We start from the raw sequence: 144,179 nt of genomic DNA, 5'->3' as shown, positions 1-144,179 counted from the left end.
GAGGTAACGTGCAGGATTTAAGGCTCATTATTTTTAGATGAGTGCTCCTGAAAGCAAGGGCCAGCTGTCACATCCCCTCTTCTGGCCCAGCAAAGTTGAGAAGGTGTCCTTCAGGGCAAGACCATTTGGAACAATCTGTGCACATTCATGAATGACTGATGGCAGCGCCACCTGTTGGGAAACAATTTTCCATGGATCTCTCACATTTCTACATGCCTTTTGAGCAGAGGCACTGAGAGCTTTTGCTCTGGACTCTTTTCAAGGAGGTTTGTATAAGCAAACAGCCTTGGATGACAGAAGCAGTGTCTCACTCCTTGGTCAGAGGACAGATTTGTTAGCTCTCCAGGACCGTGAAGATAGTATCTCCCTTGGGGCAAAGGTTTATTGACAGTCTCCTGTAAAGGATTCTGGTTCCTCAGTTGTGACACAGACCTATTATGTGTGCATCATTCACTGGGGCCACTCCTTATCAATCCAATGGAACTTGGGGAACAAGAGGAGCGAATGCAATCATGAAGTTCATGCCTCCCGCTGCACTGTGGGTAATTAAGTCCTTTGTCTCTGACCCAGAAGTAGGCTATCTATCGCCAGCATCCATGAAAATGTGGCGGACTAACTTGACAGCTTCTAAGTATAGGGTAAAATTTCAGACCCTTCACAGTTCTTGGCACCACAATGCCCCCCCAAGTATTTTCCCTGTTGGTTACTGTTAAAACCACTGTGCAATCTGTCATTTTAAAACACTTTCAAGGACATTCAGCATTGGTGAATGCACCAGGGTAAACACTTCTCAGTCTTCCAGACTGAGACAGGTTCATTAATTTTGAAATTTTCCTACTCGCTAAGCTTTTAGGTTGATGGGATATGTGAATATTCTTCCTTCCAGCATCTTTTCCACTCTGTCCATGATGTCATCATGAGATTTCATCAGACTTTCTGGTGAAATCAAGCTACACTAAACATTCCCCCCTGATCGGTCAGTCTCTACAACTAATCATTCAGTTTGGGGAATGATATAATCTAATGCCATGTCCTATTAGCACTGTCTTCCTTCACAGCTGTATGTATCCATGAACTCAATGTACTGCTAACGCACATACACACAAATAATTATAATTTTATTATTTTAAATAGATGACAATCATATAGACGGGTCTTTATTCTCCCCATGTAATCCAACGATTCCACTTCTGGGTATTTATTCAAAATAATTGAAAACGGGTATCTGAAAGAGGTATTTGCACTCCCATGTTCACTGCAACATTATTCACAATGATCACAAGGTAGAAACAATTTAAGTGTCCTTCGGTGGATGAATGGATAAAGAAAATATGGTATTATACATAGAGTATTTTTTTAGTCTTTAAAAAGAAGGAAATCCTGAGGCACCTGGGTGGCTCATTCAGTTCAGCATCTGACTCTTGATTTTGGTTCAGATCATGATCTCAGGGTCATGAGATCGAGCCCCACATTGGGCTGTGTACTTAGCTGTCTGCTTGAGAGTCTCTCTCTCTCTCCATCTGCCTCTTCCCCCACCCTGCTTGTGGGTGCCTGAGCGCACATGCTCTCTCAAATAAATAAATCTTTAAAAGAAAAAAAAAAAGGAAATTTTTGAATGAAATTTGAGGACATCATGCTAAGTGAAGTAAGCCAGTCACAGATGGAAAAATACTGCATGATTCCATGTACATGAGGTATCTAAAGTAGTCAAACTCTTAGAAGCAGAGAGTAGAATGGTGGTCATCAGGGACTGGGGCAGGGGAGGGGATAAATGGGGAATTGCTGTTCAATGAATATAGTTTCAGTCATAGGACATGAAAAAGCTCTAGAGATTTAATCTACAATAATGTGCATATGGTTAACAATGCTGTGCTGTACACTTAAAAATTTGTTAAGAAAGTAGACTTTATGCTATTTTTTTTAACCACAAACAAAAGAAAATCAATAGCACAAAACATGTAAATATGTAGTTCCCTAGAAAGTTTTACACAATGGCTATAGCATCCATTCCTGGCTGAAGCAACTATTACTAGGTTCATAGTAAAATACTGACTTTCCAAGTTTATCATCCTTTCTAAATTAGTTGGCATTCTTCTGTGAAGTACAGCTACTCCTCTCCTTTTCTATTGAGTATCCGTATAGCATCAGTTTAATGGGTTGTCACTTACGATTGCAATTATTAATGTTAATGCTCCAATTTTCCTCAACTTGGCCAGTGGAATCCCCTTCAAAGTGGCTTCTATTCCTTTTTAAATATCCCCATTTGTTTTCTAAAGCACTTCCTTACTTTCTGATTCAACAAGATTTAACAGTACTTTCCCTGCCCCAGCCCTGGAGTCAGTCAGCACTGATTCCAGAGCCCAGAGTCCTTCCCGTGGTGGGGAGGGAGCAAGTCCATCCATTATAATGAAGCTACCTTGGCAGACCTCAGGCTTTCTTTCCTGACTCTTCCTCCTCCTCTGATTCATTTCATTCTCATGGACTTGTTTACTGTTTCCAAAACAGTCAAAGTTTGTTCTTTACAATGGTCTTCAAATATGGACAGAGCCTCTTCAACTTCCTCCTGGTCTCTGTCCAGAAGAAGCCCCTGACCAAGATCTCCATGGGTACCTTATCTAGAAAACATCTCGTTGCTGTCCTTCAGCCCCCTTCTCTGTTTGCTATTTCTTCGTAACATTCATCATTACACTATGCCACATTGTATATTCATCACCTATTTGTGAGAGCCCTGTGATTCATGAGGTCCTTCTGCCAGGCACCTAACGAGTCCTGGCACTAGGTAGGAATTAATTAAATTTGTGTTAAATAAATAAATGAAGCTCAAAAATGTAACGTATAGGATTCTTTTTCATAAGCATCAAAATTTAAAGCATATATTATCTTACAGTAATTGCCGGAACTGTCTGTATATTAGAACTGGAAAATTTTATGTCCTCTATCCAAAGGAAATAGAATCACTACCTGCAGATAGCTGCACTCTCATGTTCACTACAGCATTATTCACAGTAGCCAAGAAAATGTGACACACACACACACATACGCACACACACAGAGGAATATTATTCAGTCTTAAAAAGAAGGAAATGCTGCCATTTGTGTGGACATGGATGAAACCGCAGGATATTATCCTTAGTGAAATAAGCCAGACACAAAGAAATACTGCATGATCTCACTTATATGTGGAATAAAAAGTTAAAAAAAAAAAAAAGCCAACTTCACAGTAACAGAGGGTAGAATAATCGTTACCAGAGACTGGGGGATAGAGGGAAAAGGAAGCTATTGATCAAAGTTCAGAAACCTTCAGTTATAAGATGAGTAAGTTCTGGACTTACTCATCTTATATATAGCATGGTGACTATAATTAGTAACAATTTAAAAAAGAGTTCTATGTCCTCATTTGTTATTAAGCACAAAATTATTCTGTTACAAAGAGAAAGAAACTGGTGTGTCTGAATTTTCTCTGCAATTTATATAGTAATAATGCATATATAATATAGAAGTATAACATTTGGGGTTAAAAGACAAGAACACAGCTAATTACTTCCTTTTTTCTTCATTCCTGTCTTTTCTTCCTCCTTCCCTCCCCTCCTTTCCTTCTTCTTTCCTTCATTTCTATTAAACAGTAGGGACAAGCTACAAAATTCATAATCCATGCATAGTTAAAAAAGAACATTATTCTAAAATCTTTATCCAAGACTGGTTAATCTGTCAGCAGAAGATATTGATCTGTCAGTCTCCAATGTGTTACAAATTTAATTATAATGCATTTGAATGTGTGTTACCATTTTTAGATAGTTTAATATGGTATTAAAACTTTAAAACTGAATAAAACGTTTTCAGAATCCCTAATACAAACTCCAGAATTTAGATGGAAAACTGTTGCTATTACCCCTTCCCTATCTTTCTAATGTATTTTCAGAGAAAAAATCGTTTCTTCCTAAAAAATACCTAGCAGCCTAGACGGTAGCATACTGGTCTGGAATATTACAGATGTCATTTTTCCAAATATGATTAACTTGGCTTGACTTGAATAACATTTAGAAATCAGAGTTTACTGCTTGAACTTTTTGAGGGCATCTGATTTTTTTTTTTTTCAGTATCAGATTTGACCAAGAATAAATAATCAGTAGCTAGAGGAATGAACCATTGAGGGGCACCTGGCTGCTCAGTCAGAAGAGTAGGTGACTCTTGATGTCAGGGTTGTGAGTTTGAGCCCCATGTTGGGTATAAAGATTACTTTAAAATAAAGTAAATAGAAAAATAAAAAGAATCTTGTTGTTGTTGTTTTTTTGAAGAAATATTGAAAATATCTAATCAGAGAAGCAAAAAGGAATGAAAAAAGCCTATGGGAGCTATGAGACACCATTAAGGAAAACACCACCATGTATCACTGGAATCCCAGAAGGACAAGAGAAGGAGAAATGAATTGGAAACTTTTAAACATTTAAAGAAATGGCTGAGAACTTCCCAACTCTGGGGAGAGATATGGACGTTCAACTTTATGAAGCTAAAAGGTCATCTAAAATTTTCAATCCAAAAGTTATCTTCTCTAAGACACATTACAATAAAACTGTTTAAAATCAAAGATTTTAAAAAGAATTTGAGGCTCCTGGGTGGCTCAATTGGTTGAACATCCAACTCTTGGTTTCAGCTCAGGTCATGATCTCAGGGTCCTGGGATCCAGCCCTTCATGGGCTCCGTCTCAGTAGGGGAGTCTGCCTGAGGATTCTCTCCCTCTGACTGTCCCTGTGCTCAGGCTCTCTCTAAAATAAATAATTTTGTTAATTAAAAAAAAAAATAAGTAGAATTTTAAAAACCACAAGAGAAAAAAAAAATTCTCTCATACAAGGAAACCCCCATAAGACTATCAGTGGATTTCTCAGGAGAGACTTTGCAGGCCAGGAGAGAATGGGATGATATACTCAAAATGCTCAAAGAAAGAACGTACCAACCAAGAATACTTTACCCAACAAGTTGTTCAGAAATGGAGGTGAAGTAAAGACTTCCCCTAACAAATAAAAGTTTGGGGAGTTCCTCACCACAAGACCTGCCTTACAAGAAATGCTGAAAGGAGTTCTTTAAGTTGAAATGAAAGGATGCTAATTAGTAACATGAAAATATATAAAAACATACAACACACTGGTAAAGGTTAAGCAGAGAGTCAGATTTGGAGTACTCTAATGCTGTAATATGGTAGTGTGTTAACTACTTAACCCTAGTATGAAGATTAAAGGAAAGTATTAAAAAAAGTTATAGCTATAATACTTTCTTAATGGATACACAATATAAAAAGATGCAAACTGTGATATCAAAAATATAAAAGGGGGGAGTAAAGTGGCAGTTTTACACAGAATTTAAGTTAAATTGTTACCAGTGTAAAATAAACTGTTTTAAGATGTTTCATGTAAGCCTCACAGTAACCAAAACGAAAAACCTACAGTATATTTACATAAGAAAAGAGGAGGAAATCAAAGCATACCTTACAGAAAATTATCCATTCACAAAGGAAAGCAACGAGAGGGAAAAAAAAGGTACAAGGAAACTATAAAACAGAAAACAGTAAGATGGCATTAGTAAGTCTTAGCTATCAAGCATTATTCTACATGTAAATGAACTGAATGTTCTAATCAAAAGACATCATATGGCAGGACAGATTTAAAGCAAACAAAACCCAAGACCCAACTATATGCCACCTACAAGAGATTCACTTGAGCTTTAAGGACACACATAGGCTCAAAGTGAAGGGATGGGAAAACAATATTCCATGCAAATGAAAACCAAATAGAGTAGGGGTAGCTATACTTACACCAGAAAAAAACACACTTTAAGACAAAAAAAAAAAAAAAGAGCAGTAAGAGAGAAGGTCACTATACAATGATAAAAGGGTCAATTCATTAGGAAGATGAAACAATCATTAATTATGTATGTGCCCAAAGCAGAGCATCTAAATACAGTAAACAAATACTAACAGATCTGAAGTGATAAGTAGACAACAGTACTGTAGTAGTAGGGGACTTTAATACTGCACTTTCTATAATGAACAAATCATCCAGACAGAAAATCAACAAGGAAACACTGAACTTTAATCATCCTTTAGACCAAATGGACCTGAAGACATATACAGAACATTCCACCCAAAAGCAAAAGAATACACATTCTTCTCAAGTGCACATCTAACATTCTCCTGGATAGACTATATGATAGGTGACAAAACAAGTCTTTGCAGATTTAAGAAGACTGAAATCATACCAAGTATCCAACCAGAGCAATTACACAAGAAAAAGAAATAAGACACCCAGATTGGAAAGGAAAAAAAAAACTGTCTCTATTCAGGGAAGATCTTATATATGGAAAATAGTAAGAATGCACAAAAAAAGTAATAGAGCTCATATATTAATTCCAAAAAAATGGACAATACAACATCAACACATAAAAATCAGTTATATTTCCACATACTTGCACCAAACAATCTGAAAATGAAATTAAGAAAGTGGTTTTATTTACAGTAGTGTGAAAAGAATTAAGTTATTAGAAATAGATTTGATAAAAAACTGTAAAACTTGTACACTGAAAACTATAGAATACACAAATTTATAGATAAAAAATATCAACTCTTCATGTTTTGGAAAACAATATTCTTAAAATGGCAATACTCCAAATTGGTCTATAGATTCACCACAATCCCTATTAAAATCTCACCTGGCTGTTTGGTAGAAATTTACAAGCTTACCCTAAAACTAATAAAGCAATACAAAAGGCCCATTTTAAGAATTTACTATGAGGGTACAGTAATCAAGACATTTTGGTACTGGCATACCAATAGACATATAGATCAATGGAATAGAATCAAGAGTCTAGAAATAAGCCCGTATGTATATAGTCAACTTATTTTTACAAGGGTGCCAAGACAACACAAAGGGGAAAGAATAGCTTTCCAATAAATGATTCTGGGAGAAGTGGATACCCACGTGTAAAATATCGAAGTTGGACTCTTAGCTCATGCCATATGCAAAAATTAACTCAACTTATGTTAAGGACCTAAACTGCAAGAGCTGTAACTATTTAACTCTTAGAAGAAACTATAAAACTCTTTGTGACTTGGGTAAGGCAACAATTTTAGGGGACATCTGACTTTATCAAAATTACAAACTTTTATGCTTGAAAGGACATGATCAAGAAAGTGAAAACAAAAAGCCATATAATGGGAGAAAATATTTGCAAATATTACAACTGATCATGATCTACCATCCCAAATATTTGAAGAACTCTTAATAAGAACTTAAAAAGACAACCCAATTTAAAAATGAGCAAATTATCTAAATACACATTTTACCAAATAAGATATACAAATGGCCATTAGGCATATAGAAAAGATGATCATTATCATTAGTCATTAAGGAAATACAAATCCAAGCTACAACACCTCCTCCCACACACTAAGATGGCTATAATAATCATTTAATGAAACAGAAAATACCATGTCAGTGAGCATGTACAGAAATTAGATCCCTCAAACATTTCTGGTAGGAATGTAAAATGGTGCATCCACTGTGGAAGATGGTTTGATATTTCCTCAGAGTTAAAAATAGAGTTACCATGTGACTCAGCCATGCCATTCCCAGGTATATACTCAAGAGAACTGAGAACAAGTGTTCACAGAAAAAATGTTTACATAAATGTTCATAACAGCATTATTCATAATAGCCCAAAAGTAGAAACAACCCAAGTCTTCAACTGATAAAACATGGTATCATCTCAAAATGGAATATTCAGCCATAAAAAGGAATTTAATTCTAGTACTTGATACGGCAATGAATGGACCTTGGAAATATTACAGTAAGCGAAAGCAGTCAGTCATAAAAGACCACACACTACAGGATTCTGTTCATGTGAAATATCTACAATAGGCAAATCTATAGAGACAAAATGTAGATAGGTTTGCATAATGCAGGAGGAGGATTGGATAGGAAATGACTGCTAATTTGGGGTGATAAAGATATTCCGGAATTTAATTACCATTAAAGATACTGGCAACGGCCGTACAACTTTAAGAACATACTGAAAACCACTGAATTGAACACTTTAAAATATTGAATTTTATATTGTGTGAATTAGATCTCAATTTAAAACATGAGTAATTGTGTTTCAGTAGCAATCTTTCTGAATCCTAGGATGCAAACTTTGCTTCCCATACAGCTTAGATTTCTAATTCTCCCCACGCACTTTCTCTAATAACTTTGACTTGGAAATCGGTGGGATTCAGAGGTCACAGTGTTAAATAGTAAAAACAAAAATGGTGAGATAACCACAGAGGAAGAAAAGAAATAAGGAACCCATTTCAGGCAGTAAAAGATGGCAGGAATTGCCACAAATGAACATCTTATACGGACATGGGCAGGTTCTTTAAAGTTCCCCACAGTAGCGCATTCCTTCAATCTGGGGCCTTCAGTATGACAGCATCTCATAGTTCATGTCTGTTTTAGTTAAATAAGTATACTGTTCAGTCTAGTTTGAAATGATATATTCTATAATAAGAACTTTTTTTAGGAGACACATAAAGACTTGCTTTGGGAGTCCCATCTGGCTCTAAGTGAAATTTGACAGTGGACCTTCTTCTGAAGTGAAACACACTCCCCCGGCGTAGATCTGTCTCAGGGATGTTTGGCTTATGCTGCGTTCTGGTGTGGCAGTCGGGGGTGCGGTCACATCTCTGTGAGAACAGGGCAGGGTCTTCCCAGGGGGCAGACATCCGAGATGGGTGTTGGGATGGGAAATGCGAACTTGGAAGAGGGGTCTCAGACGGGTAAGAGGACGAAGTTGTTTTCTCTATCTCTGTCTTGCCCCCGTATGTTTGGAATTGGGAAGTCTAAATAAACACACGTGAGGATACTTCTTGGAACAATTACAATAATGACACCTACAGGGGCACTTGGGTGGCTCAGTAGGTTAAGTGTCTGACTCTTTGAGTTCGGCTCAGGTCATGATCTCAGGGTTGCAAGATGGAGCCCTGCGTTGGGTTGCCCGCTTAGTCGGGAGTCTGCTTGAGATTCTCTCTCCCTCCGCTCCTCCCCACCCCACATTCTCGTTCTCTCTCTCTCTCTCTAAAATAAGTAAACCTTTAAAAAATGACACCTGTTGATTTTGTGAGTAAATTGTTCTAGTGACTATGTTTTTTTTATACTAGATCATTAGTTCATCCAGTAACGGTGTAAGATGCTCAACCGTCTGCACTTTACAAATAAACACAATGAACTGTGTACCAGAAACAGACACGGGGTGTCTCACTTTTTTTTTTTTTTTTTTTTTTAAATATTTTTCTATTACCTTCTTCCCTTGGCCATTCATTCACATAGGATTCTTTCTCAGCTTGTCTTGCCCACTGGGAAAGAGTTACTCTGAAACTGTGATGCCTCAGGAAGCCACTCCCTGGCCTGTTAGATCTGTGATCATCTTCATCTTCCAAAGTGCTTTTATGTGAAGAAATAACTTAAAGCGCAAATGTCTTTGTGAAAGCTACTCATTTAATAAGGTGCTTAAGTTAGCCAGGAAAAGGAGCTCCGTTTCCTTTTTAAAGAGTAATTAAGATTGTATGTATGTGTTGAATCCCGAGGCTGCTACTTTTTAATTATGCAACCTTGTTTGGGCTCCTTATTGAACATCTCTAATTTTCCTCTTTCTACAAAAGAGACTGTGACCTGTGAGAGCAGCAAATTGGGATCTCAAAGAGCTGTTTCAGGGAGGTAGGGTAGGTAAAGGTAGGTAAAACTTTTAAAATGGCGCTTTGTAGAGAGGTAGTCTTCAAAAACCTGTGCATTCTTATTATCAGCACTGGAGTAGGAGGGGGTTCTGACAGCCACGGGGGGATGAATAGCAAAGGGATCCTGAGCCAGCGGCCATGGAGGGAAAGCCTGGATGGGCTTTCACTGTACAACTCTCGGGAGGCATGAGGAGCCACATGGACACTGGACAACTGGAGAAGTGAGAAACCCAGAAATGGAGATTAATGGAGAACATCGAGCATGGAGCCTGGCTCCCGATTCTACCCAGCCCTGGCCCTTTCTCTCCACCTCACTAGCAAAATAATTTCCTGTCACTTGTGTCCTCTTTTCTTAACACCCAGCAGAGGTCTTGGGTTTGGACCCAGATAGAAACCAATAGGTCATGGAAAATTCTTTTGAAAAACCCCTCTCGACTAGTTTGAAAGTACTCCTTACACCATAGTTCAGCTTAACACCAATTGGCCAGCAGCTACTACAGCTGAGGAGGCTATTTATTCTTTGAAATTGAGGTTTCTTTATTTGACCTTAGCAGCTGTCCTCTTTCTTTGAAGTGAGTTTGCCGTTTCAAACCAAATTTCTCTTATTTGAGGATAAGGACCAATAACCCAATAGAAGCTATAAAGACATGGACTTCCACAGATCTTTCACAGAAGAGAAAACATATACAGGAGAAAAACAGATGAAAAGGTGTTCAGCCACATGTGTTCAGTCTTAGTGACCAAGGCGATGCAAATCAAGGCCAGGATGAGAGGTCATTTTCTATCCATTTTATGGGTAAAAGTAAGAAATCTGACAGTGGTCCAAACAAGAAGGCTTAAATTCATGTCTTCCTGTTCCTCTCTGCTAAGTCCAACTATAACCTCAGGTCCTCATGCCAAAAACAAGCAAACAAACCCAAAACAGAACTCTTAAAGGTAGAAAGAGAAGACTCCAGAAATAGAGGGAAAACATAACTTCAAAGTGTTTTACAACTCTCCCACCCAACAGGAAAAGGTTACTCAGGCCTGGCATTTCCTGACCTAACCTAAGCTAGCACAATACCCATTCCCACACACCCCTCAATGAACAGAAAGGACACCAAAAACGCCATGTGAAAATGGCAGCAGTGGCATGGGGGCCTACTAGGGCCCCCACTAACACCAAGGGGCTAGAGGAAGCATTCTCCTTTATTTGACCTGCTCTTCCACCCAGAGATACTGCGTACTCAAGATACACCAGCAAGGGGGGACCCTGCTACAAGCAACATGGCTCAGGAAGTCTTCTCGTCCCCTTGGGCCTTAAACTTCCCTCTACTACCCAGAAACATCAAGATGGTGGCCAGGGTGGGTGCAGGGGATAGCGGAAAACAAGAGCTTATTCAATGATCATCCACCCCTAGTCTTCCTACTGTCGAGGCCATAGGGTTAATCCTTTTAGAACATCCCAAGGGTTAATGGCCAGGATTCATGAGTGACCATCATCCAAACCACTCTGAGTTCAGACCAGTGGCTACCATGGTCCAGTCCTGTTTCTCTTCAGATGGGGTCTAAGTTGGGATAAATAGTGACTGCAGTCCTTGTGGACAGACTACCCTGACTAGATCCATCTGTACACCAAGCACCAGTAGGAATATCTGCACCTCCCTCTCTGTCTCGGGTCTTTCCCACAGGCTATACCCATTCCTGGGATTTGCCAGTCTCCCCCAGATCAGCAATGGATTGCCCAACATCATAATTATCTTGTCCCACCAATGGGCTCATAATGGATATCAGTGTCCAATACCAAGTGCTGGGGATGGCCTGGAGTATCTTGGCTTTCAATGCTGCAGTGAATGCGGCCCAATCAGGGACTTCCAAGACAGGGGTGTAAATTGCCCGTCTCATTCCCCAAGCCCTAAAAATTAACTGTACCTCTTTTACAGATTTCCTGGGTCCCACATGCCCAGGAAGGTCCTCTTCATTGGGCCAAGCCTCCCTGTAGGCTAGAATAATCTAATCCCTAAGGGAGTGAGTACCTTGAACCCCTGAGCACCATGCAGGAGCTGCTGGAGGGCAGGATGTGTGGCGATGTTGCTCATTTTCCCTGCCCCTCCCCCACATCCCTTAGTCACACTAACCATACTGGATACTTTCCCCGGCCTTTTGCAGGAACTTGGCAGCTCCATCGATGAGCTCAGTGAGAGTATATTCTCTCAGGAACATTTCCCCGGATTGGGGGCTACCCCAATGGCTGGAGTTATGGTTGCTAAGCTTTGCTTTCCTTTATGTTAGGGATCAAACCGCCAGGGGGTGTTTTGTACATTTCATGGTCACCGCACTATCCCCCCCTGCTCTCCTCACTCTCCTAGAGAGTCCACCTCTGTAGAGTCGCAATCAGGCTTTGTCACAAGTGCTCAGATCTTAATCCACAGCCACCTGCACCCTTCTGGCTTTACAAAACAGCATGTTCACATCTCCCATTTATTACCTTGTTCTCTCGCCTTCTGCACCAGCTCCAAAACTAGCAGAGTAGTGGACACCCAAGGGTCCTTCTCTAACCTCTGCTGCTCTTCCCACTTGGACTTCTGCCTCTAGGTGGGCATCAGTGACCAGCCGAACTGCCCACAGCTGAGACCAGCCCCCCGCACAGCCATGCACTTCCCTTCTCTGTTGCTGCGGGATCTGTGTAATTCCTCAAACAAGCACATTAGACCAGCTGGCATGTGGGGGGGCATCCCTGCACTCATGTGGTCCACACACACCTAACATACAGACCACCCCTCCAGACAAATTGGTTCATGGCCAACTCGAGATTTCCCCGCACGCACAAGGCAGGGAGAAGCCAAAGAAAAAGGCAGGCTATTCCAGATTGGTAGGGAGCGGGTTTAATAAACAAGGGAACTTACTTACAAGGCTGGTCTTGGGCATCTGCAAGATGAATAGATCTCCACACCAGCTTGTCAGAATCTTATAAGTTTATATAAAAACCTTAACGGGGTCCAGTCATGGACACAGAGCAGATGTACTCAATACGACATCACTACCTCAAAGCAGCGTCCTTGAGGAAACTTCTAGTGTGGGGAAGGCAAGGGGAAATCACATTTCGAGGGGAGGGGATGAGGAGCTTCTGATTGGCCTGGTCCAGTTCATGAGTCAGCCAGAGGTCACGTCCTTTCAATGACCTCCTCCAACAGCTTCTCCTCTTTTAAGAAAACAACCCTTAACTCTGAGTTCCAGAGCAGGTGAAATTCTTTTAGGAATGAAGGCGAAAGAAAGACTTTCCCAAACTAAGGCAAACTAAAAGAATGTGTTGCTATCAAACCTATCCTTAAAGAATGTTTAAAGGAAAAAATTTAAACAGAAGGGAGATAATAAAATAAGGAAACTTGGAGCATCTGGCAGGATGGAAAAAAAAACAAAACAATGAAAATAAGAAGAAATACAAGTCTTCCAATATATTATCCTTCTCCTGGGATTTATAAATCATATTTGATAACTGAAACAAAATTATAACAACATTTTATATTCAAAACAATGATATTTAAAAGGAAGGTAAAAAAATCAAATAAAAGTAAGGTTTGCACACTTCACACAAAATGGTAAAATAGCAATAGACTGATAGCAATAGACTATTGATAGCAATAGACTATTATGTCCCCTAGATATTGTAATAACCAGAATAACCAGAACAACAACTCAAAAAACTATATGCCAAAAAACATACTCCAAAATACCATAATATATCAAGATGAAATCCTACAAAAACATGCAAGTAACCCATCAGAAAGTAAAACATAACAACCCTAAGTATGTATGTGCCAGAGAGCCTCAAACAACATGAAACAAAAATGGCAGATTGAAAAGAAAAATAACAAATCCACATTTATAGTTAAGAATTCAACAACTCCCTCTCAGCAACTGATAAAAGTAGACAGAAGATCAGCAAATCCCATAACCACTAAAAATTTTGAATTTCTAATTTAAAGCCTCCTGAAAAAGAAACTTCCAGGTCCAGAAGCTTCACTGAAGAATTTTTTCAAATATTTAAAGAATAATTAACTCAATTTTATATCATCTCTTCCAGATGACAGAAGTGTGGGGGGCACTTCTCAAATAGAACAGTTATCACTCTGATACCAAAACCTGAAGAAGACAGTAAGAAAAGAAAACTATAGATTAATATCTCTCATGATCTTAGATGCCAAAAACCTCAACAAATTATTAAGTTGAATCCAAAAATGTATAAAAAGAATTATATACCATGGACCAGTGGGGCTTATTTCAGGCTTGCAAGACTGGATCATCACTAGAACATCACCGGCCTAAAAAAATACAATTACATGATCTTATCAATTGATTCAGAGAAAGCATTTGACAGTTAAAATATGTGAATGAATGAATAAAGCATTTTTATTTATGATTTTTAAAACTCTCAGCAAGTTTATAATAGAAATTATGTCAATATAAGAAAGAACATTTACAAGAGACTTACAGCTAACTTTATACTTAAGGGTAAAAGACTGAATGCTCTCTACTTCTAAGATTGGGAATAACACAAATATGCGTGCTCTCATCACTGTTATTAAACATAATACTGGCAGTCCTAGCCATTTCAATCAAGCAAGCAAAAGATATAAAAGGTATACATATTGGAAAGGAATAAAATTATCCCTATTTGCAAATATTATGATTATATATGAAGAACATCTCAGGGCACCTGGGTGGCTCAGTCAGTTAAGCGTTCAACTCTTGATTTTAGCCCAGGTCATGATCTCGGGGTTGTGAGATTGAGCCCCCTGTGGGGCTCCGTGCTGGGTGTGGAGCCTATTTAAGATTCTCTCTCTCCTTTTTCTTCTGCCCCTCCCCCCCTTAAAAAAAATCCCAAGGAATCTACAAAATGACTGCTAGAACTTATAAGCATGTTCAGCAAGGTCACAGGATACAAGATCAATACACAGAAATCAACTGCATTTTTGTATACTAACAATGAGCTTGTATAAACCAAAATTAAAAATACAGTACCATTTACAATTACTCCAAAGAAAATAAAATGTTGGGTATGAAGTTAACAAAACATGTATAGGATCTGTATGCTGAAAATTGCAAAATGCTGATGAAAGAAATCAAAGAAAATGTAAAAAATGGAGAGATACTGCATCCACGGATTGGGAGTCTCACTTAGTAAAGATGTTAATTCTCCCCAAATTGATCTATAGGTTTAATGCAAGTCCTATCAAAACCCTAACAAGGTTTTTTGCAGACATAAGCAACTTTATTCTGGAAAATGGTTTAGCAGTTTCTTAAAAAAAAAAATAAATAAATCAACAACCACCACAAAAGACTAAGCATGCAGCTACCATAGGACCTAGCAATTGCACATTTGGACATTTATCCCAGAGAAATAAAAACTTACAGTCACACAAAAATCAATGAGTGAATGGCTAAACAAACTGTGGAAAATCCATACCATGGAATATTACTCAGCAATAAACCAGAATAAACTACTGACAAATACAGTAACTTGGATGAATCTCTAGGGAATTGAGTGAAAAAAGCCAATCCTAAAATTATACATGGTGTATATCCCATTTACATAACACTTTTTTTAAAAGGCTAAATTTTAGAAATGGAGATCAGATTACTGGTTGCTAGGGATTAGAGATGGTAGGGTGGGGTGGTGAGATTGATTATAAAAGTAAAAGGGCAGCAAGAAATCCTCAGGGCAATGGGACTATTCTGTATCTTGACTGTGGTGTTGGATACCTGAAACTTCACATGAAATCCAATTGCTTAGGACTAAATACACACACAAATGAGTATAAGTAAAATTGGGAAATTTGAATAAGTTTAGTGGGTTGCAACAATGTTGATGCCACGTTTGTGATGTCGTATCATTTTGCAAGATGTTAACAGTAGAGGAAACTGATTAAAAGGTACACACAATCTCTCTTTCGTACCAGGGCATTTGCATCTACGATTATCTCAAAATAGACAGTTCGATTGAAAAAAATGATTTTATTATTTCTCCTGATTTTATGGATTGTCTGTTCCACATGTCAGCTGCGGTAGCTATCATGTGGGACTCAATTGGGTAGAAATGGTAAAGATGCTAATCACGTGGCTGACAGGTGATGCTGGCTTTTGTCTAGGATCTCAACTAAGAATGTTTACTGTGGCACCTTGGTTTTCCATCACATGTCTTCTCCTTGTGGCTTGGGCTTCTCACATAATTGCAACTAGCTTCTAAGAGCCCCTAGAGTGAAAGTTGCTGCGTCTCCAGTGATTTAGGTTTGGAACTAGTCCGGTGTCACTTCTGCAGCATTCTGTTAATTTCAGTGAGTTTCAGATTCTGCCCAGATTCTTTGGGAAAACATAAATTGTCCTTTCCACTACTTCGTGCTGTTCCCGTTGAGTTATACTCCTTGAGGAAGATGCTCTACAAGTGATGTGTGTGTTGGGGCTAGTGTATTCAGCAGTAGAGTCATCTAGGAACTAGAGGTAGAAATCACCATATAAGTTCTTGTCCAAACTGGGAAACTTTTGGGAATGGAAGCAGGCAATACATATATTTAAAAAAAAAGAAATGATAATTACATGACATGATAGAGGTTTTAACTAAGGCTTACAGTAGTAATCATATGGCAACATATAAATGTATCAAATTAACATACCGTATACCTCAAACTTACCCAGTATTATAAATTGATTATATCTCAATAAAACATAAGCAAAATATTTATTCTTGGTACAAATCCATGCACTGTAATCAATTTCTTAGCCAAAACAAGCTCTAATATAATATAGTTTCCTTATTTTTTATTTTTTCACAAAATTGTCTACAATTTTCTTCAACATTGCTTTTTACGATAAATATATATGCAAAATTGTGAACCTTAAAAAAATTTATTTTCTCTTTGTGCCATATTTTTAATTAACAAAATTATCTATTTGCAGGTGTTGAAATACCTAGTAAGCTCAAGTAAAATTCTACTGAATACAAAATAATCTTGATTCTCTTTTCTTTTTCTACCATCAAGTATACATATGTTCGTGTTTACCTCTCCATTTCTCATATATACTATATTTATATTTCTTTTGTAAATGATAGGTACTATATTCACTTTAATGATCTTAGTTTTTTGGTTTTACTTAACATATCCTAGCGATCACTCTACAGTAGGATAGGAGGTGTCCTGCATTCTTTTCTATAGCAGCATGTACTCCACTGTGCAGATAAACCATAGTTTAGTCAAGCAAACCAGTATTGATGTACATTTTGTTTCCAGTTCATTTGTTATTATGAATAGTACAAACATTACAAATAATGCAGTTTTATAACCCTGTGCATACACTATTTTGTAACTTTGCTTGTGTTTTTTAGGAGTGCAGAAGTGGAATTGTTTGGTCAAAGGGTAAATGAACATGTAATTTTGTTAGGTATTTCCCAATTCCCCTTCATGGGGCATTTCAGTGTTTTTTATTTCACCAGCAATATATAGAACGCTCATATCTTCACTAAGTCTTCAAACGTTTGGATACTGAAAATCTTACAGGTGAGAAAAAGTAACTCAACGTCATTTTCATTTGTATGTTTCTGTTTATGAACAATATTGAACATTTTTTCAAATGGTTGTCTTATTTTTTCTGTCTACTCTCTAGTCTTTTCTTCCATTATGTTGTTTATATTTTTCTTTTCTCTATTTTAGAAACTTTTAATATATCAGGAATATTAATTCTTTAAGGTTTTTAGAATTTCCTAACATACCTTCCCAATTTTTTCATTTGACTATTTATTTTCTTCTTGTTCTTTTTTTCAGGGGACTTGAAACTTTAATGTAATCCAGTGTATCAGTCTTCTCATTGCTTTCGGAATCTGAGTCATAGACAGGAAAGATTTTTCCACTCTTAAATTTTAGAGGAATTCACCCATAGTTTTTTACTAATACACATATGGCTTAAACTTCTGATGCATCTGGAATTTTTCCTAGTATACAATGTAATGTGGGGAAAAATTCCAATTGTATCCTTTTCCATAGGTTTATCTAGTTATCTCAAAATATTTATTAAACAAGATAGCTTTCTCCAGTGTCTTGAGAGGCAGTCTTTACTGTAAATTTCCATATGAACTTAGATCTATCTATTTTCTGTTTTTTCCATTTACCTGCCTGTAAGTGTACCAATACCATACTTTCTGTTGACCCTCTTTTTCAGGGTGTTCACAGCAACTATTGTTTGCTTTTTGTATCAAATGAATTTGAAATCAATATATACAGCTCCTTTATTGGGTTTGTGTTAACATAATTTAACTCAGGGAAAACTGACATTTTCACAAGGTAAAATTTTCTACCTAAGTAAATGGCGTGTCCTCCTTTTTGTTAAAATCTCTTCTTGTGTCTTTCAGGAATATTTTGTATTTTTATTTTTATCATATGGGTTTTAGATATTTTTTAAATACCTAACCTATGTATTTCCATTCATCACTAATTCAGACTTTCCTACTATATCTTTGAACTGATTTTTTATTTGAATAGATAAAAGATATTACTTCTTCTATGTTGGTTTTACAACCTGCTTTACTGAAAGCTCTTAACATTTGTACTGGATTTCTCAATAATTAATTATTTTCTGGGGTTTTTTTTTCAGTATATAATAATATTGTTTTACATCTTCCTTTAGATTATTATTCTCTTAATTACAGAACAAAATTGCAGAATTTCAGAAATAGATAGGCCTTGTACACTGTTGGCATTACCATTAAAATCTCCAGTTATTTCCTAGTTTTGGCAAGGATAAATTTCAGTACTTTTCTGCTTGCAAGCTTTGTTTTAAATAATTCAACTTTGTTGAAAGTTTTCAGAGCTAAAATTGTTTGATTCTTTGTTAAGTGAATATTTTGCCAAAAAGATTTCCAAAAGTAATTCTAATAGAATGCAAAAAATTGGAGAATTCATTTACAGAAGAGTTCAATACTATTTTAGAATACATAGGTTGATTTAAAAAATATTTCAAATAGGATTGATCATGGACAAGAGACAGAATAAACACTGACATGTTTTGTATTAAACCTCGGTTTTATATAAGCATCTGTAAGCTCTTTGACAAATGTATCTCGCTTGATAAAATAATACAGTTTGATTGGCTATAATTATGAATGTACTTTTTACAGGTCAATAGATTTCATCTCACTCTCTTATTTGTATCTTTATTCTGTAAAAATTATAGTTACTTTTATTATAAATATATAAATCTATGTCTTTAATAACCTGTGTGGTCAAAAGAAACCTTGAGGAGGAAGGTGAGCAAAATTAGAAGAACAGTCATTTGGTTTAAATGAAAAGACGGTTTTTATAGACTGACATGCAAATGAATCTTTTGTGATTTAAAGTATTAAACTGTCATCTTTCTTAAAATAACTACTAGCTTTGAATTAGATATTGCTGCTTCTTCAGCATATCTGTGTCTTGTGGTTTCCATAAGGTCAATGATAACACTGCAACAACCCAATGGTTGATGGTAAATTTCAACGAGCATATGGTACAAGTTATAAGTTTATCGCCAATTTTCCTAAGAAACAGAAATTCAGCACTTAGTTTCTCATCAGGCATGAACTTTTTAAGTTCACTGTTGCTAAAAGAATTTATTCAAATAAAAACACATATCAAAATAAAGAAATGGTTGTAGACTTTACAATAGATATTAACACCACTGACCAAGAAAATTCAGATAAGTATCTGTATACTTTATACCAGGACTTCTGGGCCTTTACATTCTACACACATTTCATGTCTATCTAATTTATAATTCCCATGTATACCACTGCTCCAATCTCCCAGGGGCTTTGTAGGGTTAGGCCTTTTTTAGGCTACAACTCAGTCATGATACTACTAAGTGGGTACATTACTAAGTAGTAGCTTTGAATATTATTCCTACCTACTTCTTTTTTTTTATTTTATATATTTATTTGAGAGAGAGAGAGTGAGAGAAGGAGAGAGAACAAGAGGGGGGAGGGTCAGAGGGAGAAGCAGACTCCTCGCTGAGCAGGGAGCCTGATGCAGGACTCTATTCCAGGACTCCTGGATCGTGACCTGAGCCGAAGACAGACGCCTAACCGACTGAGCCACCCAGGCGCCCCTATTCCTACCTACTTCTGAGATCTGATGGAGGCATTCATTCCCATAAAAAAATAAATAAATAATAATAATGACACTCCTGTTTGAATGCACTTTGTCTTATCAGTGAGGACTCTGTATTCTGTCCTTGAAAGGGAGGGAGGTGGTAATTGTATTTTTCCTGAAAAGGTCAGCCCAAGAGAGGTCCTAGAAATGGTTGATGGGGGCGCCTGGGTGGCTCAGTTGGTTAAGCGACTGCCTTCAGCTCAGGTCATGATCCTGGAGTCCCTGGATCGACTCCCGCATCGGGCTCCCTGCTCGGCAGGAAGCCTGCTTCTGCCTCTGACCCTCCCCCCTCTCATGTGCTCTCTCTCTCTCGTTCTCTCTGTCTCAAATAAATAAATTAATTAAAAAAAAAATCTTTAAAAAAAAAGAAATGGTTGATGGTTGTGTTTTAGAGTTGACTGTGTGTTCAAATGAGATCTTTTCACCTGCATCTCTCTTTATATGCATCTGGTACACTGGCAGGGAGAACATGGCAAAAACTGAAAATAAATAGTAGAGATGCTCCCTACTCAAGTCAGCTTAATTTCATATATCGATTAATGGTAATACTTTGATAAGTTGAAAAATGCAGGACAAATGTTAAACTGAAAAGAATGCATGATAATGGGCATATGCCAAGATGGCCTGGGAAAACAGGAATTATGGTTACTTTACCTACAGGGGGCAATTCATGCTCCACATAAAATGAACATTTTCCCTCCAATACTTCTTCATTTCCTCTAGACCAATAAATTAATCTCATAATCTCCTTCCTTGTATCCCCTTCCTATGAAAATTATAGCATAAAACAGGGGTACAGTTTAATAATTTTTGTTTATGTATTGAGACTGAAAATATCATGCCAAAACTCAGTGCTTTACTACGCAGGTTATTTCAAAGCTAGTTTAACACTGAAGTGGCAGGTATCAAGGAGAGCTGTGGTCCCCAAAGCACTTGCTTATTAAAACTACTCCCTGGGGCGCCTGGGTGGCTCAGTCGGTTAAGCAGCTGGCTCTTGGTTTCAGCTCAGGTCATGATCTCAGGGTCCTGGGATCAAGCCCCGCATCAGGCTCCCTGCTCAGCGGGAAGCCTGCCTCTCCCTCTCCCACTCCCCCTGCTTGTGTTCCCTCTCTTGCTGTCTCTCTCTCTGTCAAATAAATAAAATCTTTAAAAATAAAATAAAATAAAACTTGTTACTAATATTTTGACACGTTTTAACATAAGTGCTTCAGGGAACTCAAAGTGGCCGCTTTGTATAAAGTAACTTTTACAGAAGTCAGTTAAGAAGAAAAAGCAGACTCCCTGGGATAACGCTATGACTTCTGTTATTTTGTCGATGTGTTTTTCCTCTTGATCACTAGACACTTCTGGAAATAGAAAACAGTAATTGCATTAAACATGTTGTCATTAGCTATATTACTAATGACTACCAGGAATGATTCTTTTTTATTTTATTCTCTTTAAAAATAATATATTGCAAAGATGGTAGGTCAAATTCCCGTGGATTTTGTACCAATGCATTTAAGGCCTAAAAGAAATGTTGAATAAGAATTTTTTTTTCTCGTTTCCAGTCTACATGAAACCCATCAAGTGCATGAATCCTAACCTGGGCCTCCCTTACTTTACCATCATTGGCATCATAAACATCCATGTAGATAATGGGCTCCAAAAATATGCTCATTTTAAAAATTCAAAATTACACGATGAGATTGGACTTCACGGTCTCAAAATTCTGCACTAGTTTTCCTATCCTGATTCTAAAAAAATGATGACCCAGTCATAAATGGATTTTTTTTCCAATGTGCTTTATAATCTGGCTCAGTACCCAGGTCATTCTACAAAAGCTTATTTTCATCATATTGTACCTGAAGTACAGTACCAAAAAGACTACTACTGTATGAAATAATACAGTACATTTTTGGAAAAAAAACAAACATATTTGGAAAAATATTTTTCAAGTTCCAATGTGGAAATATAGGCATATATCTGCCTCATCTACAGTAGGTAGGGGCCTACAAGTGGTTACAAATAAGAAAGTTCAGAACTTTGCCAAAGGGAGGTTTGCACACCAGTGGGATAAGCCCATCTGGCAGCTTGTTAGAAATGAATCTCAGTCTCCACCCTAGATTTACAGAATCTGAGTCTGCATTTTAGCAAGCTTCTCAAGGGAATTCTATGCAGCGTTTGAGAAGGGATAGTATAGAAGGTCAGCCTTAATCCGATTAAACCTACTTTCCCTCTCTTTTAAGTGGCTTTCCAAATATCTGGTTTCTTTTATTTTGGCAAATATTTCCAATGAATGATCTGGTTCTCCATTTCCCTCCAGCAGTTGCCAATTACCAAGGTTTTTCTTATCCTTGGTCCTCTATAAATAGAATGTTATCTTATAAATTTTCTCCCTTCTTCTTACCCCTAAAGAAATCATATAGCACTTGGGAGTTTTTCTGAAGGTTTATATTTTGGTGATGATGGAAAAAACACAATAAAGAAGACACTTTCTAGGTCTTCAACCTATCCTTTCCTTCCTTCATCAATTTCCATCCTCCATTCCCTTCCTCCTCCTTTTATGCTTTCCTTCCTTCATCTCTCTCTCCCTTCCCCCCTTCCTTCCCTCTCTTCCCCACTTCCTTGAAATCTAATTCACCTGTGCACAACAGCTGGGTTAATTCGTTCCTGGCATTCAGTTACAGAAAGAAACAACTGGAGAAAGAGTATTTGGTGTAAGAGAAAACAACTGGAGAAGAGTATTTGGTGTAAGAAATGGGAGCGGGAAGTAAGGAGACACTCCGGAGTCCCCTGGCAGTCTGTATACCAGCAAAATAAAACAGCTCATTTTTCTATCTCTTCCCTTTCCCTTCACCATTACCAGATGTCACCCTGTCACCATCACTCTGGGCTAATCCTGGGGTATGATAAAAAGCTGGACTCGTGAGAAAGAAGATGGGAAACTGCTTCAGGAGATAAAGGCCTAGGATGGATGAGAAGGGTACCGCAGAATGAAAACTGATACCAGCTGTGTTTGAATGGAAAATAATTCCTTATGAAGAGAGGCTGTGAGTTATCCATGTGACTGGTTCCGTGTAGTCATTTATTTAAAGCCTACCAGTTGATCAAAGATGTTGGTCTATTTACTACCATGAACAACAAACAATCCCTGGCATAGTACATTTTGAAGACAGTGCCTTGCAGTGGGCCATTCAGAGGCCAGAGCTAATTTTCCAGCAAGGATCCTGAAACGTCAGTAGTTGCCACCCGAGTGAGCTTAACATCAACTACAGATTTCGGTCACTGAAAAAATATATATATTTAAAAACTAGGGCTCAAGCAGAATATAGGTCAGATCCCTTTTGATTTAGTTTGGAAAACTATGTTTGTACACTTAAATAAGCACAGACAGAATATAGGTTCAATTCTAGTTCAAACAGGGTCACCATTTAGTGACCCAACCACCAGTTGGCTTTTGGTTTTCTAATTTGCAGGTTTATTGCACATTTCAAAAAAAATTTCCAGAGTTCAGCAAATTACTGTGGTCCATCCCAGTTTTTGACTCATGTTTCAGTACAATTACAGTTCCTGTTTAATACCCAGGGGTGGTGGTATATTGTAGAGGGTGGTTTATTTTTGTTATCTTGGTTTGGCATACATTCTAATCCATAACATGATACCATTGTTTTCCCTCTCACTACTCTCCTGGTTAATCCAAAGTATCTAAACAAAGATCAAAAGGTCCCTGTGTTTGCCAAAACAAATCAGAATCTTGTATTTGTCAGGTAACAAAACGTCAAAGATTAGCATAATGCTTGGATTTTTGTCCTGGCTGTGTTTTTCCTCCCAGAGATCCCGTGAGGCAAACATTCCTAATTGAAGTCGTCAGGTGTTAAAATCTTAGAATGTCATTTTTGAGCGGTGGAGACCTAAATGTGATGAGCAAATGCCTAAATGCACCTTAACAAAAAGCATTCACACAAATTCATCTGGACCCACCTTATTGGCTTGTGATTTGGTTGCCTTTCTTCCTTTTAAACTCCTGGCAACTCTAATTTTGTTTTGTCTGCAAACTCTGGTGTTTGCTTTCCACCTGCTCCGACCTGATTTCTGCAGGACTTGATTTAATGTCCAGCATCAATCAGTCCTTCCCAAAGGCATGCCTTTACCATATGCATTGTGTTATGCGTGAAGCTGTATCATTCTTAAGCTTTTTATCCTTCCTCAACATCAGGCTCACTACTTAGGTCTCCGACAGTACCCTCCCCACCAATTTTTTCCTCTTACTTGACCAATTTACTCAAAGTTCGGGTCTCTATACAACATCAACTCTTCAGAGTTAGCTTTTGCTAACTCCTTCTCAAGTGGCTTGCTGACTTTGCGATGTGCTTCCATTTCACCTTGAAATAGCCATACTGAATCTCTTGTAATAGTGTTATAATCACAAGTACTATGATTGCATCTGAAAGGTTCTTGAATAATGAGACTCTTATCACTTACCACCATATCCCCAGTACAGCAGTTTTTCAAAGCGTGATTCCCAAACCAATAGCAACAGCATCACCCAGGAAGCATCACCTGTAGAAATGAGTTACTGTTAGAAGATTAATAAAGGTTGGTTGAATGAATAAATGAATCAGGTTCAATATTAGGATATTAAAGCCCTGTTTACTCCTGTAAATAACTGGGCAATGATACCTGTAGCCAGTGTATAGGGAGAAGCAGAGAGAGTGCTCCTTGAATGTAAGAGGAAAATAATAGTCCTCTGAATATTATTCAAAGACACACAATAAAGAGAATTTGTGTTAATTAGAGGTGTAGCAGGTCAGCAATGGACGTGTAAAGCAAAGAGAGACAAACTTGGGCAATGATAGTCCAAACTCTATCTAAGGAAGACACTATTTTGACCAATGAATTTGAGCCATTAAAGTCCCACTGGGAACACTGGGAAGTCTGTTACTTTGAGAGATTATCTCAAACTGATGCATGTCATTACTTATTCATATATTACTGCCTTTCTGTGTTCTGATAATTTTTTAATTTATCTTTTCATGCATGTCTATGTTACTGGAGACAGGTCACCCAGCCCACTTCACTACTGTAAATGGAACCCATCTCTCAGATGTCAGCTTTCTCTGCCAGAGTGGGCAAGTCAAAGTTTGTTGGCACTATTCTTCTGCATTGTACTCTGAGAAGTCTTTTTGTCATGTTTATCTTCCTAACAATCCTGAGCTGAGTGCTGCTATTGTCTCGTAGATGAGGAAACTAAGGATCAAAGAGGTTAAGATGCCCAAACTGCACAGCAAAAAAGTGGGAGATCCAAGACCTGAACACAGACCAAGGAAGGAATGGAACTCAGGAATGAAGTGGAAGCGTGATGGGCAAGAAGGAATACTAAATTCAAAATGTCACTGAATTTAGGAACCTGTGATAGGAACTTAAGTAAAGGCAACAAGAGAGCAAGAAAAACCTGCACATTGAAGAGTTTCCTATATTTAAAGTGGACCGTGGCAAATTTAAGCTATTTTCTTGTTCAGTTTTTACACCTAATTTGCCCTTGAGGTGACCAGAGTTTGTTCATTGGAAACAAAGGGGAAGGCTGCATCCGTGATTTCCAATGGTAGTGGTATCACCTTGAAGAAGTGTTTGGGAAGTGTTTGAATGACATTTTTGTTGCCAGAATGATCGGCACATTTGGCATTTAGTAGGAGGAATCATCCATATTATATGTTGGGCAGAGCCACACAACAAAATCTTCCCACATTCTCTACACAAATTTCAATGATCTCTCTGGACATTGTTGCAGGTAAAAGTCCAGTCTCTGCCTCTCTGAGCATAGAACCTAATGTAGCCTTCTTCAAAGGAATACTATGCACAGCAGTTCGCCATTTTCAAAGAATTACATCATCTGAGAATATGCCAATCATTATGAACTCACTCCAACAGCACTATTGTTTCAGACAATATTTGTATACACCGTGATTCTCAGTGTAAGAACAAGCATCTGACTATACATTAGGTCTTCCGGTCTGGTTGTGCTGAGGAAAAAAACATAATATTTTATTATGAATTTATTTTTCTTTTTACATTATACTTAGGGTATTAACACATATACAATTATGTTGAAGCTAGATTAAATTACCTAAGAATTTTATTTTAGGGTGATAAATATGTGTTTTTAAATTGGGGCATTAGGGGGCGCCTGGGTGGCTCAGTCGTTAGGCGTCTGCCTTCGGCTCTGGTCATGATCCCGGGGTCCTGGGATCGAGCCCCGCGTCGGGCTCCTTGCTCCGCGGGAAGCCTGCTTCTCCCTCTCCCACTCCCCCTGCTTGTGTTCCCTCTCTCGCTGTGTCTCTGTCAAATAAATAAATAAAATCTTTTTTAAAAAATTAATTAATTAATTAAAAAAATAAATTGGGGCATTAGTTCTCATAGGGTTGAAAACCTATTTGTAAAATACTCGGATAGAAATCTTTACATGTGGCAACTGTCTTCACATAATTGTTGTTCAATCATAATTTTAAACAAATAACACTTATAGGGAAAAGGCAACTCTGCAAAAGAAAAAAAGGCATTTCTATATAAAGATATAAAATTATACCATCTAGTATTTACTGGTCAAAAAAATTCACTTTGGAATTGAGATTTGTATTTGTGAGGATTAAAATTATTTTTCCTATATTTCACATTCAGTCCATGGATACTTGGTTTATAATTGAAGGAAATTTTAATCTGGTAACCCACCAGACTTCAGACTGAGAGTTACTTGAAACCTATCTACTTACACTTTCAGAATTGCCACGTGCACCTTTCCAAAACACAGAGGTTTCAATTTTTATACAGGCCTCCATTTAGCAAAGTGAAATCAAAGTAATTCTCGTATGGTAGGAGACAAATTACAATGTGTAAGGGAGAACTCCACTCTTTAGCTCTTAAAATTCTCAAACTGCAGGCTCAGGGAAAATTCTCTGCTGGACCTTCACGGAACAGCCTCTTCCCCAGAGGCAGAAGCAAAAGGAGGTTTACTTAACATTGTCGAGTCCTGATGAAAATGACTTCGTTTCTTCCGTCGTGCATATTTATTACCCTTCAGATCACTGCTTTGTAGTGCCAACATGTGTCTCTGCCACAGGATGGAGCACAGGAAATTCTTGTTCTAAAACAGATGATGAGGAAAAATCAGACAGCATTTGAAACAAGAACATGAAGATGAACAAGACCTTCCAAAATGACATATCACTGAAAGCAGAGTAAAATAACAGCAACACGGCTGATTGCTGAAAGGAGAATTACATCAGATAAGAAGGCCCATGAGAAAGTAAAAGAGTGAAATGCCGCAAAACATTTCTGGGAAGTTTGGGAAGCCTGCGTCCTCAAACCTGGCTGCACAGTCCACTCGCCTGGAACTACCAACACCTGGTCTCTAATCCCAGGATTCTGATATAAATGATCCAGGGGTGGGGCCTAGGTGTCCATATAAGCTCCTTGGGTGGCCCTAACGTTCAACCAGGTTTAAGAACCACTGACCAGACGATGCATCAGTATCTCTGTAGTTCTGCCAGAAAGAACCTATGGGAGATTAGTACTAATCTAAGCATCTCCCTTGATCCAGCTATAATTTTGCCGTATGTACTTGTGTCTCCATGACCATTTTTCCAATAGTAATGGTCTTTGCTCCTTCCTTCCCTTCCTTCCTTTCTTTAAACCAGTATATTTATTAAGTGTTTAGCTGTTGTTGGTAATACCCCAGTCACTGTGCTAGGCACTGGGGAAATAAAATCTAACAAGCCCTACTCTCTGTCCCTGAGGTGCTTACAATCTAAAGTTCGTAGGAAGGGACAGAGATGTTCCAGGCTATACTGTGCAAAATTATATATTAAGTCACTACAGATAGTGAAGCACTCCATCAAAAATAACAAATCTATCACATCTTTGTCAGGAGAAGTGTAAGTTTCTGTACCTTGGCTCTTATTATCTTCATAATGTATCTTGATTGGCATTTGCTTAGTTTTAGCCTGAATTTATAATAGTTCTTGACAAAGAAGGAAATGTCTCATACCTAACAAAAGGAAAACTTAGTGTCTGTATCTGTGACATTTAGAATTTAGTGGTATCTCAAGATTTTCATGGGTAGATGAAGACTCGTCCCCATTAATTTGAAATGGGAAGTCGTGTCATGTGCTCTTTAAAAAGGAATTAGCCTTAGATCTTTACCGAGGCTATATTCCATATATTAGTTCAATGCCCAGATCATTTAGGAATAGTTATTTTAATTCATAAATGGACACGTGTGCCTCTTTTCTCAATCAGTTCTTTCTAATTTTATTATTTATTAATTTTTGCCCTCCCTTCTTCCTAATTTGCATACTTTCCACAAATATGGAACTTCTTTGAAATTAAAAACAGAAGGCATTTCAGGGCGCCTGGGTGGCTCAGTTGGTTAAGCGACTGCCTTCGGCTCAGGTCATGATCCTGGAGTCCCGGGATCGAGTCCCGCATCGGGCTCCCTGCTCTGCAGGGAGTCTGCTCTTCCCTCTGACCCTCCCCCATCTCATGTGCTCTCTGTCTCTCTCATTCTGTCTGTCTCAAATAAATAAATAAAATATTAAAAAAAAAAAAAAAAAAACAGAAGGCATTTCAATTATCTTGATTGTTGTGATGGTATCACAAGCGTTTGCGTATGTCCAAACCCATTAAATTGTACACATTAAATATGTTTGGTTTTTGTCTATCAGTAAAGCTGTTAAAAACAAACAAAATAGAAAATGGTGAAAATCATACATAAAGGCTGTGATGTCACTGGAAATATTTTTAAAAATGAATCTAGGATGGGGTAGAAACAGAGGTATAACATGGATAAGATGACAAGATTTCTTTAAGAACCACATTAAGATCAATAAGAAAAGCTGAGTACTATCAGGCCTTGAAACTATACTCTCTTACATTTGCTACAAGGATCAGAACAAGCATTTTCACCTGGGACCATTATTCTGCTATGTTGTCATGGGCTGGAGCAGAGCTAAGGTCATTGGGCAGGGGAATTGGAATTGTTGACCCAATTGCACCCAGCTATGCCCTAAATGAAATTCTACAATAAGAAGAATATAAATACCCTGATCAATGCCCCACAAACTTTAAAAATTATTTATCTTATTAGTTAAAAATGTTTGAACACTCCCTTCAATATATTTTCTTTTTTTTTTTTTTAAGATTTTATTTATTGGGGCACCCGGGTGGCTCAGTCGTTAAGCGCCTGCCTTCGGCTCAGGTCATGATCCCAGGGTCCTGGGATCGAGCCCCGCATCGGGCTCCCTGCTCTGCGGGGAGCCTGCTTCTCCCTCTCCCACTCTCCCTGCTTATGTTCCCTCTCTCGCTGTGTCTCTCTCTGTATTTATTTGACTGAGCCACCCAGGTACCCCTCCCTTCAATGTATTTTCATTTATATATACAATTACATGCATACACATATAATAAAGCATATAAAACATAAAAATTCATATAGAAATGTAAAAGAATGAGATAAAAACTTAATATAAATAGAGTTTTATTATTTTCCTTCTGCACTCCAGTAGATCTTTTGTAATCTCTACCTTGGATACCATTACACTATTTCTGAGGCCATAATCGTTAGGGTCAGATGGAAGGAGCTAACAAAGGCTAACTCCTTCCTTTTTAGACAAAACTGAATTTTAAAATTTTAAGGAAACTATTTTATTAATATTCCAAGGATCAAAAATATAGGACAAACTTAACTTCCTAATACCAATACTGACTACAGTTTAGTCCTGCTTTACCTCTGAATTTTCATTCTTATTTTCATTCTGCTTTGTATTGCTCTTAATTAATATTTCTCTTAGTTTGGGGGTGCCTGAGTGGCTCAGTCAGTTAAGCGTATTACTCTTGGTTTCAGCTCAGGTCATGATCTCAGAGTTGTGAGATCGAGTCCCATGTTGAGCTCCCATGCTCAGCCAGGAGTCTGCTTGAGATTGTCTCCCTCTCCCTCTGCCCCTCACCCTGCTCACGCTCACTCACTCTCTTTCTCTCTCTCTAAAATAAATAAATAAATAAATCTTTAAAAAAAATATTTCTCTTAGTAGAAAACAAATTGATGTTTGCTTGATTGGTAAAGAGCTAGAGATTTTTTTTTATTCATAGATAAGGAGAGAGTTTTGATGATATTATCATATATAGAAGAAGTCTTTGACTAGAACCTCACCATCAGATTGTCCGCAAATTAAGAGGGGCTGAGTGAGGTTTTCATATGTAGGTGAATCACTAATCTTCAAGTCATAAATATTTAGCTATAAATGTTTAAACGTCTTCATCTGTAAGACACTTTCACAGCCAGATTCCTAACTTTTACACCAGAGTCTTGTCTTCTAATATTCTCTGACATTTGTTTCAAGGGAAGTTAAAACCACATGATTCAATACAACAAAAGCATGGCTTCTTTGATTTTTTTTTTTGTTCCTGTTTTATTGCAACTTCAGTTGCAGAAAGTGGAATTACTAACACACTAAGGTTTTGGCACTCTCATTTGTCCACTTCAGCATTTTCCTTTTCTTTGCCTACTTTAAGCCCCAAACCCCTTTTCCATTTTCCTCCTATAAATATATATTCACTCTACTTTGTTTGACATCTTGGATATACATATAAAATACATAGCAGTGATTGTGCTTGCATGTGTTTTCTTTTGTAAATTATGTAGCTTCTGGCTTTATTTCTTCTTAAAAAATTAACCAGTTCTCCCTATACTAAGCAATTTGTAACTAACCCAGTGGTTCTCAGATTTTTCGTCTCAGCAAGCCTTTAAACCTTTCAATGGAGGAAACTAAAAATCATTTGTCTACGTGGGTTATATCTATCAATATTTTTACTATTGGGATGCCTGAGTGGCTCAGCTGGTTAAGCCTCTGCCTTTGGCTCAGGTCGTGATCTTGGGGTCCCAGGATTGAACCCTGCGTTGGGGGTCTGTGCTCAGCAGGGAGTCTGCTTCCCCCTCCGCTCCTACTGTTTTTCTCTCTCTCTCTCACTCATTCACTCTCTCTCTCAAATAAATAAAGTCTTTTTAAAAAATATACTATTATAACTTAAAACTGAAAATAATAATTAATTTGTAATTGATTTAGAAATGCTTCTGACCTTACAGACCTTGCGAAGGAGGATCAGAGACCCCCAATGTTTCCGTGAACCACTTATCACATTTCACATTTTGCCACACAGGTCTGGTTCTAAGCTCTCCCTTCTATTCCATTGATCTATTTATTTCTTGGCCTTTGGTTGTATAAATGAGATGAGAGACACTATAAATTATGTAAAAGGTATGACAGTGTACCAGAATTGAGCCCTGCGTTTCAGAAATTTTATATGACCATTTGTGATTTACCTGTCATCTCTGGAAATCAGTTCATTCACCTGTAAATCAGGAGACGAAGAAGATATTTCATAAATACCTTCCTGCTCTCTCATTCTTTGATATAAAAAAGTCCAGCACCAGCCAACATCACAACTCACTGAACACTGAGCAAAATGTTCATCTTGCCTTCCACCCACCAGTTGCCATTTCCTCATGAATATTAATTTATTTTCAACTTTAATGTTAATTTGCAGAGATAAGTGTTCTGAGGATTAAATAAATTAAGACATGTAAAGCACTTAGAACAGGAGCTGCAAAATAAAGCAGACACAGAAAGACAAATACTGTATGATCTCACTTATATGTGGGATCTAAAAAAGTCGAAATCATAGACCTAGAGAGTAGCATGGTGGCTGCCAGAGGCTGGGGGTGTGGAGGAAGTGGGGAGATGTTGGTCAAAGGGTATATCAACTTTCATTTATAATATGAGTAAGTTCTGGGGATCTAATGTATAGCATGGTGATTATGGTAAATTGCACTGTTTCGTATACTTGAAATTTGCTAAAGGAGTAGAGCTTAAGTGTTCTCACCACACACAAACAAAACGGTAATGTGACGTGATGGAGGCACATAATTATGAGTTAGAAAAACTCACCACTTGCCACCAGTTGTGGGAAAAATCCAGTGTTTCCCTCCTATGTGTCTTTCTCTTTACTTTTGTCACCAGCTAGCCCTCAAGACCGGACCTTTACAGCCCACCTGCTTGTACTCACTGACCTTTGTCCCACCCTTTTCCTTAAGCTCTTCTTTCCAGGTTATCTCCTAACTCAGGCAAAGGGAAAGCAAAACCACCCCGTAAGTGATAGTGACTGCCCTGACAGGACCTCTAGCTGGCCCAGACCACCCAGACCAGTTTTTGAGCTTAACCCCTGACTCACGCCTGTGCAAATGGACCATGGGGTAACTTCTAGAACGACCGACAACTACCTTTACCTCATGCTAATACTAAAATCTCCACCCAAGGAGGAGCCTCAGCCTCAGTTACATAACATAGAGCGTATGTCTAGGCATGTTTCCTTAAGGCACATGAGTGACCTTCTGCCTGCCTCTACATACAATGACAGGACTTCCCTATTTAAACATTCATCCAAACCCTAAATAAAAGGAACCCATCCACCCTTACCCGGGGAGTCATGGCTTTGGAAGCCATTTTTTGCATCTCCTTATTTGCTGCAAATAGTTTTCTTTGTGCGACAACTCAACCTGGTGCGGTTTCTGACTCCCCAAGGAGTGAACTCACGTTGGCTAGGTTACACTTTCACACTACTGCCATACTCACACAGAACTGTTCACTTCTGACACTTCCGCTCACCAACTGTGAGGACTTTCCCCACACCAAGCAATTCTCTGCGATTCTAGCCGAGTGTCCTGCTGATGCAGGCTAGCTGGGTCCAAAAACCCAGGCGGGGGTCCCCCGGGGCCAGTTAAGAGGGTTCTTGGCTTCATGCAGGATAGAAATCAAGAAGTGGGGCGCCTGGGTGGCTCAGTTGGTTAAGCGACTGCCTTCGGCTCAGGTCATGATCCTGGAGTCCCGGGATCGAGTCCCGCATCGGGCTCCCTGCTCGGCAGGGAGTCTGCTTCTCCCTCTGACCCTCCCCCCTCTCATGTGCTCTCTCTCATTCTCTCTCTCTCAAATAAGTAAAATCTTTAAAAAAAAAAAGAAATCAAGAAGTGAGAGCAGAGTTTATTAAAGATACGGAGAGAGTGTAGGTACACACAGAGCATCTGGGATACTCCAAAAGGAAAGAAGAGTGCATCTGTCTTTGCTTGGGGCCTGGGGTTTTTATTGAGGACGGTGGTCTGGCGTACATGTCTTCTTAGTAATCCAGGAACAAAGACTAGTGTTTAGGTGTCCCCCATAAGTCACTAAAGCCTGGAACCAGGGGTCTTGATGAGTCAGTGGTCTTGGAAAACGTCATGACGACCCCACCCAGTCACTCCTTAGATGTGATCAACTGGGCTGGAAGACTCCAAGAAAATCCTTGACCTTTACAAGGGGGACATATATTATCTGTTCTATAAGGCGTGTGTAAGACAGGGGTGTAGGTCCTAGCAATAACAGGCACAGGAAAAGCAGCAGAAAAGCAGTTTTTCATGGGGTCTCTTTAGTTTCCCTGTCTCACTACTGTTTACTCAATTCTGACACTATATGACTGGAGATACATCAGATCTCACAGATTAAAGGCTCAGACCCATAACAGTGCCCTCACTCTTCAGATCCAATCACAAGTACAGTGCTTCTGACCCATACTTCTGACGCACTGGCTATAGATCTGAGGTTCCTATGACCCCCTCCTCGGATTTGATTAATTTGCTAGAGCGGCTCACAGAACTCAGGAAAACTGTTTACTTACTGTTTACCCGTTTCCTGTAAAAGGTTATGAGAGGGGATACGGAGGAACATTCAAATGGAAGAGATAAGTAAGGGCAGGGATTCTCTGGGTATGCCATTCTCCCCAACCTCCATGTGTTCACCAACGCAGAAGCTCTCCTAACCCTGGCCTGTTGGGTTTCTATGAAGGCTTCAGTACAGAGGAATGATTTATTAGATCATGGACCACTGTCGATTGATTCAACCTCTAGCCCCTCCGCCCTCCCAGGGATCTGGGTGCGGAGGGCTGGGGGTGGCAGGGACTAAGAGTTCTAAGCTTCTAATCACAGGATTGGTTCCCCTGGCAACCAGCTCCCATCCTTAGGTTTACCCAAGGGCTTTCCACTAGCCAGCTCATTAGCATAAGAAAAGATACCTTTATCACTCTGACCACAGGAAATTCCAAGGATTTGGGGAGCTCTGTGCCAGGTACAGGGGTGGAGGACCAAATATGCATTTCTTATTACAAATCACAGTATCACAATTAACTTGATTGTGGTGATCATTTCGCAATGTATATGTATATGAAATCATCATATTGTACAAAAAAACACATCACATTGTACAATCTAAATATATACAATTTTTATTTGTCTATCTCATTTGTCATCTCAATAAAATTGGAAAAAATAATAAAATAATGTAAAATAAAAAGAACTGTAGCTGGCATATGCTATGTTCTCAGTAGATATCAGATATTGTTTTTGTTGTTATCAATGATGTCATTGTAATCACATCATTTGAAAACATCTGTTCAGGAGGGACAAGTTAGAAGGTCCAGCCATGAACCTCACTGTTGTGGAGTTGTGGAGGGCAATGGCCAAGAAAGAATTCTTGAGACATTGTATGGTGCAGCTTAGTTAAGTTTATTTAAGTAGCATGGGGACAGGACCCGTGGGCAGAAAAAGCTGCACTTTTTGCTGTATGAAGCTGATGGTTATATGCTTAGTGCTCAAGGGGGAAGGGACATGCAGGGAGTATTAGATCATAAATGTCTTCTTCGAATTTCTACTTGTAAAACTACTTTCACAAGATTTCTCTGGTGCTTATCATTCAGTTCAATATTAACTATCGGTGAGATTTACAGGCAGTCATGAGACCCTTTTAGGATGTAGCAACCAGTATGTATTTGATACTTATTGAAACTATGCAGGCTATAGGTCAGCCTTCTGGGCTAAAGGTAAAATTTTTCTGCTTCCATTTCTCAGATCACCATTTTCTTTATATATTATATAATTCACTGATTATATATTGTCAATTTCACAATTCATATAGAGTCATACTCTCATAGATATGTACATGTTATTAAAACTAAACCTAATACATCTCTCTAAACCAGAACTATATATTTCTATTTGTTCAATCAAGAAACAAAGGTCTTTTCCTTTGAAACATTTTCTAGGAGTGTCAACTTTCTAGGAAAAAACTTCTCAATATGCAATCAGAATTCCTGAAAAAAATAGTGAAGTTTGTAGTTTAGTTACTAGTGATGTACCAATGTTAATTTATTAGTTTTTGATAAATGTACCATAGTTAGGTAAGATATTAACATTAGGGGAAACTGGGTGAAGGGTGTATAGGAACTCTGGACTATCTTTACAACTTTTCTGTAAATCTAAAATTATTTCAAAATAAATTAAAAAAAAAATTGGGGGGTGCCTGGGTGGCTCAGTCGATTGAGCAATTGAGCGTCTGCAGTCAGCTTAGGTCATGAGCCTGCATTGGGCTCTCTGCTGGGCAGGGAGCCTGCCTCTCCTTCTCCCTCTGATCCTCCTCTCTGCTTTTGCTCTCTCTCTCACTGTCTCAAATAAATAAATAAAATCTTTATAAAAAATTTTTTTTTCTCTCTAGCCCTTGTGCCTAATATATGTACTTAATAAGAGTTTGAGGAATAAAGGGAAGTATATGTGGTCCCATTCGTTTATTCATACTCTTTTTTTTTCCCCCTCCCCTTTTTAAGAGGTTCTCCTCTCTTACACATTCTGTCTTTGAGAGGCAAGCAGGGAGGCAGTCATGGGCACTCCCAGTGGCACTCAGGACTAAAGATGGCTCACCATGACACTCACCTCCACTGAAGTTTGGTATGTTAGCAAAACCATGGCCTTTGAAACCACACATATGAGTCCATATTTCAGCTCGACCCTTTTTTATGACCATGACAAGGCATTTATCCTCTCTGCATCTTAGTTGCATTACCATAAAGATAGGAATTTTATTTGCTTTGCAGAGCTGCTGTGAAAATAACATACATAATTGGTTGGTACATAGTCGGTATATTGTTAGTTTCCTGTCTTTGGGGTTTTACGTTGATTTCAGGAAGATGACCTTGTTCTTGGGGAGGAATGGCAGTTATTCATTATGAGGCTGGAACAATGACAACATGGATCTTTGGAAAACTCTGGATTCCCCAGCCCAGGTGTAGGAGATAGAATGTCAGCCTTCCAGCACACCCAAGCTCTCAGTATCTGACAAGGGAGGCCAGACTAGCCAAGGGAAAATGAGAGGGGGCTGCAGTGCCCCTGTACTGTGCCCTCCCAGTTCTTTTTGTCCATTTATTCCTTCATGCATTAATCCAATACTGTATCTACTTGGGTGCCTACTGTGTCCTATGCCGGGACTCAGTAGTGAACAGTCTTGGCCACTGCCTTCATGGAGCTTTCGGTGCAGTTTGTTGCTGGGGGTGGAGAAAGAGACTGCACAGAGCACAATAACCCTAACTATGATCACGAGAAGGGCTACTAAGAAAAAGTGTGGGCTATGAGAAAGAATAACCAGGGGATCCAGCATAGTCTGGGGGACAAGAGGGCTCCCCTGAGGAAGTGATACTGAAACTGAGACATAAAAGACAAATGGGAGTTAGCCAGGTGTTATGGGCTGAGTTGTGTCCCCCTAAAAATTCATATGTTGAAGCCCTAACCCCCCATACCTCATACTGTGACTGTATTTGGAGATAAGTCCTTTAAAGAGGTGATTAAGTCGAAAATGAGGCCCTGAAGGTGGGCCCTAAACCAATCTGACTGGTGTCCTTATAAAAAGAGGAAATCTGGATACACCCAGAGACACCAGGGAGGCATGCACCCAGAGGAGAGACCACGTGAGGACACAGTAAAAAGGAGGCCATCTGCAATCCAAGGAGAGAGGCCTCGGAAGAAACCAAACCTGCCAACACCTTAATCCTGGACTTGCAGCTGCCAGAAATGTGAGAAAAAAATTTTCTGTTGTTTAAGCCAAAAAAATAAAAACACGGAGGTTCACCTACATCATGATGATCTGGGACAACGTTTTAAATACCAATTCGTAGGACTCATGTCGAACCTAATAAAATCAGAATCTCAAAAGTGGGGCTTAGAATCCCTATTTTTAGCAAGATTCTCAGGTGTTGCTTTTCTTTTTCAAAGTATCAGAGCTATCATCCAATAGCCTTTCTTAACCACGATCGCCTAAGAGAATTAAATCCTACAGAAAATTATTTCAGCGACTATTTTATCATTTCTCTCAAAGACAGTATATACCCAATACCATTCTAGACCTACAAGAGCTGATTTTATCCATTACATACTGAGGGGAAGCAGAATTTGCCACCCACAAGTATGTCTCTTTGGCGTAAGGATACTTTTGAGTGGATTATTTTTAAGAAACTGCAAACAGGAGAAGCTCTGAAAATGGAGTAAAAGTACCCTTTTACAGGAGACATTTACATTTATAGGGGAAATCTCCATTTATAAGGTGATCTCCTGTTCTGTACCTGGAAGAGAAGGACAACTTTAAATCTCTAGAAACTCGGGGCACCTGGGTGGCTCAGTCGTTAAGCGTTTGCCTTCGGCTCAGGTCATGATCCCAGGATCCTGGGATCCAGCCCCACATCGGGTTCCCTGCTCAGCAGGAAGTCTGCTTCTCCCTCTCTCTCCCCCACTGCTTGTGTTCCCTCTCTCACTGTGTCTCTCTCTCTCTCTCTGTCAAAAAATAAATACAATCTTTAAAAACTAAAAAAATAAATCTCTAGAAACTCTTATCAATGGAGAAGATAAGGACTTAACTCTGCATAACAACCATAGTCTCATTTTCTGTGCTTTGCCTGATAATCTCCCATAACTGCTTCCCCCCAAAACATCTTCTGTCTTTAGCTGGAGAAAGTATTTAAAGTGGTGGCTTTGGCCATTTCAGAGAGTCACTCCTGGTTCTTTCCCATGTATACAGGAAATATACATCTTATTAAACTTGGTTTTCTTCCTCTTAATCTTTTTATTACAGGGGATCTCAGCCAAGAACCTAGAAGGGTAGAGGGAATTATTTTTCCTCCTTTGCAATACGAATGGATGCCTTAAGGCAGCAAGGCTTTATTCTTTCAAGAAATCTTGGTTGAGATAGCCTACTACAATGCAAAATACATGGCACATTAATGGTTTTCTATAAATCACTCAAACTGTAGCAATATTAGTTACTAGCCAGTGTTTCGATCTCAACTTTACTACTAACCAGCCATGTGTCATTAGACAACTCACTTAACTCCTCAACTGAAATATCAGTGGAATTAACAAATGACCATGAATAAATTTTCTGACCATTTGTAAATGGGAGAAAAATGGCTACTTGTGGGTGCCAAGTGAAATAATAGATAATAGTGTTCAACAAAGAGCCTATCACATAGTAAAAGTCTAATAATTATATATTCTTGTTGAGGTCTATTATCTATATTATACTTCCGCAAAAGATATTTGATACCTCAAATATGCCCAAGAGTGAATATTACATACTAAAACCAGAAAATTCTCCTAAGAAGGAACAGTAACTAAACTTTTTTCAAGATAAATATATCTGCAACTTCTTGTTTCCATACTTGCTGGTAGCCAAAGCTAGAAACTGAAGACTTCAAGACAATAATAGACTTCTTTATCAAGCTCAAAATTCTCTAAATGGGTTAAAATTACTCTCTGCTCACTTAAATATCACCGCACTCAAAGGGCTTTGTTCTTCAGAATAAGCACATTCATTGTTGATGTTTTGCACCTTTTTTTTTTTTTGGTCCCTCTCATGGTAGAGCACATATTTTTACCCCCAAGTGGGGCCTGTTTTCTGTGAAAGAAAAGAGCTCATGTTTTGTTCTTGCTGTATGCCTGAGGTCTCACAACTGCACAGAAGACAGCTTACTTCAAAGCACATCAACGGGGCTTTGAAAATTAAGTAGGAAATATTAAATAAATGTAAGCCTCCTTTTTTGTTTGTTTGCTCTACTTTGAATCTTTGGATGGTGTATTAGTCAGGGTTCTCCAGAGAAATGGAACCAAAAGGATGTGTATATGAATAGAAAGGTATTTATTTTAAGGAATTAGATATGAATATGGGGTGAATATGGACACTGGCAAGTCCAAATACGGGGTGTAGGCCAGCAGGCCTGAGACTCAGGAGAGGTGATGGTATAGATGAAGTCTGAACACAACTGGCTGGAGAAATCTCACTTGCTAAGGAGGCCAGTCTTTTTCTACTATTCAGGCCTTCAACAGAATGAATGGTTCTAATTCACATTTTGGAGAGCAATCTGCATACTCAAAGTTCACCTATGTAAACGTTAATCTCATCTGAAACTGCCCTCCAAGTTGACAACATAAAATTGAACATCACAGATAGTATGTAATAGGAAATACAATTTGCAATATCTATTTCAAAGGAATGTGCAACACAAAATTTCATAATGTAAAACTTGACATTTCTTAATTCTAAATTCTTATTCTACTCTTGTCTTGCTTCATGATGAAGAGGAAATCATATGCACATTGGAGGATCTTCAGATAGAGATGGGCATTTAAAATTACATTAAATGAGACTGCCAAGAGAATAAGCATAAATTGAGTAAAGAATAGACCTGGGACCTAAGCTACATGGTTCTGCCACATTTAGAGGTCAAGGAATTCCAACCATGGTAACAGAAACAGCAACAACTGAGGTAGTAGGATCAAATAGGACTGTGTTATGACCTCGTTGCCAGATCAAGTTTCAGGAAGGAGGGGATCACCAGCTCAGATACTACCGGAAGAAATGGGAATTGAGTAATGGTCATTAGATTTAACAATGGGGACATAACCAATAACCTCACAAGTGCAGTTTCTGTGGGTGGTAGAAATGAGAGAATTGTGCAACCATCCATTTCTGGGACAGTTCATCTCCCTATCCTTATGTGGTTTCCTCAAACTTATTTTCTGACCACTTGGCACATAAAAAGCTTTTTGATAAAGGGGTTAATCACTCAGATTAGAAACACCATATACCACATCTCTCCTTGGAGAGTCATGAAGCAAATGAGCATACTTAAATAACCTAAGAAATCCAAAAATAAACCTGTTTACCTCCGGTTCACCTAGAAACCTTATTTCCCATAAAGCTTGTGTGTGTGTGTGTGTGTGTGTGTGTCTATTAGGTCCATGATTTCTTTTTTCTTTTTAAGATTTTATTTATTTATTTGATAGAGAGAGACACAGCGAGAGAGGGAACACAAGCAGGGGGAATGGGAGAGGGAGAAGCAAGCTTCCCACGGAGCAGGGAGCCTGATGCGGGGCTCGATCCCAGGACCTGGTATCATGACCTGAGCCGAAGGCAAACACTTAACGACTGAGCCACCCAGGCGCCCCAGGTCCATGATTTCTGACCCATGAATCTGAAAGTCAAAAAACATAGTTATCTTTGGAGTAAAATATCAGTGTGGGTAGTTGTTAAGTAATGTTTTTAAATTTGAGCATATTAGACCCAAACAGTATATGAATTCATGCCATAAGAAAAGAATATAGATGCATGCTTTATAAAATATCAAATACAATGTTTAATATATACATAAATATTAGGGCAGGTTTAGGTTGACAGCAAAACTGAGCAAGAAGTAAAGAGAAGTCCCATATATGCCTTCCCCATCTTTAAATAGAGCCTCCCGTACCATCAGTATCCTGCACCAGAGTGGTACATTTTTTACAGTCAATGAACCAACACTGATTCATCATTATCATGCCAAGTCCATGGTTTACATTAGGGTTCACTCTTAGTGTTGGACAGTATGAGTTTGGACAAATGTAAAATGCCATGTATCCTCCATTATAGTATCATGCAGAATAGTTTCACTGTCCTAAAGCCCTCTATGCCCTACCTATTCATCAAAACCTTGGCAGTCACTGATTTTTTTTCAGTTTCCATAGTTTTGTCTGTTCCAGAATGTCATACAGTTGGAATCATACAGTATGTAGCCTTTTTAAATTAGCTTCTGGGGGTTAGTGGCTGGCTCAGTCAATAGGGCATGGGACTCTTGATCTCAGGGTTTTGAGTTCAAGCCCCATGCTGGGCGTGGAGCCTACTTAAAAAAATAATAATAAAATAAATAAAATGGCTTCTGTCATTTAGTAATTTTCATTTAAGTTTCCTCCATGTCTTTCCATGGCTTGATAACTCATTTCTTTTTAGCTCTGAATAACTGTCCATTGTCTGGATGTACCACAGTTTATTTAAGCATTCACCTACTGAAAGACATCTTGATTGCTTCCAACATTTGGCAGTTATGAATAAAGCTGCTATAAACATCTATGTGTAGAGTTTTGTGTGAGCATGTTTTCAGCTTATTTGTGTAAATACCAAGGAATGCAACTGCTTGATCATATCATGAGTATGTTTAGTTTTGTAAGAAGCTGCCAAACTGTCTTCCAATGCTTGTACCATTTTGTATCCCCACCAGCACTGAATGTGAGTTCCTGTAGCTTCACATTCTTGCCAGCATTTGGTATTGTCAGTATTTTGGATTTTGGCCATTCTAATAGGTATGTAGTGATAACTCATTGTTTTAATTTGCAATCTCCTAATGAAGTACAATGTTGAGCATCTTTTCATATGCTTATTTACCATATGTGTATCTTCTTTAAGGTGCTATCCTCTGTATTTTAAAAATAAAAACTAAAAGTAATTAAAGTAACAGAAAAATGCTGAAAAAATAATGTTGAAGATAAAGGTGCTTCATAAAATAAAGATTTAAAATCAATAAATAATTTTCAAATACCCGTTTCTTACAACAGTACATTCAGTGTTATAAAAGAGAGCGTAAATAAATAAATACATACATACATACATAAATAAAAGAGCTGCTGCGGATCCCCTGGAGATTACAGCTCAACAGAATATTCATTACCTTATAAATTCACCAAAATAAAGCTTTACAGAGCCCCTGGTAAGAAAAGACCCAGTAGTAGGAAAACCAGTTCCAATCTATTTAAGTGAACCATCCTGTCCTAGGCTATTGACTTCATTCAAGTGAATCAGTCAAAAATAAAAACTTTTTTAAAAGCCTGACACTTTTAAACTCACTTCTATAAGCAATTTTCCACCCAACAGTGATGAGCTGTTCCCACTCTTCAGTGAGATTCAACAGATGCAGCCAGGATACCTCATTTACTAACCAGAGCCTAACAGAGGGAAATTCCACAGAAATCTGTGATGAATTTGGAAATAACAGTTAAAATAACCTAGTCCCACTTAGTTTACATGTGGCCCCTGGGAATGGCCGTGAGAAGGATGGGACTGGGAGGGGGAGAAATGAGGGCCTCCAGGTCCAAAGTGAAATACTTTTCTATACGCATAAAATACAATGGGGACCTACACATACGAAAATACAAGCCAGAGAGGTTGTATGACCGAGGAATTGGAACATGGGATGTTTTCCCCTTGCTCTCATCATGTTGCCTGTTGTGGTCACACAACCTTCAGATACATTCCACACTTAATCATTCTGCTTGATTTGGTGCCTCCTTGTGAGCACAGTTTGTAAATAGTTTGCTGAAGGTCCATACGAGTAGGCATTGGTTCAGGAAAACTGCAGGTGGCTTCAGGATGAGCCAGCCGGAAGGTGGGACCATGAGCAGTTACGGGAAAGCCTACATATGAATGAGCCTCAGCTTTACGGGGCACTGGTTTAGAAGAAATCACCTGACGTCAACACGTTCCTCAGAGGAAGACGGTGTGGAGATGTCATACCAAAAAGTAAGCAATACCAAACACCTTTGAGCAATGTTCTCACCAACAATATGCTGTACGGGGGAATTATGCATTTTACTGTGATGAACGGCATTGTGTCTGGAGGTGGGTACTGACTGATAAGTGAAAGCCTCCGGAAGGACATTTGTATGGTTCCCTTTGTCACTGGTTTGTATTGTTCTCTCCTATCTCTCAGGATGCAGCACATTTGAGTCGTCCTTCGAAGATGCGGCGGCTTCATGAAAACAATCTCTTGCACCGTGTGAATTACATTTTGTCTTTCCTGGAGAATATCAGGAAAGGAATACATCTAAGAACCATTCCAGAAGACAGACTCGCTACATAAATTAAGTTTGATAAAGTAATGAGCAGCTTGGGGGAAGAATAATACATTTGTCAGCCTCCTCGATTCCCCAGGATGGCAATGGCGTCCAGAATTGGTGCTGAGCAGGAAGATGAGGACAAGGTGGGGAGGAAGGAAGGGGCGCTACTCTCCTGAAACCCTCACGAGAGAGAAGAGATGTCTGGCTTGACAAGACTTCCCCGATGGATTCTTAACGCTATTCCAGGGGACCTCCTTCAAGGCTATAGTTTCTGAGGTTATACTAGAAATTCCCTATCACTCATTTTTGGGTTGTTTGAGAGTCAAGAAGTTTAAACAGAGAGGCTAGATCGAAACCCTGTCACACAACAGTGTGCTTGTGCTGTTTGCCCAGCTAGTTTTTGAGGACTTGAGTGGTGGTGTGGGAAGAGCACAGCCCATGGGGCAGGAAGTGCAGTATGAGGATTTGGTTCACCATGCACTAGACCTGGTTAACTTGGACTAACTACTACTAGGCCTTCCTGAGACTCAGCTTTCCTGTCCGTGAAGTGAGAGTACTTCCCATACCCACCTCACAGAATTATTGTGAGACATGATGAGAAAGTGTGAGAGAGAGCCACTTGTACAAGGTAAAGCAACGTGCAAATGCTCATTAGAATTTATTTTAAAATTTGCCATGGAGCAGAACAAAGATTCAACTGGGATATAGATCTAATCCTCACAGGAAAAAAAAAAAAAAAGAGAGAAAATTAAATTTAGACAGTTATGGTGCCTGTTTTGTAATTTTTGTATTATCTCCTTTCTTCAAGGGCAAATTGATGACTTTTTTGCATACTATCCTCATTCTCCTTGTTAATCTTTAATTCACACTCGCCCAGGGAAACGGCCCCCTAACCTCTGTAACTCACTGTCTAGACATCTGAATGACTTTCTTTCATCCTTAATTTTCTAATACTATCAGTAAAATGTAATTGATATGCAGGATCTCAAGAAATAGTCTACTAATCGATGATAAGTGATACCAATATTCACTGTCATTGTGTAGAGGCAAAGTAATGCTTTGCCAAAATGCCTTGAAAGGGAAGAAAATGCAAGGTTAGAAGGTACTTCAAAGATCTTTCCTGCTGATGCTTTGGCCTTCAGTCAAGAATATATTTAAATCAGTCTCACAGATGGTAATTTAATTTTTATGGACCCATAGGAAAACAGATTACACACACATACACAAACACACGTAAACTTTTCAGTGATTAATAATTCTAAAGAGAAAATAATCATCATGGTCATGCCTAAATAATACGAAAATTGTGAGGCCATGTATATCACTATACCTAAGAAATTATGTAAATTTTTAATACACTTTATTTTTTAGAAAAGTTTTAGGTTTACACTAAAATTGAGTGGAAGGTACAGAGATTTCCCATATAATCCTGCCCCCATATGTGCATAGCCTCCCCTTATTATCAACATCTACATGAAATATTTATGAATATATTGAAAGCAGAAAAATAGGAAAGATGGTTTTGAGAAGTGGAGAGAGATCACACAAGGACTATTTAGAGGAGAAAATAATTGAAGGGAAATAAGAGGGGGGCAACATTCAATATAATACCAGAATGATAATTGAGCAGGGGCATGGAGAGGCAGAACTTTCTGCTTTCTCTTTTATACTGTCTTGTGTTTTGATGGTTCTTATGTGCGTATTCTCCTGAGAAAGTGAAAGATGCAGGATTCTAAATATACTAGCTGGTGCTCATTTTTTCCAGGCCCAGCTCACGAGTGCTGATGATATTGCTTCTACCTATATCACAGAACTTAATTACATTTGTCATATAGTTACGTGCTCATATTTATGCATCGTTGGCCAAGCTCTGAACTTGTGGCGGTTCAACAGTGTTTATTATTCTTTTTATAACCCTCCCTATACTAACTCAGCCTTCTGAACAAAGGATACACCCAGAAATTTCCTAGCGAAATGGTCTTGAGACTAGACAGACCAATAAGGTGTAGGAGCTTGGAGGTCATCTCAGCAGAAGAAGTGAAGGAGCCCAGAATTCAGAGGGAAGACTATAGAGAGCTATCAGGATGTCAGATGGGATGCTGGGCCTTCTCAGTGCATCCTATCAATTCTATCAAGAGGAAGGGCAGGAAGAGAGTATGTCTTGTTGCTGGTGATGTTAACCTTGATCCCTTCATTAAGGTGGTGTCTGTCAGGTCCCTTTAACTGTGAAGTTACCATTTTTTCCTTTTTATTAATATGTATCTTGTGTGGAGATACTTTGAGACTAGGCAAATATCCTGTTTCTCATCATATTTTGTCCTATTAATTTTAATATCCAATAATGATTTTCTGATTTACCCAGAAGTGGATTATTTTCTATTTCCATCATTCCTTAGCCAATTTTTAATTAGAATTCTGTTTGTTAGGAAGAGCTGTCCTCTCTTCACTCTTTTGTTTATGGGTTGGTTTCAAAGAAGGTGAAACATCAGAATTCACCAAACATGTTAGAAAGGCCAATTTATGAAAATACTATTTCAAATGCTTTCTAATAACACACTCTCTTTGATTTGCAAACATGTGTCAGTGTGTGTGTGGTGGGGCTGGGGGGTGGTATATATGTGTACCTTGGACATATAGGCCCATTTGCTCTTGAAGTCATGACTGACAAAAAATAAAGTAACGTCACAGGTTTGACATATCCAAGGGGAAGTACAACCCAGCAATGCAGACCCTCTGTTGGGTAACATCATGTAACATAACAGGAGACACAAGGCTAGCATATCATATCCCTACATAGTCAGCAGGCAAAATTGAAAAAACAAAACAAAACAAAAAACCAAAACAGTTCTTTGGGAAAAAAAAAAAAAAAGAATAAAGTAAACTCTGGGGCATCAGAAAACTGCTGCCTGAATTTATTTTTTATTTTATCTCTAAAGTAATGAATGATCTTTAATCTAGGCCTTTCTTCCCCAAGTACCCATATTCTGAAAGTGTGAAGAATCCATTTCACAGAATCACACTCTAATTGTCTAGAGCAGAGAGTCTTAAGTGACCTCCGTATTTCAGATGAACTATCTTTGCTTCGTTAAAAAAAGTGGCATTATGGGACGTGGTCTACACCTTCAGATAGTTAAGAAATAAAAATACACACATTCTTATTGTACAAATTGCCTCAGCATACAGCCTGACAGGAACTGGGCATTGAGCCAGATAATGCCCTACCTCACAAGTGCAACAAAAAACTGCAAGAATCTCTGCCTGGGGATGCCTGGTGGCTCAACCGGGTAAGCAGCTGCCTTCAGCTCAGGTCGTGATCCTGGGGTCCTAGGATGGAGCCCCGCGTGGGGCTCCCTGCTCAGTGGGGAGCCTGATTCTCCATCTCCCTCTGTCCCCTGCCCCTGCTCGTGCTCGTGCTTGCGCTCTCTCTCAAATAAATAAAATCTTAAAAAAAAAAAATCTCTTCCTGGCCATGATCACACAGCACATTCTAAAGATTTTGCTGTTGTATAATTTTCCCAAAGGAGCTACTCCTTCTCAAGGTACTTCTTCAGGTGGCAGAACAACGAATCGATTTGCTTCTTTTGGCTAAACTTACTCTCAGTTATGAAAATATTCAGGTTTGATTAGTTGTTACAATTCATTCAAAGTGCTTTGAACTTGCTCTAACAGGTGAACACATGGCTGCAGATATTGTGCCTTTGCTCCTCAGAAGCTATTTACAACCCCTTCTCCCTTACCTTCCTTTACTAAAGAGACTGGAAAGCTACATTAGTCACTGGTTCAGCCTCTCATATAGCCAGGGTGGCCAGAAGAGAGCTAGTTTTCGTCGTTAGTGAGATGTATGTAGTAGTCTTTCAAGAAAGAAAGAAAGAAAAGAAAAGAAAAAGAAAAAAGAAAAGAAAAGAAAAGAAAGAAAAAGAAGGGACGCCTGGGTGGCTCAGTCAGTTAAGCGTCTGCCTTCGGCTCAGGTCATGATCCCCGGGTCCTGGGATAGAGTCCCGCATCGGGCTCCCTGCTCCGCAGGGAGTCTGCTTCTCCCTCTGCCTCTGCCTCTCTCTCTCTCTGTCTCTCATGAATAAATAAATAAAATCTTAAAAAAAAAAAAAAGAAAGAAAAAGAAAAAGAAAAACTTCAGGTGGAGAAAGTTTTGACCATTCCCTTTCTTCCAGTCTGATACATGAGGGTAGAATGATAGGGTGGGAAGACAGAAAGAACCATGGTTTCCTGATGGCATTCTATTGCACAGGCTACCTCCTATAAAAGGTTAACTGATAAAAATACCTGCCCCCTCCCCTACTGAGTATTTTAGCCACTGCTGTCAGGTTTTTTGTGGGGTTTTTTTTTTTGCTTTTTAAAGACAATTACATTCTTACAGATATGAACATTCTATGAACTCTCTCAAAATATGATGACCAATATAAATACTTTCCACCAGAAATTCAGCAGTTTTAATAATTCTCATAGCTTCAGGTTATGAAGGAGGAAATCTAGATAATTCTCAGCAATAGAGATGAGTTGCTTATGTTTTTTAGATCTGTTTTAGTTTCTCTGGATGGAAAAAAACCTAAGCTGAGTATGTTCAAAGAAAAATTATGGAAAATAACATTTTCCTTCTTCTGTATTCCCTAAGAAATAATATCCACTCTCAAGTACCTAAATTACTAGTAAAACTTTCTTTTCTTCCCCTTTAGTTCTTTCACCTTTGGGATACTTGAATGGATGTATGGGAAATAATTAAAGTTACTTGAAAGCAGAAGCAACTTAATTTAAGGCACGGAAAGATGTGAAAACCTTAGAAATCCTCCTTCTAATGTTTCCAAAATTACTCAAATGTTATTATTATTATTATTGTTATTATTGTTGTTATTATTTTATTTCTGATTCAAAGATTGAAACTTGGCAATTTTAATTGTCTTTACAATGTACATTGCTACATGGTGATTTATCTTTTCAAATGAGTAGACAAGCTAAAGTGATACTATAATAAAAAATTGAAAGTGCTTCCCTTTCAACATGAAGTACAAGCTCTAATCATTAGCATCCAGGTTTTAATCCATATTTTATATCTCTAATGCATTTTATTTATAACATTTTGGTAGTCAGTATCTGCAGATAGGTATTTTGCCATTTGAGCTATTCAAACAATTTTAAGTCAGCAATGAAATAAATTCCTGTTTGATTTCAGTAAAGATTTTTGATTGAAAATAGCAAAATATAACCTTGGCTCACTTAGTTAGAAAAATCAGTTTTAAGAAGAAAAGTAGAGACTCAACCCGAAGGATAGAGAATCAAACTCAGAAATGGTCAGGAACTGGCCAGGCACAGCCAAGATCAAATGACATGCTGTTACTGGTTTTATTGACGTTGGGTACCAATTTTTGAATGCTTGGATTTCATCACCTTTAAAGGAGTCCCATTTATCTTGGAACTGCCTCTCAACAGAAAGTAGTATTTTACTTAGCAATTTAAGCAATTTTTAAAGTTTACCGAAATACAAGATCTGAATTTAGATTGCAAAGGGCATCATACATCACAGAGCTTTCTGTGTAGATTTACATTACAGGAGAGCATTACATTCCAGAAAAGTCACCAGATGATTTCACTAGCAACTTTTGACAAACACTTAAAGAATTAAAAGCAATCTTTCTCAAACTCTTTCACAAAACTGAAGAGGAGGGAAGATTTCCAAACTCATTTTATGAGGTCAGCATTACCCTGATACCAACGCCAGACAAAGACACCACAAGAAAAGAAAACTATGGGCCAATATCCCTTATAAATATATATGCAAAAATCATCATCAAAATACTAGCAAATCAAATTCAACAGCACATTAAAAGGATCTTACACCATGACCAGGGGGATCTATCCGTGAGATACAAGGATGCTTCAACATATGAAAATCAAGGGGTGGCTGGTTGACTCGGTTGGTGGGTGGCTCAGTCAGTTAAGCATCAGGCTCCTGATTTCAGCTCAGGTCATGATCTCAGGGTCCTGGGATAGAGCCCCACATCGGGCTCTCCCCTCAGCAGGGAGTCTACTTGTCTCCCTCTCCCTCTGCGCCTCCTCCCACTCATACACACTCATTGCTCTCTCTCTCTTTCTAAAATAAATAAAGCTTTAAAAAATATATATGAAAACAAATTAGTGATACACTACATCAATAAAAAGATAAAAATCACATGATCATCTTAATAGATGCAGAGAAAGTATCTGACAAAATTCAACATACTTTCATGATAAAAACTTGAAACAAACTTCAAAGGAAAATACCTCTACCTAATAAAGGCCATGTATGAAAAGCCCACAGCTATCATCATACTAAACGGTGAAAAACCGAAAGCTTTCCTTCTAAGATCAGAAACAAGATAAGGATGCCTACTCTTGCTATTTCTATTCAACATGGTACTGAAAGTCATAGCCAGAGCAATTAGACAAGAAAAAAAAGTCACATAAGTCAGAAAGGGAGAAATAAAATTATCTTTGTTTGCAGATGACATGATCTTATACATAGAAAACTCCAAAGGCACCATTATAAAAAAAAAAGCTGGTAGAACTATTGAAAAAATTCAGTAACACTGAAGGATACAAAATTTACATACAAAAATCAGTTACATTTCTAGACACTAAAAATGAACTATCAGAAAAGGAAATTAGGAAAACATTCCCATTTGCAATAGCACCAAAAAGAATAAAATACTTAGGAATAAATTTAACTAAGGAGATGAAAGTCATTTATATACTGAAGACTATAAAATGTTGATGAAAGAACTTAGATAAGACACTAACAGATGGAAAGAAATCTCATGTTCAGGGATTGAAAGACTTAATATTGCCAATATAACAATACCATCTAAAGCAATCTATAGATTCAATGCAACCCCTATCAAAATTCCAAAGATATGTTTGACAGATAAGAATATCATATTCCTTATCAGAAACCACTGAGACTAGAAAGAAGTGGCACAACATTTTTTCAAGTCTGAAAGAGAACTGTTAACCCCACATCTTATATCCAGTGAAAATATCTTATAAAAATGAAGGGAAATGAAGACATTTTCAGATTAAGCGAAATGAATAGGTTTGGTTTTATTTTGGTTTTTGTTTTGTTTTGTTTTGTTTTGTTTTATTTTTATTTTTTTATTCTTATGTTAATCCCCATACATTACATCATTAGTTTTAGATGAAGTGTTCCATGATTCATTGTTTGTGCATAACACCCAGTGCTCCATGCAGAATGTGCCCTCCTCAATACCCACCACCAGGCTAACCCATCCTCCCACCCCCCTCCCCTCTAGAACCCTGTTTGTTTTTCAGAGTCCATCGTCTCTCATGGTTCGTCTACCCCTCCGATTTCCCCCGCTTCATTCTTCCCCTCCCGCTACCTTCTTCTTCTTCTTCTTTTTTTTTTCTTAACATATATTGCATTATTTGTTTCAGAGGTACAGATCTGAGATTCAACAGTCTTGAACAATTCACAGTGCTTACCAGAGCACATACCCTCCCCAGTGTCTATCACCCAGTCAGCCCATCCCTCCCACCCCACCCCCCACTCCAGCAACCCTCAGTTTGTTTCCTGCGATTAAGAATTCCTCATATCAGTGAGGTCATATGATACATGCCTTTCTTTTTTTGACTTATTTCACTCAACATAATACCCTCCAGTTCCATCCACGTCGTTGCAAATGGCAAGATCTCATTCCTTTTGATGGCTGCATAATATTCCATTTTATATATATACCACATCTTCTTTATCCATTCATCTGTTGATGGACATCTTGGCTCTTTCCACAGTTTGGCTATTGTAGACATTGCTGCTATAAACATCGGGGTGCACGTACCCCTTCGGATCCCTACTTTTGTATCTTTGGGGTAAATACCCAGTAGTGCAATTGCTGGATCATATGGTAGCTCTATTTTATTTTGTTTTTTAGGTGTTTTGTTTCGTTTTGCTTTGCCAGCAGAATACCCTAAAATAATGGTTAAGTAAGTCCTCTAAACAGAAAGGAAATTAAAACAGAAAACTGGTAACATCAGGACAGAAAAATAATAGAAAGATAAAAATTATGACTAAATACAATAGACTTTCCTTCTCTTTTTGAATTTTGTAAATTATGATTAATGGTTCAAGCAAAAATTATAGTAATGTCTTATGTGATTACTAATGAATCTAAAGCAAATATTTAAGACAGTTATATTAAAAACAAGAAAACATAAAGGAAGATGAGGTTTATATAGTTCACTAAAGCTGGTAAAATGTTGACACCAAAAGACTATGATGTTATGTATATAAAATGAATAGAAAACACTAAAAAGTCTATACAATGGCATACACTAAAAAATACTGTAGATAAATCAAGTTAAATTCATAAAAATGTTCAAGTATCTCACAGAGAGGCAAAAATAAAAGTAAACAGAAAAAAAGAAAAACAAAACAAAGAAATCACACACATACACACAAATAAAATGGCAGCCTTAAGCCTTAACATATTAATACTTATATTAATTGGCCTAAATATATCAAATGTATATTGCCCAAATACACCAAATAAAATATAGCAATCAGTAGTGATTAAAAAAAAAAATGAGCCATGTATACTATGTGTGTAAGAAACTGACTTCAAATACAACAATGTAAACTCAACACCAAAAAAACCCCCAAACAATCCAATTAAAAAATGGGCAGAAGACCTGAATAGACATTTTTCCAAAGAAGACATGCAGATGGCCAACAGCCACATGAAAAGATGCTCTATATCCCTCATCATCGGGGAAATGCAAATCAAAACCACAATGAGATAGCACCTCATGCCTGTTAGAATGGCTAAAATCAAGAAGACAAGAACCACAAGTGTTGACGAGGATATGGAAAAAAAAGAACCCTTGCACTCGGTTGGTAGAAATGTATGTAAATTGGTACAGCCACTGTGGAAAACAGTATGGAAGTGCCTCAAAAAGTTAAAAATAGCAATATCATATGATCCAATAATTCCACTCTTAAGTATTTACCCAGGGAAAACAAAACACTAACTGCAAAAGGTATCTACACCCCTATGTTTATTGCAGCATTATTTACAATAGCCCCAGACATGGAAGCAACCTAAGTGTCCATCAATAGATGAATGGATAAGGAAAATGTGATATATGTATACAAGAGAATATTACACGGCCATTAAAAAGGATGAAATCATGCTATTTGAGACAATGGATGGACCTAGAGGGTATTATGCTAAGTGAAATAAGTCACACTGAGAAAGACAAATGCCGTATGATTCCACCAATAAATGGAATCTAAAAAAATTAATAAAAAAACAAAAAGCAGAATCAGACCTATAAATAGAGAATAAACTGATGGTTGCCAGAGAGGAAGGGGGTGGGAGGTTGGGCAAAATGGGTGAAGGGGAGTGGGAGATACAGGCTTTCACTTATGGAATGAATAAGTCATGGGAATAAAAGGCACAGCGTAAGTATAGTCAATGATACTGTAAGAGTGACGTAACGGGACAGATGGGAGCTACACTCGTGGTGAACATAGCATGATGCATAAACTTGTCAAATCACTAAGTTGTACACCTGAAACTAGTATAGCATTATGTGTCGACTATACTAAAAACCAAAAATGAAAAAATACAGGTAGGTTGAAAGTAAAAGGGTGGAAAAGGATATGCTAGGCACATATTACTCAATTAAAGAAGACGTTCCTATATTAATATTAAACAAATTAGACTTTACAGAAAAGAAAGTTATGAGAGAAGAACAGGACATGATAATAAAAGGATAAATCCACTCAAGAAGACAGTCCTAAATGCAATCTTAAATGTGTTGTGCCAAACAAGAAAACAAAAGCTGCAAAATAGGTATATCAAAAACCGATCAACTGAAAGAATGAGTAAACAATTCCTTAATTTTGTTGGAGACTTTCGTAACCTTATTTTAACAATTGTTTGAATAACTAGACAGAATATAGAATAGACAGGATATAGAATAACTCAACGATATATTAACTCAACAGTATACGAACTAATAGGATCTAATTGACATTTATAGAAATAACAGTAAAATGTACATTCTTTTTAAGCATTCACGGTACACATACCAAGTTGAACTATATCCTGGAATAGATACATAGGTAAATAGAGGAACAGAACAGAGAACCCAGAAATAGCCCACACATGTGTAACCAACTAATTTTTGACAAAGTTAAAATTGCAGAAGCAGGGCGCCTGGGTGGCTCAGTTGGTTAAGCGACTGCCTTCGGCTCAGGTCATGATCCTGGAGTCCCTGAATCAAGTCCCGCACCGGGCTCCCTGCTCAGCAGGGAGTCTGCTTCTCCCTCCGACCCTCCCCCCTCTCATGTGCTCTCTCTCTCTCTCTCTCATTCTCTCTCTCTTAAAATAAATAAATAAAAAGTTTTTAAAAAATTGCAGAAGCAAGTCAATTAAAGAAAGATAATCGTTTCAAAGGTGCTTGAGCAACTGAATAGACATAGCTAAAAAAGCAAAGGAATAAACAAAAAATCTTGACCTAAATCTCACATTTTATTTAAACATTAACTCAAATGGAGCACAGACTTAAAAGTAAAACACAAAACTATAAGATTTTTAGAAAACAAAAGCATAGGAAAAAATCTTCAGGATCTATGAATAGGAAAAAAATTCTTAGACCTATCACAAAAATCATCATCTATAAAAGATAAAATTGATGATCTGGACTTCATAAAAATGAAAAACTTCTGCTTTGTGAAAGATCCTGTCGAAAGGATAAAAAAACAAGCAACATGCTGGAAGAATGTATTTGCAAACTATGTATCTGACAAAAAACACACATCTAGAGTGTCTAAAAGATTCTCAAATCTCAACATTATAAACAAAGCAACAATCCAATTAGAAAATGGACAAAACCATGAAAAGCCTTTTCACTGAAAAAGATATATAGACAGCAGATGAGCACGCAAAAAGATGTTCAACATCACTACACTCCAGGGAAATGCAAATTAAGTCCATGATGAGATATTAGAACACACCTATCAGGACAACAAAAATAAAATATAGTGAAAATACTAAAGGCTGGCAAGGGACTGTAGGAAGAGAATTTCTCATATTGTTACAACCACTCTGAAAAATCGTTTGGCTGTGCCTTTAAAAATCTAAGCATACAACTCCTACAACCCAGCAATTACACTCTTGGGCATTTATTCCAGATAAATTAAAACTTACGTCTATACCAAAACCTGTTATATATTATTCATAGAAGATTTACTTGTAATTATCAAAACCTCAAAACAGCCATAATATCCCTCACTAGGTGAGTGGCACATCCAGACCATGAAATACTACTCAGAAATGAAGAGAAATGGACTTTTGATACACACAACAACTTACATGGATCTCAAGGGTATTACGCAGAATGACAAAAGTCAGTCTCAATAGGTCACTGACGTTATTATTCCATTTATAGAACATTCTCAAAATGGCAAAATTATAGAGATGAAGAACAGGTTAGTAGTTGGCAGTGGTTAAGGATATTGGCATGTTAGGTGCAATTATAAGAGAAACATGATCTTTGCCTTGATGAAATACTTCTGTGGTGGTGGTTACACAGTTCTACACAGGTCATAAAATGACAGAATTACACACAAATATTTTACCAATGCCAATTTCCTGTTTTTGATCTTGTACTCAAATTCTGAAATATGTAACAATTTGGAAAAACGGAATGAAGTGTACATGGGCCTCTCTCTGCTATTTTGCTACTTCCTGTGAATCTATAATTGTTTCAAAAATGTTTAAAAAATGGAAAAAATACAAATGGTCTAAATATTTAGATTAAAAACCAAAAATCGTCAGTTTGGATTAAAAAGCAAGATGCAAGTACATGCTGCCAACCAGAAATGCATTTCAGCTCTAAAGATACAAATTGATTAAAAGTAAAAGACAAAAAGAGTTACATGATGGTAACACTAGTCAAAAGGAAGTTTGAGGGGCGCCTGGGTGGCTCAGTCAGTTAAGCGTCAGACTCTTGATTCCGGCTCAGGTCGTGATCAGGTCCTGAGATGGAGCCCCGTGTCCAGCTCTGTGCTAGGTGAGGAGTCTGCTTAAGATTCTCTTTCTCCCTCTCCCTGTGCCCCTCTCCCTGCTCGCGCGCTCTCCTCTAGCTCGGGCGCACACTCTCTCTCTCTAAAACAAATAACATTTAAAAAAAAAAAAAAAGGAAGTTTGAGTAGTGATATTAATATCACACAAGACATCAGAGCAAAGATATTATCAGGAAGAAAGAAGGTGCTTTCACAACGATAGAGGGTTCAATTTATCAAAATGACATAACAATCTCAATATGTCCATGCATCTATCTAATAAGAGAGCTTCAAAATACGTGGTACAAGAACTGATAGAACTACAAGGAGAATTAGATAATCCAAAATAATAGCGATTTCAATTCCCCTTTTTCAATAACTGATAGAACAAATTTGGCAGCAAATCAGTAAAAATATAGAAAAAAACAATACTATCAACAAAATTGACTTCACTGGGGGCGCCTGGGTGGCTCAGTCGTTAAGCGTCTGCCTTCGGCTCAGGTCATGATCCCGGGGTCCTGGGATCGAGCCCCGCATCAGGCTCCCTGCTCAGCGGGAAGCCTGCTTCTCCCTCTCCCACTCCCCCTGCTTGTGTTCCCTCTCTCGCTGTCTCTCTCTCTGTCAAATAAATAAATACAATCTTTAAAAAAAAAAATTGACTTCACTGATATTTAAACAGCAGAATACACATTCTTTCCAAATGCATAGTGGGCATTTACACAGATTGGTGATATTCCAGGCCATAAAACAAATCTTGATATATTTGCAAGTATTCAGGTAATGGAAAGTATGTTCTCTGACCACATCACCTGAATTCAAGACTTACATCAAGCTACAGTAATCAACATAGAGTGGGACTGGCAAAAAGGTAGACAAATGGATCAATGGAAATGAATGGAGATTCTAGAAATATACTCACATGTATTTCAAAAAATGATTTATACTACAGGTACACAGGAAATGTAGTGGAGGAAAAAAACTTAATTCAATACATGGTGTTGGCACAAATGGATATCCACATGCCCTTCCCCCCACCAAAATGGAATTTGATCCATATTTTGTGCTACACACACACACACACAACCTCAAAATACATCATAGGCTTAAATGTGAAACCTAAAACTACAAAACTTCTACATGAAAATCATTGTGAACCTGGGCTCAGCAAAGATTTTTTTAGATATCACACCAAAGACATGATCCACGAAAGAACAAACTGACAAATTGTATATCATCAAAATGAAAAATTTGTGCTCTGTGAAATATTCCATTAGGAGATGAAAAGGCAAACTACAGACTGGGAGAAATTATTTGCAAATCACACATCTGACACAGGGCTTGTGTCTATCATATATAAATAACTCTTTTAAAAGTAATTGATAGTAAATTAAATGATCCAATAACAAATGGGCAGACATTTGCACAGATACCTGGCTAAAGAAGATACAAAGGGCAAATAAGCACAGGAAAACATTTTCATCTTCAATGATTAGTCCAGAAATGCAAAATAAACCCACAGCACAGTAACATTACACATCAGAATAGCTAAAATATTTATTTCAAAAATGATAATACCAAAAGTCGGTGAGTATGTGCAAGAACTACAACTGTAATATACTAAAATCACTTTGGAAAACAGACGGGCAATTAAAAGTTAAACAAAGATCTATCCTGTTTCATTCCTAGATATTTACCCCAAAGGAATAGAAGCATACATCCATATTAATACTTGTACATGAGTGTTTATAGTAGCTTTATTTATAATAGCTTCCAAATTGAAACAACTGCAGGTGAAGGAATAAAGAAATTGCTGTATTTTTTATTGATACAAAGGAGTAGTACTTGACAATAAAATGGATTATTTTTAAATTTTAAATTTTACAAGTTTTAGGTCTATTTTATTTTTTATTATGTTATGTTAATCACCATACATCACATCATTAGTTTTTGAGGTAGGGTTCCATGATTCATTGTTTGCGCATATCACCCAGTGCTCCATGCAGAACGTGCCCTCTTTAATACCCATCACCAGGCTAATCCATCCTCCCACCCCCCTCCCCTCTAGAACCCTCAGTTTGTTTTTCAGAGTCTATCGTCTCTCATGGTTCGTCTCCCCCTCCGATTTCCCCCCCTTCATTCTTCCCCTCCTGCTATCTTCTTGAGTTTTAGATCTATTTTAAAAAGTTGCAAAGATAGTTCCCATATAGCCCACACCCAGTCTCCTCTAATGTTTTTAAACATCTCTACTGAGATATAATTGGCATTTAAAAAACTGGACATATTTAATACATACAAGTAGATGAGTTTGGAGATATGCATACACTCATGAAAACATCACCAGTGCAATCAAGACAAAAAACCTATCCATCACCTCCATCGATAGGTGAAGGCATAAACAAATTGTCGTAGATCTATACAATGGAATACTACTTGATCATAAAATGAATAAATTATTGATACATTCTGCAGCATGGATGAATCTGAAAATAATAATGATGAGTGAAATAAGCCAGGCAAAACCGACTGCACACTGTATGATTCCATTTACATAACATGGTAGAAATTGCAAACTAATATATACTGACAGAAAGGCCAGTGCTTACCTGGCAACAGGAGTGGGGTAGAGGAATGAGGGAAGGATTACAAAAGGGAATGAGGAAACTTTTAGAGAGGTGGATGATGGATAGGTTCTTTATTTGGATTGTGTTTAATGTTTTTGGAGATATAGATCAAAATTTATCAAATTGCACAGTTTAAATACATGCAGTCCATGGTATGTCAATTACACTTTCATGAAACTGCTTAAAAAATCATAATAAAATGATAAACCAATACTACAATTTGGATAGGCTTGACCAACAAAAAATGGCAATGCAGAGATTTCTGAAAATGCAACAGTGACTAAACAAAAACTGTGAATCTAGGGGCTAACTCTACTTTTCTGCCCCCAGGAAACAGAAATGATAATTAGCCCAATTAGCCTTAGCAGGTAATTAGAGATATGGGTTCCTCATTGCCAATTAATTTCATTTGAGACGTGAACTGCAAAGACACCCTTATGATTTTAAACTTGCAGTATATAAGATGTTAATTTACTGAAAACATGGATTTTAGCAAGAGCAAAGTAATGCTTATATTTGGAATAATGATGGAATCTTAAAAGATGAGACCATGCCAAAAAAAGAGACACTGTATATTAAAGTTGTCATATTCATTCACAAAATAGTTCTTCCTAAGTGGAAATTCTCTGGGCAGAAGAGTGTGAAATGAGGAAAAAAAGAAGGCTTTTATCTAAGCGTAAGAGATTGGGAAAAAAGAGAAGAAACATATATGCATAAGCTAGCATTTTGGATTTTTGAAAATTTGTTTTTTTTTTTTTAAGATTTTATTTATTTATTTGAGACAGAGAGAATGAGAGACAGAGAGCACGAGAGGGAAGAGGGCAGAGGGGGAAGCAGACCCCCCGCTGAGCAGGGAGCCCGATGTGGGACTCGATCCCAGGACTCCAGGATCATGACCTGAGCCGAAGGCAGTCGTTTAACCAACTGAGCCACCCAGGTGCCCTTGAAAATTTGTTTTTTAACTCTAGCATAATTAACATGCAGTGTTAGTTTCAGGTGTATGATATAATGATTCAGTAATTCTATACATTACTCAGTGCTCATCACGATAAGTGTACTCTTAATTCTCATCACCTATTTCACCCATCCCCCCATCCACCTCCCTGCTGGTAACCACCAGTTCTCTATATTTAAGAGTCTATTTTTCCTTGTCTATTTTTTGTTTTTTTGTTTCATAAATTCCACATATGAGTGAAATCATATGGTATTTCTCTTTCTCTGACTTATTTCACTTAGCATTATACCTTCTAGATCCATCCATGTTTTTGTAAACAGCAAAATTTCATTATTTTTTATGGCTAAATACTACTCCATTGTGTGTGTATATATATGTGTATGTGTGTATATACATATATATATACATATATATATATGTATACCACTTCTTCTTTATCCATTCATCTATTGATAAATAATTGGGTTGCATCCACACTTGGGCTATTGTAAATAATGCTACAATAAACAACAGTAGGCCATACATCTTTTTAAGTTAGTGTTTTTTCATATTCTTTGGGTAAATACCCAGTAGTGGAATTACTGGATTATATGGTAATTCTATTTTTAATTTTTTGAGGAATCTTCATACTAGTTTACAGAGTGGCTGCACCAGTTAGCATTCCCACCCAACAGTGCAAGAGGGTTTCTTTTTTTCCACATCCTTGCCAACATTTCTTGTTTCCTGTGTTTTAAATTTTAGCCATTGCAACAGGTGTAAGGTGATATCTTATTATGGTTCTGATTTGTATTTCTCTGATGATCAGTGATGCTGAGTATCTTTTCATGTGTCTGTTGACTATCTGTATGTCTTCTGCTCATTTTTTAATTGGATTATTTGTGGGGTTTTTTGCTGTTGAGTTGTATAAGTTCTTTACGTATTTTGGTACAAACCTTTATTGAATATGTCACTTGCAAATTTCTTCTCTCATTCAGTACGTTATCTTTTTGTTTTGTTTATGACGTCCTTTGCTGTGCAGAAGCTTTTTATATTAATGTAGTCCCAATAGTTTATTTTTGCTTTTGTTTCTGTTGCCTCAGGAAACACATCTAGAAAAATGTTGCTATGGCTGATGTCAGAGAAATTACTGCCTGTGTTCTCCTCTAGGATTTTTATGGTTTCAGGTCTCACATTTACGTCTTTAATACATTTTGAGTTTATTTTTGTGTAGGATGTAAGAAAGAGGTCACATTTCATTCTTTGGCATGAAACTGTCCAATTTTCCCACGATTTATTGAAAAGACTTTTTCCCATTACATATTCCTGCCTCCTTGTCATAGATTAATTGACCATATAGTTGTGGGTTTATCTCTGGGCTCTCTACTCTGCTCTACTGATCTATGTGTATATTTTTGTGCCAGTACATACTATTTTGATTACTAAAGCTTTGTAATATATCTTGAAATCTGAGATTGTGATACCTCCAGTTTTGTTCTCCTTTTTCAAGATTGCTTTGGCTATTCAGGGTCTTTTGCGGTTCCATACAAATTTTAGGATTATTTGTTCTAGTTCTGTGAAAAATGCCATAGGTATTTTGATAGGGATTCCATTAAATCTGTAGATGGCTTTGGGTAAGTATGGACATTTTAACAATATTTGCTCTCACAATTCATGAGCATGGAATATCTTTCCATTTTTTTGTGTCATCTTTAGTTTCTTTCATCAATGTTTTAAACTTTTCAGAATGCAGGTCTTTTAAAACCTCCTTAGTGGGGGCGCCTGGGTGGCTCAGTCGTTAAGCGTCTGCCTTCGGCTCAGGTCATGATCCCAGGATCCTGGGATCGAGCCCCGCATTGGGTTCCCTGCTCCGCGGGAAGCCTGCTTCTCCCTCTCCCACTCCCCCTGCTTGTGTTCCCTCCCTCGCTGTGTCTCTGTCAAATAAATAAATAAAATCTTAAAATAAAATAAAATAAAACCTCCTTGGTGAAGTTTATTCCTAAGCATTTTATTATTTTTAGTGCAATTGTAAATCAGATTCTTAATTTTTCTTTCTGCTACTTCATTATTCATGTATAGAAATGCAATGGATTTCTGTGTATAATTTTGTATCCTGCCACTTTACTGACTTCACTTATCAGTTCTAGTAGTTTTCCATGGACTCTTTAGGGTTTTCTATATATAGTATCATGTCATCTGCAAATAGTGAAAGTTTCACTTCTCCCTTACCAATTTGGATGCCTTTTATTTCTTTCTCTTGTCTGTTTGGCTAGGACTTCTAATACTATGTTGAATAAAAGTGGTGAGAGGGGCTATCCTTGTCTTATTCCTGATTTAAAAAAAAAAAAACTTTCAGTTTTTCACCATTGAGTACAATGTTAGCTTTGGGTTTTTCATACGTGGCCTTTATTATGTTGAGGTATGTTCCCTCTACACCTACTTTGTTGAAGGTTTTTATCATGAATGGATGTTGTAACTTTGTCAAATGCTTTTTCTGCATCTATTGAAACAATCATATAGTTTTTATCCTTTCTCCTATTGATGTGATGGATCATGTTGATTGTTTTGTGAACGTTGAAACACCCTTGCATCCCAGGAATAAATCCCAGTTGGTTATGGTGAATGATTTCTTTAATGTACTGTTGGATTCAGTTTGCTAATATTTTGTTGAGGATTTTTGCATCTATGCTCATCAGACATATTGGCCTATAGTTTTCTTTTTTGTATTGTCTTTATCTAGTGTTGGTGTCAGGGTAATGTTGGCCTCTAGAATGTACTTGGGAGCTTTCCTTTCTCTTCTATTTTTTGGGGGAATAGCTTGAGAAGAATAGATATTAACCCTTCTTCAAATGTTTCATAGAATTCACCTGTGAAGCCCTCTGGTCCTGGACTTTTGTTTGTTGGGAGTTTTTTGATTACTGATTCAATTTTATTGCTGGTAATCAGTCTGTTCAAATTTTCTCTTTCTTCCTGATTCAGTTTTGGGAGGTTATATATTTCTAAAAATTTATCTATTTCTTCTAGGTTGTCCAATTGGTTGGCATATAATTTTTCAAAATATTCTCTTAAAATCCTTTGTATTTCTGAGATGTCTGTTGTTATTTATCCTCTTTCATTTCTGATTTTGTTTGAGTGCCCTCTCTCTTTTTTTTTTTTAAGTCTAGCCAACAGTCTATCAATTATTTGATCCTTTCAAAGAACCAACTCCTGGTTTCATTGATCTGTTTTATTGATTTTTTTAGTTTCTATTTAGTTTCTATTCCATTTATTTCTGTTCTAATCTTTACTATTTCCTTCCTTCTACTGGTTTTAGGTTTTGTTTGTTGTTTTCATAGCTCCTTTAGGTGTAAGGTTAAGTTGTTTGAGATTTTTCTTGCTTCCAAGACAGGGGCTTCCCTGTATTGCTATAAACTTCCCTCTTAGAACAGGTTTTGCTGCATCCTAAAGATTTTGGACCATTCTGTTTTCATTTTCCAATTGTCTCCATGTATTTTTTGATTTCCTCTTTGATTTCTTGGTTGACATATTCATTGTTTAGTAGCATGTTACTTAACTTCCATGTATTTGTGTTCTTTCCAGATTTTTTCTTGTGGTTGATTTCTAGTTTCATAGTGTTGTGGTTGGAAAAGATGCTGGCATGACTTCAACCTTTTTGAATTTGTTGAGACTTGTTTTGTGACCTAACGTGATATATTCTGGAGAATGTTCTGTGTGCACTTGTAAAGAACATATATTCAACTGTTTTAAGGTAGAATGTTTTCAATATAGATCCATCTGGTTCAATGTGTCACTCAAAGCCACTGTTTCCTTCTTAATTAACTGTTTGGATGATCTATCCATTGACGTAAGTGGGGTGTTAAAGTCCTATTATTGTATTACTATCAATTACTTCCTTTATGTTTATTAATAGCTGCTTTATGTATTTGGGTGCTCCAGTATTGGATACATAAATATTTACAATTGTTATATCTTCTTGTTGGGTTTTTTCCCTTATGATTTTGTAGTGTCTTTCTTTGTCTCTTGTTACAGTCTTCACTTAAATGTCTATTTTGTCTGATATAAGTACTGCTACCCTGGCTTTCTTTCCACTTCCATTTGCATGATAAATGCTTTTCCATGCCTTCACTTTCAATCTGCATTTGTCTTTAGGTGAAATGGGTCTGCAGTAGGCAGCATATAGATAGGTCTTGTTTTTTTTATTCTTTCCGTCACCCTATGTCTTTTGATTGGAGCATTTAGTCCATTTACATTCAAAGTAATTATTGATAGGTATGTACTTATTGCCATTTTGTCACTTGTTTTACGGTTGTTTTTGTAGTTCTGCTCTGTTCCTTTCTTCTCTTGCTCTCTTTTCTTACAGCTTGCTGGCTTGGTTTAGTGATATACTTGGGATTCCTTTCTCTTTAATTTTTGCATATCTATTACTGGTTTTTGATTTGTCATTAGCATTAGGTTTATATACAACATCCTTATGCATAGCAGTCTATATTAAGTTGATGGCCACTTAAGTTTGAACTCATTCTTTACTCCTCCCTCCCCCCACACACATTTTAGGTAAATGGTGTTATACTTTGCTATACTGGGGGAGGGAAATGGTGGCTGCCAGCTCATTTATTCTTGGAGAAGTCTCCCAAAGATCCCTGCCCCTTCAGCTCTGAAATTAGTAAACAAATCTCCCTCCTGTATACCCCAGGCATTTTTCAAACTGCTCATTCTATGATATATCTAAGCAGGGCTGTTTGTTGTGCTGTCTCTTTAAGGGTGGGGACTCAGTTTCCACTCAGCCTATGGCTCTCCCAGAGCCAAGCTGCTTATTTGTAAAGCTCCAGGTGTTAAGCCCCTCTGATTGTAGAACTTGAGAAGTTAAGCCCCTCTGGTTTTCAAAGCCAAACGTTATGCGGATTCATCCTCCCAGTGCAGGTCCCCCACGCCTGGGGTGCCCAGTGTGGTGTCTGCTCCTCTCACCTCCATTTGCTTGTGGTGGCCCTCCCTCCTGTAGACAGCCTTGTGGGTAGTTTAGCTCCTGACCACATCTCTGCCCTTCCTATAGTTTTTGATGTGGCCTCTTCTTTATGTTTAGCTGTGGAGAATGTGTTCTGCCAGTCTTGGGGTCATTTTCAGGGTTATCTGCACTGATGCGGGTATTATCTAGTTGTATCTGTGGGACAAGGTGAATTAGGATCCTCCTACTCCACCATCTTCCCCAGAAGTCCTGCACTTTAGACTTTTTAATACCAGAGTTACCCAGAAGAAATATATTGCTTGAGTTACTGACAAACATAAATACACTTGCACCAAGCTAAAGTGCAATGGAAAAGTTTTTTTATGCATAACCATAATATCAAGTCCTAAAGATATATTAACTTAACAGAAAAAACTAGTTAAAGTTTCAAATTCCTTCATGAGGTTGACTAAGTATACCTATGATATTTCAATGTTATTAATATTTAAAGGTTATACTAAATATCCTTTCTTTACATATTCAGATACTTGCTGAAAGTGGACATTCTATCATAAGGAGTTAATATGTTTTTCAACGATGATCACAGAGCAATTATTCCAGTTAGCTGAACTGACCACAAATTGATCCCCCAAATTAATTTGGGCACAAATAAGAATTTATCTATAAATGTGGCAGGAATTTTATATGAATTCTTGCAGTATATAATCTATAATTGATACAAGAGACAGACTTGAAAGACAAAAGTGTGCAAAATTTCCAAAATTTAGAGATAAAAGTGGTATACCTTCCCCTTTTACAGGTGACAGGCTCTTAAACTATTTGAGCTGTGTTCCCCATAGTACTTATAAACCATATCCCCATCAAAACCATCAGTGTTAGCCTCTTCATGTAAAGAAAGACCAACAACGCACAGGAGGAACAGAACAAAACAAAGAGATGTGAGGTTCAGGGAAGGCTAAAAGCAAATGTTCAAACCAATATTCATTGTTTTATCCAAATAAAAGAATCCTCCTATATATCCTTCAAAAGGGCATATTGCTTCGATGTGTATATATAACATATACATATATCTGCTTTGTCTGACACATATGCTCACTTCTCAGTTCTCCTTTATATTTCCCCTCTAGACATTGAGTCACTATTTAATTTTTTTAAAAAAACCGTATCAGGGCGCCTGGGTGGCTCAGTTGGTTAAGCGGCTGCCTTTGGCTCAGGTCATGATCCCAGGGTCCTGGGGTCAAGTCCCGCATCGGGCTCCCTGCTCAGTAGGGAGCCTGCTTCTCCCTCTCCCTCTGCCTGCCTCTCTGCCTACTTGTACTCTCTCTCTCTAATAAATAAATAAAAATCTTAAAAAAAAAAAAAACTGTATCATTGGGGCTCCTGGGTGGCTCAGATGGTTAAGCATCTGCCTTCGGCTCAGGTCATGATCCCAGGGTCCTGGGATCGAGCCCCACATCGGGCTCCTGGCTCAGCGGGAAGCCTGCTTCTCCTTCTCCCTCTGCCTCTCTCCCTACTCATGCTCTCTCTCTCTATCTCTGTGTCTCAAATGAATAAATAAAATCTTAAAAAAAAAAAGAAAAACCATATCATTTAAGAAAAGGTGAAAAGATGAGCAACCAATGGAACTTTAATAAGAACAGTAAGACTACCAAATTCTTGGATGGTCAGATTCCATTGATCACAGGAAGTCATGCTGTGCAAATGACCCCTTGAAGAACCAAAAATATAACCTCAGAATTCGCTCTTTAAAGTTGCTTTCCTTCAACTGTCCTTTAGTGGCATAATTTCCTCTGCCTGCTTATTATCCCTGGAGGCAGCACCTATTGCATAAATATAAAAGGTCCCTGTGTTCCTACCACATTCCTCAATCAATTGATTATTCAATAATGCACACATCTTAACACTCATTTACTGCATGTCTATTATGAGCCAGGCCCCAGTGTCATGTTAAGTAATGGGGATATAAAGATGAAAGAAATACAGATCCACGTCCCATCCCTCTGAGAGTTCACAGGCTATCAGAAATGATAATTGTGGGTCACAAAATGGGGTCAGTAAGTGAATAACAAACAAAGCTAACTTTTATCCAGCACTTCAAATGCACTGCTTACTGTGTTAACTGATTTCTGCACTAACTCAGTTAATCCAGCCAACAGACCTGTTAGTAGGTACTATCTGTGGTCTCATAGATTAAAAAATTGAGATGTAAAGAAAGGAATGTGTTCAAAGAGCAGATAAACTGTGGCACTTGCACCACAACGTAGGCACTCTGGCTCCAACACCCATGTTCCCAGCCCCTGGTCCAGGGGACAGGGCACTTGTCACGTGAAATCCTAGTATCTCCTAGAACTTCACTAGGGAGTCCCTCAAGTTGGATCTAGAAGTAAGAAGAAACATCTGTAAGAGGGTTTGAGGGCCACAAAGGTGGCTGAAAGTGTCTTCAGCTAGTAAAGGGAGAAATCAAGGTAAAAGGAATGGAAGTGATACCTGGGACGGGGAGTGGTGTTGCCTGGGGAAAATACAAGAGGAAGGGGAGATTTGACAGCCAACAGGTGGCTGCGTAGAAGCAGGGTCCTAGGTCACTTAACTATCATCCTGTCCTTACCTGTCTTCACGTGAAGCCCCTGCAGAGGCTGGGGTGGGCACTGTTGCTGCATGATTCCTGCTTCCATGCATTGCCTTGGTATTTTTGCCCCTTCCTCTGAGCATCATGAATGAATCGGAGTCCCTGCTATTTCTGCTGGGTATCAACTTCTGATGTTTCATTGTACTGTCTTCACAGGTACCAAATCTCCGTGAAAAATGTAGGAAGAATTTCTCCTCCCTTCTGAGTTATGAGCAGTCCAAGTTGGGTAATGCAAAGACCCCACTGCCTTCTGCTTTTATTTCATAAAGAGGTTTTAGTGAAATTAGTTCTCTGAGAGTTTACTTACATTTTTTCCCTCAAGCTTAGACTTGAATTCATAAAGGGCTGCTCTTTAGACACATATGAATAATATCCTACACCGGAATTAGAATTATTCCTCTGCTAACAGATTCAAGCTTAGTTTATCCGCTTGATTAAGGCTTCCTTTAAAAAGAATTATCTCGGGGCACCTGGGTGGCTCAGTCATTAAGCATCTGCCTTCGGCTCAGGTCATGATCCCGGGGTCCTGGGATCGAGCCCCGAGTCGGGCTCCCTGCTCCGCGGGAAGCCTGCTTCTCTCTCTCTCTCCCACTCCTCCACTTGTGTTCCCTCTCTCGCTGTCTCTCTTTGTCAAATAAATGAATAAAATCTATAAAAAAAACACAACAGAATTATCTCTTCTTGTAATCAGAACACTGGTGGCCCACGTGGCTAGTTTGTTAGACTGTCTGGACAGGTATGAATTGTGTAATGTGCAAAGCATAGGCTTCAGCCTTTCCTGCCACCCCTGCAATCCATGCACTGAATGTGAAACAGTGCAGTAAGGTGGCCCATCCCCACAGGCCTCGTCTCCCACTATTCCTCCATTAGACATCCCCAATCTCCCAGCACCCTCTGCTCAGCAAATACAAAAATGCAGTCTCTGAGAGCAAAGACCTTACAAATACAAGAGGGACCAAAGTGTAACAAAACACGAAATCCTAGGTCTGCACTTAGTAGAGTTAGCACTGAGAGAGGAATAATCAACTGTCTGGAGAGAGGGGCATGAGTGGGTAGGAAAAGCAAAGGTACTATTTAACCAGAGTCTTGAAGAGACTTTTATTATTAGAGATTATTATTAGAGATAATCGGGGCACAGGGGTGGGAGTGCTGGGTGTGGGTAGGACCAGGGAGGGAGGAGGGATTGTCAATGACCTGAGAAACAAAAGAAAGGGTCCAGAGGCACAAGGTGGATGCTCAATAAATACTGAATGGGTGGGGAATGAATAAATGGGTAATAATAAACTATATTTTTATAACATTTTACTGCTTCTAAAATGTGTTTGTAAAATTACTCCATTTACTCTTCACAATCCTCATGTAAAAAGGCAGAGCTCTTAAGGCAGGGCTTTTAGGTCATGTTTTACACTTGGTGAATTTGAGGCCCCAAGAGGTGTAGATGACTTATTCAATGTCACAGGAGTGACACAGCTAAAATGCTACCAAGGCCCCGTAACATGCCATTGCCCTTCAATGATCGTAGAACAGCAGTGATGGCATCCATCAGCAGCAGCAATGGGGGGCAGAAGTGGCCCCCTGACTCCTCCATCTCTGGATGTTAGTGCTTCGGCTTCCACTTTAGCTCTCAGTTTAGATACAAAAGGGCAAATGCTCTGCTTGGAATGCTCTTTGCTGTTAAGATTCCTGACATCACACTCAGCCACCTGAGAGGCCAAAACATTCCCTCCAGTTTTGAGAGAATCTTTGCAGCCACATCTGAGTTCCGAAACGTTGCTATGAAGCCAACAAGCTGTAATCTTAAATCAGATTCCAATATGGAAATGTGATATGATGAAACAGATTACTTACCCCTTCATAAACTGAAATGTGTAACACCGATTATTCTATTGGGAGGTATTAACACTAAGGTCTGCCCTCTGAGTGAGAACAGTCCCCTTTGTTCTCTAATAGGTACCACTTTCTTCCCACTGGATATGGCATCGTCCCTCCATTGTTAAATTAAATCATGCAGAAATCACCAAGGATTATCATGAATGTCAGCATTAATGTCAGCCTCGGTTAGCAACAAAGCGAACATCTGGGAGTTTGTTTGCAGAAAAGGAGCAGCCCACTCAGGAGAATCAGGCAGAGTAGTTTGATGGGCCTGTCAAACTTCACAACATAACTGATGTAATACAACAAGAAGTGAATAAAACCTGGGGGGGGGGGGCATTGTTAATCAGAAGAGTTAACAGATTGTTTCTCTAAGCCCTCACTGTCAGCTTTGCCAGAAAAATACACATATCATAGAGGAAACACTGATAAAAATGTTGCATGATCCTTGTTTCAGTATGTTTAGGATATTTCCTGAAGCCAGGAAATGTGAAAGTTAACGCAAAAGTCATTGCAGGGAGAATACTCAGATTACTAAGTAGAATGGCAAAATGATCTATATGACAATGAAACAGAAAAGACCAACCTTATGGGGGAAGATTGATAACAGGATTACTTTGAAATATGTCTATCTCTTTTATACAAATCAATGCTTGCAACTTTATAAACTTTATAAAGAAATTAAAACGGAGCATCAGAGGTCGGAAAGCCTATGTAAAACTCTGAAATATATAGCCATATTGAAAATCGGGGGGGGCGGCACCTGGATGGCTCAGTCGTTAAGCATCTGCCTTAGGCTCAGGTCATGATCCCAGGGTCCTGGGATCGAGCCCCGCATCGGGCTCCCTGCTCCGCGGGAAGCCTGCTTCTCCCTCTCCCACTCCCCCTGCTTGTGTTCCCTCTCTCGCTGTTTCTCTCTCTGTCAAACAAATAAATAAAATCTTTACAAAAAAAAAAAAAGATGCTATACTTAGTCTGAAAGGACAAGTAAGTACTGTTGACAATCTCACAATGTTGTGGCCAGAGTGGCCTGGATTACTTTCAAGGTGAACAAAGGAGATCCTGGAAGTGCCAGTAGGTCAGAATAGCAAGATGTTGAGGAAGTGTTCCGAAAATTGGCATTCACAGATATGTGTACTCAGATTTGTGAGATTTCTCAGAAATCTGAAACTGCTTTATCTCTATTGTAATATCAAATGGCTTGTATTGGCTGTTATTTGAGACACTGAAATATTTTGTTATGCCTTCCATAATACTGACTCTCACCTGTATGTGGTATTTTCTTTAAATATTACGGAAGGAGTATTCCCCATGTTTAAATCAGGTGCTTCCTTTCCCAGACTCTTGGTATCCACACCTAAATATTTTATATATCTTCTAGTTTGCATATACTATGAGTTAATTTTTTTGTATAAATTCATTTTTATACACTATTTGTTACCTACTTTTTATATTTCTATAAATACAGACTGAAGCTCTACTCATAGAACAGGTGTGTAGGTACATAAAATTGTGAAAAAAAATAGTTATTTATTGCTATATTTCCTTTACGTTATTGACATGGAAATTGAAAATCATGAACTGAGAAGTGAAGTGATCCAAAACCATCTGAATGCAATGAGATCCAAATGTGTTCAAGTTGTAGAATTTTATAGCTGAATGTCATCTTAGAAATGCTTTACTCCAGTCTCCTAATACTGAAAATAGGAAAGTGAGGTTAAATGATGCTATAAAACGTCCTTCAGATTCCTCAGTTTTTATAAAAATCCTGGGATTAGAATATCAGTTCCCCAACTCCCAGCCTCCTATATCTTCCCCAGATCTGTTGTCAGTACTCACATATAACTCTCCTTCCTTTGAATATAATCACAAAATAGATGTTTAGAAGGGCCCTCAAAAATCACTTTGTACTCCTGTAGTTCCAATGGGTAGAACACTTGTTTTCTGTACAGACTTCAAGCTATTAACTTCTAAAGACATGGCTATATTGTAAATTAGAATATAATTCAAATGTCATACCTAAATTGTCATCTTTGCCTTTAAATAAATGAGAGAGGTTCAGGGGCACCTGGGTAGCACAGTCTGTTGAGGGTCCGACTCTTGGTTTCAGCTCAGGTCAGGATCTCAGGGTTGTGGGATCGAGCCCCATTATGGGCTCCATGCTCAGCACAAAGCCTGCTCGGGTTTCTCTCTCCCTCACCCTCTGCCCCTCCTCCTCCCTGCACTCTCTCTCTCTTTAAAATAATGAATAAATAAATCTAAAAAAAAAGAGAGAGAGAGACGAGGTTCATGAGCATTACTCTGATATTGCATTAAAATTCAATTTAAAAATGGGGTATAATGTACAGAAATGATACTGGGTAGTTTGTCAGCAACATAATCATTCTAAAGTAAATTCGTTACTCACTACTATCCTGGAAAGAGCAGTATCATTAAAGGATGCATATAAGTTGTCTCAATTGCCAAGGAGTCATCTAATCCAAATGAGTCATGTGGTAGAACGTTTTTTCTAGATGTATTTATGCAAAAAAAAAAGAGAAGATGTGGTGCCATCAGCTCCCTACAGTTTGTAAGTCAACTCACAGAAGCACCAGGTATAATATCACCTACAAAATCAGACATTCTCCAAATAACCTGAAAGTCTGCTAGAATCGAATTGGTTGAATGCACATAGCTGACATTGCTACATTATTCCAACAAGTATCTAATGAGACCACGTACTGTGCAATGAATGCACTTTTACACTTTGGGCTTCAGTCCCTATTGGGCTTCATGCTGTCTTGAGCCACTCTCCCCTACATCTTAAAGGGAGGACTTTGGAAGCGGGATGTCTGGGGTTAGGCTCATGCTAGCTGAGTAACTCCTCTCTAATCCTCAGGGTCATTATCTGTAAAAGAGAAATAAGAATATTTCATAAGGTTAGGAAAGGTAAAATAAGAGAACACCTGCAAAATATCTAAGCATAGTACCTAGAATGTAATGTGGAATTGGAAATATTAAAGCACCAAACATTGGGATTCACTTTGGTTAAAATAAAACCATAAGTTGAATATTTTAATAGTATTTAATGAGAAAACTTTAGGAGGAATAACTTTTTTTGACACAGTGCTTTTGAATATCCAGTATACAGAGCCTTGATTAATCCTTATTGAAAAGATAATAGAGAAAGTTGGAAAATATTTAGGCATCGATATCATAGAGGCACAAAGTATAAAGAACATAAGATATGTAGTGATAACTAAATCTATACCTATTCTTTATTTTGTCATTATAAAATTGATTTTGGGGCAAGTCTGCTGCAAATGAAAAAATTCTTCTGTAACGCTCTGTTTGCATTTTCAGAGTTTTATTTTTCTTTTCAATGCAATGTATTCCATAACCTCAAGACTATAATTACAAGAGCTTGTTGTACGTGCTTTTTTATAAACTATGTTATTTGTTAGAGTATTTATTACAGGAAATTGAATTTACTCACCAAAATTGTAAAACACACACTAGCCCTCTGATGTTTCTTTCACTCAATATCTATGTCTGTCCTTACTAAATATTGTAATGCATCTACTATAATGTGGAATTGATTTGCTTGTCCATCAGAAAGCTTTTTAATTTAAAATTTTTCCTTTTGGAACTCTTTACAAAGATTAATTTTTGACACATGAATTAACACATTCATCTCTAAACAAAACAGTGATTCTTTCTTCTACAGTGAATGGTAAGTACAAACCAATGTTGACTTTAGTGAGATTAGTATTTTCATTACTTATTCTCTCTTTCACCATTTGACAACTACTCTAAGGCTGATGAAATAACAGAAGTAGAGTCATTTTGCCTTCTCTTGGGGAAAACAAAGTTTAACACACAGGGCTCAGAATCCAGTTAACTGTCCTGCTGCCACCTGGGCTTTTGTCTTATTCCTCACTCTACCTTCCTGTAACGACTGCCTACAAATACTGAGGCCCCTCCTAGAATTTAGGGCCATGTCAGCTCTTGAAATTCCCCTTACTAAATACTGGTGTCCTGGCCAGAAACCCAGGCTTATGGCCACCTGCTGAGAGTTCTCCCCCAAGTCCCATTGCCTGCTGGTCTGTCTACAACTCAGAACAGAACAAGGCCTTCCATGAGATTCCCTGGGGGCCTGCCTGCCAAAGACATGACAACCAGACACTGGCTTTTGTTATACTGTGCTTGATTACATCCCACAGTGAATAAAAGTAAATGTAGAACCCTGCAGTTTGAATCAGGGACCTGGTGTTGTTTTTCCTTCTAGGCCTAAGGATCATCCTAGCTAACGGCATCAAGAAGGTGTCAGCTGACTAACTGGCTAGCCTTGGAAACAGAAAGGTAAAGAGAAACTCAACGGCGAACTTGCTACTTCCTTTTATCCTCACTGTTGGGAACAACCAGGGTTCAACTGTGACATGAAGAAACTATAATTAAAGAGCAAACACACACACACACACACAAGAGCAAAAACACAGGCTAACAAATGTAACAGAGAGACCATGACTTCAGCGTCCTACTTCAGCAAAGGAAGGCTAAATTACTGAAAACAGTAAGTTCGGATCACTAGTGTTGGAGGCAGATTTCTATTTTTCCCTAAACCCTGCTTTATGAAGAAACTTTGTAAGTTGTGATCTATTTACGGAAAGCGGACATAACTTGCTCCTTTTGGAGCAGAATCTCACCGTTGGGACACAGGAAATCATCACACTTGATCTTAGCCAAAAGGCCGAGAAGCGATCGGCTCACCTGCGGAAGGATACGCGGACGGCTCCCCCGTGAACCGACTCCTGGCCTCACCCCTGCAAGCCCGCACTGGCACGGAGCCCCCGCTGCCTACAGCCCCACCAGTGACGCAACCTCTGCGGCCCTCCGTCACCCCATCTGCAAAATGATGCTTTAACGATACGATGCTCGAGGGACTACGGAGCGAAGACATGCGTGAAGTGCCCCGCGGCTGCCAGGCACGCGGTGAAGCGTGCACGAAGTCACTGTCACCGAGCACAGAGATGTCACCTACCCGGTCTCCGTGTGTCACACCTGTGGACGCTCTACGCCCGACGCTCCTCCACCCTCTCCTGTCGGCAGCCCCGGATCGCGTCACCCATCCCGTTCCCTGGTTCCCACTGGCTACTTTGTCCCCGCGCTTCAGGTGCCACGGGGGTCGTCTCCCTTCACGACAGGGGACGCTCCTTCGAGCTGTGGAGCCTCCCAGCTCCTCTCGCTCTCACTCCTGGGCCAGTCTGCTTCTCTCATAGCAGCCAGCCTTTGAGTAGCCCAGTGCGGAGAAGAAGAAACAAAGAAACGCCTACACTTTCTGTTTGTTTTGGTTGTGGTTTTGGCATTGTTGGATTTTATGGGAACCCTGTGCTCCTGGAAAATAGCGATGGTTAAACAAACGCATCCCCACCCCCATTCAGAGAATGGCTTATTACAAGGAACAGTCCTTCCCCATATGACTTAGATGAGCCTCACAAATGCTTCCTTTCTTTACATAAGACAAAACCTGACACAGACTCTCCAAATTCCCATTCTTTATCTCATAAACAATTAGCTGACCTGCGTGTTCCTACCTATCCATAGGAGCAAAATGCTTGCCAGTCAAACTTAAGCTTCTTTCCTTTCCCCAGACTCCTGACATTTGACCCACCTCAGCCTATATAGCAATCCTCTCCCATATTCTTTTTTTTTTTTTTAAGATTTTAATTATTTGACAGAGAGAGACACAGTGAGAGAGGGAACACTAGCAGGGGGAGTGGGAGAGGGAGAAGCAGGCTTCCCGCCCAGCAGGTAGCCTGATGTGGGGCTCGATCCCAGGACCCTGGGATCATGACCTGAGCCGAAGGCAGACGCTTAAGGACTGAGCCACCCAGGTGCCCCTACATCTTCCATTTTAAAGATGAATTATTAGAAATTTAGATAGGTTAAGGAATTTTTGTAAATTGAAACAGCTACAAAAAAGGCAACATCCGGACCTGAACCTTAAAACTTCGTATTCCAAATCCATGACCCTCAAAAATATATCACACTAACCTGACCAATTCTGCATGTCTCTTTGGATTTTGTGGTTTCTAAGGAAAGCATCACTATTTATTTTAAAAAATATATTCTTGTTAGACAAATTACATGGCGGGGGGAAGGGAGACAACAGTGAAATGTGTGTTATATGTAGTGTCTAAATGTGGTGTCTCTCCCGATCGGATGGGGAGCCCCAAACTGTGGGGTGAAGAACCGGTAGAACAAGGTGGCACAGGTAGTGACAAGAATTCACCTGAGGCAGAACAAAGGAGCTAGAAGTTTACTGAATACATGGCAAGGGAGCTGTGAGCAGGACAGCAGGGGAGAGACTGTCTGCAAGCAGGCAGTGGGAGGGGGCTGTTCTTAAAGGGGGAAGGTGAGGAGGTATGGGGATGTGCATAGTTTTCCCTTTGTTGGTAACTTGGTTGTAAAGAGCCCATCGCTTAGTTAGGGCCTATGGCTATTTTGAGGTGGGTCACCCAAGGGACCTGTCTGTATTCAGCCAGGGAGTCGCTGTGGGCCCTCTCTACATTCCATTGCTCAAACCTGCTGCCTAAAAGTGGCCTCCACATATATTTAGCCAACAGTGGGATGAGAGTAAGCTAGCATATCCAAAAAATATTTAAAATAAAATCTAAGACTATTATTTTTTTACCTCCTCTGATTTTATTACTATACTCCATATAGAAAAGGAGATAAGACATACACGTACTGTGTAATAAATGATCAAAATGTAAACATCTAGTCAAGAACTAGAAATTGCCAGAACAGACTATAGATAAACCTCTTCAGAAAAAAAAAAAAAAAAAGATTCCAGATGGAAGGTCCCAGACGAAAGAAGGGAAGAAGAAAAACAGTAAATACACAGGTAGATGCACACTGACTACATTAAAATATTAATAATGTACAGTGGACTTATATGTAGAATTAAACACGTGGCAATGATAATTTGTAGAAGTGGGATAAATTGAAGTGGATTAAATTCCTTGCAGTATTTGAGAAGAAAGTATTGACCTTTTTTTTAATCAACTTTATTGTGAAATGTAGTGCACACATAGAAGAAAGTCCATAAAACATAAATGCATAGTTTAATAGAAAACTGAGAAGTGAATACCTGTGTATTCATTCCATTTCCTTAGGCAGCACAACCTCCTGCCCCTCCCATACCATAGTAAAGCTTATTCTGTGTAGTGTAAATGCCTGACATTAAGCTTTGATTGCTGAGGCATCCACTTCAAAGACATCCATCCCAAGTAAACACATTGTCAGCTCTGCAGCTAAGCAACTAGATGAAGAGCCAGGCAACCCTACTCATGAAGTTCCCCTTTTAGAAAGCCCGGGTAGATTTAGATAACTGACCTTTTCAGTGATTCAGCTTTTCCCTTCCCACTTTTTAACTCCCGCTCTTATGTTTTAAAGAGTGTATCAATAATAGAGCTTGAAGTCCGGAATTGTGATGTCACCAGCTTTGCTTTTCTTTTTCAACATTCCTCTGGCTTTTCAGGGTCTTTTCTGGTTCCATACAAATTTTAGGATTATTTGTTCCCGTTCTGTGAAAAAAGTTCATGGTATTTTGATAGGGATTGCACTGAATGTGTAGACTGCTCTAGGTAGCATAGACATTTTAACAATAATTTGTTCTTCCAATCCATGAGCATGGAACGTTTTTCCATTTCTTTGTGTCTTCCTCAATTTCTTTCATTAGTGTTCTATAGTTTTCTGAGTATCCTTTCCCTCTTTGGTTAGGTTTATTCCTAGGTATCATGGTTTTCCCTCTTTGGTTAGGTTTATTCCTAGGTATCAAGGTTTGGGTGCAACTGTAAATGGGATCAACTCCTTAATTTCTCTTTCTTCTGCCTTGTTGTTGGTGTATAGAAATGCAACTGATTTCTGTGCATTGATTTTATATCCTGCTACTTTACTGAATTCCTGTATGAGTTCTAGCAGTTTTGGGGTGGAGTCTTTTGGGCTTTCCACATAAACTATCATATCATCTGCAAAGAGTGAGAGTTTGGACTTCAAACTCTATTACAAAGCTGTAATCATCAATACAGTATGGTACTGGCACAAAAACAGACACATAGATCAATGGAACAGAATAGAGAACTCAGAAATGGACCCTCAACTCTATGACCAACTAATTTTCGACAAAGCAGGAAAGAATATCCAATGGAAAAAAGTTTCCTCAACAAATGATGTTGGGAAAATTGGACAGCCATATGCAGAAGAATGAAACTGGACCATTTCCTTACACCATACACAAAAATAGACTCAAAATGGATGAAAGACCTCAATGTGAGACAGGAATATATCAAAATCCTTGAGGCGAACACAGGCAGCAACCTCTTCGACCTCGGCCGCAGCAACTTCTCCCTAGACATATCACCAAAGGCAAGGGAAACAAAGGCAAAAATGAACTATTGGGGCTTCATCCCAATTTGCACAGCAAAGGCAACAGTCAACAAAACCAAAAGACAACTGACAGAATGGGAGAAGATATTTGTAAATGACATATCAGATAAAGGGCTAGTATCCAAAATCTATCTAGAACTTACCAACTCAACACCGAAAGAACGAATAATCCAATCAAGAAATGGGCAGAAGACATGAACAGACATTTTTCCAAAGAAGACATCCAAATGGCCAACAGACACATGAAAAAGTACTCAACATCACTCAGCACCAGGGAAATACAAATCAAAACCTCAATGAGATACCACCTCACACAAGCCAGAATGGCTAAAATGAACAAGTCAGGAAATGACAGATGTTGGCGAGGATCTGGAGAAAGGGGAACCCTCCTACACTGTTGGTGGGAATGCAAGCTGGTGTAGCCACTCTGGAAGACAGTATGGAGGTTCCTCAAAAAGTTGAAAATAGAGCTCCCCTATGACCCAGCAATTGCACTATTAGGTATTTACCCCAAAGATACAAATGTAGTGATCCGAATGGGCACCTGCACCCCAATGTTTATAGCAGCAATGTCCACAATAGCCAAACTATGGAAAGAGCCCAGGTGTCCATCGACACATGAATGGATAAAGAGGATAAAATTCTCTCTCTATATATATATAGAATAGAATATTACTCAGCCATCAAAAAAAGAAATCTTGCCATTTGCAATGACATGAATGGAACTAGAGGGTATTATACTAAGCGAAAAAAGTCAATCAGAGAAAGACAATTATCATATGATCTCACTGATAGGTGGAGTTTAAGAAACAAGGCAGAGGACTGGATCATAGGAGAAAAGAGGAAACAATGAAACAAGACGAAACCAGAGAGGGAGACAAACCATAAGAGACTCTTATCTCTGGAAACAAACAGGGTTGCTGGAGTGTAGGGAAGTGGGGGGATGGGCTAACTGGGTGATGGACACTGAGGAGGGTATGTGTTGTGGTGCGCACTGTGTGTTGTGTAAGACTGATGAATCACAGATTTGTACCCCTGAAACAAATTTTACATTATATGTTAAAAAAAAAAAAAAAGTGTACCAATGAAGAGTGTACTTGTAGAAACCTTGGCATCCCATTCTCAGCCCAGTTCTGGCAGAAGCTCAGGCCTGCACGCCCCCTCCTCATCCACCCTGCAACCTCGAGGTATGGCCTTGCTGTGTACACTCCACAGCATGTGAGTAATAAACCGTATTTTTGCAAAGTTCCCTTATGATTGTTGCTGAGATGCATCTTGCAATCAGAGTAAGAACCACAAGTGCTGGTCCAGCTACACACTGGGGAAGTGTCTCTGGGGACTCACAAGTAGTACATGCCCAGGTGAGAGCCCCCATGCATTCCTAGCGTATAGCATTGATGAGGGAGCAGAAAGCTAGCTGAGGACAAAGCACAACTGACGCCCCGCAGCCCCCTCCCCACCACGAGGTGGGGTCTGTGTGACATTCCTCAGCCTCTCCTGGCTGCCCTAAAGCTAAGGGAAGGGAAAACAAATGCTTAACTGATAGAGATCATAGTCCTGAAAGACCTGAGTCTCCCTCCCTCAGTTTACAAATGTCTTAGTGACTTACAAGAAAAAAAGCATTCTTATCAATAGCCTAACTTTCAGAGGGAAATATAGATAAAATTAAATGTCCTTATAATCTGCAGCCTGTTGACAAATACTTGAGGCAGGCAGAGTATAAAGTTCTTCTAGGAAGCTTCCAACTGTCTTTTTTTTTTTTTTTTTAAGATTTTATTTATTTATTTGACAGAGAGAGACACATCGAGAGAAGGAACACAAGCAGGGGGAGCGGAGAGGGAGAAGCAGGCTTCCCGCGGAGCAGGGAGCCCAATGCGGGGCTCGATCCCAGCTGGGACCATGACCTGAGCCGAAGGCAGACGCTTAATGACTGAGCCACCCAGGCGTCCCCAAGAAGCTTCCAACTGTCTTAATGTTAATGCCTTACTAGAGGGAAAAACAACCTTAACTTGACAATGGCAAGGCCTCCAGAACTTGTAGGTCCTCTTTAGCATATGAAAGTTCTTTTGAAAACTTCCCCTTTCCTTACCTCCTCCAACTCCCAAATATATACTCAGCCACCCCTTACAATCCCAGGGCAGCAGCTCCTTCTGCCCACAGGTCCCGTCCCCGTGCTTTCATAAAATCACCTTTTTGCACCAAAGACTTCTCAAGAATTCCTTCTTGGCCTTCGGCTCCGGACCTCACCCCAGGAAACCTCACCTACATTCCAAAACTACATCAGCATCACTATTGATAGGCTGAGAACAGCACAAACATCCTATTATGATAATCACTTCCTTCCTTTTTGTTGCTATAACAATTAAGTACATCGACTTTACGATCAATATTTGTAAATATTCTATGTTAACGAAAATAATGTCTACTGTGCAGTTGTTGGGTGAAGTGATTTACAAACACACACACACACATAACCATTAGGCCATATTTGTTCATGGTGTTCAAATCTATATCCTGATTGATTTTTTGTGTGATTGTTACCAAAAGAGGAGTAAGTTAAAATCTCCCATAATGACTATGGGGTAGTGTGTGTCTGTTTGTGTGTGTGTGTTGAGGCTATGGTATTATTTAATCTTCCTGATGAAATGAATCCTTCATCTTTATGAACTCTCTATCTCTCGTAATGCTTTTTTGCCTTAGCAAATCTATAGTAGGGCTGTTTATGGCCATATATAATTGACTGTTTTTCCTTCTCTTTTTTCTCCCATTCTGCTCAGCACCATGATGATTTTCCTGCATCCTCTGGGGATAAGTTTAGTTCTGGTTTTCTCTAATACTAAGAATGTAGCCCTTTTGAATCACAGACTCCCCTTCCTAGGCAGGCCTTGAGTCCTGACTTTTTGTACCCAGCGCCCTCCTCTCTCCCTCAACTTAAGCCAGAGAATCCCAAATGAAGGACGCACAAAATCTCTCAGGGTTGAGAAGGCAGTGAGGCAGGACTAAGCTCCCTGGCTTCTCACTTTACAGTAAAACCTTGGCCTGGAATTTTTCCATCATCTTACTTGTTCTTTAGTGTTTTTTTTTAAAGTGCTGTTTTACAAATTTTATCCTATATTTTTAGTTATGTTTAGTGGGAGAGTTCATCTAAATAATTTAGCTCACCTTAACCTGAAATCAAAATTCAACAAAGACAGCATTTTAGCACAAAACAAAAAAGTTAGCTGCATTTCTAAAGACTTTCAGAATGCTAATGTAATATTCTTGATATCCAAAGCTTTTGACCATTAAGAGTTGAGCTACTCGAAAAAATGTTTGAGTCCCAGAAGCTCTGCTTTGAACATGAGGAGGTGAGACCTAAAGCAATGAGCAACAGGTTTGAAGAAAGCACAATGACCAAAGAGTTGGTCTTTCCTACTCCTAGGAATGCAGCTCAGCGCAAAAGAAGAGAGAACTGGGAGAGCAGAGAAATAGTAATTGATGGAGGTCCCGAAGAAAGGGATGCTGCTAAGTAGAGCCAAAGAGTTCCTGACTTATGATGAGACAGGATCACAGACATGATTACTCCCCACTTTCCATCTGGAATTCCAAGAGCCCAACATGCCACCATCTGTGGCCTCACAGTAGAAACGGCCAAGGGAAGGTGTAACTGTAGAGAAATTCTGACTATCCCAGGTTGCTTGCATCCCCAAATTTCTTGCAGTACAGTTGGCCGTCTGGGGACGAGGCAGAGTTTGAACGTGCAGTGATTCTTAGAGTCCATGAAAGGAATAGTTTGAGGAAGGCTCAGTGGATTTGAAGGGGTTCAGTGTTTTAGATGAGGAGGATGACATAGATCTCTTGCAGTTCTGGCATCAGAGACCAGGTCAGAGAGTGGACATCAACACATGGGATTGATGACAAAAAGCAGAGGCAGAAAGTGGCTGTGGACCAAACGCAAACCCTAACGTGACAATATAAAATACCCCACCAACCACAGTATATGGCGTCCAGAGGAAAACCGATGGTGAAGATGAAAATCCGGAACTTCCTCCCTAAAAATACAGAGATAAATCTGGAAATTGCTGAGTTTTCTGTAAATATTCAAATGGATGTGTCCTTTGCTCTGCACACTGGAAAAGAGACAGTAAAATTTGGTACTTGAACGGGTAGCACAAGTTCCATCTCAGCACATCAAGGAATATTACTGCGCTAGTTGTAGCCCCCTAAGTGGGGGCTGCTCTGAGATTCCAAGGATTTTTCATTTTCATTGAGGTGAGATTTACATGCCCTAAAATTAATCATTTTATAATGAACAAGTAAGTGATATTTAATATAGTCACAATGTTGTACAACCACCATCTTCATCAAGTTTCAAGACCTTTTAATCATCCCAAGGGAAACTCTGTAGCCATTCAGCAGGTGCCTAACATTCCCCTCACTCACCAGCCCCTGGCAACCACGGATCTGCTTTCTATCTCTATGGACACGCCTATTCTGAATTTTTCAAGTAAACAGAATCCTACAATATGTGTGACCTTTTGTGTCTGGCTTCTTTCATTTAGCACAGTATTTTTGAGGCTCATCTGTGTTGCAGCATGCATTGTACCAATACTTTTTTATGGCTGAGTAAGATTCCATTGTATGCACCTATGTTACTCCATTCATCCATGGATACACATTTGAGCTGTCTGCACATTTGGTTATTGTGAATAGCGCTGCTATGAACATGGAAATACGTGTATTTGTTTGAGTACTTGCTTTCAATTCTCTTGGGTATACAAATACCTAGGAATGGACTTGTTAGGTAATTCTATGTGTAACTTTTTTCTTTTCTTTGAAGGACTGTTTTCCACAGTGCAGAACTATTTTACATTCTCACCAGCGATATACAAAGGGTTCCACTTTTTCCACCTACATGCCAACACTTGTTATTTTCTGTTTTGTTGATTACAGCCATCCTAGTGCATGTGAAGTAGTACCTCACTGTTGTGTAGCGTGCATTGCTCTAGTGACTAATAATGTTGAACATCTTTCCATGTGTTCGTTGTCCATTTGTATATCTCTGGAGAAATGGCTATTCAAGTCTCAGCCATTTTTAATTAGATTGTTTGAGTTTTTGCTATTGAGTTTTAAGAATTCTTTTTTTTTTTAAGTAGGCTCCACGCTGGACTCCAAGCTTGAGATCAAGACCTGGGCTCAAATGCTTAACCAACTAGCCACCCATGTGCCCCAAGAATTCTTGATATATTCTGAATACTAGACTTTTTTATTTGAAATATAGAAGGCATACATTTTATTTTCCAGTTTTTTTTAAATTTTGCATTTTTCTTTTCTTTTTTTAATTATGTTCAGTTAGCCAACACTTATCATTAGTTTTTGATATAATGTTCAATAATTCATTGGTTGTGTGTAACACCCAGTGTTCATCACAACACATGCCCTCCTTAATACCCATCACCTGGTTACCCTGACCGCCCACCCCCCTCCCTTATGTAAGGGAGAGGGTTTGTTTCCCCGAGTCCAGAGTCTCTCATGGTTTGTCTCCCTCTCTGATTTCTTCCCATTCAGTTTTCCCTCCCTTCCTCTGTGGTCCTCCATGCTATTTCTTATGTTCTACATGAGTGAAACCACGTGATAACTGTCTTTCTCTACTTGACTTATTTCACTTAGCATAATCCCCTCCAGTTTCATACATGTTGATGCAAATGGTAGGTATTCATCCTTTCTGATGGCTGAGTAATATTCCATTGTGAATACTAGACTCTTATCAGATACACAGTTGACCCTTGAACAACACAGGTTTGAACTATTTGGATCCAGTAATATGCAGATTTTTTTGATAAATGCAGAACAGCACTATAAATGTATTTTCTCTTCCTTATGATTTTTTAAATAACATTTGCTTTCCCCTCGCTTATTTTGTTGTAAGAATACATTATATGATCCATATAACATGCAAAGTTGTGTTAATCACCAGTCAATGGTAAGCTATTAGTAATTAAGTTTGGGGGGAGTCAAAAGTTATATGCAGATTTTTTTACTGCATGGGGGTTAGTCCCCCCAACCCCTGTGCTGTTCAAAGGTCAACTGTATAATTTGCAAATATTCTCTTCCATTCTGTAAATTGTCTTACACCTTCTTACCTTCTTGATAATATAAGTTTTAAATTTTGATAAAGTCCAATTTATTTATTACTGCATTGGTCATTCTTTTGGTATCTTATCTAAGAATCAATTAGCAAATTCCAGGTTATGAAATTTAGTCCTGTATTTCTTTGTAATGACTTTATATTTCTTGTTGTTTCATTCACATCTGATGTCTATTTTTGATTAATTTTTGTACTTGGGGTGAGGTAAGGGTCCAATTTCACTTGATGTTGATAGCCATTTATCCCAGCAGCATTTGTTAAAAGAGAATTATCTTTCTATTTTGGATGGTGTTATCAACTGAATTGTATTCCCCCAAAATTTATATGTTGAAGTCCTAACCCCCACTTTAACTGCATTTGAAGACAGGGCTTTAAAGAAGGTTAAGTAAGGATAAATAAGATCATAAGTGTTTGGCTGTAATCCAATATGTCTGGTGTCTTTATAAGAGAAGGAGAGGGGTGCCTGGGTGGCTCAGTCATTAAGTGCCTGCCTTCGGCTCAGGTCATGATCCCAGGGTCCTGGGATCGAGCCCCGCATCAGGCTCCCTGCTCCACGGGAAGCCTGCTTCTCCCCCTCCCACTCCCCTTGCTTGTGTTTCCTCTCTCGCTGTGTCTCCCTCTGTCAAATAAATCAGTAAAATCTTTAAAAAAAAAAAAAAAAGAGAAGGAGAGACATCAAGGATGCATGCACACAAAGACAAGGCCACATGAGGACACAGGGAGAAGACAGCCATCTGCAAGCCAAGAGGAATGGCCTAAGAAGAAATCAACACTCTGGCACATTGCTCATGGACATCCATCCTCCAGAATTATGAGAAACAAATTTGTTTTTTAAGCACCTAGTCTGTGATATTTTGTTATGGTGGCCCTAACAGACTAAGAGAGATGGTCTTGGCATTATTGTCAAAAATCAATTGACCTTAGATGTATAGGTGTATTTCTGCACTCAGCTGTATTTCATTGGTTTTATATGCCTCTTCTTGGGCCAGTGGCATACCATTTGAGTTACTGTAGCTTTTTAACAAGTTTTGAAATCAGGAAGTTCTTTTTTTTTTTTTTTTAAAGATTTTATTTGACAGAGAGAAACATAGCGAGAGAGGGAACACAAGCAGGGGGAGTAGGAGAGGGAGAAGCAGGCTTCCTGCAGAGCAGGGAGCCCAATGCGGGGCTCGATCCCAGGACCCTGGGACCACGACCTGAGCCGAAGGCAGACGCTTAACGACTGAGCCACCCAGGCGCCCCAGGAAGTTCTTTTTTTCAAGATTGTTCTGCCTATTTGGAGCCCCATGCAATTTCAAAGGAGTTTGAGGAATGGCTTTTCCATTTCTGGAAAAAAAAAAAAAAAGCCATTGGGAGTTTTATGGTAAGTACATTAAATTTGTAGACTGCTTTGGGTAGTATTACCATTTCAACAATATGAGATCTTCCAAACCATGAACATAGGATATCTTTCTATTTCTTTAGGTCTTCATTAATTTCTTCAGCTCTTCCTGATGAATCAACCCATTTCCATTTGTCACAATATAAAATCCTTCTTTGTCCCCTGTAAGGTTTTTGTTTTTTTTTTTTAATTTTCTTTCTATTTTGTCTGATATTAGTGCAGCCACTCCAACTCCCTTTTGGTTACTATTTGTGTGTAATATCTTTTCCCATCCTTTCAATTTCTTTTTTTTTTTTTAAGATTTTATTTACTTATTTGAGAAATATTTATATTTATTTATTTATTTGCATGAGCAGGGGGAGAGGGAGAAGCACACTCCCCACTGAGCAGCGAGCCTGATGTGGGGCTTGATCCCAGGACCCTATTATAATGACCTGAGCCAAAGGCAGCTGCTTAAGTGACTGAGCCACCCAGGCACCCCTCCATCCTTTCAATTTCAACCTTTTGTGTCTTTGGACCTAAAGTTTCATGCAGAGAGCATATACTTGGATTATGGTGTAGTTTTTTTTTTTTTTTAATCCATTATACAAATCTCTGTTTCTTACTTGTGGACTTTAACCCACTTACATGTAAAGTAATTACTGATGAGGAAGGATTTACTGGTGCCATTTTGCTATTTTTTTTTTCCTGGATTTCTTATTCCTTTCCCCTCCCCGTTTCCTTCATTTCTGCCTTGTTTTGTATTTAATTTTTGAAGCATACCACTTTGGTTCTTCTCTCATTTCTTTTTGTATATATTTATAAAATATTTTCTTAGTGGTTACCATGAAAACTACAATTAACATACTAAATTTATAGCCATCTAGTTTGAATTAATACCAATTTCACTTCAGTAGCATACACAGACTCTGTTCCTAGTATACAATTCTTCCCATCTTAATGTTATTATTATCACAAATTATACCTTTATACATTGTGTATGCATTAACATAGATGTATTATTATTTTAAACATATGCATTTTAAATCATGTAGGAAACAAAAAGAGGAGTTACAAACAAAGAATTTATTTATACTATATGAGTTGGCACTTTTTGGGTATACTAAATTCTGGACAGAAACTTAATTAACATATTCATCAAAGGGTAGAGACATCTGGTAAAAAGTAAATAATTTTTCTTTAATCAGGAAAGCAAAATTGTCCTAAGTAGAGGAATATTTATTGAGTATAGTCACCAATCACAAAAGGGTGAATATGTCACTATCTTTTTGCCTCTATAACTGAACTTAAATTAGATTTTGAACTTTCACTGCAGCTCAGTAGTGAAAAATTTAATCATTCAAACTGAAGGTAAATTCTAGTTTGAAACTCAACCTCTTTTAGGGTAACACTCTCCTTAGTTAGGAATTTCCTGTTTCCCTTTCCTTCTTTTTGCCCTGGAGATGATGTATGTTCCAGGGAAATTTATAAATAAGCTGGTACTTGGGGGTATATGCAACTTATTGTGTATAACTACACACTGGATGGAACCAACTAAAAACTGGCTTTGGCTGAATGAATAATTTTAAATGGTATTATTGGCTGACATCTCTCCACTGCCCTTGGGGCTCAAACATTCATGCCCCTCTGCTTTGCAGTGCTGAGTTCATTGAAGATCAATATGTATCCTCATTTTCCCTCATTTTGAGGTTCCCTAGGTCTCCAACACACTTTTAGCCTTTTTTATATCTTTGAAGGGTGTAAGCCACTTTTGGATGCCCCTCCACTTATCATATTGAGGACATACTCACAACTTGCTACTCTAAACTGAGATGCCAAAGTAGCCTTGGGTCTTTTCCAGGGGCCTTTCACTACCTCTTTGTGTTTGGGTCCCACTAAAGCTATCTGAATTTCTATCAAAAACAAGCCCTAGGAGATGGGCCAGGGACGTTTAATCCACAATTTGACTTCCTTGATCACTCTGCCAATTATTTTTCTTTCCCTACAGCAAATGCATGGACTCTTTATCAGGACAGGGCAGGAAATGTTTCTCACATCCTTATGGAACCTTTTGAGTAGAATACATACAGCAAAAATTCTAGGTCTGTTTCTATCAATGCTGAGTTTAGTGAAATTTCAGGCTTTCATAAGTCATTTGTGTTCTTCAGTTTAAAAAATTTACTCGAGCGGCGCCTGGGTGGCTCAGATGGTTAAGCGTCTACCTTCGGCTGGGGTCATGATCCCGGGGTCCTGGGATCGAGCCCCACATCGGGCTCCTGGCTCGGCGGGGAGCCTGCTTCTCCCTCTCCCTCTGCCTCTCTCCCTGCTCATGCTCTCTCTCTATCTCTCTCAAATGAATAAATAATCTTAAAAAAAAATTTACTCGAAGGGGTGTCTGGGTGGCTCAGTCGATTAAGTGTCTGCTTTGGGCTCAGGGTCAAAATCTCAGAGACCTGAGATCAAGCCCCGCATCAGGCTCCCTGCTCAGCGGGGAGCCTGTTTCACTCTCTCCCTCTGCCTGCTGCTCCCCCTGCTTATGCTCTCTCTCTCTGTGTCAAATAAATAAAATCCTAAAAAAAAATTTACTCAGAAGCTCACCTGACTTTTTTATTCTCAGTTGGATTAGCCCTCCTCTGACTCAAATAACACCAATGATCCAATGGGTGAAGGATTCCAGATTATTAAAAAAAAAAAAAAAAAAAGGAAGAAGGAAAAACCTTGGTTATTACCATAATATTGTCTCCTGCCACACCTGTAACAAAAACTTGTGACTAGTTGGATGACCAGACTTGAGATAACATTTTATCAGGATATCTGTGTTAGCTTATGTTTAAAGTGCCTTCCTGTGAGAAAACTGAAGTTGTGATATATTCAGTGACTTGCCTGAGAAACCAGTGCTAATTAACAACTCTAGGTACAGGGATGCACAATATTTTTCTGTTGCTGAAAGCTCTAGAACTGGAGCAGGAGAAACAGAAAGTGGCTTTTGGCTAGCTCAGTATCTGCAATTCACAAACATGACTGTGCATTAGAACTGACCACAGAGTTGTGAAAAACATATATGACTCTCCCGCAGCAAGCATGAAGATTCAGCATGCTTGGGGTAGGCTCCATACCTGTGTATTTAAAAATAATCTCCCCAGATAATCATTATGTTTTATAAAAAGAAGCCTAATAAAACGTGTAATGCACATCCAATCTGCCTCAAATGTTATCTTTCCCGGGCATCCTTCCATCAGTTCTTTCCTGATTTCTTCCAGCTCCCAAAGACCAAATGGGAGGCAGCTAAAGCAGGCATCAACTCTGATATATGCACAGCTTGAGGTAGTAGTTTTAACAGTTTTGTATACTTCAGGATCATCTAGGATACTTGTTTAAAAATGTAATTATCAGGTGCCACTTCCAAGTTGCATGAACCACTTTATGGACACTTGATAATGGGTAATTAGTAAATGGAGACATGCTAGAATTTGATCTGAAGCTGGCATTTATAAGAACCTGAAAGTGAGGCTTTGGGTCCTATTCAACCCTCACCCACGTCGAACTTCTTGGCAGCTCTTGTTGTGTACATACAAAAAGAACTCAATAGATGTGGGTGCCCAAGTTGGTTTAGGTCATAAGGCTTATTTACCCAAGCATTTGTCCCTAGTAGTTGAACCTTCCTTCCTTTGGAGGCTGAAACAGTCTGTCTCCTGGTCCTGGCTTTGGAACATAGCCTGGCAGTGAGTAGGAAGTGAGCATACTTGTCTATTGGGGGATTTGGCAGGACAGAATGTAAAAACATTTCCCAAAGTATTTCTGAGCCGGCTCCTGGAAACATGAACTGTCTTCCAAGCCTGCAAAATGAGCCGTGATGTTTGCTCAGTGGAGAATTTGAAAACACTGAATTTACTGATTGATAAATGCTTGTCTGTAGAACGAAGAATGCTTTCCAAGCACAATCCGCCTCTCAATAATTCTCAGAGTATACAGATGGCAAGAAAGTTTGGGTTGCAAAAGCTCTGGCATACCAGGATTTTGTATAGAGTTTAATTACTTTGCAGGTAAAACAGGGGACAGATGTATAACACCAGGTCCAGCAGTAGGGTGAACCTCGCTATCAGCCCAAACCATTATTTCTTGGCTTCCTGTAGGAACCTCTGTGAATACAGAGACAGGAGGCTAAAAATCTGTGTGGTGAGCTCCCCTGCTTTTACTGGCAGACGAGGCAGGTGAGAATCATTAGGAAAAATAGCCCTGTCAGGAAAATTATTGGGGCAGCCTCTTGAGACCCAGCAATCTGTGTGTGTGTATGTGTGTGTGTGTGTGTGTGTGTGTTCAGGAATCTTAGGGACTATTTTTATTTAAGTTTGGAAGTAAGAATTTTTTAAGTAAAATCTTATTTTGGAACAATTTTAGATTTACTACAAAGAGTTTCTGTATATCCCACCACCTAATTTCTCCTGGTGTTAACATCTTAAAAACCATGGTACATTTGTCAAAACTAAGAAACCAACACTGGCCAAGCTTCTCCACTGAAAAGTTACTCTACCTCCCATCCATACCCTTTTCTTTGGAATCAATTCATTAAGACTAGTCCATATTTAAGGGGAGTGGGGAGAATTTAGATCCACTTCCTGGGAAGTACTTACATAAATTATTTGGAACTATTCTGTAAGGAAAATTTGTCTTCCCCATATTTACTCATTCATTCATTCAATCATTTGTTTCTTGTATCAGTATAAATTATATATCAGCATATCACATATATATGCTTATATATATGATTCCTTTTGACTTAAACCTTGGATAAGTATGAGGTATATTTCAAAGTTTATTTTTTTTTACATATGGATGTTAATTGTGCACGCACCATTGGTTGAAAAAACTTGCCTTCTTCTATTGGATTGTCTTCACACCTTTGTCAAAAATCTGTTGACTGTATTTGTGTGGGTCTATTTCTGAGCTCTCTTTTCTCTTCTGTTAATCTATGTGTCTATTATTTCACCAATATCACACTGTCTTGATTACTGTAGCATTATAGTAAATTCCTAAAATTGGGCAATGTGACTCATCTGACTTTGTTCTTCCTTTTTTCAGAATTGTTTTGGGTTATTCTAGTACCTTTTTCTTACCATATATATTCTAGAATCAGGTTGTCAATATCTAGAAACAATCTTGCAGTGATTTGGTTAGAATTGTGTTGATTTTATATATCAAACAAAGGATAATTGAGTTTTTAACAGTATTGAGTCTTCCAATGCATGAACACATCATGTAGCTTTCTCTTTCTTTAGAATTTCTTTGATTCTTTTGTCAGTGTTTTATAGTTTTCCACATACAGATCCAGCACATATTTTGTTAGATTTATACCCAAGTACTTCATTTTGGAGGTGCAATTGTAAATGGTATTACCATTTAAAAAATTTTAAATTCCAACTGTTCTTTGCTGGCATACAGAAATACAATTTACTTTTGTATATTGTCATGTGGCCTTGCTAAACTCACTTATTAGTTCTAGGAGTTTTGTAGTAGGTTTTTTTGGATTTTCTACATAGACAATCATGTTATTTGAGAAAAAGAAAGTTTTATTATTCTTCCCAATCTGTACGTCTTGCATTTATTTTTCTTGCCTTACTAATGTAGATAGTACTTCTAATAAAATGTTGAATAGTAGTGGTCAGAGAAGGCAACCTTGCCTAATTCCTGATCTTAAGGTAAAAGCATTCAATCTTATACCTTTTAGTATAATGTAAGTTGTAGGGTTTTGTTTGTGTGTGTGTGTTTTCTTTTTGTAGATCGATACCTTCAATTAGGCTAAAGAAGCTTCCTTCTGTTAGTAGTTTTTGAGTGTTCTTAAATCATGAATGAGTGTGAAATTTGTCAAATGATTTTCTACATCTATTAATATGATTTTTTTTTATTTAGTGTGCTAATATGCTGAATTACGTTAATTGGTTCTTGTATGTTGAAACGGCCTTGAATTCATGTGATGAACCCCACTTGGTTGTGACGTATTTTCATTTTATATGTTGTAGGATTTGACTTGCTGTTATCTTCTTATGGACTTTTGCATCTATATTAATTAGAGAAATTGCCATGTAGTTGCATTTGATTTTAATGCCTGTGTTTCATTTGGGTATTAAGGTAATGGTGGCTTTATAAAATGAGTTGGGAAGTATCCTCTTCTCTTCTGTTTTCTGGCAGAGGTTGTGTAGAAATGTCTTATTACTTCCTTAAACTTTGGTGATGATTCTTCAGACTGCAGTTTTCTTTCTTGGAAGGATTTTAACTACATATTCAATTTTAAAAATATATTTGGGGGTATTCAGGTTACCTATTTCTCCTTGAGTGATTTTCTATTTTGTGTCTTTCAGGGAATTGGTCTATTTCATCCAATTTATTGAATTTATGGACATAGAGTTAATAGCATTCTCTTATTATCACTTTAATGCCAGTGGAATCAGTAATGCTAATATTGTTGATTTTCATTTCTTGATATTGTTGATTTGTATTTTATCTCTCTCTCTTTTTTAAGAATATTTTTCTTGATCCCTAAACCAGACAAAGACCCCATCAAAAAGGAGAATTACAGACCAATATCCTTGATGAACATGGATGCAAAAATTCTCACCAAAATACTAGCCAATAGGATCCAACAGTACATTAAAAGGATTATTCACCACGACCAAGTGGGATTTATCCCTGGGCTGCAAGGTTGGTTCAACATCCGCAAATCAATCAATGTGATACAATACATTAATAAAAGAAAGAACAAGAACCGTATGATCCTCTCAATAGATGCAGAAAAAGCATTTGACAAAGTACAGCATCCTTTCTTGATCAAAACTCTTCAGAATATAGGGATCAAGGGTACCTACCTCAATATCATAAAAGCCATCTATGAAAAACCCACAGTGAATATCATTCTCAATGGGGAAAAACTGAGAGCTTTCCCCCTTAGGTCAGGAACACGGCAGGGATGTCCACTATCACCACTGTTATTCAACATAGTATTCAAAGTCCTAGCCACAGCAATCAGACAACAAAAAGAGATAAAAGGTATCCAAATCGGCAAAGAAGAAGTCAAACTCTCACTCTTTGCAGATGATATGATACTTTATGTGGAAAACCCAAAAGGCTCCACCCCAAAACTGCTAGAACTCATACAGGAATTCAGTAAAGTGGCAGGATATAAAATCAATGCACAGAAGTCAGTGGCATTCCTATACACCAACAACAAGACAGAAGAAAGAGAAATTAAGGAGTCGATCCCATTTACAATTGCACCCAAAACCATAAGATACCTAGGAATAAATCTAACCAAAGAGACAAAGGATCTGTACTCAGAAAACTATAAAATACTCATGAAAGAAATTGAGGAAGACACAAAGAAATGGAAAAACGTTCCATGCTCATGGATTGGAAGAACAAATATTGTGAAGATGTCAATGCTATCTCGAGCAATCTACACATTCAATGCAATCCCCATCAAAATACCATCCACTTTTTTCAAAGAAATGGAATAAATAATTCTAAAATTTGTGTGGAACCAGAAAAGACCCCGCATAGCCAGAGAAATGTTGAAAAAGAAAAGCAAAGCTGGCGGCATCACAATTCCGGATTTCCAGATCTATTACAAAGCTGTCATCATCAAGACAGTATGGTACCGGCACAAAAACAGACACATAGATCAATGGAACAGAATCGAGAGCCCAGAAATGGACCCTCAACTCTATGGTCAACTAATCTTCAACAAAGCAGGAAAGAATGTCCAATGGAAAAAAGACAGTCTCTTCAACAAATGGTGTTGGGAAAATTGGACGGCCACATGCAGAAGAATGAAACTGGACCATTTCCTTACACCATACACAAAAACAGACTCCAAATGGTTGAAAGACCTCAATGTGAGACAGGAATCCATCAAAATCCTAAAGGAGAACACAGGCAGCAACCTCTTCGACCTCAGCCACAGCAACTTCTTCCTAGAAACATCGCCAAAGGCAAGGGAAGCAAGGGCAAAAATGAACTATTGGGACTTCATCAAGATAAAAACTTTTGCACAGCAAAAGAAACAGTCAACAAAACCAAAAGACAACTGACAGAATGAGAGAAGATATTTGCAAATGACATATCAGATAAAAGGCTAGTATCCAAAATCTATAAAGAACTTGCCAAACTCAACACCCAAAGAACAAATGACCCAATCAAGAGATGGGCAGAAGACATGAACAGACATTTTTCCAAAGAAGACATCCAAATGGCCAACAGACACATGAAAAAGTGCTCAACATCACTCGGCATCAGGGAAATCCAAATCAAAACCTCAATGAGATACCACCTCACACCAGTCAGAATGACTAAAATTAACAAGTCAGGAAACGACAGATGTTGGCGGGGATGCAGAGAAAGGGGAACCCTCCTACACTGTTGGTGGGAATGCAAGCTGGTGCAGCCACTCTGGAAAACAGTATGGAGGTTCCTCAAAAAGTTGAAAATAGAGCTACCATACGATCCAGCAATTGCACTACTGGGTATTTACCCCAAAGATACAAATGTAGGGATCCAAAGGGGTACGTGCACCCTGATGTTTATAGCAGCAATGTCCACAATAGCCAAACTGTGGAAAGAGCCAAGATGTCCATCGACAGATGAATGGATAAAGAAGATGTGATACACACACACACACACACACACACACACACACACACACACACAGCGGAATATTATGCAGCCATCAAAAGGAATGAAATCTTGCCATTTGCAACGATGTGGAAAGAACTGCAGGGTGTTATGCTGAGCGAAATAAGTCAATCAGACAAAGACATGTATCATATGACCTCACTGATATGAGGAATTCTTAATCTCAGGAAACAAACTGAGGGTTGCTGGAGTGGTGGGGGGTGGGAGGGATGGGGTGGCTGGGTGATAGACATTGGGGAGTGTATGTGCTATGGTGAGCACTGTGAATTGTGCAAGACTGTTGAATCACAGATCTGTACCTCTGAAACAAATAATACATTATATGTTTAAAAAAAAAAGAAGAAGATAGCAAGAGGGTAAGAATGAAGGGGGGGAAATCGGAGGGGGAGATGAACCATGAGAGATGATGGACTCTGAAAAACAAACTGAGGGTTCTACAGGGGAGGGGGGTGGGAGGATGGGTTAGCCTGGTGATGGGTATTAAAGAGGGCACATTCTGCATGGAGCACTGGGTGTTATACGCAAACAATGAATCATGGAACACTACATCAAAAACTAATGATGTAATGTATGGTGATTAACATAACATAATAATAAAATAAAGAGAGAAAAAAAGAATATCTTTTTCTTTTTTTTTTAAGATTTTATTTATTTATTTGACAGAGAGAGAGAGAGAACACAAGCAGGGGTATTGGGAGAGGGAGAAGCAGACTTCCCACTGAGCAGGGAGCCTGATGTGGGGCTCGATCCCAGGACCCTGGAATCATGACCTGAGCAGAAGGCAGACGCTTAACCGACTGAGCCACCAAGGCACCCCTTTATCTCTTTTATTCTTATTATTCTGGCTAAATGGTTATTAATTTTGTTGGCCTTTTCAAAAAACCAGGTTTTGTTTTTATCTATTTTCTCTATTTTTTATTGATTTCTGCTCTTATTACTTCCTTTCCTCTTGTTACTTTAGATTTACTGTACTTTTTTTCCCCACTAGTTGCCTAGGGTAGAGTTTGCATTCTGTATTGAAACAAGAGCTGATAACATGATAAAATGTTAGAATGGCTGGTTAGTGTGATCACATTCCTATTTTCTTGCGGGGCTGTCCTGTGAAGACTGATCTTCCTCTAAAATTTTATTCCACACTAATGTTATTTAAGCAATCATAGATGAGAAGACCTCCTTCTACTTGTACACAATACCACTTTACTCACTTTCCTTAAGCCTCATATGCACAAGATATTCCAATGAAAAGCAATCCATTACTGAATTATTTAGTTAATGGCTACAGACTCTGATTTTTCTAAGAGAATGTCTGGATGCTTCCTCCCTCCTTAATTCTCTCCCATTCTTCCTCTACTTCTCATAGCTCTATCCTTCCAAAAAATTTTTCTATCGTCCTCATTCTTTGCCCCTTACCCTGGATGCCTCATTCTTGGAACAGAAGAAAGTCTCAGTACTTATTTCCTTCATTCCCCCAAGTCATGCCATGGGTTTTGGAAAGGTTATGACCTCAGGACACCTGGGTGGCTCTGTAGGTTAAAGCGTTCAACTGTTGATGTCAGCTCAGGTCATGATATCGGGGTGGTGAGATCGAGACCCAAGTCGGGCTTTGCCCTGAGTGTGGAGCCTGCTTAAGATTCTCTCTCTCAAGGCGCCTGGGTGTCTCAGTCAGTCAAGCGTCCAACTCTTGGTTTCAGCTCAGGTCATGATCTCAGGGTTGTGGGATCCAGCCCCATGTCGGGGGTCCCCGATCAGCAGGGAATCTGCTTCCCCTCTCCCTCTGCCCTTCCCCTGCTTGCACACTCTCTAAAATAAATAAAATAAAATCTTAAAAAAAAGAAAAGATTCTTTCTCTCTCTCTCCTGCCCCAGCCCCACTATTTAGTATGTCGCTGATAGCCTTAAAGTGTCTATCAAATGTTCAAATTACATAAAATACTAAAACGGCTAATCAGAATGTCTGTGAATTGAAGTAAAGCAGAGAATAATTACAAGATGCGGTAAACCTTATTAAGAACGTTGTATCAAGAAAAGGCAGTGGAGGGGCGCCTGGGTGGCTCAGTCGTTAAGCGTCTGCCTTTGGCTCAGGTCATGATCCCAGGGTCCTGGGATCGAGCCCCGCATCGGGCTCCCTGCTCGGCCGGAAGCCTGCTTCTCCCTCTCCCACTCCCCCTGCTTGTGTTCCCTCTCTCGCTGTGTCTCTCTCTGTCAAATAAATAAATAAAATCTTAAAAAAAAAAAAAAAGAATCCACTATAAAACAATATCCTTTATTCTAGTTAAGGGTATTCTATTTACCTCCTTCCTTCTATTTTGTATCAGATTTTAAATTCAGTCAATTTTCTTTCTTCCTATCCCTCACATCCCTACTCTTTCCTCAATCACGCTGATCTTGCCCTTAATGCAGTCCCTGACTATTTCCCCTTTGGCCTCTGTACTTTCTTACTGTGTCCACCTTATTTCATTTCTTCTTCACACTATTTCATCCTCCATACCTTCTTGTTAAGATAAAAATCTATTCATATCACTTCTTTGCTTAATATTCTCACTTTCCCATCATTGCCTGGAAGAAAACTCAAATTTCTAGGATGGCATTTATGAGCCCATTTATGAGTAGATTTCCACCTCATCGCATTGCATGCTTTCTTTTGAATCCAAGGATCTGGCTTCTATTGAACTACCTAAAGTTCTACGTGTTCCTCTCTTCCATATTTTGCACATGTTCTTCTCAAAAGATCAACATTCCTCAGCTCTTCCACGGGTGAAATCTTACTCCTCTTCCTGATCCAATTCAATAATTCTCTTATCAATAGTGTTTACTCCTTACTGCCTCCAAACTTCAAATAAATTGATTTCTCTTTTTTTTTTCTTTAAGATTTTATTTATTTATTTGAGACAGAGAGAATGAGAGACAGAGAGCATGAGAGGGAGGAGGGTCAGAGGGAGAAGCAGACTCCCTGCTGAGCAGGGAGCCCGATGCGGGACTCGATCCCGGGACTCCAGGATCATGACCTGAGCCGAAGGCAGTCGCTTAACCAACTGAGCCACCCAGGCGCCCCCTGATTTCTCTTCTTTCTAAACTATAACTGTACTTAGAACATATCACATTATTGTAATGATCATTTTACCTGTTACTCTATCTATACTCTGAAAACTTTGAGAGCAAGTGTGATGTCACATTTATCATGCTATTCTCAGCACAAAGCATGCCCCTTGATATACAGTAGGTGATAAACAAACACTTGCTGAACAAATGAAGAGATTGAACATATCTTGTTTTTGTTTCAGTGAAGATGTTGAGTGAAGCAGAAAATAATATATGACTTTCACATGTTGTTATGGGATGAATTATGTCCTGCCAAATTTGTATGCTGAAGCCCTAACCTCTAGTACCTTAGAATGTGACTGTATTTGGTGATAGGCCTTTTAAAGAGGTGATTAAGTTGAAATAAGGCGGTTAGTGTGGGCCGTAATGCAATGTGACTGGTGCCCTTAGAAGAAGAGGAAATTTGGACACAAAGAGATGTCGGGGATACATGCACACCAAGGAGTGATCATGTGAGGACACAGGGAGAAGGCAGCCATTTGCAAGCCAAGGAGAAAAGCCTCAGGAGAAACCAAATCTATTGACACCTTGATCTTTGGACTTCTGGCCTCCAGAACTATGAGAAAATAAGTTTTTGTTGTTCAAGCCAACCAGACTGTGGTATTTTGTTATGGCAGCCCTAGCAAACTAATAACACATAATAATACTAATACTTACTTGTATTTTTGCCCGACTTCTTGTATTAGCTTTCTATGGCTACTATAACAAATTACCACAAACTCTGTAGCTTAAATCAACAGAAATTAATCTTCTCACAGTTCTGGAAGCCACAAGTCCAAAATCAGCATCCCTGGACCAAAATCAAGGTGTCCATGGAGTCATAACCTCTCCAAAGGCTCTAGAGGAAAAACTGTTTCTTGTTTCCTCTAGCTTCTGGTAGCTGTTGGAATTCCTTGGCCATTACTCCAATCTCTGCCTTTGTGGTCACACTGTCTACTCTGCTGTGTAAAATATCCCTCTGCCTCTCTCAAAAAGGACACTTGGCACTGCATTTAGGCCTATCTGGGTAATCCAAAATAATCTGACCATCTCAAGATTCTGAATTTAATCACATCTTCAAAGTCTATTCTGTCATATAAAGTAACATGTGTAGGTTCCAAGGATTTGATCTCGGTATCTTTGGAGGCCATTACTCAGCTAACTATACCTTGTCTTATTTCTTCTTTTCTTTCTTCCTCCCTTTATTATTTCATTCTTTCCTTCCCTTCTCTTTAAATTTTTCCTTTCTCTCTCCCTCCCCTGCCTTCCTTTCTTTTTGAGCTTCTTTTCCAACTTCCTTCCCTTCCACCTTCTCTCCCTGCTGAAAATGGCAAGGCAGAAGAGGCAGAAAGGGGTGAAATGATTATTTTCCACGTTCCTCCACTAAGTGGATAACAGAGCTGTGACAAGACCTTCCAAGCCTGGTCTCTTTTTTCACTACATTACATATACTGTCTCTAGTTGAGATTTATGTAAAACCAAAGAGTGCCAACCTGTCAGCATGACACCAAATGAAGATCCTCATTACTCTCTGTGCATTGCTCAAAGTATTACGTCTTAAGAATTAGTGGCATTTCACACTCTGCTGTATCTCAGGCAGAGGAAATGCTTGATTGGGATGATCATTAAAAAGGACAGCCACGAATAAGAGGAAACAGGTTTTGTTAATAAGTGTGTGTCAAAAAGTACAATATGTATGGATTATCAACATAATGAGTGTTTTTCAAAATTGGCTACTCTGATTTTTTTTTTAATATTTTATTTATTTCTGAGAGAGAGAGAGTGGGAGGAAGAGTAGAGGGAGAGGAAGAAGCAGACTCCACGCTGAATGCAGAGCCCAACACGCGGCTCAATCTCAGGATCCTGAGATCATGACCTGAGCTGAAACCAAGAGTCAGGCGCTTAACCAAATGAGCCACCCAGGTGCCCCTACTCTGAATTTCAATTACTAACTTAGTCTTTGTCACACTTCAGCCATATCCTCACAGCATCCAAATCAAAATGAAAATACTAGAAAAATGTCAGTTCATATGTTCAACCACACAGTGCTGTAAATGTGCATATGCTTTTTCCCAAGCTCAATCAATCTGCCACTTTGATATAATGTAGACACATCCATAGTTCAAATTTTATCTTTGTATTGTCAAGTAAATATTTTGGGAGGCCGAAGACTTGAATACCCTTAGGACTTTGACAGACTCCCTCTAACCTGACAGTTACTTAGCCATAGCTCTAACCCTCTAACATTAAGACTAATAATAGAGGGGCGCCTGGGAGGCTCAGTCGTTAAGCGTCTGCCTTTGGCTCAGGTCATGATCCCAGGGTCCTGGGATCCAGCCCCGCATCAGGCTCCCTGCTCAGCAGGGCCTGCTTCTCCCTCTCCCACTCCCCCTGCTTGTGTTCCCTCTCTCTCTGTCTCTCTCTGTCAAATGAATAAATAAAATCTTAAAAAAAAAAAGACTAATAATAGATACCCTTATATTCCATAAATAGAGGAAATTTTCCAAGAACCAGTGAAAATCATGTAGTCATTTTGCTTTTTAAGTGAATGAAATGGTTACTGCTGAGGGAATGAAAAGCAATGCAAACAATTGACCAACTTGATTTTCCCTCATGCATATTCTTGTTTTTCATCAAAATTAAGTCTGACTCTGCTCAGTAACACTGAATGATCACAAGCAGACTCCCCACTGAGTGGAGCCCAATGGGGGCCTCAATCACACAACCCCGAGATCATGACTTGAGCAGAAACCAAGAGTCAGATGCTTAACTGACTGAGCCCCCCGGGTGCCCCTAAATCTGGGAACTTAAGATGGGGGGTTTAGAACAAAAGTTGTATCTAATGAAAATGCCTGTCCAGTGTCCAATGTCCATCAACTTTCTCCTCCATTTTATTGGAAATCTGAAACTGCAATGACAAAATGAGAGACAACAAAATGAATAATAAAGAAAAAGTAGGTAGTTGAAGAGAATTTGCCAACATAATCTGCCTTAGAAATTGCTCCCATAACTTGCAATAATTAGAGAACGTAGCAAAGTTGAGTCTTGGAACAGACAGAAGTGCTCAAGTCATTGGGAACCACTAGAAAGTTGAATGAGCTGTGAGTGCAGAGGTGATGCAACCACTCACAGTGTTTTGCTGGGTTTTGAAGGGTCCAACGTCAAGTTATCCTGGGAGGAGCTCATGTGCCACACCTCTCTACATCTGACTGGGTTTGGAAAATTACCCTTGAGTATGCATGGAGGTTCCCATTGGCCTAGCAGATATAGGGCCTGTTAGTCACACTTTAATCAAGCCTTTCCTAATGTGCATTCATGATTACTATAGGAGACAGAACTATGATCCCTTGCAGAAACTAGTACAAATCCAATTCTTTTTGAATGGTACACCTACCAGATTTAAGTCAACTTTAAGTTAAACACCATTCCTTCCCCATAGTTTAAGAACTTCTGAAAATGACGTTTTATATGTATTATCATATTGTGTCATTGGATGCTTCATTATTTATTACTTTTTTATTTCCTATGATGTTAAGCAATAAAATTCACACTGAGCTCACTTAACTAAATCACCTTCTAGTCTTTGTTTTTGCTTGCTTTTTGTTTGTTTGTTTGTTGGCTTTTATCTAATCCTATAGTTTCTAATACCATAGACTTTGAAGCAATTTGTTAAATCCACAGGCCATGGACTTTGATTACGGTACAGTAACCCATTCCCACCACTGACTAGAAAGGCACCCTTAAGCTACTTTGTTAAAGGCTCTCAAGTTTTCTTGTTTGCTGTACTGGGGGAGGAAATTGCTATTTGGAATCCTGATTAATAGGATTGTGAAAATTTCATTATATACCTTATGTTGTTGGCCTTACAGTAAGCATTCAAAAAAGGTTAGCTATTATGATATTCAGTGTATAAAACTTACTTCTCTTCTCCCAGTGACTTGATTCTTATCATAAAACAGAGTGTCCACATCCTGACACAAGTTTCCTACCTGGATTTGTTTTATTTTTTTACCAATTGCCTCCTCTGCCTCTTTGAAACTTATCTTGAAGACTTCCTTTATCTTGTATGAAAGCTTGCAGAGAGAGAAAAGAATGTAAGCCTAACCTTTCCTTTGTAAAGTCGAATTTCTCACTTCCATTTAGAAGTAATTGTTTTCCTCCGATTATTAGTGTATTTAGCATACTACTTTATCTTGAATATTCATTCAAGAAAGAGGAGGCCAGGTCAGTGAGTATTCTAGGCTACTTTTCTTCTTCTTTTTTATGTTTTTATTTTGAGTTTCTACTCTATGCTCAACACTGTATTAGAAGATGAAAACAAGACAAAAAATAAAACAAAATCCATAGTTCTTCCCCTTAAAGATCCTGGTTAGGAACTATACTAGAAACTCAACCTGACCAAATTTAGGCACAAAGAGGACTTTACCAGTCGCTGTGTTGGAGCCAGGCCTCAGAGACACTGGGAACAGTGGCGCCCTCTTTGCAAGTCCCTGTTTCTCTGTGGGGGGGAAGGGGGGTGTCTCCTTTATCTCCTGTAAGCAGTTTCTTCCACAAGCTCTTCAGTCTGGCTCCGATGGCTCTTGTCCTCACAGCTTCACCATCGGAGAGGGGCTGAGCAGAGCTGAAGTCCCAGAGAGGCGCTCCGACTGCCTGGCACCGGGTCTACACCCGCCATTGTGTCTCGGAAGGTGCACGACTGTGAATGGCAGCCTCCACCAGAATCCCTTTGTTCCAGTGAAAGAGGAAAGATGATTGTACCAGCAAATTAGAGGTGATGCTTCCAGATAATGGGGGTAGAGATGGGGGCTGCTGGGGCCAATAAACAATATCTATATGGAGGTAGCTTTGTTGTTTGCCTGACTGAATTTTTCTTCAGAATTTCCGGTTTTCAGTCCATGTGACCTTGGAGGAGTGACATGTCTTCCCTAAGCCTGTCTCCTTATCTGAAAAATGGGGATATATAATAAGTGCCTCATGCACATTGCCTGGCATTCTGTAATCACCCAGTAAGTGAATTTTCTTTTCTTTTTTTTTTTAAGTGAATAGATTCTTTTGGGAATTAGTTGGGAAATACTTTGTTTTTCTTAAGTAAGCTCTATGCCCATCGTGGGGTTAGAATTCACGACTCCATGGGAAGATGAACCATGAGAGACTACGGACTCTGAAAAACAAACTGAGGGTTCTAGAGGGGAGGGGGGTGGGAGGATGGGTTAGCCTGGTGGTGGGTATTGAGGAGGGCACATTCTGCATGGAGCACTGGGTGTTATGCACAAACAATGAATCATGGAACACTACCTCAAAAACTAATGATGTAATGTATGGTGATTAACGTAACATAAAAAAAAAAAGAACTCACGACTCCAAGATCAAGAGTCACATGTTCTACTGACTGAGCCAGCCAGGCACCCCAATAAGTGAATTTTCTTATTCTAATTATCATGTCCTCTGCATTGGCTAAATGATCCCAATCTCTCTTTTAAATGAAGCTAATATAACTTTTCATTCTGAAAACAGAGAGCTGAATCAAATTCCCATTGGGGTTCCTGCTACGAACTTGATGACAGGAGCTGAAGTAACAGTCATGATTGGTAGTCTTATTTCCCATAAGTTAAGTTACCTCCCAAAGAAGAGTGACATTTCCAGGATCCTGTCAGGATTTGTCACTATATACACAGACTGTTGAACTCAAATTGGCAAAAACTTGTAGAGTTATCCAGTTTTACCACAAACCGTTAGACCAGGTGATAGGGTAGGGTCTGGGGACATGAGAAACCTCTTAGCTATTCTCATGTAGACTTTTTTCTCATGACTCTCTTGAAAGGTTGCTTAGACCAAGGGCTTGAGGGCAATGTAAGCCTTCTCCAGAGAAGTTCTCTTAGCTTGGGAGTGGGTAGCCAGGGAGCTGGGAAGGAGAGGGTAGGATTTTGCCACTGCACACATCCCATGCGAGATAACCGAAAAAAATGTGTATTTCCAAAGCCCTCAGAAACTTTAATTGCTCCTGAATGTCTGCTAGGAATAGCTTTAGATATTTCTAGACTTGTGAAGGCTGGCAGGTTCATTCATGTTTGGCAGAATGCATCTTGCACTGCCATAAACAGCTTTTCTAATGCCTGGGATAATCAGAAGCATGGGATCCTCACTCTATTGATAAGGGCAGCATACCTTTACTGCTTGCATCAGCTGAAAGGGAAAGGGTGTTTTTTTATTCTAAGTGCAAGAGACTGAACTGTGGCTTATGCTTTGAGTGTTGATAACAAGTATTTTGTAAAATAAAAATAGATTTGGAGGCAAGTCCCCAAATCCACTGGGCCTATGTTTACTTGAGGCAGAAAGGTGTGGATGGATTCTACTGTTATTCCATGGGGGTAGTTCTCAAAATCATTTTTCAGCCATATATTATTCTACTTCAAGGAGAAAGTTTAAAACAGCCTTGTTCGGAGTTAAATATGTAGTTTTCTAACTGGACATAATCATTTTCTTTGAGTGATCATTCACCTGTAAGTCCTTGGTTTAAAATTACAGCTTGGATCCTATATAGTTTTCTCCTCCTATCTTCCATCCAATACATGGCTGAATATTGCTTGTGATGTTTTCCATTTAGGCATCTATTCAGGTCATTTTGGTCAACGTATTCCCCACAGGAAGGACAAAACCATTTTATAGAATGTTGTATGCAGCATTCATTCTAATTTCCGTTCATATGATTGATTGCAGATTTTTCTTATGTAACATCGGTTTGGTGCTAAAGTGAAATGTGGAGATTTACAGATCTCACTCCCCCCCCCAAAAAAAATATATTATCCATTCGCTCTAAAGCAATTAAAAAGAAAACACTGGAGAATGTAGCAGAAGGTGGGAGAAATCTTCATTCCCCTCTCCTGCCCCCCAACCCCCACACAAATCTCAGACAACAGCATTTGGTTTGTTTGACCAGAGGGGGATGAAACGGTGAGCAGCACAGTGTGCGGAGGGATTTGCATGACAATACTGTGCACTAAAAAAGTAAACCTCCGCATGACAGGTGTTTGACCCAGGTCATCAAAGGCTGATGTAACGTGAGATACGTATTTCTGCATCCTGGAAACGTCCTCCAGGAGCTTGTGCTGAGAAAACAATGCCATACAGGTCGAATCTGCAAATGCCTTACGATTTTCAACTCTGCCCTCTCGAAGTATAATCTCCTGCAGCCAAGGGAAACCCTTCTTTTCCCTGGTAATCCTAAGTGGTTTTACCAGTGAGGCTGTAACTTTACCCTTGATTTGCTACAGGTGGTTGTGAAAAGATGAGTCATTTGTGAGTGCCATGAGGAGATAAAGCTCGTGACTTCAGTGCGTGGTTTACTGATCACCACACATCAGGTACGGCAGCCCCCGGTAGCAAATGTCCCGGTGACCTTACGGGGAGACAGAGACAGCCCATTTCCTTCTCAGACTTGTAGATGTGACCCTATCTTCAGCTGCCAACCACCAGGCCGTTGATGCCTGGTTAGGGTGGGAATTGCTTGCTCATAAGAAGCAACTGATAAATGATAAGTCATAAGAACATCTCTGCAAAAACCTCCCCATAAATATGACCAGCAGGTAGGGCTCCCCACTGCTTTTCTTACAAAGAAATTTAACACTCTCTTCCTGGGAAATAAAATGGGATCTGGGCCCATCAATTCTAGCAATTTATGCTTTTGTGTAATCAAGCCTCCCCCCCCCCCCCTTTTTTTTTCCTGAAAAGGGTATAGAAGTTTAGCGGACTATCCCAAGCACATTTATTAGTTTCCTGCCGGCTTTTTTCTTCTTGTACTTTCTGTGCCTTCATCCAGGAGCACTTTGAAGGTTTTCCGTACCCTTCACCCAGGGCCTCTTGTGCAGCATCATGGGGTCACGCCCTCATTTAGTTCCCAGGCAAGACCAGGCACCGAGCAGCCCTGACTTTCACGATGCCCAGCAGACGGAAGAGGACATGTGGAGGAAAACCGGCCATTGCAGTGCTAAATGGTGGGATGAAAACCCAGCATCGCTGAGTCAGCCTGAGGATGGTGAGGATGCCTATGAGGAAGGGTGAGCATCAAGCCAGCTGATTCTTGAGCGACAGGTAAGGATTAGCCAGAAAGATGGGCCTCCAGGCGGAGGAGGAAAAGAAATCCTAACGGGGGAATAGCATGGCCAAATACTCGGAGGTCTGAGGGCTCTCAGCACTGAAAGAACTGAATACAGACCATGGGTCTGAAGTAAGTGATGTGTGTGCGCGTGCACTCGTGTGCGCATGTTCACACACGTGCAGCAGTGCTGGTGGGGATGACACACTGGAAGGTGAGTCTGCGACCTTATAGGTCACCTGGCTTAATACCGTGTTCAGATGTTTCCAGGGCAAAGGGGATCATTTCACTGCAAACAAGGCACATGAAAACACTTCTTTCTCATGAAGAGGAGCATCGGAAAAAGGAAAAAAAACTTGAACCAAGCATGTGATTGTTTTTATATAGGCATAAATCCGGAAAAAAATGAAGAGATGAAAGAAGCTGAGGACTGAGCTGGAAGGGCAGTTTCTAAGCCCCTCTTGTTTGGAACTTTTGAAGTGTGATTTTACTACCATTATTAGTTGAAGTGCTGCACGTTTATACTGCTCTCAATGTCAACCCTAATAGTCAACTAAAAATTCAAATATAGACTGACTCCAATTTATACATTATGTCTCCAAATCCCATTTCTAAGTTTGCTGTTTGCTCCTCATGTGTTCGCCCATAGAAACAGCATTACAAAACCCACACCCATGTCCCAAGCCCATTTTCCTATTGTGTACTTGTGTACAGAGCTCCTGGGTCCCTACTGCTCTGCATGTCTAGTCAGGTCTAAAGCCATCTCACCTCCTGCATGACCCAAAGGCACCTCAGTCAACGTACATACAACCCCGTCCTCATCTCCCGTTAGGATCCTGACCTCACACTTGCTCCTCCCTCTCTGCCTCTACCCTGACTCACTGCACCCCCATCATACAGACACCTGAGTTGGGATACCTGCAGTCATTCCTTGTTCATATTCCACGTTCATCAGTCACTAAGTCCACTAATCTGCCTCTGGGCCACTCTAACTTATTCCTTCCTCAGAACCCAACTGCCCTAACCCAGGCCTTCATCTTTCTCCCCTGAATGAGTGACTGCAATAGCCAGGCTTTCTTATTAGGCTCAGAGTGACCTCACTAAGCTGTACTAACTTCACATCTTAAATCCTTCCAGTGGCTCCATATTACCTTCCAGCTGGGGTCCAATCCTATGAACACCATGCACAAGGCATCTCTGTGCACACCAACTTGTGTCCTACATTCCAGTTCCCTGAAATAATTGTTTGCCCCTCAGATAGGCTGGCAATGCTAAACCTCCTCTGCGCCTTAATGCACTCCTCTCACCTTATCTCCTATCATTTCCTTGTCCTCTTTCAGAAATCAGCCCAGACATCACATCTGAAAATCTTCATTAGCTCTTTAACAATGATTAAACAGCTAGTATTAAGCACATGATGTCTGGCACTGTGAGAGAACCTAGAGATACAACAATGAACAAGAAAACAGTCTCTGCCCTCACGAGTTTTGATGGGATAGAACTGAGCAAAAAGACACTTATATACAGGTAATTAGATCAGGGAAAGAGAGACTGTATTGGAGCACTTGGGAGGACTTCATCAAAACTGGAGAGAAAGATTCTGAGAAGTGACTTCTAAGCCAAGACCTGAAGAATAACTAGAAGTGACCACCAGGCAAATGCGGAAGGGAGGAGGAGGGAAAGTGGTGTTAGCCAAGGTCTAAAGACAGACACAGCAACATAATTTACAGGGCCTGGTGCAAAATGAAAATGCGGGGCCTTGAGGTCAAAAGAGCAGGAAAAAAGTGCTCTTAATGGCATTAGAATATAAAACTGTTTCTTTCCATGGTCTCTCTCAACCTGTCATCCTTCTCCTTCCTTCTCCTTCTCTTTTTTTGCTATGTCACATTTCCTCTTACAAGGGCATCCTGGTCGTACAAGTGCAAACCCTCACAGGTGCCTGGGAGCCTGGCCTGAGGTTGAAAGCACGTGTGGCCCACTGGCTGCCTGTTCCATCTCCCGCCAGCGGCCAAACTAATGAGACTTTTGAGAGTAGGTAAGTAACGTTAGGCGTCTCACTTCCTATGGGTCACAGACGAGCAACTCCAAAGGGATTTCAACCTTCACACTGAGACACAGTCAGTTCTTACTTGAATTGGGATGACTGAAAGGCTTGGCCTTTCTAAGTTGACTCTGAATGGGCCTGTGGCATAAATAGGCATTGCCATGTCCTGTCCTAATGCCATGGGCACAGTCACCTGACTCCAACCCTGTCTATGCCTCTGGCCAGGCCCATGCTCCACAGGGTGGAAGGCAGCACTGGTTGCTGGATGGGTACGAGGAGGGAGAGGCTGTGTGGGGCACAGAGCACCAGGGGTAGAGATTCAGTTCTCCCAGGGAAGCCAGGAGGTGACAAAAGGTGGGGATCTCTGAGTGAAGGCTTCAAGCACTACCACATCCTCCACTGACCCATGAAGCTTCAAATAAAAACACAAATTCAAGGTGCTTGGGTGGCTCAGTCGGTTAAGTGTCTGCCCTCGGCTCAGGTCATGATCTCAGGGTCCTGGGATTGAGTCCAGCATCCGGCTCCCTGCTTAGCGGGGAGCCTGTTTCTCCCTCTCCCTCTGCCCGTCCCCTGTGCTTGTGCTTGCTCTCTTGCTCTCTCTTAAATAAATAAATAAAATCTTTAAAAAATAAATAAACAAAAAACATAAGTTTATTAAGAATTTCTCGTTGACTTCTGGAAAGTTGGCATAAGGAGATGAGTTTTGTGGATCCTTTCTCCAGTGAAAAACCATAACTGGTGAAAATTATATATACATACATACACACACACACACAGTTTTGAAGCAACCATTTAAAGTCTCCAGAAATTGTCCTAAGGACATGCATCAAATTTAAAAAAAATATGTATATATATATATATATATATATATATATATATATATAAATTTTTTTCCAAGAAAAACTACCAAATCTCAATCAGTAGAGTCAGAGTCTGTGGCATTTGAACCAAAGCCTCCTCCCTACATCCCCCTCCCAGCTCAGTGTGATGGAAGCTCCACTTTGATAGGATGCAGTCAAAATAGGATGCAGTCAAAAACACAGGGCTTTTCCTCCTCCCAAGCCCCAGTTCAGGACAATGTTATCTCCTCAAGAGAGAGAGACTACCAGCATTTCTCAATCCCAACAGCTTGGAGTTGCAGAGGTTCTATTCCATGAAAGACCAGCTGAGACCTGGGGGATCTCCTTCTCCACCCAGCTCCCACTTCCAGGGCAGAGCCTCACTCACTCTAGCCTTGGCAGGTTACAATATTGGAGCTCTAATCACCATCACCCCAGCTCACTCTTTGGATGGATGTTCTATGCTGGAAGAAGTAAATCAAGAAGACCAGAGGATGGTGTTTTAGCCTAGTACTCTGCTCATGAAACAGAGGTATCACTCTGAGAGAAGTAGTACACATTTTGTGTCCTTAGCTCTGGATCAGTAATGGTTTTACTCAGGGGAACAGGCAGGTTTTAAGAACAGAGAGCTCTAAAGCTCTCCCCAAAGGAAATTATTTTGTTTTGAACAGTATGTGGATAGTTCAACGCTAAGGATGCTACCCAAACCAATGGAGATTTTAGTGGTAATCAATTACAAAGAAGCTGGTTGCTGAATAAGAACAGCAAGCTAAATTCTAAATCAGCTAGATGTGTATCACAGAGAATCAAGGAAGGAGATGGCTAAGAAGAGACATCATAGGGTTGGAACAAACCTCAAAAACTAGCCTCAAAGATTACCTCTGTAGGGGTGCCTGGGTGGTCAGTCGGTTAACTGCTGGACTCTTGATTTTAGCTCAGCTCATGATCTTAGGGTCCCGAGATAGAGCCCTGAGTTGGGCTCTGCACTGGGCGTGGAGCCTGCTTAAGATTCTCTCTCTCCCTCTGCTCCCTCCCCTGTCACTTGTGCATGCACTCTCTCTCTCTCTCTCTCTCTCTCTCTCTGCACTGGGCATGGGTGGAGCCTGCTTAAGATTCTCTCTCTTCCTCTCCCTCTGCTCCCTCCCCTGTCACTTGCGCATGCACATGCGCTCTCTCTCTCTCTCTCTCGAAAAAAAGGAAGGAAGGAAGAAAAGAAAGAAAGAGAGAAAGAAAGAAAGAAAAAAATGATTACCTCTGCAAAAGAGACAGACTGTAATGGGATCAGACTGTGGAGCAATTTATGCCTCAGGGCAGTACTGAAACCAACAGCAAAATCAGCCAGTAATTAATGAAGCCTAACGGTTGCATGTAAATCCAACTGAAGCAGAGAGCTTAGAGAGACCAGGAAAAGAAACAACAGTTCTGCTGAAGCCACTGTCATCCCAGGGTGAATGTGTGCATGCCCAAGGCTGCACCCTCTGAAGAATTACATCACAAGGTACATCCTGCTGGGGAAATAGACTTCACTAAAATAGTCCAGCCAAGCCACTAAACAAATAAGCAAACAACAATGAGCCTGAGAGGAGGTTATTAGTATGCAGAATTGCTACATTATCTAAAATGTTAAGTATCCAAGAAAAAAAAAAAAAAAACAAGAAAATATGACCCATACATAAAAAACTCACATCAAATGTTGCAATTAATGGTAAATGGCTAAATGTCTTTGCCCTAAGGATGTTGACTCTCACCACTTCTATTTCACATCGCATTGCCCCTATCTAGGACAATTAAGCAAGAAAATGAAATAAAAGATATCCAGACTGGAAAGGAAGAAGTAAAGCTATATTTCTTTGTAGATAACATGACCTCGTATATAGGAACTTATAAGGAATCATTATAAAAAACTACTAAACTTAATATATGATCGGTTTTAGCCAGGTTGTAGGGTACAAGATCAGTATACAAAATCTATTTGATTTCTATACACTAGCAACCAAAAATCTGAAAATTAAGAAAACAATTCTGTATAATAGCATGTTAAAAAGGATGATACTTGGAATAAACTTCACAAAAGAATTATAAAAGTGATATTCTTAAGACTGCAAAATATTGTTTTAAAAGAAATTAAAGAAGACCTGAATGAATGGAAAGACATCCCATATTCATGAAGCAAAAGACTCAGTACTCTTAAAATGGCAATTTTCCATAATTTGATCTATAGAGTCAATCCAATCCTTGTTAAAATCTCAGTTGGCGTTTTTGCAGAAATTGACAAGCTGATAATAAAATTAATATGGGAATTCAAGGACTGCAGAATGGCTAAAATGACCTTGAAAAAGAAAAAAAAAATTGGGAGGATTTACACTTCCCAAATGCAAAACTTACTATAAAGCTACAGTCACAGACAGGTCCTGGCATAATCAGACATATAGAACAATGAAATGGAATTGATAATCCTGAAATAAACTTACATTTATGGTGACAATTATGCCAAGACAATTCAATAGGAAAGAACAGTCTCTTCAACAAATGGTACTGGGACAACTGGATATCTGCATGCAAAGCAATGAAGTTATACCTCTTTTCTTACACCATACACAAAAATTAACTCAAAATAGGTCATACACCAAATGTTCAGAGCAAAAATTATAATAATCTTAGAAGAAAATATAAGAGTAAATCTTTACAACTTTGGGTTAAGCAAAGCCTTTTTTTTTTTTTAAGATTTTATTTATTTATTTAACAGAGAGCGAGAGAGAGCACAAGCAGGGGGAGCGGCAGACAGAGGGAGAGGGAGAAGCAGGCTTCCCGCTGAGTGGGGAACCCGATGCGGGGCTCGATCCCAGGACCCTGAGCCCAATGCTCAGCCCACGGAGCTACCCAGGTGCCCCAAGCAAAGCCTTTTTAGATATGACACTAAAAGCACAAGCAACAAAAGAAAAAAATAGATAAATCAGACTTCATTAAAATTAAAACCTTTTGTACTTCAAAGGACACCATAAAGAAATTGAAAAGAAACCCAAGAAGGGGGGAAATATTTGCAATTCATAATTCTGATATAGTGCTTACATCCATAATACATGAAGAACTCTTACAAATCAACAATAAAGGACAAATAATCCAGTTAGATTAGTGCAAGGACTTTCCTTTTATTGTTGATTAGAACAGCCATTAGAGAGTTTTGAAAAATGACTGATGTGATCTGTTTTATGTTCTTGAAGATGCCCTTGTCTGTCGTGTGGATAATTAACTGTATAGCAGCAAAAGTGGAAGCAGTGAGACCATTCAGGGCACTAGTGCAGAAAACTAAGGGGATATGAAGGTAGCTTGGACTTCCCGTGATAGCTGTGGAGGTGCTGAGAAGTGGTCAGATTGAAGATGCATTTGAATGTAAAGCTGACATGCTGCTAGACAGTTAAGATTGAAATTTGCCTCTTAAATTTCTTAGTGTTAGTCACCTACATAATTGCTCTTTGTTAGTGTGAGTGTGTGTATTTATAATACTTCTTTTGTAATCTTATGTTGCCAGACCTTGCTAAGTCAGACCAGCATACTACCTGTATAAAATAGTTGGTAATGCCCCAGAATGCTGGATGGACTACTCCAGAAAAGAAGAAACCATTTCTAAAATAGTATCTTGCATTGTTGTAATAGAACTGAGGATTACCTAGGCAACTAGCTTTCTAAGAGTGGCTCAGAGGATTGGATTTTGGAACCACCTCTGAGCTTTGTCCCGCTTGCTATGTTATCTTGGCTAAGTTATTAATATTTCCAAACTTAAAGGCATCTTCTATAGAGAGAATGGATAAAATAACAACTTTTTGCAGGCTTGCTGAGAAAATCTTATGTTTTGGCATATGTAAAAAGCCTGGGGCGGAAGGCGCCTGAGTGGCTCAGTCAGTTGAACATCTGACTCTTGATCTCACTCAGGTTTTGATCTCAGGGTCGTGAGTTCAAGCCCCATGTTGGGCTCCATGCTGGGCATAGAGCCTACTTTAAATAAATAAATAAGTAAGTAAATAAATAGCCTGGTACAGAATGGAAAGCTCACAAGCAATAACCAGAATAAGTCATTTTAATGCATTACTAGATCAAGGGTATTTGGGTTTTCAATCATCCTCTTTGTAAACAAACACATGTGTACATATTGTGACATATGACTATTCAGATTTTTTTAAATCTTATGAAATTCTGAGTCATTAAATACAATAGGATAATAGTCACTGACCTCATTGCCTCAACATTTTTTCAAAATCCATTGTTCAATTCCTCAAATTTTGAGAGAGGGAGAGAGGAAATTATAGAAGCAAAATTACATTCTTGCATCAAAAGAGGAAACTCAAGAGATTTTTGGCTACAAAACAGATGAAAATTATAAACTAATTTTTGAAAAAATACAATAAAAATTAACATTTAATTTTAACTATTGTTATTTTTTAATCTTTTATTTCTTTATATTAAAAATATGTAGAAAATATAAAACAAAAGCATAAGTCAGAACTAGAAAACTCAACCAGATGATGTGGGCTAGTGAGCTGACAGAAAGGAAATAGTTTTTTTAAAAAATGAAGTGAAGACTAACCTAGGAGAAATATTAGAAAACTAAGCATTATGCAAAGTGCCTTAAAATATGTAGAAGATTAAAAGAAGAAAATTTTTAAATGAAAAAGAAATTAAGAGAGATAAAATGAATCTAGAGAACGTGGCAGATATGGAGGGTAAGAAAAAAATACAAAATACATGTAATATGAAGAAAAAGAAAATTAAAGCAATGGAATAGAAAAATAAGAAATATAATACAATTTTTCATTCAAGCAAGCTTTTAGTTTTAAAAAAGTAGTATACTAAAATACACCATATATCTGGGAAAATTGACACAAAATGCTCAACACTGAGATATATTTTACTTAAATCACCACTATATTTTAAAGGAAGAAGAATCATTTGGGCATCTAGGCAAAACGATCGATTCACTTACAAAGAAAAGACAATGAGATTGTAAAAAAAAAAATTTAAACAGTTCTACTTTATGTCTGGAAAGGATGGAGTTAAACTCAAAAGAAGGGTGCCTGGGTGGTTCAGTCAGTTAAGCATCTGCCTTCTGCTCAGGTCATGATCCCAGGGTCCTGGGACAGAGTCCCGCATCGCATCGGGCTCCCTCCCTACTCAGCAGAGAGCCTGCTTCTCCCTCTGCCTCCCCGCCCTGTTCCCCGCCCCCGCCCCATGCACTCTCTCTCTCTCTCTCACAAAAATAAATAAATAAAATCTTAAAAAAAAAAAAAAAGAAGGAAACTCAAAAGAAAAGAAGTCAACAAAGGAATTTTAATATATCTATGTGTAGCATGTTGAATAATGGCTCCCAAAATATAGGTCCAAGTCCTAACCTCTAGTACCTGTGAATGTGATCTTGTTTGAATGTGATCTTGTTTGGAAATGGAGTCTTTGCAAATGTAATTAAGTAAAAGATCTCAAGATGAGATAATCCTGGATTAAGATTGGGCCTTAAATCCAATAACGAATGTCCTCATAAGAGATATTATGAAGACACAGAGACACATAAAGGAGATTTTATGAAGGTGGAGGCAGAGGTTGTCATTTGTTACAACAAGCCAAGCAACTCTAGGAGCCACCAGAAGTTAGAAGAGGCAAAGAAGGATTCTCCTCTAGAGCTCTGGAGGGAGGCTGGCCCTCCTTACATCTTAATTTTGGACTTCTGGTCTCCAGAACTGTGCGAGAATACAGTTCTGTTGTTTCAGTATACCCAAGTTTGTGATATTTTGTTTATGGCAGCCCTAGGAAACCAATACAGATTTTGGTACCTGGAAGTATGATGCTTCTACAACAGATACCTAAAAATGTGGAAATGGCTTTGAAACTGGGTAATGAGTGGAAGCTTGAAGAATTTTGAGAACGTGATAGAAAAAACCTACATTGCCTTGAAGAGATTGTTGGTGAAAATACAGACACCGGAAGTGCTTCTTATACGGTCTCAGGAGGAAATGAGGAACATGTTATTTACTGGAAACTGGAGGAAAGGCGATCCTTGTTATAAAGTATTATAAAATTTGGATGAATTGTGCTCTACTGTTGTTTTCAAAGCAGAACAGGAAAAAAAAAAAACATTTAGCTGAGAAGATTTACAAGAAAAGTGTTGAAGGCATAGCCTGGTTTCTCCTTGATACTTATAGTAAAAATGAGAGGAATGAATTAAATTAAGGAAATAACTGTTAAGCAAAACAAACTAATACTTGCTGATTTGGGAGGTTTTTTGTCCTATCTAGATTGCAGATGAACTAAAATTAAGAAATCCACTGCTGGAAAAGCATGCACTAGATAGAGGATCCCAGGGTTTGCCTGGATAACCTTTTAGTGAAGAGACTAGGCAGGTGACTAATGGATCCACTCAACCATCTCAACAGAAGTCAAAAAAAAAAAATATGGAGTTACCAAGGAAGGATTTGTGGAAGATCCTCTTGTCTAATGGAATAGATCCCCATAGAATACATGGGAGAACCAAAGTGTTTTTTGAGAATGTATGATCAGCAAAAGCATTGCTGGCTCAGACTGAAGGGGACAGAGACAGGACCAAGTGAAAGAGGGCAATCAGATTTCAAAAACTGTACAGGCAGGAAACAGGCTAATAGAGCTAATCACCTACAAACATGTAATATGCTTCAAGAAAAAGGAACCATCTCCAAGAGCAGAAATGTGGGTGCAGAGGCAGAAGCCAGAGTGGTGGACCCAGAGGGCAAATCCTCCATGGGCCCAAAGGATAAACTTCAAGCCACAGAGGATTACTTCCAGGTCTTAAAACATGATGGAATTTGCCTTGTTGGGTTTCTAACTTGTTTAGAATCAGTGACCCCTTTATTGCCTCCAATTTCTCTGTATGGCAACGGACATGTTTAATCAGTAACTGCTCTCCTGTTATTTGGGAAGCAGACAAGCTGTTTTCTAGTTTCACAGGTCCACAAATGGAGGGGAATTTTCCCTAGAATGGATCATACCCAGAGTCTCATCCATACCTGATTTAGATGATTTAGGAGATGATATTTGGTACCTATTGAGCTGATGATATTTAGATGAGATTTGGGATTTGGACTTGATGTTATAATAATGGGTTGAGATTTGGGGGGGGGGGTGTTGGGGTGAATGTATTTTGTACATGGGACAGAAATAAAGTCTGTGGGCCTGAAGGTGGACTGCAGTGATTGAATAGTGGCCTGCAAAAGATATTCCTAAGTCATAACTTCTGGTGCTTGGGAATGTGACCTTATTTGAAAAGAGGGTCTCTGCAGATTTATTAAATTAAAGATCTCAAAATCTATAACTTAATTTAGGATGGGCCCTAAATTCAATGATAAGTGTTCTTCTAAGAGGCAAACAAGGATGTGAGGGCAATCTGGTTGTGACATCTGTCACCCCATTGATCACCAGTGTTGATTCAGCTGATCTGGCTGGCATGTATCCCCTTCCTCACCACTCCATGTGCATCCCTCCTGAAGCTATGCACTCATTCAAAGAGGAAGTCCTTCTGCAACAGAGAAGGACTGTTCTTCAGTCAAAGGTATATGAGTAGCTGTGCTCCCAAGTTAGAACCTCCAATCAAGTTCTCAAGGTCCATTTTTTAGGAGAACATAGAAAGCTTCCAAGACTCCAGACACATCCAAATGAGGTGCAGCATGTAGCAGTCTGCTTTTCTTTTCTTTTTTTTTTTTTATAAAAAGGGAGACAAACAAGAAGACACAGAGACACACATGAAAAAAGCCATGTGAAGACAGAGGCAGAGATTGTCATTATGCTGCCACAAGTCAAGGAACATGAGGAGCCACCAGAAGCTAAAAGGGGCAAGGGAAGATTCTCCCCTGGAGCCTTTGGGAGGAGTGTAGTCCTGTCGACATCTTGATTTCAGACTTCTGGCTTCCAGAAGTATGAGAGGATAGATTTCTGTTGTTTTAAGCCCCTAATTTCTGGTAATTTGTTATTGTAGCCCTAGGAAACTAACTTAGCAAGTGAACACATATTCAAAAATAAAAGCTCAGAGGATATTATTTTCACAAGCCCTTCCTGAAGAATCAAATAAAGAAATAAGTTCAGACAATTAAAATGACTGAAGCAGTGTTAACATAAGCATTAATTACATTTTAACCTATAAACATAAATAAAAATGAAGGTTATAAGGAAAAGATGATAGTACATAATGACGATACTTTCTGACACTATAGGTAGAGAGAATACACAAAATAGTAAAGAAATGAGGAGAGTGTAAATAAAATAGAGTAAGTTCCCAGGTTGCCTTATGACTATGAACTGTGAATAAAAATACATTACTTCGTATTAGATGATGGATAGCAGATAATTTTAGCTAATTTCAATATTGCTCATAATGCAAAACTAAAAGACAGTAACTAAAAATTGGATGAAATAAACATATCATAAAAAAGTAGTAGTTTAATGATACCAGTTAGAGCAAAAGATGTAAACTTTCCTGTACACCAAAAGAATCCAAAATGTGTGTGTGAGAGAGACAGAGAGACACACAGAAAGAAACAGAGAATGAAACAAATGGCGTCATGCAAAACCATATATATACATGTGCATATAAATATACAATTTTCAGAATGTCAAATAGGTTTAATGTCCTACTTAAAGGAGAAAAAATAAGATTTGCTTACAAAATAAAACATAACACTGTGATGTATAAAGAAAAGACAGATAATATTTTTTTAAATGTAGGCATGGATAAACATGTAAATGCAAAAAAAAGAAAGTAAAGGTTCTAAACCTAATAACTGAAAAAGTAGGTGTCAAACAAAACACTAAAACAGACAGATAAGAATACTTTATAATGCTAAAGGTGACACTCTCAATGAATATAAAACAGGTATTAATATTTATGCACCTAATAATTTAGCAAAATCAAATTCATTTTAAAAATCTGAAAATACCAGGAGAAACAGAGTGAAACTGAGTATCACTAGGAGCTTTTAGCATACCTTTCCAAAAGTAGATAAAGTAAACCAAAAAATGTTATGCCTATAGAAGAGTTCAACAACATAATAAATCAGGTATATCTTAATGATATAAATATTAAACTCTGAGAATCACAAAATCATCATATTTTCAATTGCACACAAAAAATTTATGAAAATTAACCATGGTTTACTTGACACACACATACATACACACACACGCACTCCATTCATATAAGTCATAAGCAGCTTTCTCAATCCATAATATGATAAAACCAGAAAATTTCACCAGCATATCTACCCTAAAAGAGTGTGCAAAACAAGTTTTCTAAAAGAAAGAAAATGAGCAAAGAAGAAACCCTGGACCATCAGGAAGTTTGAAAGTACATGATAAGCCAAAATATGAGTAAAAACAATAAATCTTCCTTCACCTCTTGAGTTTTCTAAATTATGAATGACAGTGGAATCAAAAGTTTTAACACAATGGGGCACCTAGGTGGTTCAGTCGGTAAGCGTCTGACTCTTGATTTCTGCTCAGGTCATGTTCTCAGAGTTATGAGATCGAGCCCCACATTGGGCTCCATGCTCAGTGGGGAGTCTGCTGGAGATTTTCTCTCTCCCACCCCCTCTGCCCCTTTCTCCACTCGTGTGTGCGCTCTCTCTCTCTCTCTCTCCCTCAAATAAATAACTAAATTAAAAAGAAAAGTTATAACACTGTTTCATGTGGTTCTAAGTGCATGTAGAGGAATACTTGATAATCATGTTATAAATGGGGGAGCATAAAGGGATGAAAAGGGAGGTAAGATTTCTATATTACACTCAAACTGGTAAAACAATAACACCAGTAGACTGTGATAAGCAATACATATGTAATATGACTCTTAGAGCAACAACTAAAGTAACCAAAGATGAAGACTCAGAATCCCCATTAATAAGTCAAAGTGGAAATCAAATAAATAATCCAGTAACCCATAGGAAGACAGGAAAACAGAGAAATGGAAAATGAAATGAACAAAGAAAAAATTTAAAAATAAAATGGTACATTTAAATCCTCACATATAAATAATTGCATTAAATGTAAATGATGTAAATATGCCAATTAAAGGGAATAAACTGGCATGGTGGATTAAAAAATATGACCCAACTATAGACTACAAGAAACTCACTTCAAATATAAAACAGATTGATACAGTCAGGTTGAAACTAAAAGGGTGGGAAAAGGTATATCATGCAAACATGACTAAAAGAAGGACGGATTTTATTAATATTAGATTAATATTAAATGACATTTCAGAGATAAGAAAATTATCAGAGAAAGAGAGGTACATTAAATAATGATAAAAGAATCCACTAAGAAAAAATTATCTTAAATGTGTATGTACCAAGCAACAGAGCTTCAAAAATGTGTAGTAAACACTGATAAAACTGAAAGGAATAGATAAATACACAATTATAGCCTGAGATTTCAACATCCCTTTTTTAATCACTGACTGAACAACTAGACAGAATATCATCAAATCTATAGAACTTAACAATGCCATCAAACAACAGAAAGTAATCAACATTTATAGAATACATCATCTAACTAGAAGAGAATACATATTTAAGTGTCCATGAAACATATACCAAGATAGACCACATCATGGGCCATAAAATGAAGGTCAACAATTTTAAAAGAACTGAAGTCATACAGAACGTGTTCTGTGGCCTGGGTGGAATTAAAATAGAAATAACTAAAAGATAACAGGAAAATCTCCAAATACTTGGAAACTAAGTAGCATGCTTCTAAACAATCAATGGTCAAAGAAGAAATTCCAAAAGTTAAAAATTAGAGAACTGATGATTATCAGAGTGGAAGGGGGTAGGAGGATGGGTGAAATAGGTGATGGGGATTAAGGAGTGCACTTTGTCATGATGAGCACCGGGTGATGTAGAGAAATGCTGAATTACTATATTGTACATCTGAAACTAATATAACACTGTATGCTAACTAACTGGAATTAAAATAAAAACTTAAAAAAAATAAAATAAAAATGAAAATACAATATATCAAAGTTTGTGGGACACAACTAAAGCAGGGATGAGACAGAAATTGGTAGTACAAAATGCATATGTTAGGGCGGAGAACAATAATCTTAAATTCCCACTTAAAGAATGTAAAAAAGGAAGAACAAAATAAACCCAAAGCAAGCAGAAGGTAGGAAATAATTAAGAGAAGAAATCAATGAAATTGAAAACAGAAAAATGGTAGGGAATATAAATGAAATGAAGTACTGGTTCTTTGAAAAGATCAATACAATTGATAAATCTCTAGAAAAAATGATGCAAGAAAAGAGAAGACACACAAATGAGCAATATCAAGAATGAAACAGGGGCTATCACTGAAGATCTACAGGCATCTGAAAGATAACAATGGGATAGGTGAACAATCTTACACACATAATTTTGATGACTTAGATGAAATTAACCAATTCCTCAATATGGGGCTTGTTCCCTGGAGACCATGTGACTTTGGAAGATGCCAGGGACATATGTTAGGAGGAATTCTGCACATAAATTGCATTAGCAGCAGTATTAATCCCCATTTCCCTAATCAGCTTACTGAAAATTATCTCTGATATCATCTCTACATTTCTCTATCTTCTCCCCAAGGGACTTTACAGGCCAGTTATGACAGCAATAGACATATTTAAATCAAAAGAAAAGTACATAAATTTAAGGTAGTATAGCCTTAAATGGGAAAGAAAGAGAGAGAGAGGGAGGAAGGAAGGGAGGATGGAAGGAAGGGAAAAAAGCAGTAATACTATGCGTATATCCTTGAATATCAAAATGCAACACATAGTTTCAGAAAACAGAGAAAGGCACTCTGCAAAGAATTAGAGTCACCTGACTGGCATGAGGACATGCATCGCTTAGCAACCCATTGTGATTTGCATTAAGTCAGCAGGCTCTTTGATATCAAGGCACAAGCAGATGTCTATAGTATTCCTTAAAACGTGCATTTGTTTGTTTGTTTGGCTTCCAAAGCTTGTACTCAGTTCTTTTAACCTTCATGTTGCCCTCCTGATCTTGCCCAAAATGATATGCCATTTTGACAAAACATATAAACCATCTGTTTTCAACAAATACTACACATCTGAGCTTTCTCTGAGGACACTGAATGTTACTATTACTATTCCCATGCCTCTATTTTAATTTTCCTTTTCTCATAGCCTCCTCTTCCCAAACAATATTTGCCTCACTTATAAACCACAGCAGGGGTACTGGTTTTTCTTGATCATTTACACTGGTGCCTCTCGGTTTTTATACTAAGAGGTCATCTACAGACCATTTGCTAAGGAAGACTACAGCTTGAAAGAAAACACTCAAGTGCTTTCATCATTTAAAGTGAAGTCACATCTTCTTACTTTCTTTTGAGAGAACCACCATTTGTTCTTTTCTGTTGGGTCAAAATATAGGACAGTCAGATATATCTCTAAGTGGACAACTTATCAAAGTCCTCTTCAGAAAACAGCCATTATGTCCCTGCCCCTTAGCACGCACTCCAAAGCCTGTGGCCAACTTAGCAATGTCCCTTTCCTGCTCTCTTTTCATACTGCTGTCTCATGAAGGCTGTGGAAAAATTCAAAGGGTAAAAAAGGCTCTTAGAATTCCTAGCACACTCTGTGCTACTCTCTCCAGATGTTTGTTCTCTTAAATCACCTTTACATTCTAAATTCTGCAGCATGAAAGCCACTGGGACCCCACTGTGACAGTACTGGCCAGCCATCAGTGGAGTGACAGCAGGGCTCAACACTGTGACACGCAGTGTTCAAGGCTGTCAAGCCTGAGCTCAGCCTCTCCATCCACCCACGCAGACACACTGAAAGATTAGAAAGTAAATCTTCACTTGTCAAGTTCAATAGAAGGGTATTTCTCAGGTATCTAGTTTCAGATACAAGGTTCTTAAGTATCTAGTTGTAGTTTTTTAAAGCTGTGAAATTCAGTCTTAGTCATAAACACATCTTATTTCACTAGAAGCCTGGCAGAAATCCCAGCTATAAATGAGCAAATGAAAGCCATAAAGATGAGAGCACATTTCGTAGAAAGGGATGCTTATATGTTTATGTGAAACTGAAGAAGTTTTCTTATTTTTTATGAATATTTAAATAATTTTAATAGCTTATTAAATTTCTTCTTACTTAGGTTATTGATAATGGGAAGAAGAAAATGCCTCAAACAAGGACAAATGAGAATTCTTTCTTACCCATCGGGTTTTCACTTCTATTATTTAAAAAATTGAAGGCATACTGGCATTCAAGCATACTGGGATTTACTACCGGAATTCAGGGGACAATTGCCACTCTTTAGCTACAGTCTGAGTTACAAAGATCTGGCATAAGAATGAAATACAACTTGACAACTCTGTAGTGAAAATGGGCCTGTCTTAATGTCCAACTGCTTCGGTTTGAGCTCCCTTGCAGAACTCACATCCCTTAAAAAGTACAGCTGTCAGCAGTCTATGTATCATTTTTTAAATTCATCTGTCCTGGTCCTGGATTTACTGATCTTTGACCACAAATGCATTGCTTTCAGGGCCTCTTCATCTAATCCCTAAAGTTGAAGAATGTGCCCAGAAGAGCACAGAAACAAAACAAACGGGAAAAACCAAAATAAGAGAAAATCCCAAGCTAAAGAATCACCATCTGTCTTCCCAGTCTTGCTTGTCTCTGTGCCTCCATCATTTTTGATAGCACACGACCTCTCCCATATTCCAAACTCCGCAATCTGGTGCTGCTTTTTAAAAGTATCAGCCTTTGGCTTGCCCATTTTATCAACAGTCAGGTTAACCAGTTTGTTTCCCAAGTCTTAGGGATCACAGTCCTTCATTGCCTGATCTGATATTCAGTACCTTAAGAAATTTGTTTCATATATTTTGGCCAGTTTGCTTGTTTGCTTGTTTGTTTTTTGGAGAAAGAGAGAGAGCGTGTGAGCCAGGGCAAGGGGCAGAGGGGTAGGGAGAATCCTAAGCAGGCTCCACGCCCAGCGCAGAGCCCAATGCAAAGCTCAATCTCAAGACCCTGAGATCATGACCTGAGTCGAAATCAAGAATCCGATGCTTAACTGACTGAGCTACCCAGGTGCCCCTGGCCAGGGTTTTTAGTTCATTCATGTAGGAGGGTAAATCCAGCCCATTTATAGATCTTAGAGGTGGAAGTCTTTTACCATTTTTTATTATCATCCTTTACTCATCTCATCAAGAGTAAAACGCACCTAACCAGTCCTCTTTAATGTTCTTTGGTGATCACCCCTCCTTTCTGCAGCCCTTTAGCTCTGCCCTTGGATTTGCCAGAAGAGTAACTAGATTCCTCTGACCTGCTCTCACACCTTTGATCTTATGCTGTTACTCCATGAGGTTGGACTTTACCTCTCCCAATGGAAAACATAGAAAACATTAATAAATGAGAGCTTGCTCTTTAAAATGTTCATTGTTTTAAGAATTTCCCATTTGACAATGAGATCCAGGGCTGCACTGTTAGTAGCTATGAAATATATTTGGATTTTCAACTTTACCTCAATTCACACTGTCAACAATCATAGATAATTTGGCTTTGCTTCTGAAGATGTTGCCTGCAGAATATTAATTCTTGGATGACTTAGCTTAAAGATTAATTATACAAGAGCCTCAGGCAATATCCCCATTCTCCTAAAACAAGATTATAAGAAACACAAACATGTATGTTCTGTGTTCCCAAGCTTCAAGAATTATACTAGACCTCAAAAAAGGATGGTAATGGAGAAAATAATACTGTGATCTCATATAGTTTCTCGGCTAGGACTACAAATTTTCATCTTACAGTCCTAAGACTAACCATCATGTTTCTATTTCCTGACTTTTATCATTAATTTTAAGCTGTTTAATTATAAAATTAATGATCACTGTAGAAAATTTGGAAAATCCAGAAAATTACAAAGAAGAAATAAAAAACCTGGATAGTTTCATACTTTTTAAAGTTAACTTCAATTATTGTTGGTGGATTTCCTGCAAATATTTTGTATCTTTTTGTTTTGTTTTTACTATAATATCATGGCCATCTTTTCATAACCTTAAAAAATTCTAGAAAAAATTTGGAGATGGATGTATGTTTCAATGTATGCACACAATAATTTATTCAACCTTACCACTAACTTAGGCATTTGTTTTTTGCTTGTTTTCACATTTCTACCATTTTTTAGTATTATAATGTGATGCATTTCCTTGAACATAATCCTCTAACTCATAGTAAATACACGATTTTTTTGTGCATTTGTTTTTAAACTTCTAGCACTCTTGTCTTGGCTTACTAACATTTCATCCAACTCTCCTGCAAACAGTGATGAGTCAATGGGTGTTCTCGTGATCTAAGTAGGTCAACCCAATATCTTTTGTGGTCCTAGAGATGCTACGAGAATAGGGGGAAAAAGGCTCTTTTACCTCTGGAGTTGCTAAAGCAGAGAGGATGCGAATCTGTAGCTGCTCAGGACCATATTTTCTCCCTCAAGGGAAACCCACCTGAAGAATGAAGTCAAGTAAAACCAGCAGAGAGGAAAGACAGATGCGAGTCCTGGAGAGCGCTGGAATATACTGCTCCTTACTGCCTGATCTTGGGTCCTCAGTGCTGCAACTCTTCCTTCAATGTTGTGACCTTCTCCAGTATTCTTTCGAATAACAGCCTGTTTCCACTTTTTAAAGTTGTTTTGGCTTGGTATCTATCACTTATAACTGAAAATTTTTTTTAACATCTCTGATTCCCTTTTGGTAACTGATCTCTAGAAGTAAATTTTCTGGCTCAAAAAATAAGAATGTTTTAAGATTCTTGAGGCATATTTTCAAATCACATTCCATAATACTAGTAATTTGCACTCCACTGGTAATGAATTAGGGTTTGCTACAGATAGGTTTCTGAAAAATCTCCAAATGATGATTCATCTTTGGGTTTGAGATTGTTTATAATTCTGTGTCTTTATTTCCCCAATACTTAGGGAGCAGCTACAATGTGTTGGAAATTGTCTGTGATCTAGAGTACAAAGTTGAAGGAGATACTGGGCCTCTCTTAATGGAGGTCATATCCAGTAGGGTAAGCATATGGGAGCCCATATAAATATATCAGGATGTGATCAGTGATATGATGATATCATGAACAAAGGACCCTGGAAATACAGAAAAGGAAGCAATGGTCTGAGATCAGTAGGGAAGGCTTCGAAAAGCAGGTTAAAATTGACCTTAAGTAAAATTTCAACCACTATAGAAATGGGAAATGTGGAAGGAACTACAGGGGATAAATTGTAGAAGCATGAAATGGACTAGTCGATTATAGATGAATAATTTAGTGTATAAGGACTGATGTCAGGAGATCACACTCAGGTTGGAGTCTGGCATTGAGAGGCAATGAAAGTGAAGCTCTAGGGTTGGTTCTTTATGCTATAGACATGGGATCTATGAACGATGGCTGGAAGTAAAAGGTTTGAAGTACAAATGCAACAATATCATATTTGTATTTTAGCAAATATAATCTAGCAATCATATGGAGAAGATGTTGAAGACGACAATATCACAAAGAGGAAGGCCATTGCAATTGCTCAGGGGAATGATGACAAGGGTCTAAAATATTATTTTAAGGGCGCCTGGGTGGCTCAGTTGGTTAAGCGACTGCCTTCGGCTCAGGTCATGATCCTGGAGTCCTGGGATTGAGTCCCATGTCGGGCTCCCTGCTCAGCAGGGAGTCTGCCTCTCTCTCTGACCCTCCCCGCTCTCATGCTCTCTAGCTCATTCTCTCTCTCAAATAAATAAATAAAATCTTTAAAAAAATAAATAAATAAAATATTATTTTAAGTGTTAGGGGAAAATGGAGGGAGTAATATGTTCAGTATTACCTCTGTATTGATTTGTTGTTTATTTATTTATGATTAATTTGTTTGAACATTCATCTAAACACCTCTTTTTTGTCTAGACTATGCTCTGTTTAGATAGGCTGAAATATCATAACATCAAGCTAGGGCAAAGGGGTAAGAAATCAGAGTAGTCATTAGTAGTAAACCATGATGGGCTGGTTGGACATCCAGCTGAAGTCTGGCTTGCAGGAGTTTTCTGGTACTTCGGAACAGTCAGGGGTGGGTATAAAAAACAGACTTAGAAGGAGGGATGGAAAGAGCTCAATAGCCCATTAGGCTCTCCTAGCCTTCCCTTGGTATTGAGTTGAGGGAGATGAGTCATGGTTACCAGGAGAAATTACATAAAGGAAACTTAAGCCTGTGTCCAGTCACAAGCAAAGAAAAATGTGGGCATCTAGGGGAAAGAGTAAAAGACCTCACACTGGAGGTCAGCGTGGATACTCAGGCTCACCCTGCCATACCAAGTCCTGGGCATCTGCAGCTATCCTGCCCTGAGGGAACCTGGCCATCATGGCTTTTATGTGTGTTCTAGCCCATAAAGTGATGTAGCTACACAGGGGATGGAACTCATCAATGCATCCATTCCAGGGGCCTTAGGAAGTAGAAAACAAGCAAATACTGAGTATATGGTTAATTTCTTGCCCAGTCTTGGGTACAAGATAAAGGGCCCAGATTAAAGGCAGATTTCTCCAAGAGATTATAATAAGAGCCTATGGGCAAGAGCCTTCAAAGCCAGTGTACCTCAGGGAGAGTAGATGGAAACATAAACATTCCCAAGTTATTTTGCTTTTCCCCAGTGTACTTGACCGTGTCTCTCCACTGGAGGTAGAAATTAATCATACCTCTCACGTTCCCACACACAGAGGTACATACTATTCTCTGCTGAAATCACTGCTACAAGGTTATAGTTGCCCAAACTAGTAGGGTTAAATATGACAGTCAATCCCTGAAGGTCAATGATAAATTGAAAATAAACTGTTAATTTACCTGTCTTCTGTGCAATAACTCGGTGTTCAAAGAACTGACTTTCCACTTATATCCCTTTCCTTGAGAGTATGTCACAAAAGAATTAGTCACGGTCACTTTATGCAATTACTTATGAAGGCAGTGTCCCACCAAAATAATAGAAAATGAGTATCAAAATGACGGGTGTGGAACTGCAAGAAAGGGAGATGGGAAATTTACTCCTCGGTTAGATGTGCTTAGGAAGTGGACTTGCTGCTTTGTCCCTGACCCATATGGCCAGGAAAGAAGAGAACCGAAGACAGAGGAACACAGTGGGAAGCGAGTGTGCAGTTGTACGTTAACCTGTGCTCTCGCCATCAGTTGTAGCAAGGTTATGTGAGGCTCTACTGGGCTCAGTGAACACTGTGGATGGTAGGTGATCTTTCATCATCTTGTTCACATATCTGACCTCAGAGAAAAACCAGAGCAAGAGAAGACCCCAGCCGTAGGGAACTGCTGGTACCGGGAGCTGATGGGTGGGGAACTGATGCAGGGACGAGTTTCTGTCAGACCTTTCACATCTCGGAGATTTGTGCATTGGAGAGGCCCTACAGGTCCCTTCCAAGAATCCCCTGAACAAACACATAACTCAAAAAAAAGGGCCACAAAGAGGTCACTGAGGTCCAGTTGGAGTCAGCAAGAAAATCAAAAGTACAAAATGAACTACCAATATAGACAAGTTGGACATGGAACCCCTTGCCCTCCTCTACCACTGTCCACCCCAACCCCAACATACTACAAGAGCTAGAATCTGGAAGGGGAGGCTGCCAGGGGAAAATGTAATGGGTTACAAGACTGATGGTTTTATATGGCATTAGCCTTCTTTAATAAACAATAATGACCACCAATGACGGGAATGTCCCAAGATATCATTAAAGAAGAGAAAGGGGAATTCAAGAGAGTGTGTTTAGGAGCAGAGATTGAAAGGGTAATTTGAAAAAGAACAAAAGCCTTTTTTCTGTGTATAATTCCAACGTGTTGAGCCTCCCCAATAAACCAGCTACATATTCCAGTCACAGGATACAACTGCATAATCAACATGTTTCCACATCCACTAACTGGTTTATCCTTTCATCGCACCTATGACTTATTTAGGAAGGACATCGTGACATCCAGTTTTCAGATGAAATAACAAGCTTACAGGCACTAAGTTGAGTTGAGGAAAGTCACAGAGCAGGGAAAGGATGGCGCTTGGCCCTAAATTAACTCCAAGTCTATGGCTTATCTGACAGTATTAATATGCCCAGATACCCAAAAGTCCCTATAATTTTAAATCAAAAGGGGCCTTGATTAGCTCTCACCTGAGCAATCTCAACAGAACAGATGAAGGCGGGGGCTCTCCCTGGCCCATCTATCCCACTGCAGCATCAGCTCTCTATCTAGGACATAATTCTCTTCTCAGAGCAGAACCAAGCCACAGAGATTACTTTGCACTCAACCTAGAAACCTGGCCATGCACTTCATAAAACTGGCTGGTCACTTTGAATAGAAAGAGAAAAGGGTAAGAAGACATTCTTAAATTATCCTCTAAATAGAGACACTCCATAGGGCCTTTTCCAGAGTTGTTTTTAGGTGAGTGAGCTTTAGAGAGTGAGCTGGTGATTCTGTGGAAACCGTAGAGTGAGACAGATAGAAATCAAAGGATCTAACTGACCTCTATTTTTCCTGGCTCTGCCAAGTATATGACTTTAAGAGTTGCTTCCCCCGCCCCCGTACAAAAAAAGAGTTGCTTTTCCCCCATGAATCTTGGTTTCTTAATTTGTGAAACAAATGCAATAATATATCCCTTGCCTATCACACAACATGGTGGTTGTGAAAAGAAAAAAAAAAAGAAATATTCTATTAACTGACATAGAATATATATGTATATATATATATATATATAGTGAACTATAAAAACTCATATAAATATATTTCTATAGATCTTTCTGCTGTATTCATCCTTTTTCAGAAATCTCTTTTAAACAGTGCTATTTGGGAGAATGGGCATATGCTTACTGTCCCGTTTCCTTTTCCTGGGCACATTGGGAAACTACATTTCCCAGCCTCCTTTGCACTTAGGTTATGGTCAGGAAAACATGTTCTGGGCAATAACAGGTGGGCAGAAGTACTGTGCTCCACATCCAAGCTCAGGCATAAGAAAAATCTCATTCTTTATCTACTTGGATGCCCTAGATGCCCCAGGATACGCTGAGGAGCTCTAGGAGACGCCGGCATTATAAGATGGAAATCATCATGGCCCTGGTCCTTGAATACTACTATCAGCCTACAAGTTGAGTTTAAAATAAATCTTCAGTTTGACTAAGCTATTGAGATTTTGGGTGGTTGGTTGCAACATCTACTGCTAATTACCTGGGTAATGCACTATTTGACAAGCTCACTACTCATTTTTCATCACCTGTCATTTGGTAGTATTTATGCATCAAATCAACTACTAAAATACCATAGTAGTCTAGCACCCAAGGATGAAGTTCCTGCCTTCTCCTCTACAGGAGTCCATTGTTGGGTATATCTGCTACGGTGGGGTATAAGCACTTGGATTAAAATTCAGAATTTTACTCAAGTGATAAATTTTTTAGCAAATTGATATTTCAATTTGCTAAAATGATTTTAATTGGCTAAATATTTTTTCTTTCTTAAATTAACACAATATGCACAAAGCTCCATGTGCTGTTAATTTCTACTTAACTTCCCTTAACCACACCCTCTAGCTAAGTATGTAAATCTAAGAATGTATGATAATTTGAGGTATCATGAACACCATGAAATATCAGTATCAATTGTTTCCATTCTTTTAAAGGAAGAAAAAGCTTAAATATGCTAGAAAGTTAAGTTACATGACCCCTGTTATTTTTGCTTGATATGTCTCCCTGGGAAAAGCATGTTTCGGTAAAGCTGTTGGCAAGCTCCTTTTGAAACATACCATTTGATGTCAGAGATATCTACTTCAAATGTTGTTCTGGGTTTAAACAACACCTAATGAGAAAATAAACAAAAATGCATGCTTATTTTTAAAAAGAAATTTTTTGGGAAAACTTAAAATTTACTTCTTGATTTTGCAGACCTAGTTATTCCTTTGGTTCTCCACTTTATTTCCCATACACTGATTATCTCATCATCTCATTGCATATTTCACCTTCAATTGTAAATTTTCAGTCATTCTGTGGGTTAATAGGTCTCACTCTTAATTTCATTTTTCCACAATCTCTTAATTTATATTTAATATTATTAAAGTTTATTGAATTTCCAAAAGGGTCCCATTTTGTAACTGTCTATGTCTATATCATCCTTTTTCAAAGTGGCAGAATGAAGGATAATTTACATATAATTTTATTTTTCAACACTTTTGTGATGCTCAACCTCAATAAATAGTGGAACATTTTTTAAAAGATAAAAAGAGGAGGTCACCAGTAAAGTAGAAAGAGTGACCTACATCAACCATGTTCCTGGGCAAGGACCCAAAAATTCTAGGGGCGTTCCATCTAATGAAACAATACTAGCCTGATCAAACAGATACATCTATGACAAGAAAATACTGTTTAGTACCTAGTTAAAGCTAGTCAATTAATCACATCAATTCTCGGTGTGAGAACAAATAACTTGGCAGGAAGAGTTGAGTTAGAGGGACATACTAGTTATGTAAGAGAGGTCACCTTCCAATAAGGCCACCTTTCCTCTGATCTGTCTACATTCAAGGGGGGTGAGGAGAAGGTAGGGACAGGTACAAAATATTCTGATACAGAATATTCACTGTAAACCAGCTAAGGAGTGGTTTACAAACTGTCAACAGGAAAAACAAAAGCTGGAAAAAAGAATAAATTGTTTCTTCCACCTTTTCTATGCAGAGATTTTCAGTATAGAAATACTTACATCAAATTGATTGTGTGATTTCTTACCAAATGAAGAAAAATGTCAGTTACAAATTTTGGTTTTATACAGTTTTCAAATATGGGGGCACAGTTCCCCAAAATAAAAGCATTCCATTTGTAAAATCTTGAGAGTAAAAGCTGGAGAAATATGATAGCTTCCATGGTCAGGAACCACCATGAATAACTGATAAAAACCAAATGTCACTTCTTATCCTGGTGATTTACCAAGGGACAGCTGTGGGAGAAATCTGTCTACTCTTTGAGTGTCAGCACTAAGAGGACACCTCACCGGTGGAGATTTTACAAATGAGAGCAAAATTAACTAAAAGTCAGTTGGCTTTGTATTATATATGATGGACAATTATAAATATTATCTGGGATAAAATACTCCCATCCTAAGAAATCTTCTGTTGGTTGATATGAGTCCTAAACTCTTTCTGGGGTCACTGTTGAGTTTTAGTACTGTAGATGGAATCTTCAAATAAGCACATTTTTTTATTATTATTTATCCTATATAAACACTGGAAGTTAATTTGGAAAACCCATTATACAAAAAATCCTAACACATAGTACTCAGCTACATGTATTCTTGGAGAAAGTTCCTAATATCTTCAGTAGTGTTAACATTTAAAGGATAGATTCAAATGGAACAATGCTATAAGTGATTAATCAAGTAAAAAAAAGAACTTAAGTTACATTAATCCTGAGACTTTTTGTGACTAATTAAAATTATTTGTGTTTAAAATTTAAAATAGTGAGAGTGTTCATAGCAGCATTATTCACAATAGCCAAAAGGTGGAAACAACCCAAATGTCTATTGATGGATGAATGAATAAGCAAAATGCGATTTATATATACAATGGAGTATTATTCACCTTTAAAAAGGAAGAAGGAAACTCTTACACATGCTACAATATGGATGAGCCCAGAATACATTATACTAAGTGAACTGAGTCAGACACAAAAAGACAAATATTGTATGATTCCACTTACATGAAGTACGTAGAGCAGTCAAATTCATGGAAATAGAAATTAAAGTGGTAGTTGCCAGAGGTTGGCAGGAGAGAGAAATGGGGAGCTATTGTTTAATGGGTACAGAGTTTTGGTTTGGGAAGATGGAAAAGCTCTAGAAAGACATGAAGGTTATGGTTACAAAACAATGTGAATGTACTTAATGCTTGCTTGTTCATGACTTGGCCCCTAAACAGAGAGGACAAGGAGAGCCAGAAGATACAGGTAGACCACTCTGGACTGGTGGGTGGAAGAATTAATCAGCAAGGTAACTTACACATAAGGCTTGTTTTGGGCACCACAAGATGAGTAGATCTCTGCACCCACCAGAATCTTAAACTTTATTTAGAGGCCTTAACAGGGTTGAGTCACATACACAATCCAGATGGTCTCACCAACACCTTACTCCCTCAAGGCTATGTCCTTGAAACAGCTCCTAGTGTGGGAATGGTGGGCAGGATGGACATTCCAAGGACAGGGGAGGGAGTGAGAAGCCTCTGATTGCCTGGGTCCAGCTCGTGGGCCAACCAGCAATCACATGCTCTTGATGACCTCCTCTAACAATGCTACTGAACTGTGCACTAAAAAATGTTTCAGGGGCACCTGGGTGGCTCAGACGGTTAAGCATTTGCCTTCGGCTCAGGTCATGATCCCAGGGTCCTGGGATCCATCCTTACATCAGGCTCCCTGCTGAGCAGGGAGCAGGGAGCCTGCTTCTCCCTCTGCCTGCCACTTCCCCTGCTTATGCTCTCTGTCAAATAAAAAATAAAAAATCGTAAAAAAAAAAAAAAGTTTCAAAGGAGGGGCACCTGGGTGGCTCAGTCGGTTAAGTGCCTTTGGCTCAGGTCATGATCCCAGGGTCCATCCTGGGAATGAGCCCCACGTCGAGCTCCCTGCTCAGTGGGGAGCCTGCTTCTCCCTCCCCCTCTGCTTGCCATTCCCCCTGCTTGTGCTCTCTCTCTCTCTGTGTCAAATATATAAATAAAATCTTTAAAAAAGTGTTTAAAAGGATACATTTTATGTGGTGAATACTTTACCACAATAAAATAAAGACATTGGATCTTTTACAAGCTGGCAAAATATATATTACGTTTAAAATTTATCGCAGCATGATTTTGGGGGATCAACATGACTAGTATTCGCTACCAATCTTCATTAAATATCAAATAATAAATAAACTCCCTCCATGGTTTGTTCTAACGGTTGCTTATGACCAACGACTTGCTCATTCTTTAAGGCAGATTCAGTTACTCCAGGAGACATGACCACAGCTGCCCCCACAACCTACCTTCTGCTCCTTTGCCTTTCCTCATAACAAGCTGAGTTGGGACAGTGTCATTTCTGTCTTCCTTTCCCTCGATGCCCTTCCAGGTTACACATAGTCTTTTGCTTGCTTTCCAACTCCCTGGTAATTTTTTCCCCTTTAGTGAAGTGAAAAGTAGGTTTTCTTTTGGAAAAAAAATCTTGGCAACACTGGTTTTATAAGTTTGATGGTTCTTACAAATAACTTTTTGTCTAGAAAAAAAAAATGGCTCCCTAAACATGTGCACAATACATATATTTAAAAGTATCAATCTCTTTAATTTTCACTTTTTTCAGCCCTTCTCTAACAACACCATCTTTTCCTTTGGGAAGCCATACCTGCCATCTATATGGATGAGGCACACAAGGGTTGTAAGACTATCTTTTGCAGGGAGGATGGGAGGATAGATGAAATAGGCAAAGGTGATTAAAGGGTACAAACTTCCAGTTATAAAATAAGTAAGTCACAGGGATAAAAAAGTACAGCATAGGGAATACAGTCAAAATCCTGTAATAACTTCTCATGGTGACAGACGGTAATTACACTTACTGTGGTAAGCACTAAGCAGTGTATAGAATTGTTGAATCAGGGCACCTGGGTGGCTCAGTCGGTTTCGGTTAAGGGTCCGACTCTTGGTTTTGGCTCAGGTCATGATCTCAAGGTTGTGGGATGGAGCCCTTAGTAGGGCTCCACACTCAGTGGGAAGTCTGTTTCTCTCCCTCTCCCTTTGCCCCTACCCCAGCTCACTCTCTCTCTCAAATAAATAAATCTTTAAAAAAAAAAAAAAGAATTGTTGAATCACTATGTTGTACACCTGAAACTAACATTATATATGTCAGCTATACTTCAATAAAAAATTAAAAGTTAAATTTCCAATAAAAAATAAATTAAATGGATGGATGAATGGATAGATGGAAAGATATGTGATAAAGCAAATATAGCAAAATGTCAATTGTAGACTCTAGGTGGTGGGTATATAGGAGTTCACCATCCACTCCTTTCAACTTTTCTGTGTATTTGATATTTTCATAATAAAATGCTGGGAGGGGGCACCTGGGTGGCTCAGTTGGTTAGGTGTCTGCTCAGGTCATGATCTCAGGGTGGTCCTGGGATCCAGCCCCAAGTCAGGCTCCCGGCTCAGCGGGGAGTCTGTCTCTCCCTCTGCCCCTCCCCCTCGTTCTCTCCCCTCTCTCTCTGTCAAATAAATAAATAAATAATTAATTAATCTTCAAAATAAAATAAAATAAAATGCTGGGAAAAAATGTTTAAAAACCCAATATGTCCTGTGGCTCCATTTATGCTTCCTTGTGTTGGTGCACCACAAGTCAGGATCCTAATTAATGAACAAGTCTCCCCTCACCTGACTGCCAAGCTGGCTGCAGCCCAGGTAATAAGAACACTCTGGATGACCTGCTCCCTCACTGATGGCTCCTTCCTTCTAAGCCTGAGACCCAATCATTTTGCTTCTTGGCTTTTCCGAGAATGTAACTACTTCATTGAGGAATGCTTCCTCTCTTCCCTCATTCTATCTTCTTGTGGGATTTTATGGGAATCTACACACTAAATCATCCTACAAGGACGTAAGATCCTTTCTTTTTATGGTCTTTTGTATATTGTGACATTTAAAAATACAGACTGGAATTTGTCCTAGCAGTTAGGACCACCATAAAAGAGCAGATAGCCTGTGTTTACTAAAATGATGGGCTTACTGAAGAGGTTTTACACCAGTTTGCAAGAGACAAAAGGATGCTTTTATTTTGATTTGCCTTCTTGTTCTTGTTAAGTAAAATGAGAAATGACTCACAAAATATTCATGGTCATTGCACTTCTTAAGAAAGGGGTAGTCTGTTAGCAATATTTCATGGGTATATGAATAAGCAAAGGCAATTTATAAAGAAAAGTATGTACGATGTAATAATAGTTACTGTTATCATTCACACTGTCCTGTCACATAACTCTCAACTTTAGAGTTTATGTATATTTTTAGATAAATTTTTAAACTCCTCTAACAAAGATAGTCTTCATTCTGTTTTTTTAATCCAGGGCACCTAGCAAAGGTGTGTGTATATTTACATACAAGTATATATACTAAATATATCACATATATATCATAAATATACATATATATCTTATCTTATAATATATACCTTCCATGTATACATATCTTGTATAGCTTATAAGATCAATATGCATACATCTCATATATATCTTATAATTAATACTTTTATACTCGATGTGATTCTCATTTTAACAGACTAAATTAATACTTTAATTCATTTAGTATGTTTTTTCTTTTTTTTAAGTAGGCTCTACGCCCAGCTTCGAGCCCAATGCATGGCTTGAACTCATGACCCTGAGATCAATACCTAAGCTGAGATCAAGAGTCGAACACTTAACTGAGCCACCCAGGCACCCCAATTCAGTATGATAAATACTAAATTAATATACTGATATACAAATATAATATATTATAATACAATAATATATATAGTTAAATTGATATACTAAATTAATATTTTCATAATTGTCATTCCCCTGTGTACTTCCATAAATGCATATATTCTAAATATGTCATATATATTAACTATGTATCTACTATATATTTACTCTGTATCATGTATACATACTAAATATATCACATCTGTATATACCTTATAGTAGATACCTTACATGCATGCATATCATGTATAGTTTATATTATAAAATACATATGTGTATGTTCTATCTTACATAATTTGTAATTAATATCTTCATACTTGGTGTGATTCTTATTTAATAGGTTTTTTTTTTACTAGGGAGGGAAAGCCAAATAAAAAGATTTAAAATCCTTTTTTTTTTTTAAGAGTTTATTTATTTGAGAGAGCGAGAGAGCAGGAGCAGGTGAGGGGCAGAGGGAGAAGCAGACTCCCTGCTGAGACGGGAGCCCAACGGCGCTGGGCTCGATCCCAGGACCCTGGGATCATGATCTGAGCCAAAGGCAGACGTTTAACCGACTGAGACACCCAGGCACCCCAAAAAGATTTAAGATCTTAGAGACCCACGTTAGACTTTGAAACGTTAATGATACTACGAATTCCTAAGCGGTGTGCTAACCAAACCCCACGAAACGGGTGAGAGCAGAACAGGGGACTGGAGTTGGCAGGAGAGCCCCCCAATGTGGGCCAGTCTGGTGACATAAGGACACTAGAGCAGGTGTCCTGATGTCTTGTGAAAATTCTCCCCGGGGCAGGATGCAAATCCCTCCCTTTCCATATTCTGAAGCCGTAAATGGGGCGCACCCACCGTAACTGCAGACTTGCCCAGTATTCCTTCACCACGCGGCCGACCCCCCTGAAGCCGTGCCATGGGGCGCTCTTCGGCCCGGACAGGCATGATTTGCCCGGATGCGCAAAGGTGCAGGGGCGAAGCCCGGAAGGCTCCCGCACGAATTCCGCAGGCAGGGCCCTAACTAGGTTGCTTGTTGGACCTGCCAACCGAAATCAGCGCGTGAGACGTGCAAGCAGCTGTCCGGCGAGAGCCTGGGACGCCGGCTTCACCGCCGCCCTTATCAAGCATGACTGGGTTTTAATGCCGTGGAAGTAATTCCAGAGGGAAAGATGGGACTGTGGCAACTTGTCTGTTTCCAAGATTAGACTTCGAGACCCGACCGAAAGGCTCGAGCTGGGCCGAGTCCCCCGAGGCTCTGTGCCACGGCCTGTGGAGGGCGACCCTGGCCCGCTGTGTGCGCGTTTGCACATTCTCAGTTGTGGTTGTCAACCTGTCATCCTCAGCTGTAATTACCTCTTTTCCGGCTTATTCTCTAATCAGCGTCACATGCTGCGTAAATCTACTCGCTCGTGCACATCCTCCACCGACCTCTTGGTGACTCCAACACCCAGGGTGCTCAACACCCTCAGAGCACCCGACTGCATTCTCAATGCGTTTGAAGCGGGTTCTCCTGGTTGCCTTTCCCTTCCCTCCTTCCTTCTCATTTCTATGGCTTCATCTATGCAAATAGGGTCCGCCTAAGGCCTAAAACTGCATTGCACTGTACACACTCTGGCCCCTTCAGGATCAAAAGCGAATTATCTTTGCTTTAATTTCCCCCTTTGGTAAGAGGTAGGAGGATTCCTACAATGAAATCTTGCCATTTGCAATGACATGGATGGAGCTAGGGAGTATAATGCTAAGTGAAGTAAGTCAGTCAGAGAAGGACAAACGCCATAGGACTTCACTCATATGTGGAATATAAAAAACAAAAAAATGAGCAAAGGAAACAAAAAAGAGAGACAAACCAAGAAAAATAAACTCTTAACTATAGAGAACAAACAGATGGTTACCAGAGAGGAGGTGGGTGGGGGATGGGTGAAATTAGTGATGGGGATTTCGGAGGGCACTTGTCCTGATGAGCACGGGTATTCTCGTGTTGAATCACTAGATAGTACACCTGAAACTAATATAATACTGTAAGTTAACTATACTGGAATTAAAATAAAAACTTAATAAAAAAAAGAATAGTAGGGTTTGGAAAAAAGAGGTAGGAGGATTATTATAGGGAAGCCAGGCAGGACAATAAACCAAATTCCTCCACATTCCACATTTTCCCAAACAGATTACTAAATGCATATTGCTAATCACATCATTTTGTGTACCTAAAATAAACAAACAGTGAGAGTGAGAGAGAGAGAATCAAGATGTTGTTATCCACTGCTCATTACAGATTAGAGGATTAAGTTGGAAAGAATCTCACTGCAGGGAAATGGCAAAGGAAAAAAACCAAGGAGCCTAGTATTGTTATTATTCAACAGAGACAACAAATAAAGAAGACAGAGTTTAAGCCTTTCTTCAAAGGATTGTAGAAGCAATCTATTGGATTTTTACAACCCAATTAGCTAGTCTTTTTTTTTTAAACAATCAAAAGTTCAAACTCTACCATCAGTACATTTCTAACAAAAGAACTCAGAGAATGGCAGAATCTCCCCAACAAAGACAGAAAAGAAAAAGGGCTCAATAATTTTATAGCAATGGGTTCCTTACCATGAAATTCTCCATTGCAGTCCCAGTTGTGCTACCTTTTGCAGACTATCCTCTGTTCCCTCATAATATCATATGCTTTACACCTGAGCCATCTAGACAGGTGCACTTTCCCAATATGATTCTGAAACCTTACTGGTCATGTTAAATTAATCTCAGCTTACAAAGTAGAATACATGTTCTTGTGCCTCAGAAATGTATTTGTTCATTTTTAGGTGTTTCGAGGAATAAATTATATCACCGCATAATGCAACATAACAATTCCACGGCTCACTGTGCTCGTTATACTGATTGAACTTGTCCGCCAAGAGAGAGGTTTTGAAAATTAACGGCTTCAAATCTCCAAACCCAGTGAATTGATATTTTCTATCAAACAAACATGGTGTGGCCTAGAGAAATGACAAGAAAAAAACGGGGGCCTTTTGCTGAAAATAAATAGCATTTACACTTTTTTTTTTTTTTTAAAGATTTTGTTTATTTATTTGACAGAGAGAGACAGCGAGAGAGGGAACACAAGCAGGGGGAGTGGCAGAGGGAGAGGGAGAAGCAGGCTTCCTGCGGAGCAGGGAGCCCGATGTGGGGCTCGATCCCAGGACCCTGGGATCATGACCTGAGCCGAAGGCAGACGTTCAACCACTGAGCCACCCAGGCGCCACCAGCATTTACATTTCTGTAAGTCTCCATCGTTAAGGAATAAAATTATTCTTCTTTTAAACTAACAATTTTAAGTGGGAGAGTAGAAAATAAAATTTTCTTACCATTTTTGAAATTATATTGGCATACCTCATCATTCACTTGATTCCTATAACATATAATATAGCTAGCCTGTCTAAAACTTCCACTGTGCTTCAATAAATATAGAAATATAGCTAATTATGAATATTTATGAAAATGAGGATAACACTTCTTTAGAAAACTTATGTTGAACTGAGTTTTGTGGGAAAACAAGCAGAGTCAACTAAAAGCTTAATGTGATGTTATCTTGTCTGTTAATGCAGACAAATCTGTCCCTAATAAGAGCCAGAGGTTTACCACTGAATGCAATTACAGAAAAAAGTTGATTATAATGTAAATGATATAATTTTAGCTCATACAGGAAGCACAGGTAGTTGAAATCTTTAGATCATTTCCAGACTTTATTTTAGATACTCATTTCTCCCCTTTTCCAAAATAAATATTGTACCATATCAATGGTGTTGTAACTTTTGACATAAAACTAACGGTAAAAGAGCCACTTGGGTTTAATTCTTAGAATTGGCAAGTCATTCAATCATTTATTGCAAAACTGTCATGGAGCATCTTCTATATGCCACATGGGGTTAGAACTGTAAGACATTCACAACTGGAGCCCCAAGGGAGGTTACAGCTTAGCGGTTTTGAGTTTGCACTATTTCTCTATTCTTCCAAGTCCGACAGTCATCCTAATCTCCTTTGACTAACAGCTGCCTTCATACTAAAGGTGTGACCTGTGGCTGTGGTACAGAATTTTCCCTTTGAGAGGAGATCTCACGGGGTGGGGAGCGAACCTGCCAGTGTTGCCAGCATCTCCACCCCCAGGAACAGTGATGGAGCAGATCAACTGGGCAACTTGGAATCAAAATACCGTAGTTTGGGCTTCATTTGCTCTTTAAGTTGGTTGGCACATCAAGAGGAGCTGCTAACCTTCTAAGAACAACCAAAATTCCTGTTATCTTCCTTCATTCCCTCTCCTTCTATGCCAGCTAGGTAATGGCTTCCTCCCAGAGGACTCCGCGGCATGGCTGAGTAAGAACATGCGTCAGAGGTGAGAAGACAGAAGTACCATTTTCTGTTTGTGCTATCTTGGGCATGTTATGTAGCATTTTGTTTGATTTTTACAGCTTTAATGAGGCATAATTGACATAAAATAAACTGCATGTTTTTATTTTTTTTAAGGTTATTTATTTTAGAGAGAGAGAGACAGAGAGCAAGCCGGGGGTAGGGGGGGGGTAGGAGCAGAGGGAGAGAGAGACCCAAGCAGACTCCCCTGCTGAGCACAGAGCCCCACGTGGGGCTCAATCTTAGGACTCTGAGATCACCACCTGAGCGGAAACCAAGAGTCAGACGCTTAACCAACTGCACCACCCAGGCGCCCCCAACTGCAGGTTTTAGAACTAACAGATTGAGAAGTCCTAGCACATCTGTCTACCCATAAAGCCATTATCACAGTCCAGGTAATGAACACATCAATAATCTCAAAAATGTTTCCTCATGCATGTTAAGCTCCAGGTTCTTCATCTGTAAAACCAGTATGAATATAGCAACCACATAATGTTGTAGTAAAAATTTACAAAATACAGCAAAAAGCACACTATGTAGCAGGAGATAAGACTATTAGATGATTACACACACTTCACATTTAGTGTATCTCCATGAATAAACAAGTTCTGACTGGATCGACCACTTAATGTTCCTTTTTTTCCCCCCCAATGATTCAGATATACTCTCAGCATTGTAAGCCAGAAGTAAAAGACCGTGAGAGTTTAATCATAAGTTTGCTTGAGCTTGTTGGAGGAGAGGCGAGAGCTGGATATTTTATTTTATTTTATTTTATTTAAATTTTTAAATTTAATTTATTTTTTATTTTATTTATTTGACAGAGAGAGACACAGCGAGAGAGGGAACACAAGCAGGGGGAGTGGGAGAGGGAGAAGCAGGCTTCCCGCTGAGCAGGGAGCCCGATGTGGGGCTCGATCCCAGGACCTGGGATCATGACCTGAGCCGAAGGCAGACGCTTAACGACTGAGCCACCCAGGCGTCCCGAGAGCTGGATATTTTAAACTATCCAAGGAGTGGGTGGTATCTACGAACACAAACCCTGGCGCTGGCTGACAGCTGAGCAAAAGTCTGTGCGTGAGCGTGGAAGGGAGGGGTGCACCAAGGGCACTAACGGCACCACCTGAAGGGAGTCTGACTTTTCATCAATGGCTGACACCACGAGATAGACATTTGCAAAATTCGGTCAGCAAAGAAACCACAATCTGATGGAACGCAAAGTGCAGTGGGATACAGAATGCCTCGGATGAAGCTATGTTTACCTGAGTTGAGTCTAAGGTCTACTTCTGGAACGACAGTTTACACATTTTGCTTTTTTGTAAGCATCTCTTATAATTGTAAAGAAAAGGCACATGAGTATGTCCAGTAGCAATCTTGCTCACTCATGAGCTGTGTGACTGCTCTTGAGTTACTTTTTAAAGTTCTTGAAAGGATATCTGCTCTGGGCCCCTGGGCGGCAGTTGGTTAAGCGACCAACTCTTGGTGTTGGCTCACGTTGAAATCTCAGGGTCGTAAGATTGAGCCCCACATGGGGCTCCCCGCTGAGCGGGGAGTCTGCTTGGATTTTTCTCTCTCTTCCTCTTCCTCTGCCCCTCCCACTCATGATGTCTCTTCCTCTCTCTCTCTCTCAAAGTCTTTTTTTTTTTTTAAAGATTTTTTTTTTTTTATTCATGAGAGACAGAGTGAGAGAGAAAGGCAGAGGGAGAAGCAGGCTCCCAAGGAGCAGGGAGCCCGATGTGGGACTCGATCCCAGGACCCTGAGATCATGACCTGAGCCGAAGGCAGACGCTTAACCATCTGAGCCACCCAGGCGCCCTCTCTCTCTCAAAGTCTTAAGGAAAAAAAAAAAGAAAGGATATCTGCTCATGTTTGGTTTTCCTAGGTTTTTTTAAAGGTATTATTGTTGGGGCGCCTGGGTAGCTCAGTCGGTTAAGTCTGCCTTCGGCTCAGGTCATGATCCCGGAGTCCTGGGATCGAGCCCCGAGTCGGGCTCCCTGCTTGGCAGGGAGCCTGCTTCTCCCTCTGCCTGCCGCTCCCCCTGCTTGTGCTCTCTCTCTCTAATAAATAAAATATTTAATAAATAAATAAAAATAAAGGTATTATTGTTGATCTCAATTTCTATGTCCATTGAGTGACATGTCCTACTTACGGTGTTATCCTAAGATTAGAGTTGTCCAGGGAGCTTGTTAAATGCAGATTCCTGGGTCCGGTCCCAGACATACTGGGAGTGGGAACAAGGAATTGCCACTTTTAACAAACTTACTGAGTAAATACTGTAAACGTAAGTGTTGAGACTATGTTATATTCATTTTTAATGTTTTCCAAAATTAAAGCATATAGCAATTCAATGTGGTACATTTAAAACTGATTTTAAGAGGAGAAACTAAAATTCAGCAAGAGTGGGGAATTCAGCAAAATCAGACAGCTCCAAAGTGCAGACTGGTTCCCAAATATGTGATTTATCCAGCATGTTTCAATGCGTCTGAATTTTGTGAAAGGTTAAGCTCTTTGCATGCCTATTAGTTTTCACCCTCGTGGAAACTATCATACATCAGTCAAGTCGAATAGCAGTAGCTCTGCTTTATGTATTAAAACTGAGAAAAATATTGGCTGCCTGATAACAGCTGTGTCCTGGGCAAAACGGATGTGGTTGGTAATTCTAAGTATGGGGCAAAAGGACCAGAGGAAGAAGTCATCCAGAAGAACATAAAGAGAACCATTTGGACAATCTTCTTCATTCTGACACTTTGTTAGGCATCCATGGATGTTAGGAAAACTGTAGGTGCTCTGTTTATGAAGGCTGAAGTAACCTGCATGTGGGTTTCATGACAGCATTATTTAGTGGACTCGAATTTTATAAGGAGATATTTGCTTCTGTAAGTTGGAGAGCCATGATATCCCTTATTGCCTCTGAGTCCTTCCCTTCCTCAGATGCCGGGGCACTGCTGCTCACATTGCCGGTTCACGTGAGAAACCTCATGCCGTGGTTTCCCCCCGTGATACCAGCTGCGGCTCTGGGAACAGCAAGACTCCAGCTTCAGCTACTGAACTGGAAAATCCTTGTTGTCCTTGTTGAATTGCCCCTAAGTGAAGGCTCATTTTCCCCTCAGGATCTTGAATACCATCATGGGAGAGAGCTCTTGTTTAAGACGTCTGTCCTCATTGATGACACTCAGCTGCTACAGGGGAAAACCTCGAAGATCCAGCATGCCGAGAAATAAGCAGCACATCAGACAAAAACTGACTTGGCGATGATGAAAACCCTCAGGGAAAATGTATGTCTGCTGCGAAGGAGTCCCACCAGATATCAGCAAATTGCACAACACAAATCTCATTTTATGAGTTTGGCAATGGGAAATCTACTCTAACATTGCATTAGATTACAGTATCTCCTGAATGTTGAATATAGCTTTGAACAACCAGGATACAGGAATTTAATATAGAGAGGGGACACAGGAGAGTCCTCAAGAGAAAAATAGATATCAGAGATAATGTTTTAAATTTTGAAGGTTTAAACTATTGTTACTATATTGACGCCCACACCTCTGTTTTGTGGCTGTGATACAATTTCATCTTACGTGTTTCACTGCAGACTTTGAACAATGATTTACGGATCACAAATCTTGTCTTCCAAACACCCAGTGTTGGTTTTACCAATTATTGCTCATCTTCAGTAAGTCATTCGATCTCTTTGAACCTTAGCTTCTGTGGTATATTGTATTTGCAGAAGATGGCTGCAACAACACCCCATATCCCACCCCCTTCTAGAACACTGCACTCCCTTTTCAATACACCAACTCTAATCCCCCTCCTATTTAATCTGGGTGGGCTTGTGACTCACTCGGAATGAACAGAATGGGTTGGAAGCAATGCTGCCTGACTTTGAAGGCTCGATCATGAAAGGCAATGCTCTTTTTGCCTTTTTCACTAGAACACTAGCTCTTGAATCCTTGGGCCAGCCTGTAAAACGTCCAATTACCCTGAGGCTTTCATGCTGTAAGGATGCCAAGTCATGAGGGAGGCCGTGTATAGATGTTTTTTTTTTTTTCCCCTGTTGGCAGCCTTGGTTTTCAAGTCCAGCCAGCCCACATGAATGAGCCTCACATAATAGTAGCCCCTGCCTCCTTATTCACCCTTCACTTCACCCTCAGCCTCCAAGGCTCCCAGTTGAGTCTCCAAATATTACAGAAAAGAAACAAATATTCCCTATTGTGCTTTTTCCAAATTTCTGACCCACATAATCTGTGGGCATAATAAAATGATTCTTTTATAACACTAAACTTGTAGTATTTGTTGTGTTATGTTTGTAACGGGATACAATTATAACTGGGACGGTCTTCATGTAATAAGATAGTTAAATGAGTTTATGCATGGAAAAACTTCCTAAGTTGTAAAGGCATCTGTCATATATGAAGATCATTCTCTTTCTCCTGCCTTGTAACTCAAGGCTTACAGGTATCACAGGTACCTACTCCAAAACAATTTCCACATTCAAAGACCATTTTTTCCTTCATCTTATAGAAACCTTAGCTCCTTGGAAGAGCTTGTCATCAATCCAAAATAGTAATTTCTGCATAATTATCAAATCTTATATAAATATACATTATTATGTACATACATATATGTATATATGATATACATATCTACATACATACACACACAAAGACGTCTGCATGCACATGAAATATTGTCATGGTTTTCACTGAGAAATTAATGTGATTAGGAAATATATTTACTAGAGAAACATTTTTGCAAGTAGAGATAGTCAGTAATAATCTAATATATATAGATCGAACATGAAAAAAAATCATGCATTTTTGTTTGGATAGCTTCTAAAGAAAAAGAACTTAGATTGATTTCAGCTCTGCTAACATTTTTTTCACTAAAACCACCAAACATTTTTATAATATTATGCAAAATTATATTCCTCCTAAGATGCATCCTAAATGAATAGCTTTCCCTTTTTTCATTGCTTCTCCGGCCTTGTAAAAGCCCCAAAGGCATATAAGGCCTCAGAAATGACTAGAATCCAAGTTCTTGAACAGCTTCAGGATCCCTCTTCAGTTTTTGTCCATGATTTAATTTTCTTTCTGAGTTAGCCTCATTCTTTCCTCTCCCTAAAGATGAAACTTTTCCACATACAGAAACCTGAGGCATAATTATACCCAAGAAGTATGTCTTATAGCACTAGTCACTACATGTCCAAAAGTCCTGAGGAAGTTCGTGATGGTGATGGTGGATGGCTGAGCAAGCATAATATGGGTCCAACAAACAAGATACTAAAATGACATGGAGGAAGGGGAAACAACTTAGAACAACAAAAACCAGAACTTGATATTTTACATAATGCAAGCTAGTCTTCCTCTCTGCATTATTTTTTAAAATATGAATATTTTTCTTATTTTAATACGTTTTTCCTTATCACATAAGAAAATTAAGAGCTTTACAAAGTATCTAAGGTAGGGTCGCTGGGTGGCTCAGTCGGTTAAGTGTCCAACTCTTGATTTTGTCTCAGGTCATGATTTCAGTGTCATGAGATCGAGCTCCAAGTCGGGCTCCGCACTGGGCACGGAGCCTGCTTAAGATTTTCTCTCTCTCTCTGCCCCTCCCCCACCCCACGTGCACGTGCATGCGTGCACACTCTCTCAAAAAAAGTTTTTTTAATTAAAAAAATTTTTAAAAAGAAAATATCTAAGGTATTCAGAATTTGGTTTTTTATAAGGCTATCCCTGGAAGGACTTGCTGTAATCATTTACTATTACTCTACCCAAGGGGAGGTACTTTTCTCACTGTCCATCAAGTTGATGAGAAAATATTTGAACAGCTAGGCAGTCATTTTCTACCACTTCAAGTGTATGAAATTTAGTCTAAGCTCTGAGTAGATTAAAAATAATAGTTATAGGAAAAGAAAGAACATTTTTTTTCCATATGTAGAATTACCATTTTCTTAAAGGCACCCCTATCATTCCTTGCATTTTAAGTTACTTGGGTTCAGAATGGTATGGACATGTCACCCATCATAGACCTACATGAAGGTTATTTGCAAATAACATGTATTTTATTGCCAAACCTTTACAGGCACACCGTTAGAAACAGTCTTCCTTATATTCTTTGAGTTTATTTTTCTGTGTTATTCAGCTCTGCCAATTCTGCCAGTGGGCTCTGGTCCATGTGCATTTTTAACCGCATCCCACCTTAGTGCTAATCTATATGATATCCTGCCTCCTCTGTAAAACCTACTCACAACCTTGGCCTCATTATTAATGATCACGATTCTTCTGTACTTTTAGTTTAAGTTGAAATGCCAGGCATTTAACACAACAAGATCAAAGACAGCTCAACTAGTGGTAGGTTGTTTTTGCTATCGGTTGCAAAGTATAGCATTTTTAACAACATTTGCATGTTAGGTCTGCCTTGACAATAAGTAGGCAGTTGTTCTCCTGGGCCCACAGCAAAACTTGTCACAATTTTCACTTTATGTTTTTATGATGTGCAGTAAAAGGGTTGGTCTGACTAGTGAAATACAAAGGAGAGATGGGTAATAGGATCCAAAAAAGGAAAAGGAGGCAGAGCTAAATATTA

Source organism: Neomonachus schauinslandi, chromosome X, assembly GCF_002201575.2.
Source record: "Neomonachus schauinslandi chromosome X, ASM220157v2, whole genome shotgun sequence".
NCBI lineage: Eukaryota > Metazoa > Chordata > Mammalia > Carnivora > Phocidae > Neomonachus > Neomonachus schauinslandi.
Note: the sequence above shows the minus strand (reverse complement) of the source record.